Raw genomic sequence first — 144179 nt, forward strand, 5'->3', positions numbered from 1 at the left:
TAGTTGTGCCCATCGGGGCTATGTCGGTCCCTTTTGCAGCACCCACATTGAGCCCACCGTGGCTGTCCTGCGTTGCCTACATTGGACCCACTACATCGGACCTTCTTCACTTCATAGCCCTCTTTGGGTTACCTTGGTTATGTAAAGCCGCGGTATTTAATAAATTTTCAGTTCGGCTGGGCAAAAATTGCAGGAATTCTTTTATGGTGGGACGTATACGGCCGCGGTGGTCGGTTTTCAAATGTTTCGGCGCACCCGCCGTAGAAAGAGGCGCAAGTGGAACCATTGAGAGGAAGCCACCCTCGTGGGCAAGGACGCCAAGTTGTCGCTTATGGGATCCCAGCGGCAGGCCTCAAGGACGCAAAGTCGTCTCCTGAGGGATCCCTTTGGCAGCAGCGAAATTATTTCAGTATCCACAGGGACGGTAAGTACCCGGTCCTCCTCATACCGTAATCCCTAATCCCTGAGGCCGCATGTGCAGGCCGAAGCTTCCAGAAAATTTGAGGTCTCACTTGCGGGCTAAGGAAGAGAAGCATAGTTCGCGAGAGCTGCGGTGTTCGTGCTCCCTTGCCATTGTGGAAGGTTCATTCGCGGTTATTCGAGAACGTGCCGTGCTTCGCCCGCCGGTTGTGAACGAAGCTCTGGGCCCTGGCATAAGCAAAGTAGTGATTGGAGAGCTACGAGCTCAAGTCTCAGGTATCGTGCCAGCTAGCGGAGCTGCTCTAAGATTTCAGTCAACACATCTTCTAGTAAATTCGCCTCAATCACATTTTAAATAATTTGCATTACATTGTGTTATTTTTATTAACCTATTTCGTCTGTTGCTTCAAGTGCGTCGTCATCCTTCGTTTCTATGTGTGTCAACTGCACATTGGACGCCAAATCGACGAGCACCTCAGAGAGATGCACAAAAAGCTAAGAAAGAACACAGCGAAAATATTTTACTGACGACATTCAGAAGGGTTTCTGATATGCTGCGTGTGAGAAAAATACCAAACAGCATTATTTATTCATTGGCATTGTTGGCAGCTTGCTTTTTCGCAAGTTATTTCATTCTATGAACTCCTCAGTCCGTCTCCATTTTCTTTAATATCTGCGACAGCACTTACCTCGGAGCGGTTGCACACCGGTTCCTTCTTTGAGATGAATATACACGATAGGCTGTGGGCTATCATTATTCACAGCAGCACTCTTTTCTCATCGACTAAGGGGATTTTTCCTTTCATTGATTACAGATTCTTTATTGAAATTTACTATCAACAAGCACTTTAGCGCAAATCACTGCAACGCATTGACCCTAATAACGGTACTTGTGCCGAGTTTCAGGCAAAGATGTGTCAATAAAAAGGCCTCGCTTAATGCACCAATGCACAGTGGAAGCACATTTTGTATTTCTATTCCTTCTTGAAATTTGTGAAATATTGAACTCAATTCTAAACGCTGAAGAAAAATAACAGTGCATGTTGTGGTACCTTCTACTGCTGCTGCATCTCTCTGGGTTTGCTTTCGAGCATGGGCTGTCGTACCCACATTAGGTTTGGTCATATTTTTGAAATAAAATGACAAACAATTGCGTAATTCGCTTGTTTTATTCACAACAGGCTGAGACACTGTTAAAAAACGTAACGTTCATCACTCTGTATTTACATAATTGGCGTTTTGGCGATACACACAACTTTGTTCTCCATGCGTCTCACATAGTAGACAAGAAGCACTGCACGATCCAGGCGAGTTCATCCGCCATCTTGATGTCGACAACTTCTGGTGGGTCTTCCAAAAAAAAAAAAAGTTCCCCGTGCCTTCTGATCGCTGTTCCACTGACGAAAAAAACAAGCCTCTCTCAAAGTCGAGCTGGGGGCTCTTTACAATCTAGGTGATTTTTTAAGCGCTCAAACCAATGTTCTCTACAAGACTCGTGTTCAGGGGTACGGCCAGTGTTTCAGTAAACTGGCAAACCATTTTGGTTTTAATGCAGAAGACAAGATATGGTCAGGCATTTTTCGTGGCCAGAAACATCAGCTGTTAGCCTTTGAGGAAGAACAGACGGTTGTGTTAAATTGGAATGGCAGAATATTTGGGCGAGCACGCACTTTCCTGTCGGTGCTGGGCCATCACATCACACAGTTCTCCTCCATGTAGCCGAGGCATACCCATTAGGCTTGCTTTTGTGTGGCGTGAGGGGTTGCACATAATGTCCACATCACCAAGTCTGATGCGATGTAAGCGGGCTGCGTTCATCAAATGTTATCTCGGTTAACTGGCGAACTCGAAGCGTCGCACCTGAGGTCTCCGTAAGCTGCCCGATGAGGTGCATCTGTCGCCCGCCAGGCTGTCGCCTGAATGGCTCGAGTTGCTGCCATACTGCTCGGCGTACTTGTCCTGTGGCAGGACCGAGTGGCTAACACGGCCATCTGCAAATAACGGCAGATTAGCCAGTTAGAAAGAGTGGGGATAGAGGGACGGGGCACTTAAGATGCGCCTGTAGACAACGGATGCCGCGCAAGAATAATGGCTGCCGTCTGCGTCTCCTTTCGCGGATAGTTGGTCAAGTACATGGACTCTGCTGCTGACATTATTACCCATTATGTTATTTTTTTCTTTTAATATCTCACGTATATACTCTTTAGCAGAAGGTAATGCGTTGAAGGCAATCCGACGTAGATGTAGTGTCCGGCTAACCAAGGTGTACTAACGCGCGGGCGTGCAAAGTGGCGTACTGCAAGCGTCGAAGGCGGTATTCTGATCTCACCTTAGAATCTGAAAGGAGAAGCCGGAGTTGGAAGCTCGTTCCAAATCGAATGTGTCTTGGGGTCGAGTGGCATCAGACAACCATACGACCACTGAGAGTTTGGACAACGCCAACGCACAATTTTCAGGTGAAGGAAACCTTTAGCGTTATCGCTTTGAGGTATTCTTTTTGTTTTTGTTCAGTAAAAGCTGCAACCGCGTCTCCTACACAACGGATGCCAGCGCGCTTTGAAAAGTGTGAGTTATATTAAGGCATTGTTTTCCAGAAATTCAAAATTCCAAATGGCACGCTGTTAACCAAATGGTTCCTCAATAATAAGCTTCGTGTATGTAGAAACAGTTATCCGTGTCCTTATTTTGCGCTTATTTGTTCAAACTTTTCTCGATATGCAGTTGGACAGCTGTACTGTGTATATGCGGTGGTGGATAGCTGCAGATCCGCTGTATAGTTCGGGGTGCCGCCATTCCATTCGGTTTTCTCATTTTGTGCTTACGCGATGCCGCCAGCGGAATAGAATGCACGGCTTTCGTAAAAAAAAAAAAACCCTTAGAGATTTTTTGTTGTACCTTCTTGCTTATATAGAAGCGTCATTCCTTGTTCTGATTAGGATCGCGAAGAGCGATGGTAAAGAATAATGCACGCCAGAACTGCAGCCATCCGGGCTCTCGTGAGTCCTGAACTAATGTTCACGTGAAAATATTAACATCGATAGAATGAAGCTGATAGCAGCTTCGAATAATTATTTCCAGCTACCTAATCCCTAGCTGCACATGTGAACCTAAAACAAACGGCAGTGGAGACATTCATTACGGCTTTTTTGGCAACAGTTCTTGCGTATTTTTTATTGTTCCCGGCAAGACTACGCGTTGCGTCTCCCCTCTGCCCTTATCGCTGTCGCCCAGTACATTACATTTCATCAGCAACATTGCAGGAATATCATTCGGTGCAATAACTAGTAGGAGGTCGAAAGAAGTAGCTTCCTGTCACGCTCAGATGTTTGTAGATAGCCTTTCTCAAAAGGGCAAGCCCAATAATCATGCATAATCTATAGCCAGTGTGACTTAAGTAACCTTGACAGGGAGTATTCCTCCGACGTATCCCTAGGGGTACGATGGTGATTATTTACTGGCAGCGAGAACAGAAGCAAGTGGGGAAAGACGTGGTAGAAGGGAAATAGATAAGCACGGGAAAAGAAAGGCGCTTGGAGCAGGGATAAACGGACGCTGAACTCACCGGAGGCACAGACGGATGCCCTCACGTTGGACAGGGTCGCCCGAGGAGTTATGGAGCAGCTGGTCTGGAAATGCGCCCGACATGCATAGCAATTAGAGACCGCGAGCCCGCTGGTCCCAACTAGAGCGGTCTAGCGAGGCGTTGCCTCTGTGACCTTTTTCCCCCACCTCACTTTCCCTAACCCTGGTATCCTTCCTTTAGTCTCTCTGAATACGCAGCGACGTTTTGTCGCGTTGGAATGACGAAAGCAGCTTTCTCAATGCGAGAAAGCAATGAGGGTAAGAGGGAAGTCGCTGGCCGACAACACAGACATTTGCTTAATTAACCATCGTGCTTGCCTCTGCTCGTGTGGATACAACTACAAGAGAAATGCTGTTTCGCCACGCCGCACGGAACGTTATCTGGCATTTGGGACTAAGTACCCCCTGCGTCCCCGTCTCCTCTGGGAGTTCTAACAAATCAGGCCCCACACCATGTATGCAGGAAAGACTGTTTCGCAAGCAGTATTGTATTTTATTTTTTTCGGCGCTATTTTTCAGGAGGGCTAGGAGTGTAGACCTGGCACAATGTGAAAGGAGTGTAATTGACGCGCGCTGCTTCTTGCTCTTGCTGATAAAATAAAGTGAGATAGAGAAAATTGCGGTTGCCGTTTGCGACAATGGATGCGGCGATGAAGAAAACAAAGCAGCAACAATACTACATATTGTGAATTGAACAATAATGGGACCCGCATCTTAAAAATAAAAGTAGTCGTTTAACTAATGGCAAATATTTCCTGTGTACTGAAGGCTGGACATACATATAATTAGGCATATTTAAAGAAAAATATTACTTAAGAGTCTAGTGGCACCCTCTATTTAGACCCTTGAATAGGTAATCACTTTGAGGCTTTAAAGTATCTACTTTAAATTATCTATAGGGGCAAGAGCGCGAAATTAATTTTTTCACCTGACCACTTCATCAAGCGGTTTCATTCTACTCAAAATGCCTGCCTTTTCAGTCGAGGTGCTTGCTTGTGCGCCAAAGTATTGATTCTACCTCATACTTGTGACATAAGAAACAAAATATTAAAAGGAATGCTTAAGCTCCACTTTCAGTGGTGTGGCGTATGCAATAGCTCATGCTACCAATTCACATATAAACCCCCGCTATATCCAAGCCGCATGAGCGTGTCTGCATGGCCTAGAGGTAATGTGAATGCAAGGACGCTGGCATGCTGATTCTGATATCACCTTCCCGTGTGGAAGGAGAGGCCCAAGCCGCTAGCTTTTGCCAAACGTAATGTTAGGCAACCTTACGTTTACTCAGTGCTCAGCCATGTCAGCTTTCTGCTAACGCCTGCCAGTGCCGTGCACGTGATATTTCGCTCACAAGGCCAGTGCCGGCGGATGGCCGTCTACGGTGGCCTCCGAATCCGGATTTTAGATTAGCGGGTAATTTACCGCTCTCGCTTCAAGATTTCAAAACGCAGCTAAATTATCAGATTAGGCGTTGAAGAGAGTAGAATTGATTACAATTAATCTTGCACAGCAGTAACAATTAGCTCAATTAAAGAGCCCACCAGACAGACCGGGCAGTCGTTCCTGAAAATATTTTAAAGTATGTTTTATGGGATTTTTTATAACATTTGCCTTTTACTTACTTCTCTAGCTTCCTCTCTGTAAAAGGCGCATTGCCGATTTTGATTTACTCAGTCTCACTAACGTTCCATAAATAATTCTGGTAAGCCAGCGATGGCGTTCTTATGTCATACAATGTTTCAGAAACATCTGTAGTGCTGGAAGACATTTTGCCCATATAAACATACATACCATTAGCATTTTGAAAGCACAGTTTTCAGGCCACACAATTGTACTGAAAGCGTTGATCGGCTCACCACAGTCAAAGAGAGCTGCGTGGGTGGTGAAATTGTCGTTAATTCATCCGAGGTCGATTTACGGATCACCGGCTGTGGAGGCTCTGAGTATGCTCTTTCCGCTTCAGCGTATGCGTTGCACCTCTGCTGGTCTCTTATTTGTCCTGCAGTGGTAAATTAACCAAAAACGGAAATAAAGTTTCACATACACCAACACCAATCGCTGGTGTTAACAAGGCGCGGCGACGCTGGTGTCAGCACTCTCGGCCAAAGGGGGGTGAAAAGAAGGCTTTGCGCCCAGTTACTATGTCTAGCCAGTGCTAGAATAGGACTCGTCCTGGCAGTGTTAAGTTTAGAACATGTACATTTTAATTGCGCCGCTCGCGCCACGGGCACACTTTGACAGGCGCCATTCTGAACGCCGTTCGAGGGCCGCTACAAGGCTCCTCCTCGCCAAGCGAGAGCCGCGCGAGCTTTGGCAAGCGTGCGTATAGTTTACGCTGCAAAATATTCTGGGCCAAGCTAAGTTTGGCGACCGTGTGCCGCTGCCGATAGGATGGTCAGTATTCTGGCAGCCTGCCAAGCTTGAACTTCGATGATCGCTGTGGAAGTACCTGGCAGTGTATAAGCAGTAGACGCCAGAAGACGGATGCCCAAGCAGAAGTAAATAGGATGCCCGTAAAGACAAGGAAATCGTCTTCGTTGGGGGATAGACTGAAGAGCGTATGATGGTGTCCAAAGAATGGGCTGCGTCAGGTTCATGGCACGTGGTAGCTTGTAGTGATATGTCAGTCGTGACATGTGCACTCTGGTTGCTGGTGGGACTATTGGCGCACGGAACGACACATCATCTTGATGCTTGATGGAGTCGATGTGATTTTGAAGTTGCTGTACGGCACTGATCGTCTGAGGTGGAACCCGACGATGGAGAAAAACACTTATGCTGCGTGTTCAGGGCTTGTGAGCTCTCTTGAAGCGGCTGGTGCTTTGATCAGAGTATTGTGAAGAAATGGTAAAGAATGCCACGTCATTTTGACGTCAATCTAGTTATAAAATGCTCCGACAGTATTAGTTGTTAAGCAGGACATACCCTCGAGTGACTTATTATTCGTTCAGTTGTGTTCTTTTCTTTATGACACAAGGTTCTCTCATAGCCGAACACGCTACCAAGTAGGTTGCATTTCCTCGTAAATATTGCTGATCAAACGATAAAAACGTTTCCGCCGAGAACAGTTCTCTTGCAGCAAGATAAACAAACCACACAAATCAGCAGGCGGCTAAAACTATTTACAGACAAAGGTCTTGCTCACAGACGCCAGAGCCCTTTGTGTTCGAATAGAACGTCGTATGATACAGTGTGCGACTCGCTTCCTTCCCCTTGTCATGAAGTTTCAGTAGTGAGTTTTCAAGGCAGCGTTGCATAGGCTAAATATATTCAAGGTGAGTATTAGGAAGCAAAATTAGTGCATGTGGCAACACATCGGGCTACGCTATAGAAGCTCTCGATTTCTTTGAACACCCAGCGGATAGCGAGATTCTCGTTTGTATGCTTGGCGTGACGACACACATTTATAACGGCGATTTGATATGCGTTTTCTTCGAGATGCCGCAGCATATTTTTTCACATATTTCTTCGACACACTTTTTCACCGTTTAATGACCGGGCGCCTCTGTTGGAGCTCTGATAAGTGATGAAAATATTACGGTAACGTTTGCTCGCAAGAATTTCGAGGAGTCGCGTTCCCGATTCCGAACAAGTTTTCTGGTGTTTGGAACACGACTGTTTAAATGAGGTTTATTAATCTTATCATCTGTGTCAAGGTGTTTACAGTGGAACCGCATCAAAGAAACACTCAGGTTTCCTGAGAAATCAGGAAAGTGCTTAGAAAGCATTAGCATCTAGCATTCTTGTCCGTGCTAAGCCTACTTTTCACCCCTATGCTGTGGCGTCTGCTTACGTAGTCTTCAGTTGTAATAGGGTGTTAGTATAAAGCCATGAAATTCATTCAGCAGCGAAATATTTTCCACCATTCGTCAAGAACGATGTCAACAGTAAAGCATTTAGGTGGTTAGGTAGTTAAAAAATTTGGTATTTATAACATGTTACTGTAATAAAATATGGAATGCTTTTTTCATCTGTTAAATGCGCTCCTTAAAACAAATCAGTTCATTACTAACTGTCGTTTTTAGAAGCTAAAAGAGCTGGCTCCTGGGCTGGTGAAGCATAATACGACGAGCGTGAGAGCGTATCCTGGAGGGTTGCTTGCTTCTGGCTGAACTCTGACAGGATCACCGCGTCTTCCAGGTACAACTTCTTTGGATGAGGGCCACCTGACACCGGAGAATGTAAAGAATGGCATTACAAATGTGCACTCTGATTTCCAGACAACGCAAATTTCGCGGCAAATGTGTCGCCTTTTGAGCTGCAAGCATTGCACCCAGAGTGTGTACTAAAGGGCGTGGAAATAGTCCATATTGTTTTCTTATAACGGCCACAGAAAATCACAATAAGGTATCACACTAGACATCAAAAAGGAATCTTGACTTCGAGCCATTCAAAAACGGTGAATAGAGTGGTCATTTCTTTGACAAATTCCACATCAGCGATAACGATATTTCCCTAGTAAATTTCTGAGCAGCAATAACTGCACTGCTAATGGAGCGTACTTGCATGGATATCGTTTTACAGCTACATTCTAATGCAAATATGCTGTATGGTGACGTGTGTAATGACCCATGTTTAATGCCTGCGTGAGATTGCGTAATGCTCAGAGCGTGAGCTGTTCCTAGGAGAAGCGTTTATCTTACAAAACGCACTTCCTTCGGCATTAAAAAGCCTTAGATGCTCGCACCAAGCATAGCGCAGGGTAATAAGCAAAAAAAAACGCAGGTAATTATAAGCTCTCCCTTTAAGGGTATGACGCGATAGCGGAGGCTAGCAGCCCGCATATAATGTTCCGCTTTATCCAAGCCGCATGAACGTGCCTGCGTGGCCTAGTGGTAAAGTGATTGCAAGGGTCCTGGCAAGCTGAATCTGATGCCACTCTCCAAATGAAGGAGAGACTGAAGTTGGCAGGGCTATATAAAACATAATGTGAGTCAATGTTACCTTTCATTTATACCTTATTTTTCCTTTATTTCCCTTTTCACCCGTCTCCAGCAGGGCTTTTTACCGCAGGCCGAGCTCTTCCCGTTTCTTTCATTAAATACGTCTCTTTCTCCTCCCCCCCCCCCCCCCCCCCGTTTCTCTATCTCTCACACAACCTTACGACCAATAAGTGCTCGGCCGTGTTAGCTCTAACCTTCCGCCTGCCAACGCCATTCTCACGATTTTTCGCTCACAACGCCAGTGCCGGCGGAGGTGCCAGATTTCTAGCGAACGGACCCTTAACGTTATCTCGTTAAAATTCTTTGAATCCCAAAATTTTCAGTCAGCGCCGGAAAGATATCAGACTAACAACAAAGAGAAGTAAACCGAGTTAGATGAGCGTCAGATTGCATTCAACCTGAGCAGAACCGCTGAGCTCACCGCCCCTCACTCATAACAGAAGCGGGCTGCGTTGATGTGCAAGCCACTCATGGCCAGATCTCAACGAGACGACTTCGCGCCAGTCCTAAAGTACATGTCGAGGACAAACGGTGGCTATTTACGATGCACGTAGCCGAGTTGCCCAAGCTTGTACAAAGCTATAAAACCATAATGGGAATTAAACAGAATTATTTGAACATAAATTTGGAATTAAATAGATTCATTTGAACATAAATTATTTTGTTTAATGAGCGCGTTCTAAGAACAGCCACCGAGAGCCCGGCCTGCAGAAACTTTCCGCCTTTTAGATAGACCAACCTTGAAGTTTAAAATACTTTTGTATTTAATCATTTTTCGTAGCATAGAAGTGATTTGTGTATTTGACGTAGACGTGCTAAAACGGACATAGAGCAGTTGTATTGACTAATTTTATTAACGACTTTCAGCCAATTAACTTCGCAAGTGGTCGCACATGCTATCAGTTGGCCCTGTAGGCTGTCAGCGAACGTAATGTTTTAATAGCCGCGAACAAAGATGCCATTAAGGTGATTGTCAAAACCGTACCTACAACACATCAAAATATATTTTAGCTCACCATTGGCAGCAGGGCTGTTGCAACGTGAACTGTTTCTCCTCAGCCAGATGTACACGGTTATGACGGCTATAAGGGCCACTGCGACGGACACCACCAAAGGCGCAATGAAGGACATGTTTTTGTGTAGAGGGAGAGCTGCATGGTCTTGAATCGCCGTGGGAGTCATCATGGCCACTGCGATAAAGGTTTTGCATGCAAACCATTTGCTTACATATGGGTGGTCGATGCACTGGGAATAGTCAGACGGAGCGTGCAGTACGAGATACTCCATGCATACAGAACGCTCATTCTTTTGCAACAGTTCGAAAATGTAGCCTTGAAAGTTTTCACGAGAAGCAAAACTGGGCTTGTGAACAAGTGCAAATTAAGGGCCTGGTAAACGGAGTGCAGATTAGCAGAGTTGAGTGGATATTCAATATTTTTGAAATAACGAACAAAATATTTCTTTTCATTCAGAAGATTAGTTAATATTGCTCTTTAATAACTATTCCGAACAAAAAGAATGTGTTTCAAAATTTTCAAATTGTTCTCGAATGGTTGCAGTTAGGTACAAGTAAAGCTCACCGGAGCTGTTTTGATGATTACTTCAAAAATATGACCCACTCATACGGATCATATTATCTCGAAGGCAGGGATTTATGGGAATCGGCCACAGGGGCAGAGACACACAGTCAAGACAGGGGTTCACGGGAAACGGTAACACAAAGACACAGGCTCAAGAGTCCATCGTCCTAGCTAGCCGAAGCGCGCAAGAGTCTACAACTTCTTCGTCTTTCAAGCGGTACCTCAAACCATCAGGTGGCATTATTCCCCCCCTCGAAAAAAAAGAAAACGCGAGCTCACAGAAAAAACTGATCCGGATGGCAATGCGGCTTTCAGCGGGTGAAATACGGCTTCATGCGAAGCACATGCACTAAGTCGGACGAGCACTGACGACTAGGACTCGGTACAATTCCGTCTAGAATAACCACGTATGTAACTTCTGAGAGGCGACGCAACACTCGGTAGGGTCCAAAGTAACGACTGAGAATTGTTTCTGACAGGCCTGGGCGCCGGACAGGTGTCCACACCCAGACTTTGTCAGCAGGCTGGAACACGGCATAGCGATGTCGGTCGTTATATCGGCGTGCGTCTGTTGCTTGCTGTTTTGTGATGTGATTACGGGCGAGTTGGCGAGCTTCCTTAGCGTAGTTGGTGAATTCTTCTGCGTAAGCGGTAAGCATCTGGTCGTCAGCCGCACATGGCAGCCAAGCGTCGAGCATGGTCTGTACATCGCGTCCGTATAATAGGCGAAACGGAGTGAATCGAGCTGTTTCTTGGACGGCCGTGCTATATGCAAATGTGACATAAGGCAATATCTCGTCCCATGTTTTATGCCGCACATCCACGTACATGGCGAGCATGTCCGCTATTGTTTTGTTTAATCGCTCAGTAAGGCCATTAGACTGAGGATGGTACGCAGTAGTCTTTCGCTGATGTGTCTGGCTTAGTTGGGAACCTTCTTCAAGAAGACGCGCTGTAAATGCCTTGCCACGATCAGTGATGACGTATGAAGGGGCGCCATGGCGGAGGAAAACCTGCTTCATGAAACATTGTGCCACTTCGGAGGAGGTTGCACGTGGCACCGCCATAGTTTCCGCGTAACGTGTCAGAAAATCTGTAGCCACGATAATCCACCTATTGCCAGCTGACGATAGAGGAAAAGAGCCGCGAAATTCCATACCAATTTGGTCGAATGGTACTAGCGGTGGGGAAATAGGCTGCAGGAAACCCGCTGACTTCAATGGCGGTGTCTTTCGTAGCTGGCACTCGTGGCAAAATCTAACATATCGATGAACGGTGGCGGCAAGTTTGGGCCAGTAGTAGGTCTGGCGCACTCTGGTAAGAGTGCGTGCAAAGCCCAAGTGTCCAGCGGTGGGTTCATTGTTGCAAGCATGAAGGATTTCATCGCAGAGATCTGCAGGGATGACTAGAAGATAGGCTCGGTCACTGTTGCCGGCGCTTTTCTTGTAGAGGATTCCGTCGCGCGTACAGAAGGGTGACACGTTCTTCTTAGCAAACAGTCGAGATACTGTAGAATCAAAACCCTCCAGATTATCGATGGCAGTTTTGAGGTCTGGATCAGGCCGTTGCCGGGCCTTTAAATTAGAGGAACTGATAACTCCAAGCACCTCCACCAAAACTGTCACGAAGGCAGGGATTTATGGGAATCGGCAACAGGGGCAGAGACACACACTCAAGACAGGGGTTCACGGCAAACGGTAACACAAAGACACAGGCTCAAGAGTCCACCGTCCTAGCTAGCCGAAGCGCGCGAGAGTTTACAACTTCGTCTTTCAAGCGCTACCTCAAACCATCAGGTGGCAATATCATTATGCCGGGATCTCTATTGCGCGATGTAGATATTTATGCGGCTTAGATATGTAAGCTTCGAGCATGCTCAAACATTGCCTCGCAGATTGGACAAAGAGGCAATTTGGCAGGTTCAACAAACCATGCCTTGATGCTGATAGCGAAGGTCATTCCTTGCACATATTGCACTTACCCATTTCGCTTACTGAGATGTACACAGACTGTTTCGGTGTTGTCACCGGTATCGGAAAGTGATTGGTTTCCTCTAATACTTAGTACTACTTCGTAGTACTAATATTAGCAGGTTTTCGCGAGTTTATCGTCCCGTGAACTCGTCGAGTGGGAGTTTGAGTCAACACAAAGGACAATACCGAATGGGCTACCTGCGGCCGAGAGAACTGGCATGTTGAATTCGAAGTCGGCTTGAGTGGCACCGGCCTCGCTGTGGGCTACCACCTGCAGCTGGTACTGGCGTCCGGGCACCAAGTCGGCGAGCACGTAATGCCGCTGGCGTAGGTTCAGGGCGTCAGCCAGTGGAAGCCAGGTTGGGTGGAACTTGAGACGGTACTGGACTGAGAAGCGAGTCACGGGGCAGCCGCCGGTAGACCACTCGTCGAAGTGCAATGCGGCGCTAGTAGCGTTGGTAGTGATGAACTTCTTCAAAGGCGGCGAAATGGGCGCTGAACAATTAGGAATAAGAGCAGTGAAAAGAAATTAGCGCTAGTAATTTAAATGCACGTGCTAGCTTTCAAAAAAAGTAGCGATGCCGAAAGAAACGTGGTAGTTCAATTTAGAAGTCTATTTATCATCATTTTGAACATGATTGATACTAAGAAATTAAACCCAAACTCTGATCACTTGAATGAGAAGCAACCTCATAACCAAGAAGTAATGTGGCATCTCTAAAAAAAAACCTTCTATAGGCGTCAATAATACATTTCCGTGAAACAGGAAGATGGCTACAAATTAGCTAGCTTGTGACATGAAAAAAATAAATGATTCAATTTCAAAAACACGATCGCCGCTGCAAGAAAAGCATTACACACAAAACCAACGTTAGCCAGTTTACATTGTAGACTTTGTTTTAAAAGTCACATTCAGCCAACGGGAGATGTCAAGCTCTGAAAAAACATTACGCGCTGTCAAGATGGACTTGATGTAAAATCCAACTTACTGTGCTGAAAATAAAATTAGTTGGTAAACTGCAAGACTGGACGCTCTTTCTTTCGTGTCGTGAGCTTTGTAGCATACATCTCAGCCACTATTGAATTATTTTTATCTCACATTGTACTTATCGCACATTTTAATTATTTATTTACAAATATACTGCACGACATCTTAGGCCCTAGGAGATGGGCAATTAAAGAACGTATTGAAAAATATTTTGACAAAAGTAATGTTAACAATAGAGCAAAAAAAAAGGTAAACAATAAAATACACAACGCACTTTGTAAGATGGGATCACGTCCTAAAAAACGAAGAACAGGCGTTCTAACTTAGCCACAAAATTTAATGGCTCAGATAGACTTGGCGGCAGTAGGTGAGGTAAAAAAAAAAGTCGCAAATGTTTCTGTGCGAACGAAAATAAGCGATATACGTTCGAGCGAACTATGCACATACATATTCATGTATTACATAAAAGGTTATATCCAGACGATTCTCAAAGCACTGAGCGATTGGCCGCAGTGCATTACCCCTTTTAGATATGCCAATGTTTATCTCTGTTAAGCTCCAAGGAACAATCTCATTAATTCTCGGTAAAAGTCGGCGTTATAAATGTTTAGTGCAAAAAACCCTAATCACATAGCAAATCTGGAAAACAGAAGACATGCAAAACTTTACGACCTATCACATTTCCAGGACAAAACATTCGTGGAGCGTATTCGCACCTAGGGATGTCTCTAGCAAAGTGACAACAGAACATCACTCATACAGCTGCTGTCGATCATCGCGCCTGTTTAACTGCCATTTGTTTTGGCTTTGCATTGGATGTCGTCGTCTTCATTAAATTCTATGTGTGCGCAATGACCCAAGAATACACGGCTATTGCATTGCCTGTCTACGTTTCATTAGGTGATCACAAATGTAAAATAGTGCGCCGCGAATAATGTTGCCCTTCATAGATTTGCCCCATACTTGCCTGGCTTTGAAACCGTAGCCTTGAACCGATAGTGGTATGAATCGTGGCGAGCTTTTTTGCATAATTTGAATTTGACCAACTTAGCAAACATGGCTACAATGGTTTTGCTTTGTGGACGATAGTTTTTCTGTTCTAACATGAACAGAGATGAGTTGCTTGCTAGTTTATTATTGAGTAATTATTATTATTAGAGAAGGTACCGAAAATGTTCCGTACATTTTCCTATTACCCGATGAAAGAGGGCAGTTCTATGTAGAAATGATTTTGTCCAGTATCATGTTCTTCATAACTTACTACTTGTGTTCACCACTGCAATAGGTTCTTAAAGTATGTTCGTGACATGCATATTGCTTAAGGTGTCTTTGTAGGCGTGTGGCGACCTTATTTTCATGGCAATGCTGATTTTGTCATGAGCTACTTCCATCGAATGAAAATATTTCAGGGTCATCGAAAAACCTAAAGCAACTTCATACTACAAACAGAGCAAAACCAAATAATTTATTTCACTGAAGCAAAGATTCATGCAAGTACAACATAGGAGCACGAAAGTTATAGGTAGAACAACAAGTATGCAGAAGGCAGAAACTCAAGTGTCCAGAAGGGACGCAGAGGAAGCAGCAAAGGACCGGTCCTTAGAGAACTGAATTCTTGCGTAATAAATTAAGTCACAAACCAACATAAATACGAGAGAGAAAGAAACCAACCCTATTATTTGGTGCTGCCTGCAAAGCTGGAACAAAGGAACAAAGAGCAGGATTGATGCTCGTTGGGCTAGTTGGTTAATCATGACTTCAATAACAACGCAGGTAGAAAGAAGGGACGGAAAGCACAAGAGAATAGAGCGCTGGCTTAAAAAAAATAAGAGCAGAACTAGTCTATTTCTCTTGGTACCAACCTGCGCCCTTGGTGCGTACGACAACCTCCTCGCCCGGCTCACCCGTGCCCAGGCTATTGGAGGCGGTCATGTAGAGGCGATACGTTGTTCCACACTTCAGCCCGTCCAGCACGAAGGTCTGCTTCGTGAAATTCAGGGGCAGCTTCTTCCACTCACCGTGCTCCGTGCCGTAGTGCAGTACGTACTCTGCCAAGCACAAATACAAAAGCGCCTAGAAGTGGTAGTCAGCCACAGGAAGACAGCAGACGTATAAAAAGTGACCTAATTTTGCCTGGGCCGCACAACCCTCTACCCATAGCGCGAAGTACACCGTTGTCTTCGGAGCTGAACCTGTTAATCGGATGAACTTAAAAAGCCTTACAAAATGATTCTGCGTTTTTAGCCTTACAGTAAAACTTTATCGAGAAAACTGGCTGTAAAACGTCCACAAAAGGAGCCTGGAGGTTGCTTGAAGCTACACTGATCGATACCGGAAGGAGAGGCTCACAGAGAGAGAAAAAGAGTGAGCATGGGCCCGTGCCGCGCCTAGGACAGCGACACGCGAATTCTGTTTGCATTCGACGATGTTTGCACAGCCAGCCGGATTGGAGAGAAGCAGGCATAGACCTGCCGGCTATCACTGTTTGCAGTCCTCTACTTGCCCAACCAACCAACACGGTGTAAGCTCTATGCCTGCACGTAGCGGTGCCACTCGCAGTGCGCACTGTGCATGTGCAGTTCCTAAGAGGCTGAATGCAGCCTTTTCTTAGACCAAAAAATAGCCTGCCCCTAAAGTAGCTGCGTTATATGGTTGTGTGAATAATTAGAAACGCAGCCTATATTTTGGCCGACCTCACTTTACACTTTTTTGGTGAGAGTGCCCGCCACAAATCTCCGTATAGGGATTCAGGTTAGTGCCGTTAATAGCCACATTCTAAAAAAATAACCTTGAAAATGAATTTTGAGAATGGCCATTAATAGCGCATGTACTTTCCGTAGCAGTTTCTCTGCCGGAGTGGTGTAGGGGTAGGGCGCTCGAATACTGTGCACAAGGATGCGGGATCGAATCACGGCCACGACGGCCGCTTTGCGATGGCGGCGAAAAGCAAGGCGCCCGTATGCTATGCGATGTCAGTGCAGGTTAAAGAACCCCAGGTGGTCAAAATTTCTGGAGCCGTCCACTGCGGCATCCATCATAGGCTTAGTCACTTCGGGACGCTAAACTCCACAAACAAAACCAAACCAAACCATTAGTAACTTTAAAGGAGTAAGCTTTTCTGCTGAGAAATAAGTCTGTATGGTGAGAGGAAAGTTTAATAAGCGAAGAGATAACCGATGTCCAAAAGACGTTAGCTGCCTTCAGTAAGCAAGTCTCTCTCTGTTTCCTACTCGGGGCATTTATTATCTCGAATCTGAGAACCAATATTACAAAACCAAAATAGGGACCTATGTGTTTAGAGTTCCTCAAGCGGGTTCTAATACTGTAAATACACGAGCGAAGTGCTTCGCGTCATCATATAATTATGTGAAAGCTATTACATCGATGCGTTTCAAAAAAAGCAGAAAAAACTGAAATAAAGGCCCTTTCGGCCACTCCTTCAACAAAGCCAATCTCCTCGTCTACTGCGCTGGCACCAATGAGTTTGCCGTGCCATCAAAGTGAACTCTGTTTTATTGGTCGTTTCATTATGGTTCAAAACAAAACAGATGACATCTCTTACTCTTCTAGTTCTTCTCTTTGTCTGACTGCGCATTTTGTTTGCCTCAAGAATATTTTGCATTTATCCAATGCATTTCTTTTTCTGTGCAAAGTGGCTGTTACTCCTCCACGTTTTAGTTTTCAAATTGTTCCCTTTTTCATATTACTGTGCAAATTAAGCCTGTCATCCTGAGAGTGTGCTTCTCGTCCGCTTCAAGGCGAATACGGACATCCTAAACACGACGCTTCGTAAGGCAACGAAGCAAGCACTGGGCATGCCCATATACTCGTTCACGCAAATACTGCTAGACATGGGCGCCCACAACACGGAGGAGGAGCTCAATGAAACCCTCATCTCTAATCAGAGAATCCTGATCAGTCACACGGACGAGCCGTCCTAGGTAAGATAGGATGGCAGATCGAGCCAGTACCCATCAAGGCGGCCCTTCCAGAAGGCTGGAAGACGACCATTCAGACCAAACCTATTCCTTGGAACATGAGGCCGGGCAAGGAGGACGAAAGGCGCACCCCGCGGGCCAAATTGCAAGCCCACAAGCTGAAAGAGAACCCCAGAGTCCTCTACGCAGGTGCCTCGCTCTGAAAACACAGTAACCGTGCAGCGGTAGTGGTTACGTCAAAAGACAGGCTGATTTCAGCGCGTCCATAAACACAACAGACCCCGCAGTTGTCGAATAAGCGACCGTGGCCCTCGCACTCGCACAGCCGAGAGTGGACAGACTCAAAGACAGCCTACAGAAGTTTCCGCAAGAGGGGTAATCTCCGCGGCCCGAGCCAGTCTATCCAAGTGCAATCCTCCGGGAAGAGCCATAGAGCTCGTTTCGGTCCCGGCTCCCTCGCAGGTAGCAGGCAACACCATCGCAGACTACCATGCCTGAGAAATGTCAATCCGGGGCGAGCACGAGCCGGAAGAGCTACCGCATCTAGTTGCCAGCTTTTGGGAGATTATCTGGATGTACCGAGAGGAAAGGTGCAGACTGCCGGAACCGCACCCCAAACTCACCAGGCAACAACGGCCGATCCTGCGACGAGCGCAGGCGGGATAGTACTGATGAACCGCTTGTACCCTGCGGAACACGATATGCTTTGTCCTTTTTGCAAAAACGAAAAGGGCACCCTGCCGTACGTTTTGGCAGAATGCACAAAACTCAAGACCCCCCACCCCTCCTCCCCTTCCCGCCAAAACCCCCAATAACCAACCCCTTGAGCGATGGGAGACCTTGTTATCCAGCCCCGCCCTATTGATTGAGCTCGCACTGATGGACAGGGGCTTGGATCTGCTGGGAACATATGGGTCCCGGAACTACGGAACCGCCCCGTCTGATGCCTGCATGCACCACCGAATTATTTCGGGCCTAATAAATGTTGATTCTTCCTCCAGGCTAGCTCACCAATCTAAAATTTTAGGAAATTGTTTTTACGCGTAAAGCAGCACACCTTAGGATTTTCTCGAGACAAAGGGTCTCGACGGAGCCCAGAAGCAATGCTTTGAATATTAGGGCAGAAGAAAGTGAGAGACAATTGTCTGACAAGGCGGGTTAGTGATATTTGCACAAGATGTGCTCCCCACTGTTGCTAAATTTGGATACGGCTAGTCGAATAGACGAGCTTCAAAACCTAGGGCAGAATAGTTGGACTACGGTGACTGCCACCCTGCAATAAATAACCTTTTTAAAGAACTCTGGTGGTGGCGCGTTCTAGTCGGACGTGTCCTTGCTTGATACCTAAAAGGGCGAAGCGAATTATTAGAAGTAATGAAATCTTACGCCGTTGATTTGAGCAGTACTCATTACCTACTAATGGATAATGCTGTTTGCACAGAGGATGTCACTTCCTAGATTTTTTAGGCACGCTGCTTCCAATGTTTCTTCTTTTTTGTCTCCCTAAATGTGCTGCCATAAGCGATGGCGGACAGTGTTCTCAAAACTGATTAGGCTGGAAATCAAGCCTTTAGAAAGAGAAGCAAACTTATAAAATAATCCACAATTGTAAAATCTGTAATTATTTTTAACATGTGTCCCATCTGCACAACCTTATTGCTGTGTAAGAAAGTCTATCATAACATTTTCACTAATATAAGCATCGTGATAAAAAAAGACTGACTAAACGTGAGCAATTCACTGTGAAATTGTGCCGCAGAACAAGTGTGATTGTAAGCGAAAATAATTGGTAAATTTTGTATTCTTGAAAAAAATCGCTTCATAAGATTTTCAGATTCTGCTTCATGAAAGAGTAACTTACCATATATGATTATTCATTATTATTTGTGTACCAAGCGCTATTTATTGAAGTTTGGTTTTATTCGTACTTAATTAACAAAAGGAGGAAGGGCAGACAGAAACGTAAAAAAAAAAATCAGGTTTGTGTTCAAAATGCAGCAGGAAGAAACTGAGCAAAGAACGAAAGGTAAAATGAGGACGATAAAAGTCGCAGAGAAAGAAATAAAATGAAAACACAAAGTAAAAATCATTATATATGGTTACTTAGCAATGCCGGAAAACGCGCGGGTTGCATGGTTGCTAAAATTATTAAATACGCTTTTTATACATTGTGTAGTATGATTGAACCCAAACCGGCCGAGGTCAAATTTGGGGGTGACCCAGTCCAAGTGGGGCCATCGTCTTCTTCACCATATTGATTGAGCTTCACAGATTTTTGTCCAACGCGGTGGAGGGTATATTTTGTGATTGCCCGGACCAAATTTTGAGGTCCCTATTGTGGTCGCCATAGTCGAACTAAGCCGATGATTTGACTTTTGTCCGAATTGACCAAGGTGAAATTGGAAAGGTGGCCCATTCCAAATTTAGAACTCACCATTGCATTCGCCATGCCGAGTAATGCTGGATATCGATTTTCATACAAATAGGCAGATGGGAAATTTCTGGGCGGGGGCATAGTTTGTGAGTGGCGCGGGCCAAATTTGGAGGTGGCGCTGGTCAAATATGGAGCCACCGTCGTGTTCACCGTAGCCATATTATTCTTCGCATCGATTTTTGTCCAAATTTGTTGAGGTAACATTTTGAGGGTAGCCCAGCCTAAATAAAAGGGAGTGGGGGGGGGGGGGGGTGTCACCCGTGTTTGCCGTAGCCAAAGTAGGCCGCACAACGATGTTTTGCACACATGTCGAGGTGCCTCTTGAGGCAGCCCTGTCACGGCGATGGAATGTGCGAACGGCGACTATATTCCTACGCTAGAACTAAAATCACACCGTCATTTGGCCGTCAGGAATGGTAGCATTAGAGCTAAAGCTGTAATGAACTAGAGCAAAGTTTGCCTTAAGGGAGCACTTGCACAAAAACACTCTTCTAAAAGCACTATACAGGTTTCTGATTACATATGAAATTAGGTTAAAATACTGACCTGTCTGAATTTAGAACTCGCTAAGACATACACCTTGCCTCTCGCATATCTGATAATTTTTTCCTCTCAATCGTTTAAGCGTATGTTCCTATATTACACCATGATTTTATCCTCTTAGGCTTTACCCTAATTTCTAAACATCGAAGATTGTAAATGTGCATTGCATTAGGTGCCGATTTCACAAAAATGCATGACCAAATAAGGAGATAAAGGTGGTTAAACTTAGAACATCGACAAAAATAGAATGATAGCATTGAAATTTTGTGTATTAAATTAATGCTTGATATTGAAGTATGACAAGAATTAGAATTTTAAAAGTTAATAATTTGCCCGCTTATGAGACTCGATAATGTTTCCAGAAATATACAGTTTTTATACAATTATTTTCTGGACACCACGCGGGATGTCCACAAAACAATGTTAGTACGAATTGTCTTCTCAGAAACCTGTATATGTCTGAGTACTCGCTACTGATGCGAGTAACCTAGAACAGCCGTCACAGCGCATCGTCGTGAGATGTTGCAAGATCGGTTTATTTTTCCGACAGTTTTTATTGCAGAAAGGAAAAAAACGTTACGCGGGTCTTGGCGCTGACACCGATATTATATATTGTGGCGCTTTATTTGATCTGTTCCACATACAAAGTGTTCATACCTTCAAAAAGGTCTCGCGTACTGATTCCTTACCTGTGGCCGGGGACTTGTCCTTCGGGTCCCTTTCCCACTGCACTGAGAGGGAGGTTGTCGACAGCGCGCTGGCCTTGATAGACGGAGATGTGGGAGGCGCTGACCCAGAGAAACAGAACAGGATAGAAAAGCTAACATTACCCTATATTGCGCGTGTTGTACTGTTTGCACATGTCTGCGCCATCCAGATTGCACGATTCCGTTCTCCGAAGTGTATTGCCATTCCCTGAAAACTGCAGCAACGGAAGTGCCAGGTGGAGTCAGTAAAAAATAAAAAACAACAAAATGAAGACAATACCGCTATTTGTTTTTTTTTAGTATATAGTGCAGTGCATAATTCAAAATGCCTACACAATAAAATGGTTTACTGGATTAAAATTGCTTGCTGTAATCCTCTGATCAAGCCAGTTGCGTCCATCGCGCCATCTTTAGTACGTTGAATGAAAAAGAATAAGAGCGCATTTGAAGACCGCACTCTCCGTCGCTTCTGTGGCGCAATGGATTAACACCACGTACCTGACTGTAAAACATATGTTCGATTCCTGTAGGAACATTGTTTTATAAATTCACAACATTCAAATAAATTACGACCATATTTTCTGGGGTATGTCCCCCTTTAGGTTGCATAATACCATGTTTTCGTTCTTAACCGCAGCCTAACCAGCCGCGAAAGCAGCCACAATGTGACGGTATGACAACGGTTACACTATAAATTAATTACCTTCACCGTAATCAATTCCTGTCTTCAGTGAGTGTATGTTACCTTTTGGTTGCGTTAAGAGACAGCTCTCAACAGCAGTAGTCTTTTGACATGCTTTAAACTCTTTTTTACGGATTTATGCCACGGCGAGTTTTGAAGTTAACTTATTTAACGTCGCAAAAACGGCGCGACGAACGCCACTGATGTATTACGTTCATTACAGTAAGTAATTTCAATCCATATTCTCTTTTATTATTTTTGCATTTGAGTTTCCATACTGCGCTTCATGCTCAAAAAAAAAAAAAAAAAAAACGTAACATTGTGTTTTATTTTCGAGTGACGCACCCGGCACTTTGGTTGCTGCAGTTTTCGGGGAACGACAATACGCTTCTCTGAACGGTAGGGTCCTATTGGCAGCCTCACGTGGCGACAAAAAGCAGAAATACTTTTAAAGCGAAGAACAGTGCAAATAAATCCCGCTGTTCTCGTAGCTTCTGTCACGCTCTGGACTAATGATGCGTTTTCTAACGCCAAAACCACAGTTCCAATCCAGTTCGTTTCTCTCTGTGCACTTATTTTTACAACTGAACACAATAAAGTAAAATACTAATATTTCTCATGTGCGTGTGTTGCCTTTTTGTTGGATTATTTGATAATTTTGATTGTAAGTACGTGTAAAAGAAGCCGTGAATGGAACGGGGGGCAAAATCAAACGCTGGGTTAGTATTTTGCAATGCTCCCACTATTTTATTCCGTACTTATTTCCGTAATTGTTCCCACCTACAGAAGGCGCATGTTATCTTTAGTTTGCGTTCAGAGACACTTCTGCGGAGCAGTCAACATCTACCTCACTGACATAAAACCACTAAGGAGAAGGAAGGTGCAGCACCCGCACCCAGACTCATGAGATGAAACTTATAATGGAATGTAATGTGCAGATTGTTTTAAAAATCATCTGCCGAGCTCCGAGTTCTGCGAGGCTGAGACCAGCCTCTACAATGTACTTATTCTCCGTCGTTGTGTTGATTCTATTCTGCCTTAAAGCGTTGTGTGGCAATAAATATAGTGGTCATAAATGATCGGTATCGAGCCTTTGTTTAGATTTATTTCTCTGAAAAAAATCCAGTGCTTTCTAACTATTCCTGCTAATATGTAGTAGGGCTCAATATTTTCAATCTGGTTTCACCACTTTCAATGAGATTTCCAATTTGTTGCTGTATTACTAGTTTGAGGCAGCTCCCTATAGAGGCAGTAAGAGGCAATTACAATAAAAGCAATCTGCCCCTGAAATATCTTACAACGATTGTAATGGCACTTTGTCTTTTCGTCCAATATACCATCATTATGTGTAACCACGGGGTATGGAATCCAAAAGAAAAAAACTATCGATATAGTAGGCCCGAGAAACCGATCACAGTGACAAGCAAAAGCAAACAAATAGCGAAGCATAGTAGGAGCAACTCCCAATAAGAACCGGTCAAAATTAGCCGAACGTAGACGAAAAAATGGAGGACTAATACAATTAGGCGCGAAGGGAAGAACCTTCATTTTTTTTCCCAGAAAAAAGAAGCATCTCGAGATTTTTTGTTGCGATTATGATTGTTTTCTATATTTTGAGCACTGCCGCCAACCTTGATGTTTAGAACAAAGGAACGCACAGCTTTCCTTGAAATATGGCATTGCTTTCTTCGGTGCGCGCCTGTTAATGTCTTACTGCTACGGCCATCTAGTGTGGGGATGATCGCGTTTCGACTCGAGCACAATAAAGGGTAGAACTCTTTCAGTGACAAATCAACTGCGTGCCGGCCTATTCCGGGACATCTTCATCTAGCAAAGGGAAGCTTTCGAATCCTGAGGCTATTGGAATGCTACCATTGCTAACAGAGAAGTCACATGCTGTTAGCTTGATTGTATTTTCATGCGACCATTAGTTTCCGCGAAATGAAGCAAGCTTTCATTGAATTGAAGAACGCCTTACGCGCGTGAGCGCTTTATTGATTCCTCACACCACAAATGTTGCCTTCTTAGCAACATTAGCAATCACCAACCGAGATCCCATTTTTCGACAAGCTGCCAGGGCACACAGCGAGCGGCAGTAAGAGGAAGCATTTTATTCGGCATGCACAGTCGAGGCCGGTGATGAGGAACAGGCCCAACTTAATTCCTCAGATTTCCGTCTATGCGAAGCCCGTACTGCAAGTACGTATACTCATGTGATATATAAGCAGTTTCGGAGTCAAAATGAGTAATCGTATTTAATTCCGAATTAAGTATTGTTATCAAGTTTTTTTTAGCAACGACTGTAGTATTCGATACGTGCAGGGATATTTTGATTTTCAGAAATGCGATGCCAAATCATTGAAAGAAACTTCTAATCTATACACGACAATAGTCCCCATATTTGGCGGCTGCAAAATCGATAGCGTTGACATTCATGCGTTCATTTATATTGGATGTTTTGCTGTCTTTTCCAAAAGCTCTGAATCATTATCATCATCAGTCGGACTATACCCACTGCAGGGCGAAGGCCTCTCCCATATCTTTTCAATACCCTGTCCTGTGCTAACTGAATCCACATGCACCCCTTGCGAACTTCTTAAACTCACCCCCCCCCCTAACTTTCTGTCGCCCCTGCTACGTTTTCCTTCCCTTAGAACAAAATTTGTTACCCTAAGTGATCATCGGTTGTCCTTTCTTCCCACTACATGCCCTGCCCATCTTCTTGATTTCCACTAGAATGTCATTATTTCGAGTTATTTCTCCGATCAACTCTGCACGTTTCCTATCTCTTAACGTTACACCTAATATTTTGCGCTCCATAGCCCTCTGCGTTGTCCTCAACTTAAGTACAACCCTTTTCAGTAACCTCCACTTCTCAGCCACATATGTGAGTACACGTGAGATGCAACTTTTACATGCTTTCCTCTTTAGCTCTAAATAAGTCCTCTTTTACGTAGAATAACCCCACTAGGCATGCCGTTTGTTTCAACCCAAAGGCAAAACTATTGATTTACACAAATCCGCTTACATTTTCACCAACGTAGTGGATTACAAGGCCTGACACCAATGATTGCTCTGCAGATGTTCCACTCTCTACTGCTGGCGATGTGACACTACCGCAAAAGTACAGCCTAATGATGCCAGTGGAAACTCAACCCATGACTTCAACGCAATTTTATAAGGAAGTGGAAGACATTTATTCATTAAAACAATGCGCTTTGCAAGAGGGCTTGTTCTCTTACTTAACAACTTCCTACCATCCGCACTCTTGCTTGACAATTTCGCGGCCGTCGTTTCGGTATGTCACTAAACAACTGTACAAGCTAATAATTAATGCATGTTGGTCAACGCTTCAGATACCGAAGCTGTTTGCGCTCTGACGAAAGTTTGCCAATGGCTTCAGCAATCTTCGGAAGCAAGAATATCTTTTCAGTGTGTCGTCCCAACTCCGCCCTGATATATTGCACATTGCACGTTACGAGACATTTGTCGCCCGTTTAGGCGTTTACCGAACCTTCTACACAACCATGGAGAGTATTGCGTTGTCTTCAATTCAGTACTGTGTGAAAACATGCTGTCCGCGGCGAAAACAGTCACATGTGAAACCTAGAGAGCTTTTCCGGCCAATGCCAACTGCCACAACGCTTTAGCGAATGTTGGAATGGATTTCCTTAGCCCTTTTCTCACATCGACATTTTAGAAAACAAAGTGGGTGGCCGTAAAGACAAAACACGTTGCACAACAGTTACCAGGTGAAGATTTGACTAAGGTGACCCGGCGTGTCTTCCAAGCCAATCCTTACGTCCACACATCAGCTATGAAACTACCGCACAAATTGATGCCATCTGTCTCTCCATTTGTCCCAGTGATTCTCATGCGAAAACAACAGATTCACACTCAAATACGAACTCACCTACTGTCAAATGCTAGACAAATGCCGATTAGCATGTTTGGTTTCAATGTATGTCGATGTTTACAATCGCAAGTAGCCCAAGCGTATAACCAATCTAAACTTTTTTGCTTTACTTCCGAGCAGGAGACAGCATATTTTACCACCTTTACAGCTTGTTAACTCTGGTACTGTGGCTACAGCCTTTCACGCTGCATGCAGGCTACAGCGTGAAAGACCACAACGCCGGTTTCGATTTCTACAAATTCAGCCAAGGGATAAAGAAGCAGGCCAGCTCAAAATATATTGCATTCAACACCGGCAGCACCAAGATCCGCTTGGTTGCATTATAAGCGCAGACGGGAAGAATAAGCCATTACTTCTTATTGGTTCGAACGGCCATGAGCATGCCATGGTTGTGTGGCAGGTTGCGTTGCCGCTATTAAGGCATATAACAAGTATTTCGGCGGATTTGTGACGCGGCTAAACTGTAGTGTAAACTAGAGAGTACACATCGTGTGAATAGCGTCCCAAAAAACTCCATAAAGCAATCCAATCCTACACGACAAGAATCTTATTGGTACTGTTACTCATAAAACTGCGAGACTCTTACCGGTCTCGAGTGTGGTGGCGATGATCTCATCTGAGGCGGGACCCGTGCCTGCGGAGTTGTATGCCTGTACCACGATGCCGTACTTTGTGAGGCGACGCAGGTTGGTCAGGTAAGTGGTCTCTAGGGTGTCGTCTTCTTTCCCTTTATCTTGTGGTCTTTCGGCTTGCTCTTCTTTGTTGATACTATCAGGCATAGCAGAGGCGACACTGTGACGGGCCTCGACCTGTTTGAACTGGAAGCTATCGTCCGTGTGTGCGATGCGGTACCCGATGCGATAACCCAGAATCGTCCCATGCTGCTGTTTCTTGTTGGGCGCCTGCGAATTGGGAGAAAGAGAGAAGGGAGTATTTAGGATAGGAACAATGAAATGTTTCTAAAAGCAAGTAGCAAATTTTGCGGATGTGGTGTCCTACGTTTTAGGTGCAACAGAAGTTAGGGAACAGTAGTGCTAATACTGTACAACAGCAAACATTAGAAGTCATTTCTAATAGCGAGTTGGTCGAAGAAACGTTTTTACCAGTAATGTAACTCAGAAGAGCCGAGCAGAAGGCCGAGGCAAATCATGTACCTATCAAAAAGCTGTTGTGTAGTCTATGGTAGAGAGAATCTATCCCAGCCTTTACCAAACGCGAGGCAGATGCTGTATCTCAAAATCAAGGCTTTGGTACAGTAGAATATTTTGTAATCTATTCTGCTGCATGTTTCATCATGTGAAGGCTATGGTTCAGAGCAGCTAAGACTAGAAGGCAATTTTTTTCTAGATTTTACGCACTTCAACAAATTAAATCGTTTCAATTCACAGGTTCGTCCTAAGATTGCAATAGAATACCTCTGAATGATATAACCTCATTCGCAGAATTCGTTGAGCATCGTGACCTAAAAAGCGGATATCATGTACCTATTCGAATTTGTTGTGTAGAGGGTAGAGGGAATCTAACCCAACATCTCCAAAAGGCGAGGCAGGTGCTCTGCCTCAAGGTGAAGGCTATGGTTGAGAACAGCAAACACTGGGAGGCAATTTTGTTTTAGCGCCTACGCACTTTAACGAACTAAATCATTTCAATTCGCAGATTCCCCATAAGATTGCAATAGAATACCTCTGGATGATATAACACCATTAGCAGAATTCGTTGACCATCGTGAGCTAAAGAGCGCTATATATGCCGCTACAAAATGTAACCTAGTCTGGTAGCTGTGGGAGTTTGGAATAAGGCTGCTGGCGAGGCGACAAACAGCAACTACAATTAGCTGCACGTTCTGCGAACACGCTATAAAGACCCGGCTGCTCTAAACAGTTTGCACACCTCAATTTCGGTCTCCATTATTGTCTGATTCGCTTCCGGAAGGATAAACCTCGCAGTACAGAATAAACAACAGACATTGTCATTTATTCATGTAATTTTGATTACCTCTTTTACAGCGGCTTGCAGAAACTAAAATTGTTAAAACCTATATTGATAATTTAGAGAATACATGACTCCACACAAACCTGACCTAATTCTTTGTATTTTCATATGAGTGGATGCTACAAAATAAAATTCGGAGCATGAAAGTCGCCACACTGGTAGAAAAGGCCAACCCTCTTCTTTTGAAACTATTTTGTCAGGTCGATTTACGAATGCAACTGTGTGTGAGCGCCTAACTTTAATGAATTTTTATAAAAAGCCAAAAGAGAGGAACGTTTCAAGGATTCTTAAAAGATCAAAACCACTATTTTTGGATGTAGAGGTATCCTAAATTATACTATTAGCTAAGTGCATAAATTCGCCATAGATGTAAAGATCATTGTATAACTACCGAACAAAATATGGGGAACCTTAATCTTCACCTTTAAACGTATGATGCAGGTGCTTGGGCTGCCAACCGATATAAAAGCCCCGCTTTAACCAAGCCGTATGTCCTTGCCTGAGCACCTTAAGGGTAACGGGAATGCAAGAGTCCGCAGCTCGACAGGCAGATTTCGGACAGCCAAAATCTTCAATTCAGTGTAAACGCCGCTTGGCAAGAGATGGTGTAGCTTATGCAGACGCCGCATAGAATCCCTCCCTCGAAATGCTTCGTATGGCGGTACGGTGAGAACCCAGAAAATCATTACAAATGAAGCAAAATGTTTAAAATATTCGAAATGTAATAAAATGACTGAAAGAAATTGGTATTCTTGGCTTTCGTATGATTAGAAAATGTTGGTGGAATCCAGGTAGCGCTAAATAAAAACCGAGTTTCAAGAACTTACTTTGTTAAGATTCCTAAATCTCTGTCATGTTTAATGTCCCCTTTGCACTGTTCTTCATTGTTATAAAGGCGCTGCAATGAACTCTTTCGTAGTTCCACTTACCTTCCAAGAAACTTTCAGCGACTGAGAACCAGTTGTGTGGACGCTCAAAGATGACGGCGCACCAGTAGGAGCTGTAACCGTAAACAATAGTAACAGTAAAAAACTAGTATTTTTATCGAGAGAAGATAAGGGCTTGAAGTTCTTTTCGCAAAGATGTGCAAAGGAAAATGAACAAAGCTGCGGATATTTTGTAACTGCAAAATGGCTTGACTAGAAGTAGCACTATGTTAAGCAGATCTCATTTATTTTTAAACATTTGAACCTAAGTCCATATTAACAAGTCCATAAAAGATTTTGCCGTCCTTTGAGAGATGTAATTAAGCTACTCCAACACCGCACGTCCACAAATATTATTAAACTAGTTTCGAGAACGCACAATTGATGCTAAGTTGAAGTTAGAAACGCATTCCGCCGTTATAACTCTAGTAGCAGGAATAGCAAGGCGAGTTGCGGTACACCGTTCGTCTGCCCCGCTTTAAGAGACCTTGAAAGCAAGAGGGCACTAACAAAACGCAGATGTGGTCCCACGTATCTTTTCTTTATTTCTCATTTCTCAAAAACATTTAACCACCCCTTCTTGGTAATCGCCACTCACCTTCCTCCTGTGTTGTGACCAGAGTCTCGTTGCTCGGTGTGCCATGTCCGAGCGCATTCTCAGCTACGATGCGGAGGGCATACTTGGTGACTGGCTGAAGACCACGAACGGTGGCCTGTGTGTCGGAGCCGGGAACTACTAGCTGGGACACCGGACCACTCCATGACTCTTGCACAGAAGAAAAAGACAAGGCAATAAGGCTTCATTCTCCTGTGCAAGTTAAAATCATTCCTAATACTGTTCCGATGAGCTACTAAGGTGCTGGTGGGCAACAAAATAATTTCTTGTATACATCTCGGAGCAAATGCCAAATTCACATTTGCTACAGCGGTCTCCACCTGATGGGCTGCGAATCCTCACTAGTGAAGGACATCATTGGAACTTGAGTTCCGGAAAGGAGGGCTGCCTTTTCATTGCAGTAAGTTGACATATATTCTAACCCATATATGAGAGCCTGCCTTCCTCTCTAAGTTGACATTTAAGCGCCAGACAAACTATGTGATTGATGGGAAAAGTAAAAAGCCGGCCTCCATTAGAGAACGGTTTCGAATTCACTCTACATTACTTATTAACATATAATTCACACAGTTTGTGGGGCCTTGCGCCACGTATCAGTAGGGTCCGTGGCGCGCCGCGCATTCGAAGGCCGCGCCACTTCCCAATGCTCCCTGCGCGCTGCCTGTTTCCCTCTCCCCGCTCGTTCGGGGATAACCGGTCCCGCGCGAGGGGGCTATAAAGGAAGGCACGCGCCGCCGTCTCGCGGCTCTTCGCTCCTCTTTTCGTTCCTGCTTCTTCGCTACTGGCGCTTCTCCACGGAGACGACCCGCAGCCCCCGGACGACGACCCCACACAGCCTTGGACGATTCTCGCGCTGACGTGAGATTAAAGATGTTTGTTATACGGCCTGCTGTGCATTTGTCATGCGCATCCCTCGGGCAGAGGAATCGCCCACAACTGGCACCCAACTGGGGCTGAATTATCACCCATGTGGACGATTTCTCTGCCGACGTGGCAGCGCACGGCAACACGACGGGCCGGTTCTTTGCATGTTAGGCGCAACGCCATTTTGAGTTTAGGGCTATCGTGTGTGCAGATGACGCGGTGTGTAGTATAGTAGTGTTTGTACAATGTTTTAATTTTGTTCTGGGTTATGTATGTGTTTTTTTAGTGTCGGGCGATTTGTGTTTTATTTTGTTTTTGCATATGTTAGTTTTATGAAGGGTTGGCGCCGTGATTAGCCTTTGTGACTAGCCTCTTGATGCGGGCTAGGTGGTAGTCGTGCCTCGTACAGTTGTTCTGCGGCTCCGGGCCGGGCTTAGTTGTTGAGTACAATGCCTCCGAGAAAAGACGTGCCAGATAGGGCCGCCGCTTCGGACGCCAGTGCGTCCGGAAGTGAGGTAAGGGACGCGGTAGAGTCTGCGCAGGTTACCGATGCGGCCGCCCTGATGAGTCAGATGAACGAAATATTGTCGGTGTTCACCCGTCAGCTCGGTTCGGTGGCTAGCGTCAATCAAGCCGCAGATGCGGCGACAGTCTCGCGTCCTCGGATAAATGTAGAGGTTCCCTCTTTTTCCGGCTACACGGACGTGAAGTCAGTCCACGAGTTCTTGCAAGAACTCGATGATTATCAGACGGCACTGGGTTCCCCAGCCAACGTGGTGCTAGCGCAGGTAATTCCCGTAGCACTTGTTGAGAGCGCGGCGCGATGGAGACGCTGCCAACCCGCCTTCCAGTCGATGGCAGACTTCACAGATCGCTTCCGCGCCGAGTTCTTGCCGCCCGATTACGAGCGCCGGATGCTTGAGAAGCTAGCGTTGCGCACACAGCACCGAGAGGAGAGCCTCCTCGAGTATGTACGCGCAATGCAGGAGCTCTACAAGAGGGCAGATTCCACGGCAACCGAACTTGAACAGGTCGCGCACGTGATGAGGAAATGCCATCCGCGCTTCAAGCCGTATTTACGGGGACGTGGTTTTGCAAACCTTGAGGCCCTAGCACAGGAAGGGAAGGTAGTATAGGCGGATTTGCTCGCTGAATTGCGCTACCAGCCACCCCCTAGGCCAGCCGAATCGCCAGAGCCGCGATGCGCCTGGACCGGAGGCCAGGACTGCGCGCCGCGCGCCAGAGGCGCAGACGTATTGACGGTAGGGCAGGAAAAGCCAGAGGAAGGCTCCGCGATTCCTCGCACTCTTGACCCGTACGCGTTCGAGCAGCGGCGTCGAGCTGGGCTCGCCAGCGATGTCTGCATAGGCTCGGAGAGAGGGGAAAGACGTCCCCAGCCGCTTCGTGGAACGCGGCATCCCCCGACCGCGTGGCAGGTGAACGATCGGCTTTGCTGGAATTGCAACGAGCGAGGCCACGTGACACGAGAGTGTCAAGCAAGGCGTATGCAGGGAAACGCGGACAGCCGGCGGCTATAATTGGTAACACCAGCCTGTCGCCGTCGGCGGGAAGATTTCGTGGTAGCCAGGGCGGAAAATGGGAAATGTACTCCCACGCCGCGTCACCGGGCGACCGCCCCGGGGGCGCAGAGGCTTTTGTCCCCCTCGCCTGTAGAGCGCAAGGAATGTTGTCGCGCTCTAGCCCTTTTATGCTAGTGCGGTTAGCTGGTCAAAGCTACTCGGCACTCGTTGACACGGGCTCAACTCTGTCACATGTCGGTGATGATGTGTTCGAGGCCTGCCGTAGATGTAACATCCGTTTCAGGCCAGCCGAAACCCCTTTGAGCTTAGCAGCAGGGACGGCAAAAGCGGAGGGAGCGGTACGTCTGGTCCTGCGTTTTGACGGCAGGAAGCGGAGGCATCGCTTCGTCTGTCTGCCCGGCTTAGCCATACCAGTTATTCTGGGAAGAGATTTTCTTTCGAGCGAAGGCATTGTGCTTGAGATGGGGGAGAACGGCTATCGCTACAGCCCCTTCACCCCCCTCATTCCCTTTGTTAGCGCACCCAAACAGGAAATCGTCGCCCAGCGGGCGAGCGTCCACGCTTGTGTGGCAGACGGCTCCCCCGCGACAATTAATGGTAGCCCATTAGAAGCAATTATCGCGTCCTTCTCAGGAACCGGCAGTCAGCGCCGAAGGCTCGTGGAAACTTTACTCCCGTTTTCGGATTGCTCCACAGAAAAACCAGGCAGAACCGACTTGCTTCAGCACGAGATCGAAACGGGTGATGCGCGCCCTTTCAGATGTAACCCGCGACCGTTAAGCCCGCATAAGAGACAGCTTCTCGACAGCGCCCTTGACGAGATGATTGATACCGGCGCGGTGAGACCGTCACAAAGTCCCTGGGCGTCCGCAGTGGTTCTGGCGCCAAAGAAAGGTGGTTCGGTCACGCTTGTGTTTATTGTCGAAAGCTCAACTCACTGACGCCTACGGTTGCGTACCCTTTCCAGTCGATCGAGGCTGTGATGTACGCGTTAGGGAACGCAAGGTTCTTCACAGTCCTGGATGCAAGCAGAGGGTACCTGCAGATTGAGGTGGCGGAAGGTGACATTCAGAGAACCGCATTCACCTGTCACCGCGGGCTCTTCGAATTTACTCGACTCCCTTTTGGTTTTTTTAATGCATCGAGCACGTTCATGCGATTGATGGACATCGTGCTGGGCGATGCAATGTTCAACTACGCGATGGCGTACCTCGACGACGTCGTGATATTCTCGCAGTCATTCGAAGAGCATCTCATTCAGTTGAATTCCGTTCTTGAAAGAATGAGACGTGCGGGTATAACGATCAACCCAAAGAAAGTGCAGTTGGCATCAAAGAGAGTGAACCTCTTGGGATTTGTGGTTGATGATGGCACTTTGAGCAGGCATTTCTGAACTACCCCTGCCCGACAGACGTGATAAGCTCGCAGAGGTTTTTGGGAATGGTTGCCTTCTACAGACAATTCATCCCTAGTTGTTCAGAGATCGCTAGACCGTTGAACCAGCGGTTGCGGAAAGGCTCGTAGTGGGTCTGGGGCAAGGAACAGAACGACGCTTTTGTTGCCTTGGCTCGCGCGATAGCGAACACCGCTAGTTTGCGCCTCTCCGGCCTGAACAAGCCGTTTGTCTGACAGACAGATGCTATGATGCCGGTGTAGGAGCGGTTTTGTTGCAGGAACACGAGGGCAAGCTACGCCCTGTCGCGTTCGCTAGCCGCACGCTCACATCGGCGGAGCGGAATTACTCCGCGACCGAAAAGGAATGCCTGGCGACAATGTTCGCATTGTCAAAGTTCGACATGTACCTAGACGGAGCAGTTTTCACCGTGCATGCAAACAGATCACCAGGCAGTCTCGTGGTTAAAGAGGCTGAAAAACCCCTCAGGCAGACTCGCGAGATGGGCGCTGACGTTGCAACGTTACGCGTACGCCATTGAGTACCGCCGGGGCAGCATGAATAGGGTGGCCGATGCTTTATCGCGCGCACAGTTGAAGGCTGGCATAAGCGCAGAAGAGGCGCAGACCAGCCTTGCTGAACGCAGCGTCGCCGCTACTGGTGAGGACGAGAGGGCGGACGCGAGTGTCGCACCCTGCGTAGTTAAAGAGAGAAAGGAGGCGGACAGAGTTGCCGCGCTGTGCTGCGAGAGAGAGAAGACGCAGCAGCTGGTGGCGGCAACTACTCGCCTGCCAAGAAGCGAGGCAGAGAGAAATCTGTTTTGGGGAGTAGCGGTCAGTAGGGATGAGCTAATTGAGGCCCAGAAAGCAGACGGTCTATGCCAGCAGGTGCTGACAGAGCTTGCGAGTAGTGCAGCTTGCACCGGGAACGCTGAGGGCAAGTAAGACGCGTATCTGCTGGGCGATGATGGCTTACGGCTCCGCTACATCCCCCAACTTGACGAGGAAGAGGCGATTGCATCCCCCTTCCGAGTCGTGGTCCCGAGGAAGTTGCGGAAACGATTCCTCCACTACTTCCATGACTCAGCGCTGGCAGGCCATGGCAGCGGCAGTAAGACTTATGACAAGTTATGCCGTGTGGCAACCTGGCCAGGTATGAGAAAGGATGTGCTGGGTTACGCCCGTACATGTCCTGTTTGCCAGGTAGCCAAGTCTCGGGCGGGGAAACCCGCTGGCATGTTGAAGCCGGTAGTTAGCAACTATCGGTGGCAAGTGGTCGCGTGCGATATCATGGGACCCCTCCCTCGCTCCTCGCGCGGACACCAATATATCCTGGTAATAACGAACCACTATTCCAAGTGGGTTGAGGTTTTCCCCCTTAGGAAGCTTGTGTCAGAGCGGATTTGGGAGAAACTGTTGGAGACATTCACTCCAACTGTTGGAGACATTTCCCTTCCGACCTGATTACAGACAATGCTTCGTATTTCACAAGCAGTCTTTGTTGATTCCTGTCGGGCGCTTCAAATCCGCCACAGGAAATCGAGTCCCTAACACGCTCAGAGCAACATAACCGAGAGAGTAAATCGGAATGTTAAGAGTATGCTGATCGCTACGACCGAGCAGCACAGAGATTGGGACGCGCAGCTGTCCGAACTGGCGTTCGCCACTAGAACAACCGTTAACAGGTCGGTGGGTATGACACCTGCTTACTTGAATGTTGGGAAAGAGATCGCTTTTCCGCTAGAGAACGCCCTACTTGACGCGGCGATGCCCGCGCCCCCTCCGCTTACACAGTACGCGGCAAAACTCCGCGAGCGCCTTGAGGCAGCGCAGCGCGCGGCTCGTGAAAACCTCGATGTCGCGCGCATGGAGCAAGCGGATCAGTACAACAAAGGTCGTCGTCACGTCGTTTTCAACACGCGCGACTTGGTAATGAAAAGAACGCACCCGCTTAGTAACGCAGCGCGTGGTTTCGCCGCATCGCTAGCGCATAAGTGGGTTGGACCGTTCAAAGTTACGGCACGGAATACGCCACTCACCTACCAGCTGCGGTTGTTGGCGAGCGGTGAAACCGATGGCCCGGTGCACGTCGCAGACCTGAAAGCTTACCACCTTCGCAAGGACGATAATTGCGAAGCGGGGGAAGCTCAAAGCGATGCAGCGATCTCCGAGCAGCGATGCAGCGATCCTGGCCGAGCCCAGCTGCGCTGTGACGCTGAGGATGTAGCCGCTGTCGGAGAGGGACTAGCCGGAACAGTCACGCCATGCCTGCTGCTTCTCCCATCCCACGAAGCAGCTGAGATGGCATCCCGCCAGGGCCAGGCGACAAGCCTTCATATTTTACGCCGACCAGGGCTCGAACATGGACATGGCGGCTGTTGGCGGAGCCCTGGTCGGACGCTGAGGGGGGGGGGGGGGGGAGATGCGGGGCCCTGCGCCACATATCTGTAGGGTCCGTGGCGCGCCGCGCATTCCAAGGCCGCGCCACATCCCAATGCTGCCTGCGCGCTGCCTGTTTCCCTCTCCCCGCTCGTTCGGGGATAACCGGTTCCGTGCCAGGGGGCTATAAAGGAAGGCACGCGCCGCTGTCTCGTGGCTCTTCGCTCCTCTCTTCGTTCCTGCTTCTTCGCTACTGGCGCGTCTCCACGGAGACGATCCGCAGCCCCCCGGACGACAACCCCGCACAGCCTTGGACGACTCCCGCGCTGACGTGAGATTAAAGATGTTTATTATACGCCCCGCTGTGTATTTGTCGTGCGCATCCCTCGGGCAGAGGAATCGCCCACAAGTTTTAAGAAACATCCCTAATTTTTTTAACGGACAAGGCACTACTACAATACCAATTGTGTCAGCATCTTCATGCGCTATGGCGTTTTATGTTTTCAGGTACGCATGCTTTATTTCTACCAGTATCAACCATGGCACACTTCTAACCGTAAATATCTCACCTCTTTGTAGCTTGTGTTGCAGAATGTATCGCGTTATGGGGCTGTTGCCAGTGTACGGCGTCTGCCACTGCAGTGTCGCCGAACGACTTGTGTAGTTCGTCACGGTAACCTCTGTCGCTGCATCAGGTGGCTCTGCGAGTACAAAAAGAAGATACTGTGTAGACTCTGCTAGACAAGCGCGTAAGTATGAATAATTTAGAAAAAAGTGCTTAAACGGTGTCATATGCCAGTTAATTTACAGGCTTCACTGAACGCCGTAATTTAAAAAACCACTTCTGGATCCAGTTGAATGAACATAGGTAATAATTGCTTAATTTCTCGCACAATACCTTATCCCGATCCCCAAATGTAAATATAGGGTAGGAAATGTCAATCATTTATTTTGGTTGCAGTATTACGTCTTTAGAAGCAACCAACTGCTACTTGGTTGACTGTTACTTCAACGCTCCATTTAGGATCACAATGTCAAACCTCGAAACTGTCGGCAGGAAGCACGTGACATTAGGTACGAAACTGCGTTGTCGGTGTTCATCGACGTTGAATATTTATGCGCTCCCAATACCCAACCACGAAAACAGTATCCTATGTAATAACCACGATCAACTGCACGCTCTATTGGGCGAGTTGGAAGTAGTTCATTTTGTGGAATACTGTTAACAAGACAAGGGACAGAAGAACGATTAGACGACGCGGGCGCTTCCTAACAAATGAAGGTTTATTTGAAAGCGCATGAACTTAAGAAGAAAAAACGCAAAATTAAAAAAAAGTTAAATCATCAAGGATTACGCTGCAAAGAAAGGCAGGTATCAATGAAGCTATCGCATTATGATGTAACGTAAGCCAATGTTTCGCCACATACTTGTCCGGACTCTTAGCTGTGCAGTAAGCTTCAAAGTTTCCCTGCCTATCTGGTTGTTGCTGTAGTATTGGAATGTTGAGTTGCGCAAGTCAGGCAGGCAAGATTCTTAAGATCATTGCATTTACGGTAGTGCTGAACCAGGTTAGAAAAGGGGGATGATTTTTTTCACAGCAAAATAATTTTCATGCTCTTTCAGTCTGATATTGGTGCACCTGCCGGTTCGGCCATGAAATATAGCTCCGAATGACAAAGAAATCCTGTACACTAGGCCTTTTTTTGCAGTCCGTGAAGTTATGTGTCTGGACAGAGTGCAACGACTACTGTCCCTTTTGGACAAGGCTGTTTCCAGATTTTTTTCTGCACAGCTGCGCACATTTGTACAACCTTATGGTCGGTGGAGAATACAACCTGTACGTATCTACACCGTGTTGATACAGCAAGCTTGCGACTTTGTTTTGAGGCTCATCCTGAGGCTCTAGAGGACATGATGCCGCCTTCAACTTCAGCTTGGCCAGGCGTCTCTCTGGTAACCTTGCAAGGAGAATGTTCTCAGGGTATCCAGGCTTCACGTAGCCTGGCCAACTGGCCGTGCAGAATCTTCTCTATTTGGTAGTGGCATGACGAATCAAGGGATGTTGACAGGCAACTTATCTCTATTCCGTCCTTCACCAGCCTTGAATGTTGCGAACTGAAGGACAGAAGGGGCTTCCCGGCCTTTGGTAAATGCTTCCAACTGACGTGGTCGGTATCCAGCCTTAACTCAAGGTTTAAAAATCGATGCCTCCATTTATGGGCAACTCAGATGTGAAGTAAAGCCCTTGGCCCCTTTCTGTCAATATCTTAAGTACATCGGGCGCCGTCCTAATGCTGTTCGGCTTTCTTTCGAACACAAAGTAGTCGCCGAAATACCTGAAAACAGCAACCATGATATCTTCTAATTGGCGTTCAGTTACCTATCCACCTTCGAAAGAAAGATGTCACGGAAGATAGGAGCCATCCGGGATCCGATGCATACTCCGGACGTTTTAACGAAGGCTTTGTTGTTCCAGGTAACGAGAGTGGATGATAGGTAAGCTTAAAGAAGCTAAGGATGCACTCCACGGTAATGTCACAAGCATTCCTGAAAGCGACTTCATCATTGTGCTCCACGATCCACTCGTGGATGCATATCATAAGGGCTGCGTGCGGAATGGAATAAAAGAGATCTACGTTTATGCTAAGTGTTGAACACCATCCGAGATTATGATTCGACAAAAATGTAGCCAATAGCGCTGAACTAGGGACGAAAAATGGGCCTTCGAATTTTAAAGTTTTTAGGTGTCTTTGCAGGAAACCGGACACCTCGTATTGCCATGTGTTCCGTACAGAGGCCACCGCCCGAAAGAGAATGTCTAGCTTATGAGTTTTTGCTGTGAAAAACAGATCCAGTTGAAGCTGCTTCTCGTCCTTCACCTTTGCACACAACGAATCAAGTTTTTTGTCTTATCCAAGCCACTGTTCTACGCTTCAATGTTACGAGTCTGACACATGCGTCTTTGAAGTTTTTGAGCATTATTGTTGTAGCTCTTTCCACATAAAGATATTGAGGAACTATGACAAAGAAGCCTTTCCTATTGAAACAAGAGGCCGCAACTTTTTATCAACCAGGTAGTCCACAACTCGTCTCAGTGTTCCCTGCGATCCCACTGCTGTCTTTCCTTTACTGATGACGACCTCCGAGCAGCCCCTTATTAGTCTGGCCTTGTATACGTCAGGCAGTTGCTTGGCAATCATTCGGGGCAGCGTCAGCATCTCGACAGGCTTCAGTTCAGGCTTAAGCCAGAACATCATTCCAGCGCCAAAATTCACCGGTGCTTATGGTCAATAGCAGAGGAGCCAAGTGTCAACAGCTTACCCGGACGTCTACAGGTCCCTTGTTTCTTACGCAGCGTGGGTAATACCAACTTTCATAGGTACACCGTGATGAAATCAGCGCTGTTGTTCACCAAATAGTCGTCTATGACGCTGACCTCTGTGGATACCGCACAATGCTTGCAAATCCTTGTAAAATTGCAGCGGCCACCACAATTGTGACAAAATAATACCGCAGATCCTTGGGGTATGCCCGGAAGAAGGTTGGCGCCATCCGCAGAAAGACTGAATGTCAGCAGGGCCCAGATTGTGCCTAGCGTACCACGACGATGTACGCGCTCTATGCAAGCAAACAGCAATGACAGCGGTCAAAACCACCGGGTTATTTAAGTGGAAAGTTAGACATTTAAAAGAGCTCATAGAAGTAGAGATGTAATTTAACAGTACGCTGTATTGGGTGAGTTGGAAGTAGTTCATATTATGGAACAGATCGAATGAACCCAGACATAGTAGAAAACGTGAACCCCCATGCCGTTGTCACCAACACCCCGTGAATAAGTCATTATTTTTATCTTAACCTGGTATATCACTTTTGACTTCAGTAAATTGTTACGCAGGCTTGCAAGAAATTAATGAGACGGTGCAGGCATCGTAACTAAGCTTAATAAGCGGTGTAAACTGAAGGTTCTACATGTCTACGCACGTACATGTATTTATAACAACCAGACAGGCGTTAAACCTCCTACAATACAGCAATGAGGAAAGTAAAAGCGCAGTATACTGCAGGTATTAGCGGCCAACTTCAATCGCATGGTAGGAATAAGCACGCTGAAGACCAGAGAGTAGATGAAGTACGGCATTGACTTGATTTACAAAACACAATAACTTACGAATCCTGAATAGCTTTTTAGAAAACTGAAAAGCCGCAAGTGGAACGGGTAGAGTAGAAATTCATACTTTGTTCTAGTCCTAGCATCCTGCTGGTTGTACTAATAAAAGGGATGGCAAGGTCTCAAATTAGGATAGAGCTTAATAGGGAAAGAAACGGATTAGTAAGAAAGGAGTCCATCAAAAAATTTGCGGTGAAAGAGAAGGTAGAAGAATTCAGAACCTCGCTTCAGAGTAGATATTGAACTTTACCCGAGGATTATCACCTTAGTTTAGAAGCAATGAACGAGAACGAGAAGAAATAGTTGGTAGGATACTTATAGAGAGTAGCGATAAACTTTCTAAGGAGACGATAGATTTCACTAAGGAACACCACAGTATGAAAATGTCCAACCCAACAGACAGGATATGACTTGCACAGCTATCAAATGTAATAAATTCACGTAAAATGCCCAGAATAAGGAAGTAAAAGATAGAGACAATTGAGCGTGTTCTAAAGAACAGTGGTACAGAAAAATACGTTAAGAGGAAAGTACGCATTGGCAGAAACCAGATGCATACGCAAACCAGTTGAGGTGCGCAATGTCATCACTAATATTAACAAGATAATCAACGTAGCCTAGGAGTTCTACTCTGGCTTACACAGCAGCCAAAGTAGTCATGACAGTAAAGATTGACAGCATTGAAACACAATCAGGCTTTCCCACAGTAACGAAGGACGATGGCAAAGCGATGATGCCAGGGTCATCCAATACAATACGCTTCTTAGTTTGGCATACAATACTGGACATTATTATTCAATATCCGAAATTGGAGGGCCTTAGATGCAGTCCTTATTTCGAAATAAGTGGGTGAAGTTGACACCGCGAAGCTCCTCCCACAGACAGCAGTCACCGTGTTGAAATGCTCGGTGACGTCACAGAGCGAGACCGGTCACCACGTGGTCTGCTACTGTGCCGGCGCCGATAAGCTGCTGATACACTATGATGTGTTCGCGCTTGCCTTGCTAAAAGACCGGCATTACTCTCAATAAGTGTACTAAGTGCGTTTCTGAGAACAGAACACAGACTGTAGTGAAGGGCGATTTAGTTCTTGCTCGGGCATCTCCCTTTGGCGCGTCCGCCGCTAGCGCCGCAAACGTCGGTGGCAGCATTGCCTCCATCACCAAAACACCAAATCGCCAGCCGTGTTTCAGCATATGCCGTCCGCACGAGCGATACGACGGGTCCCATGTGCTCTCGTCAGAAAAGCATGCTAAATTTTGTTTTCTCATAATAATAGACCTTCGAAAAAAGAATTTCAAAAATAAATGCTTCTTGGTAAATGCCGACCCATATGGTGGGAGTTTTTGCTCATAGCCAGTGTAGTGCCCCTGCTCTTGTACACTAGCTCCGCTGCTAAGACGTCGCCGAAAATAATCATTTTATTTACTACGAGACAGTGGGGTTCGGACTAGAGAAAATTCATGATCGAGTGGCTCAATTGCTAACACGCCTTGCTGATCTATTACAAATTGCCTTCCGCTGTGGCTTCGATGCGAAGTAATTTAGGCCTAGCGAAGATAAGGGAGAAGCTGAGAGCCAGAGCGCCGTCGTGCTTCGCGCCCGTGGGCGGAACCTTAGCTGTAAGCTTGCTGCATCCGGTGCTGTAATCACCATAAGGTTATCGTCTACTTTTATGATGCGCTATATAGGGCCAGGCTTGGATCTGAAAACGATCAGTGTAAACGATGCTGCTATGACGGGGCGGCCGGCGTATTGGGTGTCTCGATGTAGTGCGCCGCGCCCTATACATTACGCTGCTGCGCTGTCGGGCGGTACCCGAAGATTTTACGAAAGCGCCGTCGGATGGTACTGCATACATTGCGCATTTTATGTGTAGCTTCCGAGAGGTGTTTCAGTGTACAATGCGTACGCTGTTCGAGCGGGTCTGCTCGTCCTCCTGTCGTACTCGGGAGCCGACGTGCACCTGAATCCCGCCCACAGATGCCGCTATTCATTAGGTCAAAACTTCTAATAGGTTCTTAAACGACAACATGACTACGACTCGTCTACTATGTCAAGGCTGTCCTTGAGCTGCTGAAATCTAAATCTAAACACCACAAGAAAAAGTTATAAATTAATTATAATGAACAGTGGAATACCACGTCGAAATTAAGAAAGACTATATTCTATATTCCAGTGCTAATAAAACAAAGAGTCATTCAAACGTTTGGTAACTTTACCCACCTAAATGAGGGCGAATTTTTCTCAGCTAACTAGAGAATGTATGTTACTGCTGAAGAAAAAAATATCTGCGTTCGCCGAGCTATCTATATAAAGCACTAAACACTGCAAACTACACGCGGACGTTGTTTTATACATTAGGTGTGCATTAGGGATGCAGCCTGGAGCTGCTTTCCTTAAAGTTCAATTCTTTTTCTTCTCGAAGCTTTACCTTCAACAATCTTTTGTATAAAATAAAATGCACTACTTTCTTCTACCACGTAGCGCTAACATTAGGCAGGTATTGATGTAACTATTTAAAAATAATTCCACGGCTGTATTTCTGCTCTCAACTCTTAAGCTGCACTTTTACTTTCATTGCGAAGCGTCTCATTTTGTGCAATGTGCGAAAAAGCACTAAACAAATAAAGAAATACTCTTCATTAGGACTCGTTGAATGCGCTGCTCCAGGAACGTCAAAAGGCAGCGCACGGAAAAAACGTAAAATCTCGTGTAGAGGCCTGTGCCCACAGACTTTATCTAATGCCCGAGCTTTTTATTGTTCCCACTGCACTGAGCTCACAGAAAGAACCGCGCGTTTTGTCCTCTGCAGCATAGTGTGTAAGCTTGCGCAACTGCATGGAAGGCCGCGAAATTTGGAGTGGCCAAATACCACAGCTTCTCTCGTCCTTTCCAGAGCACTGCCTGACTCAGAGAGGCTTTGTATTTGCGTATGTGTTGCACCTTTGATTTTATTGCGAAAGCAATACTACTCTAGGTTTCGAGCCTTCAGCATGGCGAAGCCGCACCCACGTGACACTGTGACGTCACACCCCACGTGACACTAAGGTGATAGCTGGGCTATTAACTCAAGCGGTTGGCGTAGCACGGTCGCAGCCACGGCGAAGTGCGTGACGTCACACCCCACGTGACACAAAATCGAGAGATGGGCTGCAAGGAGCTGCCAACTTGGGTCTCTCGTTTTACATGGGATGGTTATGTCAGAATGAGCCTGCTAGGACCCTGGCAGGACCCAGGCTCATTCTGACATAACCATCCCATGTAAAACGAGAGACCCAAGTTGGCAGCTCCTTGCAGCCCATCTCTCGATTTTGTGTCACGTGGGGTGTGACGTCACGCACTTCGCCGTGGCTGCGACCGTGCTACGCCGACCGCTTGACTTGGTAGCCCAGCTATCACCTTAGTGTCACGTGGGGTGTGACGTCGCAGCGTCACGTGGGTGCGGCTGCGCCATGCTGAAGGACCCTGGCATTCACTTTACCCCTATAGGCCACTAAGGCACGTTCACACGGCTTGGTTAAAGCAGGGCTTTATATGTGGGCTTAGGAAGACGAAAAAGAGAAGAAAAACGCTCGGTTACCCGCTGATAATGCTTTCGCTCAATATTTGGGTCAGCAGCATTGAACCTTTGTGATTGTTTTTCATCTATGAGGCAGGTTCAGATTGTAGGGAGGACCTACCGCTCGGCATAATTTTTCTGTCAATCCTGACCATCGATATCAACAATAATTTACAAGGATGAAATCCTAAAGCTGCGAATGGCACGACTGGAACAACCAATATATTTCTTTTATTTTTCTTTATGGCAGTCTAGGTTCAAAGGTTGTATGATTAACAAAATACACGTCGAAATGGCTCACCGGAGCGAAATACAATGAAGACAAAGAAAAGGAACAGGACAAATAGACTTTTCAATCAAACACAGAACGAACCTAAAACCGAATGAAACAAAAATAACTGACAGTTATTGAAGCTTCATTATCACCAAAGAAAAAAATAAGAAAGGAATCTAGCAGACGAGAGGTTCAAGTGAAGGATGGCCTACTCAGGACAAATATACCTGAGAGAGGTCCGTGCCACGTTGTCACGATTCTCGTTAAAACGCACCGCTTCACAAACTTGAGTCGCCACTCGGTCGATAACTTTATAGTCGACTGCACATAGAGAAAATGAACGATACTCTCCCGCTATAGCTAGCTGTATCAGGGGGCGGTAAGCTTTAGTACGAGAATCGACTGCAGGACGCGTGCTGCATGGCCGCACTTTTCTCGAGATCAAGGGATCAGGTTCATGTCAAGCCTTGTCAACACGCTCCAATTCGCGTTTGTCGGGCCAACTTTGACGGAATACGGGAAAAATGAATCGCAGGAGAAAGTTTCCTAATAGACCCTGTAAAGCATCAGAAATCATACCAAAAGCGAGATTAGGCTGAAAATGGCCCATTTTCTTCGTTTGCTGATAGGCCTTTCGTGAAGGGTTAGGTATCAGAAGGGTGGATATAGGTTTCCGCACTAAGAACGTCGTGCTGCTCGACCGAAGGTTCAGGTTGACAATAGCCTGCTTAACGCCGCGCCTCAAATGAAGACGGTGATCGACGTGCTTGTTTCATTGTATGTCAGGAATACCATTCTCTCTATTTCACCCTTCCCTCGTTGTAATACTGGGTGAAGTCACTCTGTCCTATTCGCAGTCTTGATCTCTTTGGGTAACATAGGCCACCGCCATTACAGATGTGTGCCCTTGAGGACGCCATATTTGAACGACGTCTAAAAACGTACTGTTCCTAAAGACATTTCATTTGCTGAAGGCGATGCAAAAATTGATCTAGGAAATACTGATTGATTCAAATTTCCTTTTCGAGTGCTTTGTTTCAGAACTCCTTTTTCTAAGTGCTATGACAGACGGGAAGTGATATCAGTGATATACCAGCTGCGATAGACACATAAACAATTTTTCCCATCAATATATAGAGCGGTTTTTCTATTGATCCGTTTTTTCTGGCAAGGCATTAGTGCCTCATTTAAAAACAAAGTCAACATTGTTAGTGAACAGGCTCCGAACAACTTTTTGCACTAGAGTTGTCCGATTTCAGAGCAGGGCATTTTTACAATTTTTTTTAATGTTGCCATTTATACCCTTCTGGCACCTATGTGGCCTTTTGGGTTTATTATCCCGACACCAGTAGCATATTCAAATGCGACTACATCCCCGCAGAAAACGTGCACCAAGGAGAGTCTTGATGTGGACGCTGATTTCCTAGCCTTCCACTATTCGCACAATGGAGACTTAGACATTGGCTCCCAAATACGGTGTTATGGTCTGGGCGTTTAGCGGCACATACTGCATGCAAAATCACGGCACGGACAATTTCTCTCTACAAGCTTTTTGCGTTTGCTACATGTTCTGGTGGTCTCCAGTGAGGCATAGCGCAACGTAACAGCCGGTGACAGGTTTTAATCCTGTAGGAAAAAAAGTGTTGAAACAGAACGTCTTCTGTTTAGAGCTTTATAGATTTTCTGAGTTTATCTCTGTCGGCTAAGAGCAATCTCTAATCATCATCATCCTCTCCTAATTATGGAACGGCCAAACACCCTCCCATCACCACCGAGGAGACTACCACGTATCTGATTGGGGATTTATCAACAGGCTCCTGGAGCCATGAGAAACCAGTGTGACTGAGCTAGACTCCAGTGGCAGCAGCAGCATGCTTGTTGGGTAAGCTACAATAAATTTATATGTGGTTTAGCTCCGGTTAACCCAAGTGTGACTGCGAAAGCAATGGCGGAAGGTTCTTTTGCCTGCTACATTATTTCCCTATTACAGCCTATCAGTGTAAGATGCTACATTATTGGGAACACTTAAGTTTATCCTTTAAAGGTATGACACGAGAGCGTAAGCTAACAGCCCACATATAAAGTCACAATTCAACCAAGTCGTATGGACGTACCTGCGCATCGTAGGGGTGAAGAGAATGCCAACGGTTCAGGCAGGCTGATTTTGATATCGCCCTCCCATATGAAAGGAGCGACCCGAATGGGCAGCTCCTGCCCTCGGTATAGGGGTAACGTGAATTGCAATAACCTGGCCATTTGAATTTTTTATGAGGAGACCGTCGCTACGCCTCTTTACGGCGTAGCTGCGGCAACCTGAGGTCTCGCTTCGGCTGATTTTCTTTGTATTGTTTTTGTAATAAAAAGAAAGCTATTCAGAATGTAAACATTGGCTGAATCAGCAAACAATGCCGCTGAATAACAGACTGTTGTCCATAACCTTCCTACCATGGTCTGCGTTGGTTAATCTGAATGGCATAAGCAGACAGCGGCTGGCTCAGAGTTTTTTATCATTTGCGTCTATTTGAAGCCGAAGAGGTTGAAATGCATACATGAACTACTGATGCGATATCCCAGGCGAGAGTTGGTAATATACAAAAAGAGTTGGTGTCCCAGGTACCATGCCGGTGTTCTTACTCTGTCTCTGCTTATGCATTAAAGGCTAACAAAGGCGTCATTTAGATGTTGACATTCGGACAGGTGCCAATGATTTTTAAATGCTCATTAATTCTATATCAGGCATCATTAGCGTATTGTTTCAGTCATGTCTTATTAAAAAAAAGACATTTAGGCTTTCAGAGCCACCTCATCCGTCTTTATTTTCCAAGGCCGCTTTACTGCTGCAAATAAAACAACATTGGATAAATGAGCGCTATTTGAAAGGACGAGACATTCTGCATATTAGAAGCACCGCTTTCCTGCGGTTATCTTTGAGCCCAATACGCCTTCTACAGTCCGCCTGTATTGGTATATTCTGTTGCGGATTCGACAACAAGAGAGAGCAAGCAAAATTTTAGACTGTATACGACGCGACAATGTACACGTCCATTAGGTTTAAGAGGCTCACAGTATGAACCTCCTTATTTCCAGAAGTAAGAGTTAAAATGAAAAGTCTTTTTTTTTTCAAATAGGCGCATAGCATCTACCGAGAGATGGATATCAGTATTCATATCTATATTTCGCGATTCCGCATTTCAGAGCTCCTCATATTCTCATGGGTGAATTTAATGCTCACTGCCGTGCGTGGAACAGTCTGCAATGAAAAGTCGAGGAAGAGATCCGACTAACGTTAGCCGTACCTATAATTTTCACAATATAAATAAAGTCTTACCTACATTCATATGTAGAACCTCCTACAGCAGATGCATGGACGCGTCGTTCATATAAAAGTCCTGTCCTCTTCGCCAGATCTTTGACGTGGCAATCCCATTTTCCCACTTTGGCTCTATTCCTAAAACTCACAAAGGTGGAGGCAACGCCCAGAAACCATCAACAATTTCAGTTTTTTGTGCACCTCAGCTGAAAGAGCATCACGACTTGCTCTATTCAATGCCCGAATTCGATGCCCCTATTGTCTGTGTTAGCAATTCATCTGCACTTAGTTCTAACGAGATTATTTACTCAACACCACCTCTCCTTAGCATGGCTCATCGAACTGAATGGCTGAGGATCGTCCATGGTATATGGATTGTAAATAGTGCTACTGAACATTAGAAAATCAGCTGCCTGGTAGCGATTTCGCACATTTCTTTATAGGCCCTACGCACTATTTCCTGCATGCCTACCACCTGCACGCTTTACGACCAGATTCTCGATGTTCTCCAAATCGTCATGCTGGTCGGAACGGCAATGTTGTTGTCCAGAATGTAATATTGCTTCCCGTCATCAAACTGGAATTGTGGGCTGTTTCTTGGCTTTTTATGCAAACGCACTTTACACTATTACCCCCAGAGTCCTCTCCTTACCGTAATCGCAGTGGATACAAAAAGCCATATCACATATACTCAGTAAACAGGATCTGCAAACGATTCTCGACACAGTCATTTCGCATAAGTGATGAACGCTTAATCACACTTCCAATTAGCGAAACTCTAAGTCAAGAAAATTGACACTTCGATCACTGAATACTTATATGGAGCAGGCGTCCCCGCTTTACTCACTACAGGAGAGAACAGCCCCGTGTCGCGAATCGCAGCAGCACCACTTGACCACCTTCATCAAGGTCAACCCCACGCAATACACTTGAACACTTCCCAAATCACTTGCCTCGCATCCCTATTTGGGACTGCCTATTTGGACCCGTAGAGAGATTCAGCACGCCGAGAACCAAGCGCAGTTTTAAGGCACGTACGTACGACGCAGATGCAAGGTTTAGGGATTCTAACACAACAACTTCATCAGTATACCCACGCCACCAGGAAGTTTGACATCTCCCTGTTCTTCCAAATCTGACACCACCTGAAACACACCACATTGCTGAAACAATCTTTCACTGACCCAATTAAACTAGCAGCACCCACGTGTGCACGGATGGTCAGAACGCCTTAGTGAGTTCACCGCCTACCTCCACCATCTCCCAAACTTGAACGTCCTTTTGGAGTGATTCTCCCGTCAACTGGGGATTAAAGAGAACAAATGGACTGCTCTCGCTCGTGACACGTCTCGACTCAGACCTTCCCGATCGCTGGATGATTACAACCTCAAGGATTAGCAGGCTATGCACCGAAAACTCTGAAGAGAAGACTCAAATAACTATAAGACAGTCGCTGCGTTCCCTCGCCCATCCTGAACATCTTACTCGTATGGAATCAAATCAAATTTCTTCAAGCGCGCTGAAACAAATTATTTTCGATGTGACACATACAACCACGCCATATTAAAATGTTCTGGCCATGTCTTTTGTAATGTATTTGGCTGCTATCGTGACAACGTATAAATTGCACCTGCCCACCCACAAAGTCATCTTACTATCTGCAACACAGGCCCTCATCAATCCCCTTAACCTATTCATGAAAGAGGTAGTGTCCTCCTGAACTCCATCGACTATTACATATACAGCTCGTTGCCCATATAACCCATGTGTAAGGTCATATAGGCCCAAACTATTCAATTTGAACAAACTATTCTGGCCAGGCTAAATCAATAAATTTTTTATTTTTCTCTCCATTCTGTGTCTCAGGAATATTTAAGCAGTCGTTAGTTCATATTTCTTTTGCACATTCCACAACTGCCAAGACGATAGTATACGTGCCGAGAGAAAGAATGCGAAGGAGCCCCAAATGTAAATTTTAAGTACGGAGAATACGTAAGGCCCTAGGGTTCCTAGTTCAGTTCCATTGGTCAGGTCCGAAAACACTACGATGTAGTCAATAAAAGCTCTGGTCGGAACTTTCTACCTAGAAAGTAATCGTCGTTACGGTCGAGCGAACGTGTGGTTTGCTGCACAGGATATTCGTGTTTAATGCATACCCACTAACTACTTCTGCAATGACCAAATCATTGGAAGCCACTCTTCAAATGAGAATTCATGACAGTAACGCATCACTAACAATGGACAATACAGTACGAGACTCAGACGTGAAAATCCCCCATTACCAATGCATAACTAACCCGAACACCCGTCATGCGTCGTGTGCTTGATTGCTCTTATTGGAGCCGGCCACGCCTAGACCGACGCATACTGGGGATTTGCTGTGCCTCCAAAAAGCGATGGCCCCGGCAGGCCAAGTGCCAAAGCGCACACAGGCTATCGAGCGAAATGCGTTGCAGGAACGCCCATTCCGCGTAACGCAGAACGGAAACAGGGCCCTCAACTAGGCTCCCTCCCGATTGTCGTCTTCCCTGGCTCAGGCTATTTGTTATTTCTGCTATCTTTGTGTCATTTTATTTCTGAGTATTCTTCTCGCAGGATGGGCTGTACTTGCTCGCTTGGCCACACTTTACCACCGACCATAGCTTTTTTTTTTTTTTTTTGCTGCAAGTTTACTCTCTGCAAGGCTGTTCTCTCGGCGAATGTGATGGTGGCAGGGAATATCGACTCGATAGTCATCGATCTGGAAGCCGGGCAGCGCGCACCCTGCGGCGTCTGAGTAATGTTTGCAGGTAATGCTTTGTAAGAAGAAAAAAAAACAATAAAGGAGATGATAATGAATGCAGAAAATCAAAAACAACGAATAAAAGGTTGAATTACCATATATATTTGTTTTGTGATTTCTCCTTCGGATCTCACTGTCTACAACTGAATGGTCGAAAGCGAGAGGATAATTGATAGCGTGGACTACGTGTTCTTTTCGACAGCTGTGAAATTGATAGTCGCCAAATGCGATATCAAGTGCTACGCCGAAGCATCCACTTTCGTTTTATTTTAGAATGCGTTGTGACCTGTAGATATTATAACCGAGTCATGACGAAACTTTTTTGCACGCATAAAGTGGCCGTGGCTCGAGCGCCTCAAGAATTTCGAAAAAGACATCTGTTGCTTTGCACTCTTGCCTCCCGCATGAGTACTGCGAAGATACCTTAAACATCGCTTTTAAGAAATAACCAGAAATGGGCATGCCGTGCTTCGCTTTGCAAGCAACAAACTTAGCTTTTGTCACTAAGTGTGAAACACATTTGCTGTACGTTTAATGATTTCTTTGTCTAACGGTAAATAATCTAGTAAAACATCAAATGCGACCAAATAGCTTCGCCGAATGATATTTTCTGCTGCCTATTGTCTCGTCCCTTCCTAATACAGGCTATAGGAGAGTTACAGAAAATACACTGATTCGTTTTAGGTAGCTGAATGAGCAGTTCAAATTACCCTCGCCGTACTTTCACGAACAACCGTGAGCGTGTTGACATCGCGGGAACGAAATTCCAATCTTTTACCACGCCGTTTCACGACCGGAGGAGCAAACACGTAGATGTGTGCTCTGGTGCGTTGTATGAAAATTAGGCTAGGCATGGCGTAAAAGCCTAGGCCGCAGTCCAGTAGCACTGCAGGCTCAGCGCCAGTACACAACTGCAGCTTGCAGCCAGGAAACAAAGTGCTGGAAGCGGTCATCACACCTGAAAAGGACTGAACAGGCTTTCTATATCTACACAGGGCAGGAAGAGAGAAGGATGGCTACGCAATATGAAGTCTCCGCAGTGGAAAGCCAATTTTGTCGGCAACACGGTGTCTGTTGATAATAGAAAACTTAAATCTTCCTTGTACAGAAAGGCAGCGGATCAGCAACAATACCTAAATTTCACGAGTCATCACCCGAGACATTTTCAGCAAGGAATATTTCTAGGATAGGCAACACGGCTTATAAGAATATGCAGCGATTATAATGATTACTTGAACGAACTACATTAATAAAATTACAATAATTCAAAGCAACTATCCATGTAACTTCCTACATGCGACCCTTCAGAGAGAACCCATATTAAAAAGCAACGATATGCTCCCGAAGCAACCAAAATCCAACACTGAACGCAAGCCTTCTTTTGTAACGAAAAAGTCCATTGTGATACTAGAGCATAAAAAATATTCTGCAAAATACCCATCCATGATAACGCCTGACGACGGCCTAAAAAAAATCTCCCTGAAGGCACCAAGTGTAAAAACGAGTGTAAAAAAGCCTCACAGATATTCTAGTACATTCTAAACCCGACAACAAGTGCCCAACATAACCACATTCTTGGTCTCGACCACCCAGACGTAAGATGTGCAATGATTTACAAAACGACACCACAGTCAAGAGCACTGCAAGCCATCTCACCTTTCATATAAGATAGGGGCTTAACTGCACGTAGGCAAACGTTATTTACCTTTTAGAAACTTCTTCTTTCATAAACAGTACTGTGGAGGGACAGTGCAATCAATGTGCATAACAATAAAGGGTTATCGGGCCGGCAGGCAAAAACATCCCGGATACTTAGCAGTTTCTCGGCATTTCAATCACAAAGACCACAGGTTTGATCAATATAAATTATGTAATCTCCAGTCAGCCTTTAAATCTTCTGGGGACAGAAAATACAGGGAGGCATATCAAAATCATAAATTTAAAATATTGGCACCAACAGGAATATGTCTCGAACGGAGCACTAGAATTCCTTATATATATTTTCTTTGTTTCATTACTGACAGGAAAACAATTCCATATAATCCCATATCGTGTCAATTGTACATTTCGTACACAGAACATCTATGTTCTATCCCCCCCCCCCCCCCCTGCGCAATAGCATAAGCTGCCAGAGCACTCGAAACACGTTTCGTACTTATCAGTTCTTACCTTGGTTCCCCCTTGAATCCTTTTGTTCAGATAATAGCTGGCTTTGCAGGCATGATTTGCTTTATTTGTTATTATTCTGTCTCTTTTATTTCTTCCCTCATTGCAGAAAGCTCTTGATAACTTTCTCCGTGCAGCTGTATTCTTTATCAGGACCCTTTAGAATGCCTGTCCCCTTTCGAGAAAGGCATATCAGCTTCAAATCTCCTTTGGGTGCCGACCCATCATTCACTTCGCATCGTATTTTTTTTTTCTGTTAACAATTTTCTCTTTTTCAGGCCACGGGATCATCGTTATCAGGATTAGAAATTCATACCAAAGGAAACATTCTTTCTCTCTTGCCCTGGTTCTTACTCCCCTACCCTCCTCCTTATACCATATACATCTATGCGGCTGATTTAAAGAGGGTAACAGCGAAAAAAAAAACGACGGCACTGCCAACACTAAGAGCAAAGATTTCTTTTTTTTTTGTACTCAAGCTTGCCATAAGGCATATTATGGAAACTCATGTAAATGGTTTTCCTTGAGGAACCGGAGCAGGCTCCCGCTCTTAGCGTTGTCGGTGAGCCATTTAGAAAAGTCCTCTTCCCTTGTTGTGGTTAGTCCCACTTCGCGCAGAATCTGTGTCCATGATGCCCTTGTCCCTACACAAGTCCATAGCAGGTGGCAAACATCCACTTCTGCAGCTGGTGTGGAACACTTCGGGCATGTGGTTGGTCCGATGTCTGCTTGCGATTCCCATCGGCATTTTTACGACGGGGTAAGGGCCGCCCCAGCTCTTATCCTTCTAAGGGAATCCTCCTCCAATCTCGTTAAGTTACAAGGGAGTGGGAATGTACACGGGGGAATGAGGGCACGTGTACTTTTCCTTAAATAGGATGCTAAGATGGGAACAGCGGAGCGGGCATCGAAAGGGAGCCTGGTGTGGGGCGCATTAGTGTTTGGAACTGCGTGTGTGAGGTGGTCAACTTTTCACTGCTTAGCGTTCTCAACATCGTCTTGTGTCCAATGTGTGTCCAAGAGCCAAGATGCTATCACATTGGCGAGTTTTGATGCTGACGCATCAATCCACAGAGACAAGAATTTTTTTTGATAAAGCTGCATACGCTGAAGCCATTGAAGAAAAGTAATCTTGCGCTTGAGGTTGGACTACTGCGGTGACCAAAATATCCTTATCTCATCGATGGATGCGATTGGTACATTTCACTGCATCCTGCGTCACTACTAGTGTCTGGAGCGTTCGCACACATTCTGGAGCATAATTACATAAGACGTTTATCTCAAACTATCACATAATAGGGGTCACGGTAATAATATAAGACGAAAACTGCAGTAACTTAGGGATTACCAGGAAGGAAGACACACGGAAACTCAGGAAACGCAGGTAAGGATGACGCGTGTTAATGACGTGGTATTAGGCACGATCGTAGAACAAAATTACGTTAATTGTGCAAACGCTCTCGTCATGACATGGCAAAGGGAGAGAGAAGATGAGAGTAGCTCGGAGGGAGAATCACTGACCGTCGTTCCAGGTTTGGCTTCTCTTCTGTCTTATGGCACCGCACTGTAGACCCCAGCTGCGTCTGCGCCAGTTCCCACAACTAGTGTCTTCTGCAGACGCTAAAACACCAGATGCTCACCGAATGCTGACGCCACCAAACACCTACTATGCACAAAGGTTCCTCGAATGCCAACGCCGACGGAAAACTCAATTCCTCAACGTGGACGTAAAGACTGGCTTCGACGCGGGCTCCCCACGCCAAAGTAGACTCCGAAGCAGACTCACTTCGACCCAACCCTCTAGAACGCTGTAAGCAGAACAGTTTACGGCTTTGTCTTGGTGTGGGTTGTTTTGTGCGGATTAGGTTGATTCCGTATGTGTAATTCATAATACTGCGACTGGTGTTATAGATGCTAACGTTTGCTTGAGGTTTCATCGCAAACTTGATGTAGTAGTATTCGCTTTTGTCCTGTGTGTATTAAAAGCGTGTTCGCGTCATCAACGCGTCTCGCTTGTCCGTTCGATCTGCCTGAGCGATTTCTACAGATATTCGCGGCACAATTATATCGCCTGGGTATTCTTATGTTAGTGGATAGAGCGTGCAACACATCCGCTATTAACAGGAGCCTCCTTGTTATGTACTCAATCAACCATATAGCTCCGTAAATTACATCTCAGCTAAGAGTAAAAAAAGCATATAATATTGATGCTCCTAGCAGTACATCATGGCAACGACTTTATTATAGATGCTCAAGTAATATTATCATTGAGCAAGGGTAAAAGGAAAAGACTGCCCCAAAACTCTTCCATAAATTTACGAACAACTAAAATTTCTGTCGTAAATTTACTCAGCAATCAATCCACAATTTTAATCCATTCAATCGATTGTTAAATGAATGCGGTCACCTTCTAATATGTTTTGTCGCTGCCACTGCAAAAATTAGCCCTAAAACGAAATCACCCTTTTATTAAGTACTTCAGATATATATCAGTCTGTCTTATTTGATAGCAGTGTCAGTTTCATGTTGGCGAGATTCGGACTTCGTGTTTAAGCATATCGTTGCTTAGTAGAATACTTGTTCTAACGCAGGCATCTGTGAATGATTGCTACAAAGACGCATACTTATGGCGATGTTAATTAGACTAGCTTAACTCTTTAACAGGTTCTTCACTTTGCTTGCGCATATGTGCGCCTACACTTGCTCTATTTATAAGGAGGCTTAAAAATCACTGATACTTTGTTAGTCGTCTAAGCAATCATAAATATAAAGGATATTTACAATGATCTTGATATATCGCCTTTATAGACAATACTCAAAATTACAGGACATTGGTGGTTGCAAATATTCAGAAGGCATCACTGACCTTGGACTATAACTTGGAAGTGGGCTGTATCTTCGCCGTAAGCATTCGTCGCCTTGCAACTGTACACTCCAGAATCTTCTCGCGTTGCATGAGGAATCTTCAGCTCGGAGTGAAATTTCTCCCCATATTTTTCGTCCGGCTTTGTTTGATATCTGAAATTGCGGTTACAATGTTCTCTGTGAGCGCTGTAAATGACAAAGGGTCTGCACAGTTATTTAGCAAGGCAAACGCTGTCATAAAGAAAATGAACCCAACAAGAAATCCTACTTCAAATAACTGCTAATACTATAAAAAACAATCGCTCAAATTGCGTTACTTCGCAGCAATTTACTCCGTAAACGGATTCACATCAGGATTGTTAAAGTCGGAATGTAGCATATAAAAATGATAAAAATTCAGAGAACAATAAAGCCGGAACAATAAATATTATTTGTTTTATTGTAAGTCACTGTACAAAACAATGGCTCTAATGATGCTAACAAATGCAAATTAAAAGTCAATTTTGCACCCGCCATGGTCACCCATTAGCTGAAGAGCTCCTCTCTTGGGCCGGGAGATGCGAATTCGATCCGAGCCCATGGCTGCCATGTTTTGATAGGGTCGGAATGCAATACGCCGGTTCGCTGTGCGAGGTCAATACACGGCAAAGAACCCTTGGTGGTCGTAATTCCGTCATAGCCTGTGTCTTGACCGGACAGTAAATCTCATAACCTAAGCAAAGCTTAAATTTTTGTCATGGCAACAACTTTTTGCCGAGCCCAGGTGCATTGAAATAAACATAGAAATGAAGTTAAATTCATAAGTTCGCACATCCCTGCCATGGTTTTAAAACACTTTGCAATGCTTACAGACAGATTTCAAGATTTCTGTGTATGGCCAGCGTCACATTTTTGTGGCAGCCTTTGTTATACAATGCTTATTAGTAAACAGTGCGACCTCTCTTTTACATCCATGGATTTTCTCACTAGCCTGTGCTGAATCACGTTTCTACAGACAAGTTACCTTTTTTTTACATTTATGTTGTACTACCCATGAATCGCATCATAATGTCGGCCTAGGGTATAAAATTTCCGTGTACATAAGAGAAATGCAACCTCAACTGAGAATAAAAGGCCTATAACGGTTACCTTTCAGTGCTGAGGGGCTTCTGGTTTTTCTCCCATGAGTAAAATGTCGGTGGATCCCCAACAGATGAACACTGAGTTTTGTAGTCTTCACCTTTCTTGAGCAGGAGGCTCCGGTGCTTGACCTCGAAGCGTGGTGGGACTGGACATAAAATGAGCGAAACAAGCTTTTTTTCACTTTGCGTCTTTTCAACTTAAACCTAGAGCGCATGCTTGCTTAACTGGTAGAAATTTCCCAGATGCGATATTAGCTCAACCAGTGCGCCTTTAAAACTCTGCCTGACCGCTGCCCAAAATGAAAGCATGCCATAGCCATCAATTTAAAGAAGTATGCAAAGTATCTCATTCATTGCTAACAAGTATGTCTCGTTATCCAGTACGTGATGTACTGAGTACAATACCTTGAAAGCATAACTTATGCAAGAACCTTTTTTTTTTGGTATAAATGTCTTGCGCGATAATCTTCTGGAACCCTTAGGTTCATTAAAATTGTGCCCTGCCGAGCGTTTCTTTTTTTTTTTTTGCTTCTTTTAACGCTCATCAGGTTTTGTCGAGATACACAAACCAACATCGAGAGACAAGGTTTCGGCACAACAAACATGCAAATGCGAGGAAAAAGAAAGAACAGAACGACACATGCCATTGTGCAGCTTGAAAAAATAAACATGCAATGATGCCAACCTAAAGTGAAGGAAATGCAAGTAACGGGATCTTAGTTTCCGTTATTAATGCCTCCTAGAAATTTGACCTGCAGGAAAGTAAAGAAGTGACGGCGTCGTGTAGGGCGGAGCTTGGCGGAGGATACACGCCGAGAGGGCTCGGTTGCGCAGCCAGTCCATTGACGATCGTCAACCGCGCGGCTGAACGCGTGGCAATATTTACCTTGCACTTTGAGAAAGACCAGTTTGCTGATACCCGGTCCAATGCCATTGTGTGCCTCGCACAAATAGAAGCCCCGGTCGGATTCCTCTACTTCGCGAATCAGCAGGCTGCCATTGATGAAATGATGGTTGCGAAAGTTGTAGTGGATGTACGAGAAGTTCCTCGGCTGGCTTCCTGGCAAACATCAGAAAGAAAAAGAGAAAGCTCCAATTATTTTGAGCAATATCATTTGTAAAGCGAAACATATGGCGTACATAGAGATCGCTTAACCAGAAGATATCATTCACTGGGAGGAGAAACGCAGAAAGGCTATATAGTAAGCTAGAGTAGGACGCAAAAAAGAAGTGAAGCAAAATTAAGAAGTGAAACGACGTTTCGGTCTTTTAAATTATTGATGAAACGAGAACCTCTTTAATCTGAAACGGTAATCTAAGAGCGCGCACACACACACACACACACACACACACACACACACACACACACACACACACACACACACACACACACACACACACACACACACACACACACACATGAAAGCACAACTAACGCCCTACCCTCCTACCCAAGTTCCCCTTACCGCCCACTCAACGCCCGCACACCCACAGACAAGAAAAAACATGACCCCACGAGCAGAAATGCTATGAAGATTTCATTTAAACGGCAGTTTAAAAATTAGTAGTCAAAGGAATTATAGTTAAGCACCAGGTTTTGGAAACCGAGTAAAATAGTTAGTACATAGATAACAAGGGCGTTTCCCTGACATACGCCACTTAACTATTTCATCGTATTGTGCGTAAATAAATCTTATCTGCCCTAACAGAGCACACGCCTTATGTACTATATGGCAGTGAAAAGTTCCAACTGTAGCACTTCACTTATTTTGAGCTGCTTACAGTTTAGAACGTCTCATTTCTCTTCCCCTTAGGAAGTCACCCAAGATTTGTCTGACTTGTTCTGCAGTGATCGGTTATCGCATTAGGGTAATCAAAAAATTTCCATTACTTCAAATTAATTTGTTGCCGATGCAGCCTCCAAACATGGTTCTGCTGTGGAGCCTTACGTATGATTGGTTATTTCATCCGGTTAGTACACACCTACGTAATCTGTTCCACCAATTTGCTTGTCTGGAAGTATTCGACAGTCAAAAATATATCAAGATTCTTGAACTTGGCTTCTAAATTAGCTTCAACGCTCACGCGTTTTATTTTTCCTATGGATAGCATATTCTTTGATCTGGCCGAGTTTTCGTGCTAAGCGACACAGCACAGAGTAGAAAAACGCAGGGAGAAAAATGAACTGTCGAGATCAGAGAGCAAAAGTGGAGATTAGAAGCGAGTGAGTGCTATTATCTGAAGGCATGGCTGCCAAAGTACGAAATGACATAGTGCAATTACTCACAAGAGTTCCTCTGGTGCCACTGGAATCATAACAATCCCTCAATAAGTTGCCTTCATCGAAAAGTGGACAGATGCTGCCGCCGTGGTGGCCATCTCTGCCACCTTCAAATGAGCGCCAGAGCCGCAAATGTCTGCGAAGCTAACATTTTACACTGTTTAGCTTCAGAGGCCCTGAGCGCTTGGGAATGTGTAAAGAAAGGAAATGGTCCCGCAGAGTTATATAGAGTGTTTGCTCATGGTGCAATCGCTTGTTGTCTCTTGGTTTGTTTCCATTTTTTTCTTGCGATGTTTATTGCCTTAGGGCATAAACATGCTATGAAGGATGAAGGGTGGGGTCAAATGAATCAATAAAGGTTGGCTTATGCAATGATGTCGAGAAGTGAGCGATGATATGGTCCCTGAGTCCAAGCCACATATGACTGCGGATTATGGGGGGAGAGGCTAGCTGCCACCAGATGCCGGATTCGCATTGGCTTGAGTGCTAGACATTCCCATAGCAGGTGATGGATGTCAGCTTCTGTATTTCTGGATTTGCAGATGGGGAACCCAGGATGCGGATACCAATGTTGAGGCCACTTTCTGATCACTGCCGGTGTTAGGGCCACCCCAACTCTCGCACAAAAACGAACTTGTTCGCAGCCGGGACGACCGCGTACGAAGACCGTGAGTTTACGGAGTGTCTGGAAATTTTAATTCCTACTGCTCTTAATATGGGTGGCAAAAAATTTGTCAACTGCGTTGGGTCTCATTGGGAAGCGAAGTCCCAGTTGTAAAGAGAGTCGTAAACACTGTCCTGAATTTAATCCTCGGCTCATACGTGCGACCTTTGAAAACATTTAATACGTCATCAAGATGAAAATCAGATATGCCCTAAGTTCATGACAAAGTACTTGGCAACGTGCGCACGCACGCACGTACACACACACGCACGCGCTCGCGCGCACACACACACACACGCATACACACGCGCACACGCACAACAACACAAACGCAGACAACAGGATGTTTTTGTGGTAAAGAATTTGTGTTTTAACGAGACGACCTTTTTCCTCAACTGAATCTAGAAAAGAATGAAACTAGGAAGCAATATGCAAAAAGCGTTATTGTCGTTTATTCTCCGCTGAATGCTACTTCGTCAAAGTTATTGTTTTCTAGAGTGGAAAGTGAAAGATACAGAAGAAAATAACATAAGCACAATAAATGCTCGCGCCTATATTCGCGCATGGGTACTGAAACTTGAAACGAGGGAATTCTTCGGGAATTCCTGCCTAGAGCCCACTCCTTAATGCTTTTGGCGCCACAAATCAAAGCCCCAGATGCAAAATAGGGCCAGAAAGGGAAACTTACTTTGTCCTTTTTTCCATGTCACAGCAGGAGTAGGATAACCATCGGATGAGCAGTGCAAGAAGACTGAGGCTCCCAACACGACGGAGGCATTTTGTGGCTCCGTCTTCCAACGAGGACTCACTACAAAACAAAATATTTGAAGAGAGGAGACCACACTATAATCTGAGAATTTGTTACAAAGCTACGACGCAGGATAAATACCATTACAACTGAAACTAGGAAGGCGAAGACTTCGAAAGCTGACTGATTTCTTGGTCCCCTTTTAAGTTATAAGAGAGAAGAAACAACGCAGTAATGAGAGCTACCAGCAAATGGCAGTTGACATGTGTACGGCGAAGGTTGGAGCTCCGAATATACTGTACAAAATGCGGAATTTCTTCGAGTGATTTATGAAAATAATTTTTGCACCGTAATTATTTCTCCTTTCAATCAATATCTCTTTATACCTGCGGGTATCGTAATACAATTTAAATGTACAGCCGTGAGCAAAAGTGGTATACAACACACAGCCAATGAGAGAGCTTAGAAAAATTTCGTCGAAATGCCATCTAACTACAGCGTAACGGACAGCGACATCGGCACATGCATGTGGATAAAATGAGACACAGCCACTATTGTCTCAATCTTAGATAGCTGTTGCTAAATACGTTAGCATGCAGTTTTCTCGAGCTCCGCCACCGGCTGAGTGTTGTATACCACTTTTTCTTATGACTGTACCTGTCATGCAATATTCGTGCGAACAATTGTGTTCATGGTCACTTATTTCAAATGTTTATTGCATACGACACAGCAGTATGTTGAAGCAAAGTGGCGCAGGTATAAAGACGCCAGGAGTAAAATTTAAGCAAAGTCTGCTAGTTCGCTTCACTACACTGCAGGTTTGGAAACAATTGCACATTTAAGGAAGCGACTGCTTACGAAGAATGGATGATCTTGAACCGTAAACGCAAAGTGGTCGATAGGAGTAAACCCTATTAATAGTCTACTCATTTCCTCTCTTCAAACTAGCGCTATTTGGCGCTCCTAAACAACGCTCCATACGACCCATCAACACGCACAGACTGCACACACCATGTCCTAATGGTACTTTCCCCAAGGGGAAGAGAGACAGCAGGAACCCTAGAGGTTAATATGGCCTAATGCTCGTGCGAAAAAAGTTTTCCCGGTGCGTGATGCTGCACATGTTGAATTGAAAGCTGAAGTTGAAAACATCTCGTCGTTCGCTCCTTGCAGCATGACAGTTGCAAAGCATGCCCTGCATGGAGAGAACATGTTCGTCCGTCGTATGCTGCGAAATGTGATATTCCGCCTGTTCAGCAGGATGATTGCACGGATATAGCAAATAAGAACATAAGATCATTTTAGTTACATTGGCATCCACGAGAAAAGCACATTTGCAAATCACTTTTATTCTATTTTTATGGCATGAACGATTGACGAAAATGCCGAACAGACAGGCACATAGGAAGTTTGTGGACTTCTAGTAAACATCCGTGAGCTTATATGAAAAGGAAACAGCGCGAGTTTTAAGGGATCAATTGATGCGGCTTTAATTGGCAAAGCGCTGACGCCCTAGACCTCTTGGGTCGCGTTAAAAGCTCTGAAAAGTTCGTTTAGACGTGCTTCTTTGAAAATAATGAGCCATATAACCTAATAAAGTGCTACCACTCCTTGCCAGAGCTGAAAATAAGGAGCTAATATGGTAGGTTTACCGTTTAACGTTATCATTTGACTAAACTTGTCGCAAGCTTCCTCACCATGGACGACGAGCTCTACGGTGCGGTTAACGGAGGCTGCGTCGTTCGAGACGAAGCACACGTAGCGCCCTCTGTCGACGAAGCGCACACGACCGAACTTGATTATGGACGAATCGTCGGTGGTCTCGATGACGCGTTCGCCATGAGAGCCAATGCTGAGGCCGTTCTTTTGCCATCGGAAACGCAGCGGGGGGTCGCCCTTGGATACGGAGCACATGAGCCGTGACCGGGTGCCTTCTTCAACTTTGATGACGTCCGGGAAGAAATGGTCGTCGATAACCGGTGCCACTGGGGAAGAGGTTAAAATAGGACAATATTAAATATGTCTGGTGTTGTATGTTCTGTTCATTATGAGAACAAAATTTACCAGCCCTGTCTAGTAAAGTGTGTGATGGAGAATTTTGTAAGTTCTTTCGCAGGACAGCAAAAAATATTTATTTTGCGATAGTTGAATCAAAATAAGATCCAGGAAGTTGAGGCTTATGCAGGTTATTATTCTGTTCATATTTTAAGGCAAAAGGCACAATCCAAAACGTTTTCCACAAAAACTGAAAAATAAAAAAATTAATGCTTAATCAAAATGCGAAGGCAGTAAGGCATTTTTTGTCGAACACCACGCGATCAAATAACCATAGAATTACAAAATGTCAAAGATATTTAGGGCCATTGAGCTTTTTCACAAAGAACTTCAGCCCATCCGTGGTGGGGCTGTGGGCAGGGCGCTCGACTACTCTGCCTGAGGATGTGAGATCGAATCCCGACACTGATGGCCGCTTTTCGACGAAGGCGAAAAGCAAGGCGCCCATATGCTATGGGATGTCAGTTCACTTTAAAAAACCTCTGATAGTTGCTATTTCCGGAGCCCTCCACTATGGCGTGTTTCATAGCAAGGGTTGCTTTGGGACCTGTAACACTAGAAACCACACCACACCGAATAGTTCACTGCTAGAAAAAACGAAGTTCTCTCCTTCTAACTCGTCGGAAATAAAGTATAGAGTATATTTTTATTGACATTTTTCGTTTATATCGCAGCGGATAAATTGAATCCTCAACAGGTCAAAGCTCTGCAAACTCTGCAACTTTAGCTGCACAGTGACTAGAGAATGAGCACATTAAACATTTGTAATAGCACTACGCCCTGAAAAAGAGAAAAAAGATGCGTATCTAAGCGCACATACTCTGTGTTTCTTGAAGTCAGCATCTTCTCTTGTGGTGTGCGATGTCTCGTAATTCGTGTAATGCTATCCCGTTGTAAAATAAAAAAAAAAAACTATCGACTCACGCCTTGCACAGGAGGGAAGCTAATGTAGCTACCGAAGCCGGCGTTTTTGACGGGAACAAACGATGATAATGATTAGATTTTTGGACGCAGCCCTTTGTATCGAAAAATTCCATGCCGCGTCTTATTTAAACCTCTGTGCGTAACACATTACAGGCATGAGTAAAAATGTGAAACTGGACTGAGCTGTCTTCATACACTCTATAATAGGATCCAGTAAGTATACTGTATAGTGCCATTGGTATTCGCGCTGCGGTTTGCTCCACCCAGTCTTTATTTCATGATGCAGTTCTTTGCAATAGGTATACGCTCAATTGCAAAGCACATGTGGGATACTCACCGACAACCGAGACGTACGTTGAGCGGCTGGCGGCCAGGCCTGTTGGTCCCGTGACTGCGCACGTGTACTCGCCTTCGTCAGCGGACTTCTGAGCCTGCTGAACCAGGAGGCGGCCTCTGGTGTCCACAGACTGACGGTAGTTAACAGGAAGCACCATCCCGGCTGCACACGCAACGGTGTAACTATAATCGGTTTATGACCTATTAAGGTTATGGTGTTTAGCTGCCTTCACATCACCATCCTGCTTTTGAGCACTACGCTGGTATTTGTCGAGTGTAAACAGTGTTAAGGGTATTTCATTTTTTAAAAAAGCCGGCGGAGACTTCGGAGGAGAAACTGTTTCTTCAGAACTCACGATTGCCTGCAAGAATGACTCACCAAGTACAATCTTCATTTTTTAAGCGCAAGCCTTGCGATGCACATGGTGATCAGAAATTAGAATCCGACTAGTAAAGCTTGTTAGTCATGAAGGGAAATAGAAAATGAAACTCGGTTGAAATAACTACTTCAAATACCTTCATCATCATCATCATCATCATCATCATCATCATCATCATCATCATCAGCCTGATTATACCCACTGCAGGGCGAAGGCCTCTCCCATATTTCTCCACTTAACCCGGTTCTGTGCTAGCTGCATCCACTTGACCCCTGCGAACTTCTTAATCTCATCCGCCCACCTAACTTTCTGCCGCCCCCTGCTACGCTTTCCTTCCCTTGGAATCCAGTTTGTTACCCTCAGCGACCATCGGTTATCCTCTCTTCGCACTACATGTCCTGACCATGTCCATTTCTTCTTCTTAATTTCTACTAGAATGTCGGTAACTTGAGTTATTTCTATGACCCACTCTGCACGCTTTCTATCTCTTAATGTTTCCCCTACCATTTTTCTTTCCATAGCCCTCTGGGTTGTCCTCAACTTAAGTAGAACTCTCTTGGTTTTGAGCGATACCGGTAAGCTGCTAGTCATATTCTGCGAGTGATTGCCAAATGCGCTCCATCCCAATCTTATTCTTCTTGTTATTTCCTTTTCGTGGTCCGGATCTGCGGTTACTACCTGTCCTAAGTAGACATATTCGCCTACTCCTTCCAGTATTTCGCTACCTAATGTAAACTGCTGTTCCTTCCCGAGGCTGTTGAACATTACCTTAGTCTTCTGCATATTGATTTTCAAGCCTACCTTTCTACTTTTCCTGTCTAGGTCATCAATCATTATTTGCAGTTCATCCCCCGAGTTGCTAAGCAAGGCAATGTCATCAGCAAATCGCAGATTACTGAGGTTATGGATTATGGATTATGGAGTATATCAAATACCTTGATATACTCCAAAGGCTTATATAGATTTGCCGCCAGAGGATAATATGAATATTAGTTTCACCGATACATCTGCTCAGCCAAAAACCTGCAAACAGACGTGAAGAGACGGAAGCACTGAACAGATACAACAACGCTGTGTTTCCTTAGCAGTAGGAAGGAAGCTTAACAAAGCGTGTGTGAAATTTGCAGGCGCAAACTCTGCGCACAAATGATGTACGCGTCTGGATGGTGCTACAGAGAGAAAGGAGGAACACATCCGGTTTTTCATCGCCGTTACAAACGCTCTCAAGCGTCGGAGCTCCCCTGGCCTGCTCGGCTGTTTCCTTCCGACCTGAGTGCAAGTTTGTTTTCATGGGCTGTCTTGATAAGTCGGAAATAAAACGTTGATTCGATGCACTGAGGCTAAATCGGAAGTGGCAAAACAAGGAAACGAACTGAAGAGATTAGAATAAATCACCCTCCATGCGAAAAAAAGAAAAACAAGCAGTAAAGAGGTTACTGCGGCGAACGTTGCGAGAGGCGACGACGGCCGGGAGGCGACTTTCCGCGGCTGCTGTAAACTGCTTTCAGCCGCCGGAAGTTTATGCTTTCGCACGGCAGCCGCCTTTTGACGTTGGTGATGTAGAGTTTTTTTTTTTCTTTTTTGGTGATTGCGTGTTGGTTTCTACAAGGTAGAGACGAAAAAGAAGAGAGGAGAGAGTGCGTGAAAAGGTTTTTACTGAGGCCGGTATACAGCCGCTAGCGAGCTTAGAAACTTTTTGCTTACTGAACCTGCTGTATACAAGGCGAAACCGTTTCAGACATAAAAACGAGCAAAATCAGAGACACAAGGCAAGCGGAGGTCCTCGAACTGAACAAATAAAAAAAGAGATAATAAGACAGAAAGCGAAAGAAGACATATTTATAAATATGCGTGGCTTACTCGCCCCTTATAAAGCATCACCTCTATGTTTCAAAACTAAAGCGAGAATGGTAAACATAAACATTGGAATTTAAACGTCAATTCATTCAAATGAACACCACCTAAATTCCCGACTTCTGAACGCGCACGACGCCGCGGTGATGTGGGCGCGCCGAAGGGAATGACGTCGTACTCCAGTTCTTCTATGCGGCGAAGGACTATGTATGAGGCAAAATATAACCCCGTAAGAGCTTTCCATTAAGTCTGCGACAGCGAACTGCCGTCCAAACCAAAAGTCGGTCTCCTGGCTTTTGCTCTGCGGCGCGCCGTAGAAAGTTGTATCGCCGGGCTGTCGGTGCGCTGCTGCTATTTAATTGAAATACTAAATAAATGAACAATGCACTTAGAGCTCTCAGACTACTTAGAACATAAAGGCAATGAATGCGCCAAGTATGTGTGTGTAAAAATTTTAAAGTGAAAAAAAAAAAGAAAGAGTGACAAATAACATCGCCCGTGTGGGGCACTTTATCGCGTCATTTCCTTAAAGGTGGAGCGTATGTGTCCCTCCTACTGTTTGTATTGTTATTATTACCATTGGTATTATTATCAATTATGACTGCTATCTTCGCCCTACCTTGTACTAGTTCATAACCTGCAGGCTATTCGCCCCGTTTCGCGTAAAAACGTGGCGACTATGTTGGTCACTTCGGTTTCCTACTTGTGTCGTCTGGTTGCTTTTAAACGAAATTAGTGATGTCGACGAACAAGCCACACCCTTCACAGTAATAGTTCTGAACAGTATGCGCCACTACAAAGCGCTGCATACTCCTACTCGTTGCGCGCTTTATGTCTGGTTTTCTGGGGAACTATGACCGACGTTCAAACATAAGGAACAGGCCCAACACAAAGGGAAACGCACTGGGCTTGTTATATGAGCAGATGAGATTCGCCGATTGCGTTCCCCTTGCAGACATCTGTACAAACGAAATCATGACTCCTATCTTCTGCCTTTAAAAAATAGTGGCCCGAATCGTCCTATTCAGTCCCCTCGATACGTTCTTAAGCCTTCCAATAAATCTATTTCTCTCATTGAGTTGATTCTCATGGGTCTAAAATTGGGAATGTTGCCTGCAATTTTGCCCAAAACATTTTCTCAGTGTATAAATCTCCGCATTGCAAGCCTCGACGTTTTCCATCTGGTTCTACTAATTCCTTTATCTTTGATAAAAGGTTGACAGATGCGACTCTGAATTGTCTGCGACCACCTTTGTCCCTTAGACCAGATGGCCGCAAAAGCGCTCGTCCAAGCCCGCCTGAATCGGAGCTCGGTGGGTCCTTGTTATTATACCCATCGATTGGCGTCATGGCTGATTCTATCGCGCGATGGCGCGACTAGACGTCACCCACGTGATTCGTCACTTGCCCCACCATCTTCTTATCTTCTAAGCTCCAAGGTCAAAGTTCTTTCAAAAGTTGAATGGTCAAGGTCATGACCTTGTGATGCGACACCAAGACGGTTCATAAGGTTGCAATTCAAGTGGTCGGATATTACGGCGAAATGAAGGTAGAGAAAATTTACAGCACAATTTTTCTTGTGGCTCTATAGAAAGTTCAGTGACTAGCCCACTCTGACATTGTGTGGTTTATAGGGAAGCAAATGTGTAGTATCTGTCACATTGCTCTTCATGGACATGATAAAACCATAGCAAAAGTTTGCCGTTCTGTTCCTTGAATATGAAATGAAAGTCAAATTTAGTACCACGCGAAAACCAGCCCTACTGAGTGTAGCTAGCTTTTCTCTTCACGATTGTGCATTTCCTCGCGTGTGGAAAGTCACTTGTATTTTTCCGCTCTTCAAACTAGGAAACAAATTTGTTGTTTAAATTATTGTTCGATTTCTCTTCTGTGTGCTACCACTAAGCTTTTCGAAAAAGCGTGTCACAAGACACTTTCATCCAATCTCAATCATGTCGTAATACGAATCAGTATGGCTTCATTAATCAGTTTGTTCTTCCACAACTAACCTAATCACGTTGAAGAAGTACAGCTCTGTTGGACGCCCTTAGAGAGGTCAGGTTGATGCTGGAGTGTACTGTAATTTGACAAAGCTTTCGACGTCGTTATTCACTCACTATTTTCGAAAAGCTTCTGCCTCTGGCGTCGCAGTCCCAATCGTAGCCATTTTAGGTATTTATCTCCTTGATTGTCCTTGCTTTGTCAGTATCAATGAACAATCTTTATCCATTGACACTGCTACCAGGGGAGGGCCTGAAGGTTCTATATTAGGACAGCTTTTATTCTCTGTTTTTATTAGTGACGTTTCCTCGGTGTCGGGAGATCCTTGTTTCTCGTTTATTCTGATTAAATAAAAATATTCAAGGTAATGCATTCCTTCAAAGACGGCTTTTCATTGCGATTGGACATATCTGCTTTCTCTCACTGGTGCACGACGAATGGGCTTATTAATCTCAATTCCTCTAAATCTAGGGTTGTATGATTTATTAGTAAAACGCACAGTCTTTCCTGCTCTCCCCTATATTACTAAATTATAAGTTATTGGCCACAGTCGATGAAAAAAATCTCAGTGTACTTTTCGACCGTGCCATCACTTTCTATCATAATAAACGAATTACTCTGTGGGCTATGCGCACACTCGGTTTCATTTGCAGGTATTCGATAAAAAGATTTCACGCGCCCCAGTTCATTACTTAAAGCTGCACTCGTTCATACTCTTGCCACTTTCGGATTACCGGTCTGTTGTTTCGAATGACACTTGCAAATCGCAATGTGATAAAGTCGACAAAGTGTCGCAAATGTTTTTACGGATATTTCATTATCGTTTTTCTTGTGCCTCTTTCTGCTCTTGCTCCACATGGAGTAACTCGCCTCAACTTCTCTCTTTTATCTGCTGTCATGTCAAGGCAGATGTAATTCTACAAAAACTCCTTTATGGCCACATTATGTGCCGTCAGCTCCTACAGTACATCCTACTGCGTGCTCCACGAAAGAGCATGAGGGAATTCCGACCGTTTCATGTTCCGCCGCATTTGGATTCTTATTCCGCTCTCCCCTCTCGACAGAATGCAAATGTGTTTTAATTCTTTTTGCCCTTATGCTTAGTGCTCATCTTCCGAAGTTCGCTCTATTCGTTTACTTTGGCTGTTCAGAGCGTTGCGTTCCGAAAATATAACTTCCACTTTCAAGCAGTTTGTACATACTCCTCTTGCGCATTTTCGCCTCTTCTTTAATTTAGTCTACGTTTAATTAACTGCTTTTGCTAGTTGCTACTGATATTTTAACTTTAAATCGAGCATTTGCATCTAATTTTGTACCCCTTTTTATGAATGTATTTGACTGTGCTTGTAATTTATATTTTAGGGACTACATATTCTTCGGCAATTTGCATGATTGGCTATTGCTTGTACATTTCGATAGGATTATTGTTAACGATTGTGGTTTGTTATTTTTTTTGTTGACTGTTATTTGTGATTTGTTCTGCAGGACATGTTTCTCATCAAGTTAATTGTCAACGAGAGTACTTTCAATATAAATTCCTCTTTTTTGTGTTATTTCGTTTTCCTTTAGCCTTTTGTCCCTGTATGCTAAGCTTCCCAATTTCTATTCTTATTTGTTCTGTAGTACAAAGGCCACATGGTTGCTCCTGCGCACGTTAAATAATTATTGATTGATTGACTGATTTTGGTTTTCAGTGATTGTGTTTCTCGGTTGTATTTTACTGTGTTTTTAGCTTCTTTTTAAGAAATTTCATGTTGATTGGTGTTAGAATGACTGATTACGTTTGTTCATTTGTCATTATTATAGTCAAAACTATTATTTGTTGTCTTTTATTTTGATTGCTTTCGACCTAATACGTTCTCCAAGACATTTCCTCGTTGATTTAAATTTTTACTTTACTCTTATAATCTAAATTCCAATTTTTAATTTATTTGCTTCTTCCTTTCTCTTCTATCTCTATGTGTAAATCTTGCATGGGCATTTTGTTTCTTATTTGTGCTGGTTCCTGGAACCACATGGTTCCTACACACGTTAAATAAGGAATGATTGGTTGATCAGTAGCGGTGCAGCGGAGGCGTAGAGATAGAGCATCCGCCTCGCATGCAAGAGAACCGAGGCCCGAATAACAGTGCCCTGCAATTCTCCACCAGATTTACAAGGAAATCCGCCTGTCGATGGAATTGCATAAAAAGAGGTTTGGGGTGAGACGTGATGCCAGTGAACACCTCCGGCAACGCACTCCCTCACCAGAACAAGAATTGCGTCGTCCCTGCGAAGCTTCTCAAGGCGCTTGGCACGTTCTGCGGTCTATTCTGCACGCTGTCGCCGCATGGTTTTATTCCAACGGCGGTCTCTGGCTTCCCTCAGCTGAGCTGACTCGTCCATCTCTAGCCGGGGCTGCACCTCCATACGCTTCTTTTATACAACCGCTTCGCCTCCTATCCGCTCTATTGCGAAAGCGCAGCTGGCAGAGCATCGGTGGCGACATGGCCGCCGCAGCGACGTTAACCGCGCGAAGCGCCGGACGAGGTGAGCGGCGTGTCGTGACGTCACGCGCATGCGTAGCTGGCAGAGCAATAGCTCCGACACGGCCGCCACATCCACGCTAGCCGCACGAAGTGCCAATCAAGGCGAGGCCCCATTCCAGCTGTGGTAGTTACCGTGACAACGGCTATGCTATCCGGCACCGACACAGCTGAGAACGTTGGCTGAGGCGCAGCCACACTGGCGGCTTGAAACCTGACGCAGTGAAGCTGTCGCTTCAAAATGTTTGGTGAAATTTGAAGCCTAGTAGGCTTATCTGGGACCTTAAAGCCACCTAAGCGGTGGCTGCCGTGAACCCGATAATTGAGTACTTATCGCAAATGAGCTCGGACTAGCCATTTAGGGATGCAAATAAAAAAAAATACATCTGGGCGGAAAAACAGCACTTGAATTATCACTATCAGTCACAAAAAATCATCGGCAACTGACCGGTCCTGATCTATGCAGTTTTACAGGTCACGTCTCAAAGCTATCGGCGAGCACTTCTGGTGACATAGCGAGGAACATAAACGGCGCTTGAGAACGTGGGAAATGGCGCGGTATTTTGGACGCTTTGTAGAAGTGCCAACAGATATCCTACCTAAGATTGCTCTCTTGCTCAGCCGGGTACTCTTCATGCCCCTTAGAAACCCCGCAAAAGTTCACATAAATGTGAATTATTATTTTTTTTTTACTGAAGTGGAACCATGTCCCGTCGACTTAATGACCAGGTAATAGTAGCAGGGATAAGACTTTCTTTACCTTTCTGCCAGGTGAGAGAGTCAATAGGTTGTCCACCATATGGGCATCTCAGAGTCAGTTCGGTGCCGGATACGACTGTAACGTTGCGCATTGGTCGAACGAAGGGCGGTCCTTGCACGTCGAGCCTCGCCGAGTGCGATTCAATCGCTATATCGTTGCGGGCCACACAGCTGTACTCGCCGCTGTCTTCGACACGCGCCTCAGATATGTTAAGCACTGACTCGACTTCAGAGCCCACTCTCTCGGCGCTGATCTTAAGTCGGTGCGAAGGGTAGAGGAACTCGCCGTCGATAGCCCAGCTGATCTCGGGCGCTGGGCTGCCATGCGCTCGGCAGAGGAGCGACACCTGGTCTCCTTTCTTCGCCGACTGCGGCTGGAATGTCTCCACCAGCTTCGGAGATATATCTGCACAAGACAAGGAACGCAAGTATTGCGATGCAGAACAAATATTATTCAAATATAGAAGCCTGTCTTATGAAATAAAATACGCGAACTTAAATAGTGCCGTTATTATATCCACATGCTGCACGCAGGAATGCTGACCATGGTCATCATGGCAATATTGAAGAGGCAAGTAAATGTAGCACTAAACCCTGACCCTGATTCATTTCGTTAAATTTTAACTCGAATGGAGTGATTCAAGAAATAAAGTGCGTTCGCATTAATACAAGCTATAATAAAATCTCTTCTGTTCCGGAACAAAGAATAGGATTTGGGATAGTTCAACAATTCAGCATACTTCAAAACCTCTCCGGTGAAGATTCAGGTGTTGTGAGAAACCGAAAGCCCGCTTTTTCACTGAGCTACCGGGAATAAAAAAAAAACATTCCAGAAATTCCCGCCGCATGGAAATAGGTTCGCAGCATTAAACAACACACGCTTGGAGGCTCCGCTGTCAAGGGGCGTCCGCCACTGCATTTACCTTGCCGCCTGCTCGCTAGCCGCGCAACCGGGGATAACACCAGTTTCTGCAAATCAAAAAACGGCTTTCCCTGGCCATTCCTCGCTTCGTATATTTCGTTGCGGTCATAGCTATAGGTAAAGCTGTCGCTCATGGAAGATACCTTGACATGATTGCGCTGGAAATATTCTCAGTACCACCTTCGTTGCAGTAGGTGGCAGAAGTGTCGAATGAATGGTTGAGGTTCCATCGCTCGGTATTCAGGATGCCACATCGTGATCTCAAATGTCACTAGCGTTTGGCGCAGGAACAGCGAAGGAACGCTTTAATATGTATTAATTATAGTACCACATCTGAGAAGGCAAGCTCATTAAAGGAGCCATTATAACTGCCTTTTGTTGCCCCGAAATGCCTTCCTAACTGTCACATGCAATATTTATGAGCCAGACCATATTTTGTTTGCCTCGAAATACGTCTGCGTAGCTCACGCATTGAGAAGGATTCTATTACTTTACGGTCCAGCACGCTCACTTCGGGACATAGATGGTGCGATGGCCACAGCAAACAAATTGCCCTTAATGTTAAAACAATAATAGAACACACCGACATTAATCATTTCAAGAAGCCGTAATTAGGTGATCTTTGTAGCCAGTTTAACGGAATATTCACACATCTTAGCCTTGCAGGAAAACAAAATTGGGCAAGCGAGATTGACGAACGAAATAAAAACAGAGAGAAACAATACATAAAAATGACAGCAGCCAAGAAATAAAACACGTCGCTAACTTTCGCGTCTTCTAGAAACCGCTGCCGGGGTCATCAACGGCATATCGATTACCGTCATCCTACGCGGCGGAAGCAAAAAAGTAAAGACGTCCGTCTCTGTCTCGACCACCGTAGTCAGTTGTGTCGTTCTTAGCAAAATCATCAGAAGAAAGGATTCCCGTCAGTGCCTTCGTCCACTCTCTTCCGTGAGCTAATGGTAGCGTCATAAAAATACCGCTGACCATGGTGCCTCTGATGTCTGTCAAAGCGAGTGCGCTCCTTCCCGGCTGCAGGCTATACGCACGGTCTTTGCGGTGCAGGATTATACGCGATTCACTGTTATTTTATTCTGAGTATTTTTTCCCAGTCTTCCGCGCAAGTAGTTTCGCTTGGTTCAACAGAGCGTGAAAGGCTTATTAGATTACGGATAAAGAAAGGAAACGCGCTTTATGTTTCAGATAAGACTTTTCATCCGGAAACAATGGTCTCCGGACTCTGCATCCAGCTTCCCCTTTCATAGCATATGGTCTTGAAAAGCAACCGTGGACACAATGCTTGGAGCTTGACGGGTATGCGACCTTTTCTTATGAAGGAAAAAGGACCTTATCGTTGGTAGGGGTTGATGCAACAGAAACACTGCCCTGGGGATAACGCTTGTTTGGTAATTACATCTATACTTTCAGCTTATAAAATTGCTGCCTAGAATAATTCGGAACCAACCCAAATAGTCCGTCACAACAAGCTCGCTATATCGAGAATAAAATACAATACTAATACGGAAGTGAATGGGAGCAGACTTCAAGCATCGGCCTCTGTCTGCGTCCAAGTAAATAAATTTTAAAATAATGAGTCCTAAAGCAGCATTCTTAGTTGTATATTTGCTCCTCTGCCATTAAGTGTATATAATGTTCTGCTGAATCCAATTAACAGGAATTATGGACGAGATTTGGGCATTAAACCGATCCACTCAATTTGCCGCGTTCAATTTGTCGGAAACAAACCCAGAAGGTTTTATACTTCAACAGAAGACATCTAGTTCAGACGACACCAGCTAGCTAACGATGCTCTATTGTTGAAATAAAAAATTACCGGTTCTAACACTGTCCATCTAGTTCTAATTTAATGATGGTTCTCTAGGCTTGTAGAGTTTCAAAAGCTGGGAGGACATACCCATGAAAGAAAAGATGACTACATGAAGCCTTTATTTAAAAACAAATGTAGGCCAGGTTTCGGCGCTCCGAGGGTGAGAGATTGCGAAGGAGTGCGGCAAAAATTCATAAGCAGGCAGGTGTCCCGGAGACCACCGCAGCAGAGGATGGACGTGACATTAATAACGCAGAAACGCACATCGGAGTCCATGAAGCAAGCCTTTACGCGCCTAATGTTCGGGCCCCCATGTTTAGTAATGCCTTTTTCTTTTGCTCTTGTAAAAGTGTCTCCTTGATTTTTAAGTTCTCAAGCCCGGAAAGAGAAAAAAAGTAGCCCTACATATTGCACCTGAGCAGTGTGAAAGGAGTCCGAGCCGTTGAACGCAATATGTGTATATAGGTATACATATATCAGATAGAATTGATTACAACTGATTTTTAAATGTAAAATGAGTCACCAAAAGTTTAAAGACATAACGGTGGATTTGTTTCGACTTTTCGATTGGGATCCAGTCTTTTTCAAAAATGAAGTACAGGAGGCTCCACGCATCTTCTTAAAACCGTTCACAGAGAGGGTGAAAAGAGGGAAAGAAACGGATGAGGCAGAGATCTTACCTGCCACTACGACAACAAACAGAACAGTATACGCGATGCGCAAAACGCCGAGAACGCCGCCTGTCGCCAAAGCCGCAAAGCGTAGGCGGGCTCGGTCGGGCGCTGTTCGTGTCAGCGCCTATGTGCGCGCGTCGTGTTTTCGTCTTTGGTCGCGGTTTAACAGATATAACGCTGCTGTCAACATTAGCAACGTCCGGGAAGAATTACTGCGTAGTTGGTTTTTCGATCCCACATAAAACCTTGCCAGGAACATGTTTGTATAAGTTTCAGTGATGATTCAAGAGAACTACGGGGGCCGTGAATCGCGGCTGTTCGACGCAGAAAGCAAGCAATCGCACCGAATGACATTTGTTCCGGTTAATGTCATTTTTTCGATGCGCTGCTACAAGACAAAGCTAATGCCATTTCCAAATTATGGTAACTGTGACTGATATGCAAATATTGCAGTGCGTTCAATGTGTTGCGAAGATGAAGGCGCTGTAAACGAAAGCAGCCTTTAAATTGACATTCATGTCTTGCATACCTTGTAACCAACCTTTTGATTAGGACTATCGATTGCGAAGTTAGCGGCTGTGTAGGCGGCATTTGTTTGCGAAATGATACGGAAGGTGCGCGCATCTGCCCTCGACTGCGAAACGCGTACGAGTTTCAACAATGTACACTTTCCGCACTAAAGCAAGTGTCAAGAACAGCACGTAAAATAGGCAGCATCTAGTGCACTGTCCGACGGCGATTTTATAGAACCTTCGTTTATCGCCCTACGTTTTCGCCAATAGTTCGCTCGGCGTATTAAGGCCTGTCTAAAAATGTTCGAGCTTAGCCTCATCAAGAAAGATATACCGCAAATTCGTAACGCTTGCTACATCGGACGCCGCGAGCTTACTGCAACGACGCTGCCCGCGATGGCGGCCGACGACGGCGCTCTGGCCGTGTGTTAGGCCTTAGTCGTCGCTAGGCCTAAACGCCTAAACGGTTTCACATAAAAACCGTAGCTGGAAGTGCTTTGGAAACAATAAATTTCCTATTCATAAAACTGTCTTACTATCCGTTCCATTGTCTCACAAATTGTCTTGCACTACACGGAAGGTGTAACTTCGGCGATGCCTTAGCAGCGGAGCTAGAGAACGAAATCGGATGACCTGCGTCACACCGGTGGCAGCTGCTAAAAGCAAAAATTTGCTTGTATTGCTGTTGTCACTTCTTCCGAAATCTCGTTACATAACAGCGATCCTCAGTAAAAATATTTTTTTTTTACATTCCTTCCTCAAATTAAGCGCGCATTATTTAAGATAACAGAGCATGGTTTTCTGAAGGTGGCAAAAGAAATCCGCTGTGTCAGCGACTCGGCGCCAATGGGCCGCGGCAGCTGAAGCGACCTGTTCCGCCCGCGCTGAGTGCGGTGGCTACGGGTTAGCTGGCAGCGATCGGTGCCAGTTTTTTTTTTACGAATGCTATTTAGCATATTTCGCAACCATGACTAGCTGCAAAATTATAGGAGAACAGTAGTTTGTAATGCAGGTGGCACTTTTGTAGTATATTTTGGGTGTATCTTCTCACCGAGGGTCTGGTGTCGACATAACACATTTCCTCGTTGATCGCATTCAGATGAGTACCTCAAACTCATTCGATACCTAATGTCGTTTTCATCGAATATCATTATATTTTCTCATGTGGCAGCAAACAAATATAATTTTGAACGAGCGTCATTCGATGGAAAAATGCATAAATTTGCCGTACGGCCGGGCTGAGTGATAACTATCTTTCAGTATTTTCTGCTTGTGATTGCACCTTCCGTGAACACTTCTTGCTTAAACTTCGTCGCGTCAGCTAGCCGGGAAGATACAACACGCATTAGATGTGTGAAATGCTTAGCCAGACGATCTTTAGCGTGCATTTCGTTTTGCATTTTGCGTTTCTCCTCCACCTAAACGCGGGCGGCGTGGCCGACTTGGGTCCCGATAACCCGATATTCTTCAGTAGCCTGAGCCACTGTGGCGGGTTATTGAACAGACATTTGAAAATATGCGTTTTTAAACTTGCCATGCAATTACTTTGAAGACCAGAGACAGTGTTCCTGTTGTCTGGCCAGATTACGAAAACATGACATGTCGCTGCCCTTGCTATTCAGACTAAGGGCTCTAGAACTTGTTATAAAGCGCCCTGTAATTCTGCAGTTGGGTGAGAGGGTGACACAAATGAAATGAAGATGATACTACAATAATAAAATAGGATATAAAATTTAAATCTAATATGCTCTTGGCTAACCTGTGTGGCAGGTTTTCAGATATTGCCTCTGCTATCTCACTCCCCCATGAAATTATCTGCCCGCTCTGTCTTTTTGACGACGGAATACGTGAAATTCATGCTGTACAGGCAGTGGTAAAGCGCAAGCATGAAAAATTTGAACTGTTGCCACAGGAGCCAAATATGCGCTATTCTTCTAATGCTCAGAAAGCTGGTTTGCAGGCTCGCTGGCTTTTCCTGCGGTCGCACCGGTACGAAACCGCTCGCAGTTTCGACGACGCTACCTCGTTTACTGCAGCAATATATTGCATGTAAACGAAGTAAGCGTGTACCGTTAAGCAAAAAAAGAACATTGGTTCATAGGTCAAGGAATGAACGAATTAGCGTGGCGTTTTAATGAAATCAGGATAATCAAATTGAGCTCCACTTCGTACGCAACCTTTTTGACGCTCGTCTGCAGCAGAACATTGATGCATATGGAGGTGATGTTGTTCCAGACGGCCGTGATATCGAACACATGTCCACTATTATAAAGTACGATTCCATTGCGCACACTGTCACCGCGGAAGTGCCCGCGAGACGCGCACAAACGGCAGATCGCACGCGCGCACCACGGCACGCTTGCCGCATGAGGCCCGCCTCGGGTTCCGACACCCGCCGTTACGCGGCTTTCAGTGGCGTCCCTATAGCTGCGCATGGCGTATACAGACGAACACTGTTAAATCCCCAATGTCATCAGCAAATCGCAAATAATTGGCGTGTTCTCCATCTACCCTTATTCCTAACTGCTCCTATTCCAAGTCTCTGAATACTTCCTCTAAGCAAGCTGTGAATAGTACTGGAGAGACCGTGTCGCCTTGCCTAACACCTTTCTTTTTTGTTACTTTTTTTATGCAGAACTATGGTTGCTGTGCAGCCACTATATATATCTTCCAACAGTTTCACGTACGGCTCGTCTACAGCCTGATTTCGCAATGCCTGCACCACCGCCGAGGTTTCAACTGAGTCAAATGCTTTTTCGTAATTAATGAATGCTATGAATAAGGGCTGGTTATATTCCAAGCATTTTCTATCACCTGGTTGATGGTATGGATATGATCGATAGTAGAGTACTGTTTCCGAAAACCTGCCTGTCCTTTGCTTGATTGCAGTCTAGGGTTGTTCTGATTCTATCAGCGATTACCTTAGTAAATACCTTATACCTAACAGACAGTAAGCTGATTGGTGTGCAATTTTTAAGGTCCTTAGAGTCCCCTTTCTTGTTTATGAGGATAATGTTTGCATTCTTCCATGGTTCCGGTACCGTCGATGACAACAGGCACTGCGTATACAGGGTGGCCAGTTTTTCTAGCACGATATCTCCCCCGTCCTTTAACAAATCTGTAGTTATCCTATCCTCTCCAGCTGATTTCCCCATTTCTATAGTTTCTAATGCTTTCTTGACCTCGTCCTTCGTCACTGGTGGATTGTCTGACTGTTTTTCCCTACCGCCAATCTCATTACGCTCCTGACTACTTTGGCTACTGTAGAGATCTGATAAAACTCCTCGGCTACTTTGACTATCTTGTCCATATTCGTGATGACGTTGCCCGCCTTGTCCCTTATCGCATACATCTGGTTTTTGCCTATGCGCAATTTCTTTTTTACCGCTTTAGGGCTTCCCCCCGTTCTTTACAGCACGCTCAATGTTCTCCATGTTATGCTTCCTTATATCGGCCATCTTGCGCTTATTGATTAGCTTTGATATCTCTTCCAATTCTATCTGGTCTGTTGGATTGGAAGCTTTCATACTCTGGCCTTTCTTAATCAAATCTTTTGTTTCCTTAGACAGCTTACCGGTATGCTCTCTAACTATCCTACCGCCTACTTCTACAACGCACTCAGTAATGATACATCTGAAATTATTGTTCATTGCTTCTAGAGTAATGTCGCCATCCTCGGTTAGAGCTGAATATCGATTCTGTAGCGAGATCCTGAACTCTTCTGCCCTTCCCCTTACCGCTAATTCGTTGATGGGTTTCTTTCTTACTAATCTGTTGCGTTCCTTCTTCAGATTTAGGCTAATTTGGGACCTGTGGGCACTGCATCGCACTTTCCCGATTACCTCTACATCTTGAATAATGGCGGGGGTAGAACACTGTATGAAGTCAATTTCATTTTTAGTCTCCCCGTTAGGACTTTTCCATGTCCATTTCCGGCTCTTCCGTTTGCTTAAGAAGGTACCCATGATTGTTAAGTTATTGCGCTCGTAAACTCAACTAGTAACTCCCCCTTGCTATTCCTAGAGCCAATCCCAAAGTCAGCTACTGCCTGGTCTCCTGCCGGCTTTTTCCCTATCTTGGCATTGAAGTCGCCCATTAGTACCGTATACTGCGTCTTTGCTTTTCGCATTGGAGATTCTACAGCTTCGGAGAAGCTTTCAACTGCCTGGTCATCAGCCCTACATGTGGGTGCATAGGCCAGTACAACATTCAGATTATACCGCTTATTAGGCCTAATTACGATGCCTACCACCCTCTCATTAATACTATAGAATTCATCTATATTACCCGCTCTGTACTTATTTACTAGGAAACCTACTCCTAGTTGTCGCCTGTCCGGTAAATCTCGATAACACAGTACATACCCATCCTTCAATATCGTATATGCCTCATTTGGCCTCCTAACCTCACTAAGCCCTATGACATTCCATTTGATACCCTCTAGTTCCTCTAAAAGTACTGCTAAACTAGCTTCACTAGCTAGAGTTATAACGTTAAACGTCGCCAGGGTCAGTTTCCAATGGTGGCCTGTCCAGCGGAGCCAGAAATTCTTAGCAGCCCCTGCTGCGTCACAGGTCTGACCGCCGCCGTAGTCAGTTGTTCCGCAGCCGCTGGTGACTGAGGGCCGGGATATTATACAGCTAATAATGAGGGGTTGCGACCAATTACTGCACCAGGGTGGCCAACTGCTGTTCTGGTGAGGGAGTGCGTTGCCGGAGGTGTTCACCCGCATAATGTCGCACCCCGAACCTGTTTATGCAATTCCATCGACACGCGGTTTTTCTTTTCCCGTAGGAGATTTGTGCGGCACCGGGATTTCAGCCCCGGGCCTCTTGCATGCGAGGACGATGTTCTGCCGCTACGCCACCGCTGCGCCTCAACTTTGGATGTTTCTACTTTTTGTGCATGGTCTTCACTCCGCGACGGACCACGCCGGCGACGGGGCCGGCGGCGGCGCGGTCGCGCTCCATGGTCGCTGCAAATGGCACATCCGTTCTTCCTTTTTGTGTAGAATGCTGAAACCCTTCCACCCCCTCTTTTTTCATTTTATCGTTTCTTTTTCACCTTCTCGCCTTTTTTTCTTTTTAAAGGAGAAACGCGCTACACCGGACATGTCCCCTCTCTCCCTCCTCTCCGTATATGCGTGTGTATATATTGTGTGTTGTCGCTGCGGCAGGTAGCATGTCTGCCTCACCCGTTTCCTTCCCCCTTTTCACCCTCTCTGGGAACTGTTTTAAGAAGATGCATGTAGCCTCTTGTTGAAACGTCGAAATAAATCCACCGTTATGGTTTTAAACTATTGGTGATCCATTTTACACACACACACACACACACGCACACACACACACGCACGCACGCACGCACACACGCACGCACGCACACGCACGCACGCACGCACGCACGCACACACACACACACACACACACACACACACACACACACACACACACACACACACACACACACACACACACACACACACACACACACACACACACACACACACACACACACACACACACACACACACACACACACACACACACACACACACACACACACACACACACACACACACACACACACACACACACACACACACACACACACACACACACACACACACACACACACACACACACACACACACACACATATATATACGTGTGTGTGTGTGCACCTTCTCTTTTTTTAACGAAGTTTCTACTGTACCGCCCTTACATAATAGAGCAAGCGAAGCCTATGAGATCGCTGAGAAAATAAAGAACATATGCAATAACTAGTTCGAGAGTAAACGTACAGCGACGTTGCCCTTTTCGTTTGTGTTAGCTTATGACCAGATGCTTTGGGTTGCCCCAATCATTTCTTGAGGTTCAATGTACGGTTGCGGTAACTTCCATGAATTTTTCCGTGCCTAGTGTTCGACTTGTAGCCGCACGTAGACAGATGAATACAAACCGACAACTTCTTGACGCCAACATGCCCTCAGGGCTCCAATATGTGAATAAGGTTGAGCATTGACTATATTATATGTTTGTGATTTGCATACTTTCCAGAAGCAGAATTTTTTCCTTGTTGCTTGCGGTTGAGCCTTCACTTCCCGGTGGAAAAAAACTACAGAACAGTGTCAAAAATACGACAAAATATTCTGTAGTTTTGTCGTAAACGTCAAACTTTTCTGTAGCTGGGTGGTACGTTTTTGTAGGTCCGTAGTTTTTCTGTAGTATATTTCTGTTGTCTGTAGTTCTCTAGAGTTTTTGTGTTGTAACTACAGAAATTTCTGATGTTACTACAGACGGTTCTGTTGTCACAGCAAATTTCCTGCCAATAAGAACGCAGAAATTCTCTCATAACAACAAAATGTTCTGTAGTTTTTCCGACTGGGTTTGAGAATATTAAACTGTTTTGTATAATAATTGCATATAAATTTCATAATATGCAATTATGCAGTTCATAATCACTGAGCAAAAGTAATATTTACAAAATATAGCTAGACGAGAATGCCGATAGCTTGGCTTTGCTGTCAAAAACTAGTTAAGGCATCTTTCGTTGTTAATAAGTTATATTACTAATTAAAGACTGCTCCACAGTGATTGTCGCGCTTTTGATTCCTGTATTGCACGTTTTTAGGCATAAAACCATAAAGTCTTCTTCACGTCGTAAATTTATCTCCGTATGAGTCCTCTCGCGCATCATAGCGTCGCATCAAGTGAATGCAACTTTTGTGCTCCTTTGGTTTAGATTTAATCGTTAACACCCAAAACGACTCAGGCTACGAGGGATGCAATAGTGGAGGGTTCTCGAAACTCTGATTCCCTGGGACTATTTAACTTTCAATGACATAGCAGGACAGGAGCCCTGCTTTCTGCCTTCATCAAAAGCAGCCGCAGTCGTTTGCCGTAACCTCTGAGTCACAGCGCGAGGCTCATGGATATTAGTGGTGAGATATATGTCACTGCAAAAGTTAATACGTTTGTTCATTGTGGTGTTGGCGAAGACTCTTGAGAGTTCCTTGGACTGCCAGAAGATCAAATCAGTCGATATTGTCGACCATAAACCCTGACTGCTCATGGGAGGGTCAAATGCTAAAGTTAAAGCTCAGCTACTTTGGTCATCTGATGAGAAGAGAGGAGTCGCTGGAGAAAGATTTGATGTTGGGAAAGGTTGAGGGTCGCCGGAGAAGGGGTAGGCAGCGAACGCGATGGTAAGATGGCATCCTCGATGCACTGCAGATGAAGTTATGTGATGTTAAGAAGATAGTGAGAGACCGGAAAGCGTGGCGTGACATGGTCCATAGGGTCACGATGAGTCGGACACGACTGAACGACTGAACTGAACTGATTGAACTCGGAACATCAAACAAAGCCGCCAAACGCTAGTTTAGCTTAGAAAAGTGGCTAAAGAAAGAAATAAATATAATGTTATTTCTGACCTAACATGGCGCCGACACTGCATATTTGGTAACATAAAATATCGTGGTGTGCGGCTGATTCGTTAACAACGGTATCAACTTGCTTAGCTTGGCGCGTCATTTACTCTGTTTCCAAATACGCCTATCGCAAAAAATAAAAATGCGCAAACTGAAAAAATTGAAGTCAGTGGACACTTGTCATTTTCCAAGAAGGGTCGTTATCAAGAACGGCTTCAAGTTATTTGATAGAAGTCAGCTAACTGTTACTATTTTATACGTAGCCCACCAGCTACGCCAATGATGCGGGATATAACCGGAGTTTTCGTGAACTATGAGATTTCTTTATTATTCGCTATATTTCAGACGACATGCCGTAAGCGTTATCAAATTTTGAACCTTCTGAAAGGACGCCCTAATTGTATATAACGTGTCACGTATGAGGCCGCCCTTTTCATCCAACACCGCACTCTTTTCTTTGTTTAATCACCACCTTATTTTGTGTTCTCAATATTCTAGATGTCGGTAGAGCTGCTCGCTGAAGGGAACATAGCGAAAAATAGTTATTACAGCACAGGCATTCTGCACTGATAACCATGCGTCCAGGAAAATAAACACTGGTTAAAAGTGACATGTGGGATTTTACCTGCCGAAAAAGAACCAAGGATTAGGCACCTCTAGCGATACAGCTCCTGATTACTTTTTATCAGCTGATACGACACGGCTCAGAGAGAAGCAGTCTGGTTGCTCTTGCTGCTCACCATCCAGTTGCAGTCTGGCAGTGGCTTGACACGAGTCACGGTCGTTAGTGGCGAAGCACTGGTACATGCCGGCGTCCTCCCGGCGCACGGTCTGGATGCGGAGCCTGTCCTCGACCACCAACTCTATGCGGCCGTCGGGAAGGAGCTGGACTCCGTCCTTGCGCCACGTGATGCGATGCACGGGTTGACCATCCACGCTGCAGTTGAACTCGGCCGGCATGCCGATGGCCACGGTATGCAGCTTGGGTTCCAATTTAGCACTCAGGGGTACTGCAAATGGGAAGACAGACAGGACAAGAAATATATGCCGTTGCACCATTCACATCTTGAATCTCTGTCACATAGAGCCTACAATGTGAGCACTAACACAATAAAAGCGTCGTGTGCCTTTTGGGTGGTTGATAAAAATCAGGTTACTTGAAAAAAATCTCAGAGCATTCAGAAACTGCTCTTGTGTGATATGGTTTTGCATTTGTAGTTTCATTTCTAATTGTGCAATCCAGGAACGCCTTTAATCTACTCAATATTGGAGAAAAGTTTTCATCGCTTTAGTTTTTAACAATTCCTTGGGGTAGGCTCATGGGCAATTTTTTTTTTAAGAATAGGAACGCTGTGTATACATATCCTGCTTTCTATAGCAATTACGTCCAAAACATAAAATGACAGCAAGCAGTTAACAGTCACGATGACGTAAGGATGACCAGTGGAAGAGTTAGCTTTTGATAGATGGCACTGCTAGCAATAAAACAAGACGCAGTGACTATATGCACTAATAGCAAAGCGTATTATATTGATTTTTTTTGCTACTGACCTGAATTGGAATTGAATCATTTTAGGCACAAAGACAACTAAACGAAAATTAGGAAGGAAAAAAAATGCTCAGCTGGTGGGAGCAAAGCCCGCGACATCCGAGCATTGCGTTAGGGGCTCTTACCAGCACAATTACGGCTGAGGAGCTTTCATGTAATATCAACCTGAACACTGCGTCACTTCAGTGTAGTCCATTGAATAAAATAAATTGTAGGTAAACGCAACGGCCTATATCACCAAACACCGGTACTGTTTAATACCGAATATATATTCGGCCCATCGTTTAAGACACATAAACTGAGTTAGTATCACTGGTATCAAGCGCCGCGCTTTAGTTTTCCCGGAGTGCTCGTCCGCAGCACTATGCGTTCCCTCCTTTTTTCGTCTGGTGCTCATGGCAGTGATTTTCTTCGCTCACAAGGAACAACGACAGATACGAAAATGACATAGTAAAAAGGATGTATGGAAGTGTTCTGACCATTCTTAACTTTAATTTTCTCCGCGCAAAATATAGGCCCACAAGAAAGTTATGAACAACAAAGGGATTTCTACATTGATTTCAGTGTATTTTATATGCTCAAGGGAGGATAAAGAAATCTAGAGTGGTGGATGTGAATTAGTTTGTATGGTTCAAGTGGATGCAGCTGGAAATATGAAAGGGTCCTTTGCACTACAGTGGGCTTAGCCAGTCTGATAATGATGTTGGATAATCGGAATTAGTGACGCAAATCAAATTCACATACAAACATCTTCGCACTAGAGGAAATAACTATAAATAGCCCGCGAACAAACAGTGAAACATTGAAGATTAGTATTTTTATAATGACAGAACTTCTTAATGACTCGTTCACAATTTATCTTACAGAATCTCTTGCAGAGTTTATAAAACTTCTGTATTTCTCTTTTTTAAATATTAGCCGACTATTCCCCTTTCTGGTTATTGACTCCACGAAAAATTAGGGGGACGGCGGCGGGGGGGGGGGGGGGGCGCTTAAGCTTTGCTTTAAGAGTAGGTGCAATAAGGCATTTAGCACCGCCCTTCAATTCTATGATTTTTTTATTTATTTTTGGGCGGGGAAGAGGAGGAGGGAGTGAATACAGACGCAATATATGTTTTCCTGCCGCTAGAGACCTCCACGTACAATTTACGCCATACACTTAGAAGTGCAAATATCGTAGGTTTGGATTCCTATCGTCAACAAGCCTCTAACTTAACTGGCAGATTGACTTAAGATCATCTTGAACATCATTATAAAGAATAGTCGCTTGAAATTTGGATAGAAAGTTATTTGCGTATTTTTATTGCGATAGCAATACTGCCCCAGGTTTCGAGTCGTTATGTAGTTCCGGCTGAGGCCACGTTTGAAATAGAAGAAGAAAAGAAGAAGAAGAAAAAGAAGAACAAAAATAGCGACAACAACAACCACAACGCTCGGTCACCGGCAGCTAATGCTTTCGCTCCACATTCGGTTCAGCGGCATTGAACCCTTCTCATTTCTACATGGGCTGGTATCTTACGCTCTCGCGTCATACTCTTAAAGGATGAGCTTAAGTCTCCCCAATAATGTAGCACCTTACACTGATATGACATGATAGGGGAATAATGTAGCAGGCAAAAGAAATTTAGCAAGAGTTAAGCTGAAGTAAACCACAACTAATTTTTTTGTGTGTGTGAGACGTCTTCTTGCGGCACGTTTGAAAAGTTGCCAATGTATTCCAGGTACAGCCTTTTTTTGCGAAAGGGAAAATATGCACTGTTGCGTTGTACAGTTCGTGTGGGTGACCAATGTTAAATGTAGAAACGTAGAAACCTGTCCTTCTATAGAGCTTCAGTCTACCTGGCATTGAAAATATAGGAAACGGGATAGTTTAAAACCGTGAATAAAGATCGAACAATCAAGACATCGCCTGCAATGCTGCCTTATGAATCCCGCGTCCCCTTGGGATAGTGGAATAGGATATAATATTTGAGCCGCCAGTAGCCGGAAGCTCTGTATGAGGAATGGATGTGAGAAATTTTAAGAAGCCCGCAATATCTACAAAATGTATGGATGTGCCTCAATGCCCTGCATTTTTAATTGGAACAGCAGGATCGATCGCAATAAGGAGGTGAATACGGCACAAACATTTTAAGCAAAAAATGCTCCCAAGATATTAGCTTTGTTCCACACGCCATTCAGCGACATTAATGAGAGCCTGTAACGAACATCTGTCATCGACTCATTAAAGTGCGTACGATACATACTCGTTCTTTGAAATAAAAATGCACAGGTACTTAAAACACCTGAGAACATATAAGCCCATTCGATGCGAAGCGCAGACATAGCTGCAAGAGAGGCGCCGGCTATCGACGTGTGCATAGGAAGGATGCCTGCCGGCAACGACCCACCTGCGACTGAGAGCAGGGTTTCGATTTTCTGCTCTCCCATGGCGTTCCTGGCGACACACACGTAGCGGCCTCCGTCTTGGACATTGACGCCGCGAATGCTCAGCACGCCGTTGGAAGATTGCAAGCGGTCCGATTCAGACACAGAGAAGCGCCTGCCGGCGCGGTCCTCCCGGTACCAGCTGCGTGAACAAAGGGGGCAGGCTCCAAATAGGTCGCGCAAACACGACCGGCTGCGACATTTTTAGGATCGGCATTAGTCCCCCTTCACTACACAGATCTTGGATTGTACACTTGTGGGTGGCTTATATTTTTTATACCTGTCTGCTCATTCAGCTCAGCATTACAGGATTTTTCTTTTCTCACGGACACCCAGCCTCCATTCATCCACCACTCACAATCGTCCTCTCTTGCCAGGTAGTGTAATAAAAAAGGTGGGGGCAGAGCGACAGTTATCCAAGCAAATGAAGTTGAAAACAAACAGCATTTTCATTGAAAAAATGTAGAAAGTCGCACACAAAGCTTTTTTTAGTGAAGTCTGTGTATTGCGAAATTGTATTTCAACGTTAGGTATCTAGTGAGCTCTTATTACCATCAACTTTTATTTTGTGGCTGACCCAACCGTAAGTAACTGGTACCATATGGGATCGGCAATAGCTGCGCTCAACACTTGCCGATATCGAAAGGACTTTACTGGACTGCAGGATATACTACATAATGGGAAGCGGCTAAGCTTTTTGGAGGTACCTGTGGCTTTAATATTGTGAACACTGGTTATTTACAAACTTACAAAAATATTTTAGGATCTGAAACAACATTATACAAATTTGAGCGCAGTCACAACACCAGCAAATCAGGCGTCTTAACGTTCGGATGTCAAAATATGCAATAGGTATATAGTTTATTGTTAGCTCATATAAATCGCTCTTTATTGACGTTTATTTTCATATGCACTTCTTTCTCATCTAATTGTTTAGTTTTAAGTACCCACATTAACCTCTCCTAATGAAACAAGGCTTTTTAGAGAAACTTGTACGGCTCCATGCAGCTTCTACTCACGTATAGTGCGGTGGCGGGTATCCCTGCGCAACGCAGGGCAGGTCAACGTGACTCCCCACCGTTGTCCTAACCTCTGGAAAGTTGAGGGTGACCTTCACTTGTGTCATTGCGTGAGCATCTGCGGAAATAAAATGAACTTTGATGCGGGACCGAAATAGCAGACCACTCTACCCCCCCCCACCCCCCACCCCCTTTTAAAAAGCTTGCTTTTCGATTACCATGTTGTGTATTATCAAGAAATATGCTCAACAAAAATTCATTCACACTGTAGTGAACGAATATGTGTGTAATTTCTGTTTTCACACGCTTTTCATTCTTTTTTCCAATCTGACGAAGCATCTATTTGCTGGGTAAAGAGTCCCAAGACAATTCTTTACTTACATGACTAGGGAAAGAATGTCCGTCGAAGCCAAGGGAAAGACTGAAGAGCGGTAGACTAAGTAGTATATGCTCATGCATATTAGAACTATAAGTTCAGCGCCTGTCCGTATGCCGGGCTCCATTTATCTGTCTGTGTTCGGCAGCGCTTTCAACCACTAATGTTGACTCTTCCTGTGACGAGTTAACACTCTTGATCCTTTGTTTCACATAAAACTAGATAGGGCACAAATATTCCTTCATATGTAGATTCAGTATTCCCATGCATACCGATATGAAAACCACGAGATCCCCCAGTGCAAACAGTGAATGCGCCGTTTTTGCGAGGGGGCGCACCTTGTTAAGAAACACTGAAGCGGAGGAAAGTGGAGCCAAACAACAAAGCATTTTGAGGCCCTGTGACACACCTTGGTGACAAAGTTTTCTCTTTAGAAGCAGCCTGTGTCGATATTCGCACATTTACAGGCGAAGAAATTGCATAACACAATGGATGGTGTTGTACAATGCACAATTATTCTACAGCTGCTCCGGAAAGTCCGCCTGGCGATTTTGGTGATTGGGCTTCAGCCATCTGCTGTACAGAGAAAGAGCCCCTTTGATAATCACCGTCTTTTCTCTTTCTATCATCTACACGAATCTAAACAGATGCTGGTACTTGAAACAATGTGCATACTAATAGGCCACACTTTCAGCTGAGCAGAAAATACCTTACAGTCAAACGTACGAGTGTGTGCTTCCAAAACTGCCCGACAAAACGCCCGAAGGCCTGCCGGACCCTAGGCACGTCTTCGTGGCGTACTGTCCGCAATGCGTGCGACCAGCGCCCACGAATCTCAAAAAGGCCTTGCAGCAACGCAGAATGGAAGAGGTGCTCAAAAATAGATTTGCGTCAAAGTAAAGCCACTCGTTGAGATTTTGAATCTTGGCTCTTTGACATTTTTTTTTCTCTATTTTATAATTCATCTTTTTTCAATATTAAAACTGGTTTCTAAAAGGATGCGGTCGCGCAAGTTACTTGTGTTATTTAGGTTGAGCATCAGGAACGTTCTCTCCAGAGCACCTTTCATCATTTTGTACTGTGTGCAGGCAATCGCACAAGGTAAACTGGATGTCGCAAGGTAAACTAGATGTCGTCAAGCGAGAAATGGACAGACTGAACATTGATATCTTGGGTATCAGCGAGCTCAAGTGGACTGGAATGGGAGAATTTAACTCCGGCGACCATTATGTCTTTTATTGAGGGCACGAATCCAAGAGAAGGAATGGGGTCGCTCTCATAGTAAACAGAAGAATGGGCAAACCAGTGCTAGGGTACAACCCCAAAAACGACCGAATGATTTCACTTCGGATCCAAGGTCACCCTTTCAACATAACAGTTATCCAAGTCTATGCACCGACCACTACTGCTGAAGAAGCTGACGTTGAGAGGTTTTATGCAGACCTACAATGCATTTTAGACCGCACCCCATTATCAGACGTCGTTTTTCTCATAGGAGACTGGAATGCTAAGGTCGGGAGTGAAGAAATATCCGGAATTATAGGCAAGTTCGGTCCTGGCGAGCCAAATGAAGCTGGGCAGAGGCTAGTAGAGTTTTGTCAAGAAAACAACCTGACCATAGCGAATACTCATTTTCAACAGCACTAGAGGCACCTGTACACATGGACTTCACCGGACGGTCTGTACAGGAATCAGATCGATTATATTCTTTGCCGGCAGAGATGGAGAAGCGCTATACAAGCAGTAAAAACAAGGCCTGGGGCCGATTATGGCACCGATCATCAGCTTCTTGTTGCCAAAACTAAGCTTCGATTGAGGAAAACGCAGAAAACTAGAAGGCCTTTCAGGTATGATCTGGATCAAATTCCATTAGAATATGCTGTGGAAGTGAGGAATCGATTTCAAGAATTAGATCTAGAAGACAGAGAGCCCGAAGAGATGTGGACTGATGTTCGTGATATAATACAAGAAGTTGCTACTAAGGGAGTTCCAAAGCAAAAGAAATGCAAGAAAGCAAACCGGTTATCTGAAGAGGCTTTGCAAATAGCTGAGGAAAGGAGGATGGCAAAATTTCTGGGGGAAAGAGAAAGATACAAGGCTCTCAATGCGGATTTTCAGAAAATAGCAAGGAGAGATAAGAATGCCTTCCTGAACATACAGTGCCAAGCAGTTGAGGACAACAGCCAATTAAGGAACACAAGAGCTCTGTATAAGACAATCAAAGATATCAAAGGAAGCTTCTGTGCTAAGCTGGGCGTGATAAAGGGTAAACGAGGCAAGGACCGCACTGAAGCGTCAGAGATAAAGAAGAGGTGGCAGGAATACACAGAAGAACTGTACAAGAAGGACCCGGATGTGCAAACCCAACATAAGACGGTTGTGAGTACTGGTCTCGAGCCGGGCATCCTGAAGAGTGAAGTTGAATGGGCCTTAGCCAGCCTTGCTAAGAACAAAGCTAGCGGAATTGATGGCATTCCAGCTGAGTTGCTTCAAAACCTCAACCACGACGCTGTTAACACACTGCATACATTATGTCAAAAGATTTGGACAACCCTGCAGTGGCCACAGGATTGGAGGAGGTCAGTTTACATCCCCATTCCAAAGAAAGGCAGTGCCAAAGATTGTTCCAACTACCGCACGATCGCGCTTATTTCGCATGCTAGCAAGGTGATGTTTAAAATCCTCCCAGGAAGGCTCGAGCAGTATGTGGATCGGGAGCTTCCGGACGTGCAAGCTGGGTTTCGCAGGGGCAGAGGAACTAGAGACCAAATTGCCAACCTTCGCTGGATCATAGAAAAAGCAAGAGAGTTAAAGAAAACCATCTACTTCTGCTTTATTGATTATGCGAAAGCGTTTGACTGCGTAGATCACAGCAGATTGTGGCAAGCTCTCCAATAGATGGGAGTTCCAATTTACCTCATCTGTCTCCTCAGGAACCTGTATGAAGGACAAGAGGCCACAGTCAGAACTGGGCATGGTCTTACTGATTGGTTTCCGATTGAGAAAGGAGTGAGGCAAGGCTGCATACTGTCGCCCTGCCTATTTAACCTATATGCAGAGTGCATCATGAGGAAGGCCGGTCTGGACGAGTCTTCAGCTGGAGTGAAGATTGCTGGAAAACGTATCAACAACCTTAGATATGCGGATGATACCACTTTAATGGCAGAAAGTGAAGTGGAACTCAAGAGACTTCTGATGCGCGTACAAGAAAAGAGTGAGAAGTTTGGGCTTAAACTGAACGTTAAAAAGACAAAGATCATGGCGTCTTGCCCTATCAAGTCCTAGAGCATCAATGGACAAGAAGTGGAAGCTGTGACAGATTTTCTCTTCTTGGGCTCCAAGATTACCTCGGAAGGAGACTGCAGCCATGAAATTAGGAGACGCCTGCTTCTGGGAAAGAGAGCAATGGTTAGCCTTGACCGCCTAGTAAAGAGCAGAGACATTAGTCTGCCAACCAAGATCCGTATAACTCGTGCTATGGTCTTTCCAGTTGTGATGTATGGATGCGAGAGTTGGACTGTGAAAAAGGCTGACCGCCGAAGAATTGACGCGTTTGAATTGCGGTGTTGGCGAAGACTCTTGAGAGTTCCTTGGACTGCCAGAAGATCAAGTCAGTCGATATTGTCGACCATAAACCCTGACTGCTCATTGGAGGGTCAAATTCTAAAGTTAAAGCTCAGCTACTTTGGTCATCTGATGAGAAGAGAGGAGTCGCTGGAGAAAGACTTTGTATCGGACACGTGTAGTGACTGTTATCAGTGCCGATGCGTATCAGTGATGCGCAGTAGAGACAGCGCGCGTGTTCGTGCCTTTATAAACTGTGCTGACAATAAACGTCATCATTCTTGCACTGACCGTGCTGCTGTACGCGTCGTCCCTTCGAGCGGCTACATGGTGTCAGAAGTGGCCCTTTGAGGCCTGAAGGAAATCGTTCCCGAGTCCGGTGCGCCATGGCCCTGCTGAAGACACCGGAGCCTTTGCGGCTGACTGGTAATGTAGCAGAAAATTGGAAGCGTTTTAAGCAGAAGTTTGAGTTATATCTGCAGGCGACAGCACCTACGGACCAGCCGAAAACAGAAGCAGCCAAGGCAACACTCCTGTTGAGCGTTGCGGGCGACGACGCTTTGGACGTCTTCAACAACTTCCAGTTCGAGTTGAATGAAGAAAAGGACTACAGCCCCGTGGTGAGAAAATTTGATGCCTATTGTGCCGAAGTTAGCAACGAAGTGCATGAGAGATACGTATTCCGTTCAAGAAAGCAAGCGGAGGGCGAACCATTTGAAAGGTTTATTCGCGACCTGAAAAAGCAAGCAGCACAGTGTAACTTTGGCACGTTGCAAGAATCAATGATAAGGGACCAGATAGTGTTCGGTACGCTTAATCATCGACTACGCGAGAAAATGCTTCGAGATAACCAACTGACTTTGCAAAAGGCAGAAGAAATGTGCAGAGCAGCAGAAACGGTAGCCCAGCGGAACAAAATATGGCGCAAAGGGGACGAATGTGTCGACACGATTTCGAAGCGCCCGGCTCCTGCAAATGAGCGGAAATAAGTTAAAGCATCTTTTCATTGTAGTAAGTGCAACCGCTGGCACAAGCCCAAACAATGCCCAGCCTTCGGTAAGAAGTGTCGCTTGTGTCACAAGGCGAACCATTTTGCAAGTGCCTGTGCGTCTGCAAGGGTGAGTGAAGTAAGGGAACTGGAAGAAGAGGACTTTGACATTCTAGAGGTCACCACCGCAAGACGAGAAAGGGATTGGATGGTCAAGGCTCAAGTTCGTAACTGCGAGGTCAGATTTAAGGTAGACACCGGATCGCAGGCAAGCCTGCTTCCCATGTCTGTTTACAAAAAACTGCGGGGAGCAGAGGCGCTGAAGCCGACTAATTCGGTCCTGCGGGCGTATAACGGTGGCACTATAACGTGTTTTGGAACGTGTACGCTAGAAGTACACCAAGCGAACACGTCTGCTACAGTGAAGTTTTTTGTGGTGAAAAACGAACGGCAGGCCATACTCGGACTAGAAGCAAGTGAAGCTCTGGGGCTAGTTCAGCGTAAAGTATGTGCCATAGACAAGACTTCATACGACGCCCTTCTAAACAATTTCAGGCACGTTTTTCATGGCCTCGGTTGTTTGAAGCAGGCGTACAGCATGGTCCTTTCTTCTGATGTGGTTCCTGTAGTGCAACCAGCTCGACGAGTTCCAGTGGCGCTAGAAGAACCCCTAAAGAAAGAACTTGAAAAAATGGTACGTGCTGGTATAATTGTCAGGGTGAACGAACCTACTGACTGGGTCAGCCCTTTAGTGTTGGCAAAAAAGAAAGATGGCGCGATGCGGGTTTGCATGGATCCAAGAGCTATCAACAAGTACATAAAGCGGCAGCATTTCCCGCTTCCTAGGCGAGAGGATTTGGAAGCCCATTTAACCAATACAAAGTACTTCAGCTGTCTTGACGCAAACTCTGGCTATCATCAGATACCGCTCGATGAGCGGACTTCTAAAATCTGCACTTTTTCTTCACCGTTTGGGAGATACCGCTTTCTCCGTTTGCCCTTCGGCATTTCTTCCGCACCGGAAGTATTTCAACAAAGCATGAGTCAAGTATTTGACGGCTTACCGGGCGTACTGATATGTGGACGATATTTTAGTATAGGGTTCCAGTAAGCAAGAACACGATGAGCGGTTGATAGCAGTGCTTAAGGCTGCCGAGAAAGCAGGCTTAACTTTTAACGCCCAGAAATGTAAATTTGGGTTGAATGAAGTGAAATTCCTTGGTGATGTCATAAGCCGAAACGGAATATCGCCTGACCCAAAGCTAATCAAAAGCTTGGTGAAAATGCCAACACCAACGTCCAAGAATGACATCCAGCGAATGTTGGGTGTGGTTAACTATTTCAGCAAATTCGTGCCACAATTGTCCGAGCGAACAACTCTTTTGCGTGAGCTTGTAAAATCTCGGTCAGAGTTCCAATGGACCGAAAATCATGCGCTGGAGTGGAAAAAGTTAACTCAAATCTTGACCACCGCCCCCCTACTTGCAATCTTTGATCCGCAGAGACAAACTAAGATTAGTTGCGATGCATCGAAGGATGGTGTTGGTGCAGCGTTACTGCAATGCTACCACGGTGAATGGAGGCCTGTAGCGTACGCATCTCGTGTCTTAACGCAAGCCGAAAAGAACTATGCACAAATCGAAAAAGAAGCGCTTGGAATATGTTTTGGCTGCGAAAGGTTTCACGAGTTTGTGTACGGAAGAAAGGTGCTTATCTAGACTGATCACAAGCCGCTGGTGGCGATAGCACGGAAAGAAATTGCTGACATGCCACCGCAAGTGCAACGATTCTTTTTGCGTTTGCTAAAATATGACTTGATCTTGCAGTACATTCCAGGAAAGCAGCTGCTGCTCGCTGACATGTTGTCACGGTCAACGGTGGAACAGGGCGAAGACAAAGTTCGCACAACAAATGACGTTGAGGTTCATGCAGTGCAGTCCTTGGGCTACATGGTCACCCCCGAAACACACCGGTCACTGCAGCTGGAAACTTGTCGAGATGCCTACCTGCAGACAGTGATTGCACGCTTGGTGAGCGGGCAGCCGGTGACAGGTGAACTCAAGCCATTTTCGAAAGAACTATCTGTCGTTAATGGAGTTGTACTAAAGGGTGCAAAAGTTGTAATTCCGAAGAGTATGCGACGACTCATGCTGGAAAGGATTCATGCGGGTCGCCTCGGGTTGCAAAAGTGCAAGGAGAGGGCGCGAAAACTCGTATTTTGGCCTGGTATGAATGGAGACATCGCTACCTGTGTAGAAAGCTGCGCAACGTGCAGACAGTACGCGTACAGACAGCCGCAGGAACCACTTCTGATGCGACCAGTTCCGAAATGTGCTTGGTACAGGGTTGGAGTGGACATCTTTTCGTATGCGGGCAAGTCGTACGTGGTTGCTTATGATGCCTTTTCCAATTTTCCTGAGGTCGACATTCTAGAAGACACAACCGCTGAAACCACAATTGCAGCCCTTAGTGCCATGTTCGCCAGGTGCGGTGTACCAGTGGAAGTCTGTACGGATAACGGACCCCAGTTCTCGAGCCGCGAATTTGCCCTGTTTGCTAAAACGTACGACTTTCATCACATAACCTCGAGTCCCCGTTATCCGCAGTCCAACGGCTTGGCTGAAAAGGGTGTGCAGATCGTCAAGCGTATCCTGAAAAAGACCATCGAGGCGAGGGAGGACTTCTGGCTCGGTCTCCTAGCATACCGCTCTACACCACTCGAAGATGGCCATTCACCGGGTGAGCTCCTTCAGAGAAGGCACCTTCGTTCTAACCTTCCTGACTTCGGCCGGGTATCCCGTCTAAAAGTGAGGAAACACCGCCAAGCCAGGGCTGGAAAGCCTTTGGCGGTACTACCCGGAGGCGCAACAGTGCGGCTTCAGGATGCTGCGGGTTGGTCACGCAAGGCGAAGGTCATTGCCGAAAGCGCTCCACGATCATACCTGGTAAAAACCCAAGATCATCGCATGTTGCGGCGAAACCGCCGGCATCTGATTACGACAAAGGAGCGGTATAGCAGTAGTGAAAGCGATGACGACGAGGAAAGTTGCACAGGCTCCCAGTCCCGGACACAGCAGCCTACGAGCGGAGCTGAACCAAGTGCACAATCCTCGGGAGTCTCTTCACAAAACGGCGTGGGATCGACGCTACCAGCAAGTGGCCGTGATTCTTCGCCGAGCATCCCATCGCCACCCCCTTTGAGAAGGTCAACTCGTAGCACCCGGCCCCCAAAGAAGTTACACTATGACGAACAATTCAATCAAGTGCCATAGTTGTGATCGCTGCTTATATTTTTACAAGTGTGTAATTTTTGTTCGTCCCAAGGGAGGATGTATCGGACACGTGTAGTGACCGTTATCAGTGCCGATGCGTATCAGTGATGCGCAGTAGAGACAGCGCGCGTGTTCGTGCCTTTATAAACTGTGCTGGCAATAAACGTCATCATTCTTGCACTGACCGTGCTGCTGTACGCGTCGTCCCTTCGAGCGGCTACAGACTTGATGATTGGAAATGTTGAGGGTCGCCGGAGAAGGGGTAGGCAGCGAACGCGATGGTTACATGGCATCCTCGAGGCACTGATGAAGTTATGTGATGTTAGGAAGATAGTGAGAGACCGGAAAGCGTGGCGTGACATGGTCCATAGGGTCACGAAGAGTCGGACACGACTGAACTGAACTGCAGGCAATCGGTTCCCAGCGATGCAATGGAATTTTTTCAATCATTTGTTTAGACACGAACGAGGCCTTGGCTTATGGCGCAAAAAGTGCATACGCTCCGCCTGGTAGCCATTATACTCGGGCTCAATGCTCGGTTATGTCAGCTGCAAGCTGCCACATGCGCGCGCCGTACCCGTGATTATTGAGTCCAAAGTCTGACACCGATGTGCCTGTGTAAATGTGACCTTTAACTATAACACTTTAAAATGACCGACCTACACCATAGTTTCAGTTTCAGTTTAGTCGTTCAGTCGTGTCCGACTCTTCGTGACCCTATGGACCATGTCACGCCACGCTCTCCGGTCTCTCACTATCTTCCTAACATCACATAACTTCATCTGCAGTGCCTCGAGGATGCCATCTAACCAACGCGTTCGCTGCCCACCCCTTCTCCGGCGACCCTCAACCCTTCCCAACATCAAATCTTTCTCCAGCAACTCCTCTCTTCTCATCAGATGACCAAAGTAGCTGAGCTTTAACTTTAAAATTTGACACTCCAATGAGCAGTCAGGGTTTATGGTCGACAATATCGACTGATTTGATCTTCTGGCAGTCCAAGGAACTCTCAAGAGTCTTCGCCAGCACCACAATTCAAACGCGTCAATTCTTCGCCGGTCAGCCTTTTTCACAGTCCAACTCTCGCATCCATACATCACAACTGGAAAGACCATAGCACGAGTTATACGGATCTTGGTTGGCAGACTAATGTCTCTGCTCTTTACTAGGCGGTCAAGGCTAACCATTGCTCTCTTTCCCAGAAGCAGGCGTTTCCTAATTTCATGGCTGCAGTCTCCTTCCGAGGTAATCTTGGAGCCCAAGAACAGAAAATCTGTCACAGCTTCCACTTCTTGTCCATTGATGCTCCAGGACTTGATAGGGCAAGACGCCATGATCTTTGTATTTTTAATGTTCAGTTTAAGCCCAAACTTCTCACTCTCTTCTTGTACGCGGATCAGAAGTCTCTTGAGTTCCACTTCACTTTCTGCCATTAAAGTGGTATCATCCGCATATCTAAGGTTGTTGATACGTTTTCCAGCAATCTTCACTCCAGCTGAAGACTCGTCCAGACCGGCCTTCCTCATGATGCACTCTGCATATAGGTTAAATAGGCAGGGCGACAGTATGCAGCCTTGCCTCACTCCTTTCTCGATCGGAAACCAATCAGTAAGACACCTACACCACACGGTCTGCGAAAAATATGATAGATTTATATAGGTAATTTTTTATGTGATTCATAGCATCTGTTTTACTTCATTTTTACTGAGGCTACATAAATCAGTAACGGAATTAAAGCACACTTTACCGCTCAGTGTCTGCTGTGTTGCACATCTCAACCCGGTGTGATGCATCATAAGATATTTCGAAAAACACTGAGAAGTTGTGTTTTGGCGTCTTGAGGCGCTTGTAATGGGAAAGTTAAGTAGGTGCCTCTATATTCTCAGTAACGATAGCACTGCCGACAAAAAGCGCTATCAGCGCTGTAATTACTGCTGGTAATATATTTTTATGTTAAGAATTTATGCCTAGTTGTGCCGAAAATCCGACCCAGTACCCAGGTTTGAGCGTCACCACCGATATTCTAACAAGGCCTTTGCATCACCTTCTCTCCCATCAGCGAACGTCACGACAAGCGGATGAGCGATAAGGTGTCAGCCACTGAATCTGCGCTTACAGGCTTGGGTAAAGGGGCGAGATGACATCATGTGACTAGACTCAGATTCGCGCTCGCACCTTCATTTGCTAGTACTTTATCGCCATCCGCCTGTCGTGACGTAGGCTGCTGGGGTGCGCAGGCCTTGTCAAGATCTCGGTGGTGTCGGTTTGAGAGTGAGCCTTCAGCACAAGTCCGAAATTCTGACGGGGGAAATGTTTGGGTGGGGCCTAGTCCTCCGTAGGGGCGGCCTCCGGAATTCATCTGATGAGGGATGGCACTAAGGGAAACTGCTCGTCTACTTGAAATATACCTTAATTCAAAGACAGGTTGAAAAACGTGCCGCAAAATAATAGATGCCTGACATGAAGTGAATATGATAATGAAGCATTGTTTAAATATTGGGTGACGGGTTATAGTGTGATTTACTGAATAATTGATTATTGAATACTGACTGGGGAATAGTGCATAAATCCAATGTAGAGTAGACAAAGAATCTCGTGCTGGTGTCGGTCAGTTTAAACACGTGTGATAGAACCTGTGCCCCGCACTAGTGCGGTATTGTCTTACATTGTACCATACGTGTGTAAAAGTGCATGGGCTTAGGCGAGGGCGTGTCTTCGCGTGATGGTGGTGCTCGACTGCCAGGGACACTTCGTAAGACGGATTCAGCTAGATAGCTGAAACTAAGACTAGAAGCCGGTGCATTTGAAGAGAGCTGATGAGTGCACACGTGATCGCGTCTGCTCTAGAGGCAGGCGAATTATAAGCATCTAACTTATTATTTTATAACTATCTTAGGAGATATTGGTAACTATTTATAACAAAATATTGTTATTGATAAAGACCACCGATGGATGTCTTGATGTGTAGAATATAATTTATACTAGTCTAATTGAACCACCCAAGCTTAATCAATAACCCATTTGAAGTTAACTCCAGCGTGGGCACTGCCAACGCAAGGCTTAGGCTTTCCTTTTGCTACAGATAATTTTCGTTTCTCGCCTACAGAGTGATGGCGCATAGAATTCTCCTTTCACCCCTGGCCACTGTGGCATCTCTGCCTCCGTGCATACTTGTAAGTTTGCAATCTATGGTATACCTTTTGTGGTAGTATAGCAATCTATAAGACGTCACTGTCTTTCGTTCAAAAATCCACACATAAGTGAATTTAGAATATATTTGCTGTGACCGTCCTGAATACGCATCTTCCAATCTAACTTGGATTCGTGTCCTCGTCTATAACAAATTAGATACTCTCATTTTAGTTGACGGAGACTTAAAGCACGGTCAAACTTCTTGTTCTTTTTCTTGGATTGCTCTAGAAGCGCTCACTTTGTTGTCTCCCTTCTAGTGCATTCATTACGTCTTCTAAACTAACAACAAATTTCAACGCGCGTGCCACGGGGCATCCTGTATTCACGTGGTTTGTGTGAGCACTTGGGTATCGACAACCATCGTTGGGTTGTTGAACCAAATAGTTGGGCAGTGACCACCTCGATATCTCAATCTTCACTGCACTTTCCCGACTCCAGAAAATAGGCCGAAATGCACGCTGGGAATCATAGGACTCGTACGCACAGATATCGTTTATCTAAATAAAACACTCCCCCACCCTGTCTACGCTCTCGGTTGCTTTGTCCACTTTCACGCCTTAAGCTGTAGACATGAGAATTACCCTAACCTGGATATACACACTGTTATTCGTAGGGTCCTCCGTTGTCCGGTGAATCATTATGTTGGTCGTAACACTGGCGACCGTCCAGCGGTTCCCTCTTTTCATTCTGCTACTGCGCGGCTTCGCCGCCGACGCGAGGCTGCATGATGCGGCCAGATCAAAATTACGCAGAGCAATGGGCACTTTGGGCGACTAGTCTTACCATAGAGCGCCTTTATACAGCAGCTGCATATAGAGAAAGCATTTTCTGAGCTCTAAATTCGGATATTTCCTCAACTGGCAGCTCATCACTTTTTCGCACATTGTGACTGCTTTCCTAGTCCTTGTGCAGTGTTATCAGGATTTGTTTCCTCGGCTGAGGTTTCTTTAGACCTCTTCGTGGCAGAGCTACTGCTCTCGATATAGCACTTCGATACTAGCACTATTTCAGCATGTGATGGCATGCTTTACATCTACTTTTGCAACCCAAAGAAGTGCGTTGCAGATACTGCAGGAAGTATTCAATGATATTGGCATCCCGCAGTGATTCCGAAATCCTCAAAGTATTCTATGGCTGTCCGAATATTCAAGTTAGATCAACGGCAACTACCTTCGTGGTCCCTGCTTCATATTATCCTAGCGCCTATGATCCCCTATGTATATGACCACATTATTGCAGCTTGCTTGCTATAGTGGTTGAAAATATATGGATCTTATCCCCGACCACAAGTCCGTTTCCTTTCCTATACTAGAATGGTTGACACTACTGCTGTTATAGCAACTGAAATACTAATCATTCTCCGCGGAGTCATTTTGCTTCAGATATTCTGAAGCAAAATGACAGCGAGACTTTATTGACAGCGAGACTTTATTGAACGAATCGATCACGAGGCGTTCAGCGCCATAATTTATCTCCCCGTCTTCCCTCCATACCTGTCCTTCAAATGTCTCATTACTAACTAATCGACCAGCGTGAGGCAAGCAGGGCAAAATAGCAGCCTCCTCTACTTCATCGCAACAGCTCTGGATTAGTGGCCGCACTGTCGGCTCACAGACAGTTGACCGGCTGCTTCACCACGGCTATCAGCCTCACATCTACATCTAGGATTTTCATTATGCAACGATACATCACACACACAACTGCGAGGATAGACCGGCGTTCGCAGTCCCTCCCATTCTCATTAAAGTCGACGCGATAGTTCGAGATTACACAAAACAAGCGAGCGACGCCAAGGGGGAAACCTATACTACTCCGAACAGCTACGGAGAGCGCACCATGTTTTGGAAGTTAGGGCGCTGTAAATACCTGCTTCCCCACAAGACACTCACAAGACATCAAGCAACTACCTGGAGACGGCTACAAACAAACTCATGCCCAAGTCGCTACATATACAGTAAGATTTGGTCTACGCAATACACTCCAGAATACGTGTGGTGCGGAGAGATAGTCACCCTCTACCACTCCACATGGGGCTGTTGGGCGTGCCCGATAGAGCCCAAAGTTGCAAACCCGTCAGTCGAACAGTAGGATGGGGCTTTTGCCCAGCTCCGACCCGCAAGATCAGCTAGCGCTGGTCGAGCGGGCCGAAGAGGCAGCAAGAACCAATGGGATCCTGTACCTAGGAACACCATCTGCAGCTCAAGACTCCAACCCCTGAACCCCTTTCCGTTTCGCGAAGTAAAGTTTTATACTACTACTACTACTACCGCGCATCCTATACCGAGTATGCGTTCTCCCTTTTGTCTTGGAGTTTCAGGCAATTTACAGAGACATTGCTTCCATTTTACAGGCACACGCATTAAATAAAATTAAAATATACATAAATCCCTACTTCTCTTCGAGATCACATACCCAGGAAGTTTTCTAGGAAAGCATTGAGCGTACTTTCTTCAGATGTTGTTTCACATGATAATGGTAATCAATAATTTAACTGTACTTCTCTAGGGAGATTTCTAGCTCATCGAAATTAATTATCAAGAACGAGCTTTATTAGGTTATATGGCAGCGTGCCTAATTTGTTGGAGCAAACTTTGGTACTTCCTGGAAGCTCAGAGAAGTGCAATTAATGTTGCTAAAACGTGTCTTAGAATGCTAGCCGCCTGCTTGGTATTCCGCTTCAGAAACGCTGCCTACTGTCTTTTTTTGCAGTTTGAATTTCTTGCTGCTAGAGCAGGAAAATCCGTATAGAAGGAAATTTTTGCTACACACTCAGAAACGTAGACCATTCCCAAATGAATGCGTCTCATATTTGATTCAAGTTGTGGCAGTCGCATCTTTAAGGGAAGGAGTCACCAAACTGCACAATTCATTCATAACAACGGCTCAAAATTTCAGCTGTTATGTATGCATAACCCGAATTTTCGCCCTTGATAGCGATACATATGTTCTTCACCTGAATACACCGGCAATAATTGACGCATTCAGTTCAGTTCAGTCGTTCAGTCGTGTCCAACTCTTCGTGACCCTATGGACCATGTCACGCCACGCTTTCCGGTCTCTCACTATCTTCCTAACATCACATAACTTCATCTTCAGTGCCTCGAGGATGCCATCTAACCATCGCGTTCGCTACCTACCCCTTCTCCGGCGACCCTCAACCTTTCCCAACATCAAGTCTTTCTCCAGCGACTCCTTTCTTCTCATCAGATGACGAAAGTAGCTGAGCTTTAACTTTAGAATTTGACCCTCCAATGAGCAGTCAGAGTTTATGGTCGACAATATCGACTGATTTGATCTTCTGGCAGTCCAAGGAACTCTCAAGAGTCTTCGCCAACACCACAATTCAAACGCGAAATTCACGCATTAGACACCCGCCAACTTCCAATCGAGCAAACTCTTGCTCTAATTCCTTCGTGTACTTATCCTGCCGCTCATAGTCTTACTCGGGAGGAGGAGTTGTCCGTGCGCTGGATTAGGGCAGGAAAGGTTCTGACCTCTTTTGGCCGTTATCGGTGCCGCCACAAAGAGTTCGTCGCAACTGACAAGGTTTCTCACTGTGCCACTTTCCCTGACCTGAGTTATGTGCGATACTTGTAGGGGTTCCCAGCTACGCCTTCGGCAATGCAGCGCTTTCTATTTAAGGTTTGCCTGTTGTGGGACCTGGATTGCGGGTGTCGAACATTCAGTGCGTATTCGATTTATAGATAGCTTTCGAGAATAATTAGGGCAGGCAGGACTGCCCTTTTTTTTTTGCGCACTTTCTTCGACAATATGTGTTATGGCAAATATGTCGAATAAAGAAATAAACTTCAGGTGATACTTCGGCTGCTTCTGTAGAGGAATGTACTACGCTCAAGAAGCGTCAGATCTTTGGAGGTAAGGGCATCTCAAATACATTACCCGACACGGTGATCTTGCCGGCCAGTGAGCTTGCAATTAAGTGACCCGTGAGGCGATGCCGCGTTCTGCAGCGGTAGCTCCGGTCGGCGTCTTCGGACGTCGCCTTGTGCACCAGCAGCTCTCCGCTTTCCAGGAGAGAGTAGCGGTCTTCTGCGAGGTGAAGAAATGCGAGAAGGTAAATCTTCTTAAGTTAAACAATCATTGCAACCTAACAAGTAAAATGCCACTATGGGCAACTTCACTTTGGAATTTAATTAACGAGCGACAGAAATAGCCTTTTAATCATCTGTCCATAGAACACGTTGAAATATCATTCAGTGATAATTGGGAACCCTTGTGAGTTATAAATGCGTAAATCAGGACGGTGTATGACACTCAGTTTCTCACACTGCATGCATTCATCAGAAACAAACACACAGCGCCTTATTTCTCATTGCTTTATCCATCCAAAGCTTTAGTGCAATGCGTTTTTTTTATTGCGTAAGCAATACTACGCCAGGTTTCAGCCCATCGCTTAAACCCGGCCGGTAATCACGTTTGATCTTTAGAGCCACCGCAGAATGGGCCCCTCTTCAAGCCGTCGGCTGAATCCGGTCGGTAGCCATGCCGCGCCGCAGAAGCAGAAGCAGAAGTAGAAGAAGAAGAAGAATAAAGAACAGAAAGAAAAGCTACTTCAGCTTTGCTTACGTAACATATCGGGTTTAATTTAAACCCCAGCTAATTTGTTTTATTTGTAACAGGATTCCTGGAGTGCCATATCAACACATTGGAATAAATTCCTTTCTTGAGCATGCACGATTACCTCGCAGGCAGAAATTTGATAAATACGCATTATATATTTCTCTTAGCACAACCACGTAACTACAAATCCTTGTGGGGCAGCTGTACCTACCAGGACAGTTCACGTACACATGTAGCGCTGGTGGGAAACCACCAGTCGCGACCAGAGAGAATGAGTAACTGTGGAGGACGGCTTGAAATTCCGAGGCGCGTAAAAAGTGTTACGTTCTTCTGCCTGCAAACAGGTACTGCAGTTTAACCAATGTCCTCAATGATCGAACAACAGCGGAAGTAGCTGCAATATTCGACACATTCAGCTGCAGACTTGTTCGAGACTCAACAGTGTAAGGACATAGTATTTATCCTTCATAACGCCGTTTTCTTTAGGTTGCATTACTGTAAACACGGCACAACTGTGTTTTCCGCGTTTTTCGGAGACCATAAAGCTGCCGCCATAATAGCTCCCTGCGGTCCTTGCAGCATATCGCTGAGAGCAAGAGGGGAGGCAAATCTTACTGTCTCCCGACACAAGTGTGGAGATAGAAACCTGGCCTGCTACTATGCCATAAGCGTTAGTAGCACTCACGAACGCGTCTCGCTCGCCTGAAGGGCGTAATTGAGCGATAGTCGATAACGGCTACATGGGCCCAGTGCGCAGCGGCGTGCAACAGCAGAACCTCGTTTCCACCGGCCTCTCTGCTTCCCTGCAACCGTGACCCTGCTAACCCAAACGGGATTTCAAGTGGAACAGCTTGGCGATACATTTGCCCTGGTAAACAGGGCATAGAGGGTATCAAAGGCTTTTTCCACTAATGAAGTTGCTCTTTTTGGACATCCGTTATAGATAGAAGTCAAGATAAGTGAAATGCTTCGCAATATATTTAAGCTGATGAGCGGGTCTTAGGTGACGAGAAAGTTGTAAAAAGACGAGCGCTGACCTTGTGAGTTTTCTTTTTGTCTGCTTTGTCTGCAATTTGCACTCTTCGCCGCAAATATAGCCTACCAACTCGCACAAGCATCTGTTTTGAACCTATTTCTCCGATGTGCTCAGTAAAGGCGTGTTATGTTATGATGTATAGATATTTAAGTACAGTGTGGCATGTTAAAACATTCTTATGTATGGTAGTTTGAAGTATGATATTCTATATGAAGCTACGACACGTTAACTGAGGTTTTACAAGGCGCTCGTTTTAAGTGTGGTTTATTGCACATTGCAGGGTCTGTGGCACACTTCGTAATGATCAGCATCGTTTTGCTTTGTCTGCCTGTACTTTTTTATTTGTGCATGTTTACGCGCAGTGGAGGACTGTTTTTCGGCTGCCTCCGGAGAAAGGATTCAATCCCGACTACTTAACCGCAATAGCCAGTGGACATCGTGAATTAGCTTGGAAGAAACTATTATGAAGGAAAGTAGAGCAAGGTGATGGGGTGCTGACAAGCAAGCCGTTGTCCCGTGACCAGTCGTTCCAAAGAGTTCGGAGTATACGTCCTCCTTATGGAAATAATTGTCGTTTGACTGAGAAGCACCTTCTATTCCTCTCCCTCCCTTCCCTCAAGACATATATCCCGCTATAAGTGTTACTTTTTGACGCCACAGCTAGTCTACAAATTGCTTTATCGAGCGAAAGCAGGGGGAAACGTTCACTTGGGGACAGTTGTAAAATTCTTTCAACCCTGCTCTAACGACTATTTCTGTAAATAAACGAAGCAACTGCGAAAAGATTATGGCAGGCTATGCCAGCACAAGGAGGCGAAACCACCTTCTGCTCCCTTCCCGGTTCAAAGACCGGGGGGAGGCATTTAATTTGGGGCTATAAGTTACTTCTCTATACAAGCACCACTCCGAAGGAGTTTGAAAGTGGCTGACTAGGAGCGTCTTGAAGGGCTGGACTATATAAGTATTCTCCGCTTTGCTAACGCGCCTGTTCACGATCGATCTGCCAGAGTAATACCGGAGCGTAAACTACGGTTTATTAATGCTTGCAAGAGCCGGTTAAAGCGGTCTCCATAAGTATTTTATTCTAATGTTTCCGGGAAATACCCGCTCGTTTCGACGCCACTCGTCTTGGCCTGTCGAAAAGATCTTTAAGACAGATACAAATTAAACTACCTCCGCAGGAGAAAATCTTGTTTGGTGTGGAATTCGGCTTCCTCAAATACTGCTGTAGTGTCCGTTTTTCACGTCCATCTCTCAGTTAAATTTCGACTTTTATTTTATAGTTCGCATCAATATAGCTCACGCGCTTCAATTAAAAGCGAATTCACACAGCCCGCAGCCTATTTCCTCCCCATGACGTAGCTTGCTGCGCTGAAGCCTGTTTTATTACTGTAAGAGTGACCATATTCAATATCTCCCTAGGTGCGACCGGGTTGTCATTAATGCATTCAATATTCATAATAGATAACCGACCTAAATCACTGCTCGAAAGGCACCTCTCATGCTGACCTGCAGTTGAACCCCTAAGAGCTAGCACCATTTTTGGTTCCGACAAAGAGCAAGCAAGTTTTTAATTAACTTTACAATACGTTGCAAGGTTCGCAGTATTTCACGGTAGTCATTTTGTTCCTTGAGCACTAATTGTCTTGGCAGAGAGCACATGCTTAGCCATGGAAATGAGCGAAAAACACTATGATAAAATCACCTATTCCGTAAACTGGTTGCGAACCACGTGACTGGATCTAACTGACCACTCCCCATTAACGCAAAGCAAAGGCTTCGCGGGCGGGAAAGAAGTTAGTGTATTTTGGGTTCAGATTATGGCAAGCGTTTGGTCGCATTTCTAGAAGAGCCACTGTTAGGCGTGGACGAAATTGCACATTAATTTGTTAGCAACATAAAATGCTCTTCATGTGTAAAATAAAGCGTGGCGTTTGGGCTGATACTTTCACTCGTCAATTTCCTTTGTGCGGGAGGAGAGCCTATTCCGCTAGGATATGCCAGGCATGCAGCACGATGAGATACGAAACAGCAGCCTATCCGTTTCGTCCTCTGGTCTATAGGTCTGCGTTGTGCTAGAAAGCGACTTTCGTTATATTTATTGAGTACAAAACACCCATAGGGCGCATGTATAAAGAAACTTCAAATTTGGTTATACATCGGGTGTTTATTTATGGCAGCGATGACCATCGCCTTAAAACATGCAACGTATCCCCTTGTACACATAACGCATTCTGAAATGTCTAGTCAGGGAAGGGATTGAAGCACGTGCTCTTCAGTATATAGAAACAAAACAAAAAAAAAAGCTCATGAAGCTGGACACCCTCACCGTATCATGAATTTGAGGAGTTCATGCGAGCCCCCGTGAATTAGACGCCAAGGATTCGTAAACCAGGGCTATCGATATCCGGACAGAATTCGTAGCAGTGCGAGCGGCGGCTGCACAGCTGCTGCCATCGATCGCACCACTGAGAAATCTGCGGAAGTTTGAGCTTTGCCCAATCGTGTGCCTAGAGGCCAAGCATCAGAACCGAAGCGTCGGGAGCTTGCCCTATGATCGAGTGATTGGTCACTGCATACTGAAGAGTTCAGAGCTGTAAGCCAGAGTAGAATATAGTGATATATTTATTCGAAGACTGCGGAATTGGTATGAGGTGTAGTGATGCAGAGATTTATTCAACATAAGAATTTGCAAACCGCTGCTTGTTTTCACCTTCGCCGATGTCAGCGTATCAGGACCGAAAGGAAATTAAAGATACACCCCAAATCTATCTGTTCTTATTCGTGATCGTGAGCAAAATGCGAGGTTTCCCATACACCATTTTTATGGTGGTATCAGTTGCATACCTAACCATCATACCATGACACAAAGTCCTTCTGTGCAGGAAATTTTACCGTTAATGTGCACAGCTCTGCGTGGTACCACAGATATTACTTCGTGTTTACTGTAATACATCACAGATACCTGTTTTTAAAACAGTTGCAGGGGAACATGTAGCCCCATTATGTTTAATTTCCTGGTTAATGCATTTGCTGGTTAAGCGATGAGCAATGGTATACGGTAAGACGTTTTTAAATCACTTCAGTTCTATAAAAAAGTACACTACAGCACACCTAGGCATGATAAATTGCAGCACAGGAATAGAAGCGTCCTGAAATTTATTGCATGTTAGAAAGGGTGGTAATTTATCTACATATGAGTGAATAAAAACCTACTACTGCATAAGCAACGTGAATCTCTGTATGACTAACTAAACTAATAATTAATAACTTTTATTATTAACCTCATTATCTTCAATTATAATATGATGTCCATCAAGCCCAGCACACTCTCAACACAAGTCATGAGCGTTATATTTTATGAACCATTAAGCACTAAGTGTGTCACTATGGTGGGCGGCTTAGCGCGTTATCCAGCAAAACCTATTTTAGCGGTTTAGATCAGTTATGTACCCCACAGAAGAGATCTTTGTGGTCACTTAAGTATGACCAAATTACATTGCAAGCTTGTTCACTTCTCGCCGTCGTCTCCTTCTTCGTCGTCTTTTTGAAGAACAAACAATTCTTGGCAACAATCGAAGAAGGCTGGTTTCCCAACGAAAAATTGTGCTCTTGCAAGCGAACATTCAGGCAACGGCCAGTTTAACCAATATACATGCACCCACAAGATAGCAGAATATGGTACAGTACATCTTTTTCGCATTTGGTGTACTGATTTACATGGTTCACATTGCACACCTTCCGCATTTTACGAACAGCACAACTAGACCGCTTGTAAATCCTAGCACAAATACTACCAACTTTTTGAAGACATAGCGCAAAAACGACGGGGACCACTAACACAGATGTAGATGTTAGTGGTCCCCGTCTTTTTTGCGCTATGTCTTCAAGAAACTACTACCAGCTAGCCGAAACCAAACATCTGTTACTCCCAACTTTTACCAGGGCTGAAAATATTACATCAATATCATATCTGTTGCCACATTTTTTAGTTGATGTAAAAAGCGATGAACATATGGAAGAACCGCTACCTTCGTTTTCTTTCCCTCTGCAGCACTTCTAGGTGATGCCCTCTTGGCATCCTTAATTCTTTTTAACACCTTACTGCGGGCTAGAGTCGAGACAGTGTCTGGAAAACTAGCCAATCTTAATCTATTTACGTGCTGAGAAAAACTACCATTCCAATAATGAGTACACGACTTGAGCAAAGAAGCCCACAAACAAGAAACAACAATACCACATTTAAAAAGTTTTGAAGGGCCTGACTAAAAATGGTGTTGTCTTCGTTATCATTGTCTTGTTTGCACTGTTTATTTTCCAAGAGAGCAGTATGCTGTGCCACTGTTTCTTTGTCCACAAAGCAATCACAAAAAATTATTTATGCGCACTGTTCTAAATTGTCGCATCGGTGTAATCAGAGACGAGTCAAGAAATCTATTTTAAAGCGTTGCATACTCAGGAACAGAGAAGCTCTTTTTTATTTCCCGTATTTAACAATAAAGTAGAATGTTTCCTCAATAAATTTCAGTATCTTTTTTGCGAATCGACAAGGCACCACTTACCTTTGTTGCCAGATGCATTGATGGTGAAACCGTCGTCACGTATCCAGGCATCGACCAGCGTGTACTGGCGGATATAGGACGGCACGTGGCACTTGAGGACCGCAGTGTTGCCGCGTATGACGAAGCCATCGTACACTCGAGGCTCGTAATGGTAGTCCACCACTGCGAACAAGTAGAAATGAAATGCAGATATAGTTTGTTTGTAGTCATGTTGAAATGAAAGAACAAGACCTAAAAAGCCCAATCATTTGTTCTGCTGCCTTACCGTTCCCGTCGGACCTGCTGGTGCGCTCCTGTGCTCCCGCGGATGATTTCCCTTGGACATATATGAACCCTCAGCATTTACAGAAATTATAGCACCAATAAGGCATAGCGAGGCGTCTATATAACATATATATTTATCTTCCAGTTTACGGAATAACTAGAAACCCAACCATAAAGGGCCGTGAATATTTCCGTATCTGAAACTCTAAAGTTGTATTAACTCATGAACCTGTAGTATTTCCTCGCAAGGAATCCTTACATGAAAAGTACCTTGTTACAGGTAGATGTTAACGATAAATATTACGGCATTAGCTTTAGCGAGTTACGAGAGTTCTTCAATAACCAAAATCTGGAAGCCTGCGAATTCACACTCACACGCACGTAAATTAAAGTAATCCCATCAATTTCAGTTTACCATTTCGACCATAAGAACTTCAAGAGAGCCTCGGTCCTGCCCATTTGGTGCGGCATTATGAGAACCGTTATGATCTACCATTATCAGAATACAGGCGACAGCGGCAGGCGGCTAAGAAGGAATTTTATATGTTCATTATCCCTTATTCTATCGTGCTGCTGTGTTGCCTTTCAGAGGGCCTCACAGCTCTGGGGCTGGCTTTTGAAGCTTGCTTGAATACATGCATGGGAAAGAGTTTTCTCGAGAGACCTCTGGAAAAATAATGCATGTACCCTCCTATATTTACCCTCGCATTTTATTTGCGTTTCTGGTGCTCGTAGATTCTGCTGAAAACATTAAATGTCGACCACAAGTGCCTGCAATGGTAAACATGTGAGTTCAACATGAAGTGCTATCACCTTTCGTAAATTACCTTTAGCAAAACATGTAGTGAACATGGGGGGCTATTTATAGTATTCATGCGAGATAGAGAACCGCCACAAACACCATGCGAAGAATTCAGCACTGTTTTTTTTTTGCTGTTTATTTCTGTGTATTAGTATTGTTCAGTCACATTATTTAACACAAAAACAGATTCTCTTTGCTTTCCATGGAGCCAGTGGCTCCATGGAAACCACAGTGAAATGCCTCAATATTTACATTTACAGGCAAGATACAGATACATACAAGATATATTTACATGCAAGGTACAGCAAGTGCCGATACAGACATGGCAATTTTCCCTCTCAACGGAAGTTGCAATTCGTAATTTAAAGGCATTAATAGTTGATTTTCACGCAATGAATATTTTTAAATCTCCATATTTACGCGTCACTATCGCACGCACACAGATTGAACAACGAAGGGCATGCAAGCAACCAAATTGAGGTTAGTTAGGTCAATTTAACTTATATAAGCGCTATTCCAGTTTTATGTGCCAGAGTTTGCTGGCGCTGTTTTATTTGCCTTAGCAACTATTGAGGCTTTTTTTCGCTGGTTATAGCAATAATTTTCGCCAATTTTACTCAACTGACTTTTTGCGCCTTTTTTTCACGTTTACACAGTATTTCCCTTTAGAGGCTCATCATCTATTTGGCCTTATATCCAGGCCCATTCTAATTGTATTGCTTTCTTTTTTTCTGTTCATTTATTCAGCACAGAACTCCGCATGATAGAACCCTTATTGTCTCGTCTCGACCATGAGCACATCTCATAGAAAGCATGGGAAACCTCACGCACACAACGATCTTATAGCATCTGCTATCCACTGTTTCATTGCCATCAAACGATGGCATTGTTAATGCTTTTTTGTTGGCTTAGAAGAAGGACAAAAACGCCTGGAAGCAGCCGGAGTAGTATAGGTGGATTTTCAACGCTGACACGAGCGTGTCTCGCAAGCCCCGCTGGTACCCCAGCCTGAAAGCTTATGCACAAGAGTGCGCGAAATCTCTAATTGCATGGGGTCCTTAATACCAAGCTTGTGCCCTGATATAGCGCTGCGCTTTCTACTTCGCTCTTTGTCCTACAGCAAACGCGTCTTCGGCTACAATATATGTTTCCTGATCTAATACATCGTTGAATAATTATTTTTAAAAAGCATATTTGACAATCGAATAAACGATTACACATGCATGCGGACATGAAAATGTAGTTTATTCTCAGTCAATCAAAAAAGCCAACTACAAAATATGATCAAACTACAGGGGTCTCGCCATACATTTTTTGACTGTCGGCTAGAAGCTCCACCTATCATGACCCTAAAGGAACTTTTTGGAATCTAAAAAAGAATTTGATCAATCTCGAGTGTTGCTTCTATAGTCCTTGACTCCGTCCTCATCGGCGGTGTTGGTGCCATATTAAAGCGCCGCTGGGTAGACTGAATGATGATCGCCAACAAGGTATGGAATGTTAAATCTGGAGTTCGTAATAGCGAAGGAAGCTTCATTTCGCTTTGAGTTTGGGAATACACCTACACGTGATGCCTTTTGCGCCAAATTGCATATTGTAAGAAAAATAAAGGCATTGAAGATTGTCTAAGAATTCACACAGGTGGCAGTGTGGGTTCCGCAATGTTATCCTCTAAACGTAGAGGTATCTTTGTTGCGCGGCTCCGTCACGAATAGAAACAAGAGTTCCATAAATATTGTTCGATATTGACACGTGTGAAACCTGTTTTCCACAAGTATGGAAAAGCGTTTAAAACCTAAATACAGCCCGGTGTTTTTAGTTAAATTTTTACGCCAGCGGTATCTTGATTTCTTCTCTGATTGACCTACCAGCCTCAAGAGTAAGCTTGCGGATTTTATAAAAGCGCGACAACGGGAGCCACTGCACTATGCTCACCTCTCGACGAAAGTATAAGCAAGCGTTTTTAGGAAGGCTCGCTCCCTTATCGAGAACGTACCGCATTATTCAGTTGAAGCTCGGGATACCTCAATTTTTGTCCGAATAAATTGTGAAAGTTAGGAAAGACAATGTTAGGACTCGCCGACATTGTCCACAGCTGATCAGAGCTTAAGCTGGTCTTGAAATGAAACGACAAAAAAGGCTCACTATACAGCGTTAGTGTCCGTAATATGAAAACTTGGAAGTTTTATTTGGGGAAGAAGCTAGTATCTGCAAATCCAAAAGGCCATTCCGAGGTCGTGCTTTAGAAAAAGCGGTTGCAGCAGAACCTTTGTCACCTTGAAAGCAAGCATTGCCACCTGAAGCGCACTGCCAGCCCAGTCAATTTTTGATAATCGGTATTTTGATACAGTACTATTCTAAACCGAACTGATTGCTTTGAGTAACATTTTATTTTAAAAATCTATTTCGAAGCGTCCTTTATTTTTAAAATCAATTCGCTCTGCCAACAGTATCTGAGTGTCCAGCCGTCGCCACATACGAAGCACTGCAAAACACTTTAAAAGGTGTTAAAATAAACTGCAGTGGCCATTTATGAGCACAAATCTGGTGATATGCCAGCAGGTGCTATTCAACCTGAGTACCAGTGGCGCCATCTTACCAGCACTGACGTGTACATCCCGGCTGGCCACTGTCCCGAGTTCGTTGGAGGCCAGGCAGTGGTAAGAGGCCGCGTGCACATCCTGTCTATAGGCATCCGCAGGAAAAGCGGGAAATACGAGTGTCCCGTCCTCAGCCAGGTGTCTCGCTCCAGGCACCGGAGTGACGGCGCTGCCGTCCGCAGTGGCCCACATCAGCTGCGGGGGCGGTTCCCCTCGGGCTTCACAACGCACCTCGCCACCGCTGGCATTGGAGAACTCGAGCCAGTGCGGAGGCTCTAACGTGAATGACGGACCACGCATGGACGGCAGGGGCCTCGTGGCTCCCTGGGATGGCGTTGAGGCAGACACACAGCTGGATGCAGCAAGGTAGCCTGGAAAAAAGCAAGAAAGCAGTCGTTTGCTCCACTGAAGAACTTTAGTGCCCGGAAGGTGGACGGAATGACTGCTGCAGACATCAGACCTATCAACACAGTTTGCTTAGTGCCTGAAGCTTTCGTACGCAGGCATGGCGGGCACATTTCTAAACTTCCATGAACAATAAAGCTACCAATAACAGAAGGAAAAAAAAAGTTTTTTTTTGCTCTTAGCTGTTATTACAGCTGTTTATAGACAGCTGTAATCAAAGTTATTAGATATACAGCGAGTCATAGACCTACATGCATAGCACAGGTAGCAGCACATGCACACATCGCATACACGTGTTGGCCTCTGTTTCTTCTGCATCCTGTACAGTGCACATTTACAGTCTCAGCCAAGACAAGCAGTCTGCATGGTAATCTAAGTGTTCTTTCTTGATAATGTGTTATCCCGACGAGAATGAATACCTTCACCTTTTGATGTTTCAACTGCTTTTTCAAATTTAAGTAATGAATTGTAGCATAGGCTCTTCCTGTTTACCCTTAAACGTTGCATGCAAAGAAAACAAAGAAAAGAGCTGGAACAGGTAACTTGGAACAATGTAATTTTACTTCTGATCGTAGCGCGAAATTGAAGAGAATGAAGCTCCGCCGCTGCTGTTCATTTGGTATTTGCGATTCCATAGAGCTGTGTACATCTCAAACCAGTACTCCGATAGGTACGATTTATTCACTCTGCCTGCTTCTCCGAACGAAAGCCCCTGATGAGTGGGTACGTGGCCTTTTAGACGAAAACCCAATTCCACTGAACTGCCATTGTTCGCCTGCTTTCGGATACTTTTGACAAAAGTTCGTTGATCGCGATATCCAAGCAGTTGTTGAAGACTACAAAAAGTAGCCGAGCACCCGAAGACCTTTCCAGTTGATGGCACAGAACGCTTTGAGTTTTCGATCAACGCCAAGACAAGTTTCTCAAACTCGGGTTCTTGTCGTTGCCCTTGCAACAAGTGCTCTTATACAGTGTTAATCAACAGCCCACAATAAAGATATCCTTCTTTGTATAAAAATTATAATTAAGTGCAAGAACACTTATATTGCCAACCTTGCTCATTCGAAATTGCCACCTTCATTGTCTTCGCTTTTTATAAAAAAAATTTCCTGAGCGTGCTACCTGCGGCACTTTTTTCCTTCCCTTAGACATTCAGAAGAAAAGAAATTATCAGCAGTAAGTTAATTCCCTTGTAGCCTTCCGCATATGTTCCATTTGTACAATAAACATAGCGAATGACACTCTACCCCGCCGGGGTGGCGCAGTGGTTACGGCACTCGACTACTGTTCCCAAGGACGCGGGATCGAATCCCGGCCTCGGCGGCCGCTTTTCGATAGAGGCGAAAAGCAAGGTGCCCGTGTGTTGTGCGATGTCAGTGCACGTTAAAGAACCCCAGGTGGTCGAAATTTCCGGAGTCCTCCCCTACGGCGTCTCTCATAGCCTGAGTCGCTTTGGGACGTTAAACCCCACAAACCAAACCAATAACACTGTAGTGTTGCATGCTCCAGTTAATCGGATTCACTACTGAACTTGCTGCTCCTCAGGAGAGTCTGTGTAAGCGTCATATGAAAACTCCATTTCCGCAACAGGTTCACTTCCGTATTTTTAGAATAAACCCCAAAGACGACAACATATTGAGATCCGTGGGCTCATCACTAAAGTTTAACATATTAAGACACTTAGGAAGGATACTGCTCCACCGAGTCGCTTCCGTGTATCCCATGTGTAGCCATTGGAATGTTGGAGCAAGGTTGTGTTAAGAAGAGTTTACTGTAGGCCAAATGCACACCTGGTCGTCGTGAGCTGCAAAAGCTACAGTGAGCTGTACCAAAACTAGCCACGCCTGCTACCATAGAGAATGTTTGGTTTGGTTTGTGGGGTTTAACGTCCCAAAGAGACTTAGGATATGAGAGACGTTATAGTGGAGGACTCCGGACATTTCGACCACCTGGGGTTCTTTAGCGTGCACTGACATTGCACAGCACACGGGCTGTGGTTAAAGTGGTGGGGCGTAGACAAATACGAGATGCTTCAAATTTGAGTTGAGGCAGAGTGTTTTTGAAGGTTTGGGAGCAAAGACCGTTTAGAAACAGCCAGCTGGAGAGCTGAATGTGTTTAGCTTTCTTACTCTCAACGTGTGCATTTGCGAGTTGGTGAGCTACGGTTGTGATCTTCAAGCTACGGTTGTGATCTTCAGTTTATCTTCAAGCTGTGTGTAGCGTTTCTTTAGAGTCTTCTTGTAAAAGTATATGCCTCGTACGCCATGAACCATAAGACTAGTCGATCACCGGCGCAAAGAAAACTATGTTCATTTGCAAGGTGGTGATTATTTCTAAAGAAATTCGATACAATTTATTTGTTTTTATGAGTACCACTAGGCTTCGAACTTCTCGTTTAGAAAACATTATCAAAAAACTTCCATGGTTTCTTTACAGAAATGTGAACACGCATACTCTAACGGGTATATTTCCAACTGGTTATTTCGAGCAAACTACAGGCGGGAGAGAGAGCTTAAGCGAGCACGGAGAATATTATGGCCTTATGGAAACTCTTCTGGTTTTAACCATCAAGGCTTTATCTGAAATGATTGTTGGGCTTACTGTACTCCGCACAGCCGCAGAAGAAAAGTAGCTATTAACGTTCGCAATTTAGATGATAGTTTTCCGCTATCAATATCTAGAGAACATATTTCCAATCATGCTTACTAGGAGCGCCTGTATGGAGTTCGAATATAAAATTATACCTTCGCCTATCACCACGAGAATGCCTGTTTGGCTCCTAAAAGTGTCAGGCAGAGTCATATGCTTCAAATTGAGCCTCGAAACCTTAAGTTTAGGAAGCCGGCTTTCGTGTTCGCGCCAATATTATGTATCCTTGAAAATTATTTTCAACACCAGCAAGGCACAAAAAATGATAGTAATAAAAATCAGTTTTCATGATTATGTTATATGATATCAATGCAAAATATGGCTTTCTAAAGTGACAGCTCCGCATCCAAAAGGGAATAACGTAGCTCTGGCACATCACTAAGTCCACAATTGATTAGCTTTTTAAGAGCAAATGAATAAGATTTTATGGCGCTTTTTCAGCTTGTTTACGGTGGCTGTGTAAAAATGTGCAGGTATTAGGCATTACGTCGCTTTTAGGCTTTTCGTTTTCAGCCGAACCAAACATTTAGTAGTGGTGAGTGGCTGCATATGAAGAAAAATGAAAAAACAAAAAGCACGGGCCTGTAGACTGGCGCCGAACGGGCAATTATGAGTACATCAAGCCGCAAAAATGAATGGAAATTGTAGGAGTTCGTAGAGACGAGCGTCATGTGAAAGCGATAATGGCGAAGTCTATGAAAGCTGCGCCGCCCACGGCTAGCTTAGATCGTACGGCTGCTCAGGGATGAAAAGACTGTGAGATAAGTTTATTGCATAGCTTTGCCGCGGTCCTCGATAATGAGCGAAGATTGTTCGGCGTCGTCCCGATTTCTGGAGCAGAGGTTTCATCATTTGCTTCCAGAGAAGCGAAAAGGTGAATTGTATCGATTTCGTCCTCTTTGCTAGGGGGAATTTGAATAAGCCTTCTATTTGAAGATGACAATAGCGCGGTGTCACTGTGGATGTTGAAGCTGAGTCAATGACAGGTGTCCGCGGACGAGGTAATGCCATTAACCTGAAATACTGTTTCATGCATGGCTGAATAGCGTGAGCGGGACCAACATTTGATGCGAATAGCAATAGCCTCCGCCACAGACAAGCAGCAAGGGAGCGAAGTATATTGCAAATAACGAAACACGGTGCTGATAGGTGAGATTTTCTGATGTAGGGAATCCATTAACGTACTAAATAACGTCGACATTTGTTAATTAGGTTTCAATTATTTTTATAGGCAGTGATAATATGTCTCAAAATAGGTGCATTACTAGTGAAGGCTGATTCCTTGCAGAAGTTGTTTGCAGGTCTTCATTCAGCAAACATTCATCAAAAATGCCAACCATGATATACGAAACGGCAATATATATAATATCTGTTTTCAACGAGGGACAATCTAGCACTCAGAATTTAAGTGTATTAGATCTCTTCTACAGAATGCACTATGCTAAAAAAAAAATAAAAAACTTCCTGCTAAGGAAAAGCATAACTATGTTCGACCTGAATGTGGTGGTTCTGTGAATACGGAGCTCGACTACTGTTCCCAAAGATGAGGAATCGAATCCCGACCGCGGCAGCCGCTTTTTGATGGAGGCGAAAAGCAAGGCGACCGAGTACTGTGCGTTGTAAGTGCACGTTAATAAACATAGGTAGTCTAATTTTTGGGACCCTCCCCTACGGCCTCTCTCATGGCCTGAGTCGCTCTGGGACGTTAAAACCTATAAACTAAACTAACTTACCTAATAGCTTTGGTCGAGTGTTATAAGGCGCTTAACATTGATTACAAAGATTTTCTGCTCGGCGAGGATGGGATGCCCGCGGTAAGGCGGAAGACCGTTGTCTCCCTGACCTACGTGCTTCCAAGGAACGCCCGCAGCGACTCTAGCGCTAATGGGCGGGGTCGATAGATCGAGCCTGGTCATTTCGCTGAGAGCCTCTGCGGGTCCAAGATAAGGAGGGCCATACGCCAGCATCAATTTTAGCCTGAGCTCACTAGAAGATGGTTGTCGCTCGGCAACAGTCTTAACGCTTTGCGTCTTACGTACTATACATTTGAACACGATCTCTAAAATACAGAAATGGAGCCCGAAAAAGATTTATTACGTTTAAAATATTGCAAACTTGGAGCGGGCAAACCTGGCATATTTGTAAAAGAAAATGTATCAATGTGACAATGGTTGAGTGCCATACTTGCGTGCTAATTTATAGCAGCTCGAAAATTTGTCAGCGTCATGGACATAGAAGCTTTGTGAGTGAGTGAGTGAGTGAGTGAGTGAGTGAGTGAGTGAGTAAGTGAGTGAGTGAGTGAGTGAGTGAGTGAGTGAGTGAGTGAGTGAGTGAGTGAGTGAGTGAGTGAGTGAGTGAGTGAGTGAGTGAGTGAGTGAGTGAGTGAGTGAGTGAGTGAGTGAGTGAGTGAGTGAGTGAGTGAGCGAGCGAGCGAGCGAGTGAGTGTACGTGTGTTTGTGCGCGTATTTTTGTATGAGAGAGTAAACCTCGAGTAACACAGAATCACGCTTAAATATTTATACATCCGACGTAAAAAATTAGATGGGTTCAACGCCGCTGAACCGGATGTGGAGCGAAAGCTATCGGTGCAGACAACTAGCTGTTGTCGTTCGTTATACCATGGTGGCAACTACCGAGTCGTTGTTATCGCCAGCGGTTTCTTTTTTTGTTACTCTTCTTCTCCACCTCCTCCTCCCCCACCTCCTTCTCCTTCTTCTTCTTGATTCAAGGTAATTCGTGGAGTCGGCGCCACGGCGGATGTGCGACCACACTAAAGAGGCAAAGTGTCTGACGTAGTGTTGCTTTCGCCACGAAACACCACATTAGTCACAGTCCCTACTCTCTAATACGAACGAACGAAAATTCCTACAAATATTACCCTAAAAGTTTCCCTCGTCTAACCTCCTGCCAGAAGCAGAAATATAAAAAAGTTGTTTTGTGTTACATAGGGACTAGAGAATATTTCTAATAAGGACAGCCCTTTTCCCGCTCCATATTCTCGTAACAATATACATAAAAACCGCAACCCATAAAATATATTTCTCGACAGCGCAATCACGAAAGCGTAAAATCGACCAAAATAAAAACATTCTATTGTAAACAATCACATTTCTATGATGCCAAAGCGCGAAGAGATCGTTTGGTCCCACGAAATTCTGAAGCCTCTTAGCGCACCGGGAGTTTCAAAGGATCCCGCAATCCATGCTTCTTCTGTAATTTTCCTTTACTGCTCGGAAAGCTGCTGCAGTTCTCTCTATAACTTATGAACCAGCCTCCTAACGCGGTAATGCTGTTATGGCAGTCCAGAAAGTTATAATATGAAACTAAGCTAGGGAAGGATTTACCTATTTTCTTTCTATTCTGGCCGTCCGTATTTCACTAGCCACATGGACGTGGACTAGGGCAGCAGAAATGTTGCCAATTTGCCTAGTAGTGCGGGTGGAACGATAGCATACAGGCATTCTGTTTGGCAAGCTCCTATAGGAAGACGCATCAGCTCCCGAGGTAGATGGACCGCAAAAAAAAAAAAATAAATACAATAATAATAAGAAACGCGGTGAAAACTGTAGCATGCTTGCACAAAAGATCATCGCATGCTATTTATGTCATTTTGAGTACTCTGGGCGCTCTCTGTAGGTTTCTTCTTCTTTCTTGAGTAATAAATTGCTGAGGGAATGGCTCGCAATTTTTGTTCCAGCTGCACCGGTGGCTGTTGGAGACTGTCTCGAACAATGCTCTCTTGGGTTTTGCGTGAGGGCCTAATCGCCTTTTACAGAATGTATAACATCGGTGAGAAGACAAAAAAAAAACGTTGAGCAGTACTTTTCAACGAATAATTCAAGGAATAAAAATATGTAAATGGGTTATGTAACTCGCGATGAAAAAGTGTTTATTTTTATTTTAACCGTAGTGAGAGTTCGGTGATTGCAAAGGCACACAAATAATCCAGAGATGTCTGCATTGCGATTACATCGCATGAACATAATGCTGACATGAGTGATTGAGAATATGGTGGACTCGCCAACCTCCCTACTCCTCTAACATTTTTTTGAAACGTAAAAAAAAAACAGGTAAACTAGAGAAAAAATGCGCTTATTTTTTTATTTCTGTAAGTGAAGGTCGTGTATATGAAGGTAAATGAATTTGCTAAGCTTTCCTGTAAACTTTTACGCCCGCGAAACGCATAAAATGCAAAGATAATCTATGAGTACTTTCAGCTCGAATGAAGAGCATCACGCATAGTTATGGTCACGTACTCCTCTCGTTGTTTTCTTTTCATATTCGCAGCTTCCATTTCGTCGGCTAAATGCGATACCTTTGCCGGATAAAAGTAAACTATGTCAAATATCTCTGCCTATTAGTCGCCTTGGGCTCAAACAGTACGTCACCATTTAAATGTTTCAGCGAAGAATCCGTTGCCGGACGCACTCACTTAAGTTCATTTTTCTCGTTATTCTATTGGGATTTAACGTGGCTCTTGTTTGCAGTGTAGCGTTGATTGTTCTTCAGTACCGGAGGTCAGCTACTAAAGCGAAGATATATGGTGAGAAATGTTTTAACGTATTGATTTTGAACATTACAGCCATCATTTTTATTACACAATGTTGAATTAAGCCCATATCAAAGATCGTAACCCTGAAAACACCTAATGATACTTCTTACCAATTTTTGTCATATCGGCACTAGAAACAAGACATCTATTTTGCCGTTAGGTAGAGCTCCTTCAGAGCTCCTGGCCTCTCACATACGGTTAAAGAGTTCAGCATCGCTTACGTTTTTGTCGCTAGACGTAGATTAGCGCTTTGTAAGCTGGTAATGGCAGCTAACGTAGAAAGAATTGTAACAAAATGCCTGATAGAACAAACAGCAAAGGAATCGCTTATTTGCATATAGGTAAATAGGTTACTCATTATTTCCCTCGTACTACAGGCCCTATGCAACACTGCTTTCGGGAGTCATGTTCACCGAGCAAACGTACCGTTCAAAAAACACATTGAATAAGGTTGCTCATCTAAAGCACCATTCCACTACAATATGAAATAAGAGCACAATACAGATGAAGAGGACGGCCTCATGACGCTACCATTAGTAGGAATGAAAACAGCTGTGTACAAGGAAAGCAAACTTCTACAGTTGTAATCAGTTGCTTTTCTTCCGCCTACAACGCAGTAAAATATCCAGCAGTGGATGTTGTTTGCATTTTATGAAGAAATACGGCGAAACTTGATTCCTGTCTTTGTATGGACTTTCAGGGTAACCAATTGGGGGTATATTAGTTAGTTATTGAGTAAATTTGGTGCTTGTAATTCGTTTCTCGTTTTCTCAGCGTTCCCTAGTAGAGCATTACTTCATCACTTTTTACATCACGCATTCATCATCGGCGGTCTGTATTTTTTTTTATAAGGAAAAGCCACATGTCAATTTAAGTTACGATCACAAGATTTTACCAAATAAAAATTCGTCCCATATATACTCCACCGCGCTAGCTAAGGGGTTAGGGCGTCTAACTGCTAGTCTTAGTCGCACGCGTTTGACCTGGTATTCGATATAAGCACTAAAACAGACAATTTTTTACTGTGCTATGCGACTTCACATTAAACAACGCCATACAATATAATTTCCGGAGTTTTCTCCGAAAGTTTTCCTCAAAACCAAACTCCTTTGAAGCTATTAGAGCTTATAAATCAATAGAAAAACAATATATTTCTCTGTGTGACATCTGCCGATTGCTTCGATTACTTTATGTTTATAAATTCTACAGCGAATACTCCATTTTTGTTGACAGAACGAGCATTGTTAAAATGCTTTTATAGCACTACCATACGCTTGTTTTATGAATTGCATATATTGGCAAATTATTCCCTCCTCAAAAAATTAATACACGTAACAACGGCATTACATTGCACAATTGCGTCCTGACGGAACTTGAAGATATACGCTGCTAATCTTGTTCAAACTTTATGTGCATGGGCAGCATAATGATTTCATTTTTAGCCTGCGACAAATTTTTAGCCTGAGTATTGTTGTTCGCATTTCAAGTGAAGAAATTCCATTAAGCTTCCGTGCCTTTATGTGGGCTTCTGAATCACAATATTTTTATGGAGATTAGAGCACGTCTGAAGATTTCTGCAGATTAAGACCATGTCCTAGGTATGCACCAAGTTTACAATCTTTTAAAGCGCATTGTAATTTTCTCAAAGCCTCAACACTTGCCAACGGTGTGTGTGACGTGACTTTGGCTAAACTGAGGTACGCACTTCTGAGCTGTCATGTACGCTACCACATGCTGCAAGGTATGATTATTTTCCCCTACATTCTCGCTGCGATGGCTCGTTTTTATTTTACGGCCGCACGCACAGAATTGCATGGACCCAATCCACTGCACACTTGCCTGAAGAATGGGTACAACGACGCGCAACCTGTAAACGACAAACACTATTCAGGAGCATACCAGCACACTTTACCCTTGAGACTCAATTTCAGCGTTGGGAACCAATTTTCTTCGGACGAGGCACACTCCAAAAAAACAGGATGCACTTTCGAGGAGGCAACATCTACACTTTTGTTTTCTTGCAAGAATGCCCCTCTGACCAGCTGGGCAGTTATTTTTTGTTGTGTCCTCCTGACTGTTTTGGAAATATCTTCTCAAATAAATGGTTGAATGGAAGGTGAAGAGCAGTCACCTATTGAAAACCGTCTGTTATATAAGAAAGTGGTAAGCAATTTGAACTCAAACCAAAGATTACCGCATTCTTATTGCTTCCCAGCCCTGTCTGGTGGTATAGGTGCACGCCGGCTGTGTCACTTCCATTAGTTTGGTGTGCGATTACCTTTCTCTCCGAATGAAATAATCGACGAGCGGAGAATATTTTATACTTTCCGCTCGCAGCCTGCCTCAAGATAATGCATTCTGGGATTGCCATTCTGTTATTCTCAAGATTTCTTCACAAAAATAGAAGGAAGTCAAAGGAGCAACAGGGCAGAGAATCTTTTACTCTGTCTTTGCATTGCTGGTTCGCCTTGTGTTCACATGCCTCCGTTCGTTCGACCGCCAGCGTTCCTGATTACTCGGCGCGACTGCAGTGCCTGATGCACGCCATGTCGAACCTGCGCGAACGCGGTAAGTAGAAGACGAACACACTACGGCGGAAGGAATCGCGCGCCTTAGGGTGCATCAAGAATTCATTGAATGCGTTGGAATGGGCAAGAATACTGAAAATTGTTTTCGAGGGAAAATGTGTGTTCAGCTATTTTTGATTTCGGCCGCATCGTGGTATTAAAGCAAACGTCTTGCTAGGCTCACGCAACGAAATGTGCGCGAGATCTGCACTTCGGATCTTTGCGTCGAATCTGTGCATCGAATGTGCGCTGACGTGTCATTTGCTAATAACGAATTTATGAGGAGAAAAATTAGCTTTAAATCGTCCTTACGACGTCATCTTAAAAATAAAAATCCTTTCTCCACCGGGAATCCAACCTGCATCCCTCGGATCCGCAGCCGAGCGCTTTATTCAACTGCGTGATGCCCTGGACCCTGAAGCAATTATTCGCCTAGTTTATCTGGAGGATAATAGTAATGACAACGATGATACTGCAAACACTCATAATGACAATGATGACAGTAGCGATTATAATAGCCGTGCATTTATTTCAAAATGATAATGAGAGCAAACATGATGCAGAGTGTGAAGATCAACGCTCAATTTTTCGCATTTCTGTAGTGTTGATTCCACAGTGGTGTCAGAATTTTTTCATTCTTAAGCCCGCAATTTATAATTATGTCATCTAATGAAATATTTTTCTCATGCAATTTTCGTTACAAGACAACAAGAGGTCATTGTTGTTTTTCAGATTTGTCAAGAAAAATGTGTCTCTAAAGTTATATCAATAGTGGCAAAATGAGAGGTTCACCCTCAACTCTTAACCAGAACTTGTTGCACAAGAAAGAATAACTCTGCATTTTCAATATCAACCTGCTTTATCACTTGAAACATCAAATCTCTATTTTGGTTCTTGCCGAAGGAGTTTCGCATTCGTCTTGAGGCAGGCTGCAGTTTTTCGCAGCTTATAGGGTGGCCTTCCACTCCACGATCCTACGATCCGACATAAAAAAACGTCAGAGCAGTTTGTCGCGGGTCATAAATGCGTCGTCGCTGACATCGGAAAATGAGCATTGTTTTTAACGAGCTGCATTTGTGACTTGCAGGTAGACGGCTGTACCTATTGCTGTCATTTTGGTAAACCACATAACAGTTTATTTTTTGCAAGCCTAACGTCGACAACCTTAGATAAGTTAGACTTCATTTATAAATTCCTGCTAAGCCCGACCATTAAATGCAAAGCGCTGCAAAGCGCTATGCATTTAATGCTCTTTATCCCAATAATCAACAAAAGACAAATTGCTGTAAATGCCAACAGTAAAAAAAAAAAGTTTGCCTTGCGCTCGTAGACTGCTCGCTCCTTTAAATTATATCTGCTCGTTCCTTTAAATACTGACATCTCGTTATACGAGATGTCAGTATGTCAGTTATACCTCATTAGGACGCAGGGCGCAGTTAACGCCGATGCAGTATTGTCACCAGTATCGGAAGTTTAAGGAACGCGCAGTGAAGCCAGTGGTTCCGGTAATGTACTGCGCACTTGTGCCAAGAAGACATGTAGACATGAAGCAACGAATATGACAAGCGCACAGCGTAACGTATGTTTGTTCGATGTGTCATGTCTTCTTCGTGCAACCTATCAGAAACAACCAAGTCACCCAATTAAATTTATTCGCAGTAGCCCTATAAACCTCCCTCCCGCCCACACACACAGCCTGCCCTTTATAAACCACCAGGATGTCTGCTTCTGATCCACACCATGTGAGTCGTACTGCATTCCCAACGTTTCAGAGATTCTGACGTTAAGATATTTTGTCCAGCCCTCTCCAACATGAAAGACTACTATGTATTCATGAAAATTAAGGAAGAGTCATTACAAATCTTACAAGCAGACCTCCTGGGCTCTAAAGTTCTGACAAAGACCGCAATGAGGAGAAGTTCAGTTACAAATGACGAAAAATTAGACCATTTATAAGAAGAAACATTGTTTTGTTATTGAAGCTAAATTCTCCCTATTGAGCCCGCCTGCAATCAGGCTTAATGTTTATTTTCTTCAAGCAAATGCGAACAGTAATAGCTAGCGCATAATGCCTTAGCTTGTACTCCTGCATATGGTTTCTTCTTGAGGTGATACCTCACGCTGCAATAGCATTGAGGAAAAGAGGCTTTGTATAAAGAACCATGAAAGACACTCTCCCTATTATTTGTTGTACATTAGCGGAAAGAATGTGAACTGTTCCCAGGATTGTTTTTCCTAAACAATCTGGCATTTATTGTTATTTCGCAATCTTTCACGGGTGTTCTCTCGACACTCTCAATTGTTTCCTTATTATGTGTAGCACGTTGTCTGATTAAAAACGGTTTCAAAGCACGCTGTGAAATGTATTTGCGTTTTTGTTTTTTCTGCATTAGGTAACACTCTTTCCAGTGAATTTTTCTCGAGGATAATAAAATCTTGTTAATTGCATTAACCATAACTAAATATTAGACATGCTATTGCATTTCACAAGCAATAATGCTCATTTTTCTTTTTCTAATTGCAAAAAAGCAAATTAAAAGCCTTAAACATTTCAAACCTAAGGCTCCGCATTCGATGGGCCGTACGTTTCATTGGAGCTTTAGTCGTAGAATCTGCAGGAGCTATTGGAAAAAATTTCCAGAGTACTGAGGGCTTATAGCGGAAGGTAAGCAGAATGACGCTAAAAGAACCGTTTCCTTTTATTAATTTGATTAAAACAAAACATCATAAAACTTCTAAGGGTAAGAGCCCTTTGTGAACATAACGTGATTTGAACGCTGAATTTGGAACCAACCCAGCGAAGTAACCAGCTTATGGTTTTCCAGGGGTGAACAAGGTTCGTTATACGGGACGGACTTATGTCAGCTGATATTTGTGGGAGTTTTATTAGGTGCCTGAGTGTCAATACTTTTTTTTAAAGAAAGAAGCATTTTTCTTAATTTGCTTCAGCGTTCAAGCTGAATGCACAACAAGGCTGATCGAAGGGGACTTCCTGCTGCGAGCCGGTGTCTCATTAACACCTTTTATTGTTTTTGATAATTTATGATATTTCTAGAAAACATAATTATATCTAGGCCATATTTAACTTAATTTAACTTTTGACAATCTTGATCACATGCCAATTAGGGGCAGCCCACACTCATCCAGAAAAGAATACTTAGGAGAAAAATGAGCTGAGTTGCGAGGGGTGCCTTGCTTCACTATTATAAAATTGTAACCTAAAGTCACACATAAGGCACTCTGGCAAAGAGGAACGCCGACAACCAGTGTTCAATATCATTGCAACATCATTTAGTCTCTCTCTTCGGCGTACCAGATTTATTTAATCGGCCACATTTATGCTTGTGTTCCTTGTTGACGCTGTGTTTAACACGACACAGCTAGCCTTCAGTTCTTTTCAATACATAAATTGCGATACAAAAAAGTAAACCTAAGATTTCTGAACTTGTTTTAGAGTATGTTTACACTTGTAAAAAATAGCAAAATGTTCATGGTCAGCTGAAGCTGTCTCCTTACAAGCATTCCGAAAATGAAACAGAATGCCAACTAGAGACAGATATAACCGACGCACATGCAATCAGCATGAGTGTTAATAATTAAATTTTAAGACAGCATTTCGTTCGCTGTGCATCGTTAACATTTCAAAAGTGGGGCTACGCCAATTTTGACTATCTCTGCTCTTTCTCTGCCGAGTTATAAAGGCAAAGAGGAGAGAGAGTCAAAAATAGCCTAGTCCTACTTTTGAAATTTAATCGATGCGCAGCGAACAAAGTTCTGTCTTAAAATCTAATTACTAACACTCTAGCTTATTGCATATGCCTCGGTTATATAGAGGCAGAACTGCGTGAATCTTTATTCACCAATGTACAAATATATGTACCATCAATAACCAAACACGACGGGTCTGTAATCGAGGGGAAGCAAAGATTTTATTTTAATTTCTTTTCTAATTATTTCACAGAAATAAAGAACAGTATTAAACATGTTTACTCCTGGCATTAAGCAAAAATTATCAACTCTTATTTTTTTACACCACAAAGTACAAACGAGAAAATATGCATGGCTATGAAAAAAAAAGAAAAAGAACTGCAGAAAATTCTTCGCGTAAGCAATCGTGAAAAACGCCTCATCCAGGATTTGGTGAGTGCGGAGAGCTCACTTCAATTACCAGCTAGAAGGCACCTCCTTTTATTTCCTCTTTTTCAAACACTGTAGAAAAGACAGGAACGGAAGGGACATTACCATAAACGTCAATAGCGTTTCAGTGCGCATTTTTGTTCGGCGGCGAAAACTCCTTTTGATGAAAGTAATTTCAAGAATGCGCAGCTGGAGATTACATTTCGTTTCTGCTGCGCTTGCACAAGCCAAGTGAGACGGCGCTTTTGGTTACGAATAAGCGAAAGCACTGCGAACAGGTAAATTACTCTTCTGAGCTGAGCGCGATCGAAGGAACGTTTTTTGCACCCGTGAAAACTGCTGAGAGGAGTTAGCGTCCAACAAAAAGGAAAAGATGCATCAAGCTGAGACGCTTTCGACGTCGAAGCCCAACGCCAGAAATTTACCCCAAAATCCTTTCGAATTCATATCGGAGTGAGTATCGCAAAATTATCGCCCGGTTTTAACTTGGTTACCTAAACTGCGAAACTCGGATTTAATGCTCAAAAGGGAAATATTTTCAGCACAAAATATCTCTTTTCATTCCGCGGCTTTTTGCATTCAATTTGGCGATACGTGAAAACCTGCATTTATATCTCTGACTATATTGTGTTATAGTACTGAATGTAACGTCCTTGAGCACTCATCTCGCACAACGTAGGAGCGCGTTCCTTTGCACTTCTTTCAAAAGGTCGCCACTGTGCCCAGTATCGAACCCGTGTCCTCGGGCTCAAAGCCTAGCGCCTTAACAACTGAACCAGAAGAACATGAAAGCGAATGGAGCCATTCATCTCATAAGCGGTAAGAGATTAGTGGTAATGATCTTTTTACCAACTCTCACTTTGCCTCAGGCAACCCTTCAAGCAAGTAGATATTACCTAAAGAAAAAACTAGAATAAAAAAACTATGATCTGAGTGGGAGTCCACTGTTTCCTAATAGCCGCCAGCGACTGGGAGTCCACCATTTTGGGAGCGGCATCTCAACACCCCGAGCCACTTTTTTTTTTCTCGGGACCAGATTGCCTCCTATAATTTGTGTGTGTAAGAATGCCAACAGTGCATCCTCAGCTCTGCGCTTGATTTATGATGTGGCGCAAACGCAATTGGAACAGTTGTAGGTGGCCTTACACTTGCTGCAAAATGGTAATGAGCTTTTTACCAGCTCTCATTCTTCTTCTGGCTAATCGTTTAAGCAACTAGCAGTCCCGAAAGGAATAAAATACGTAAGAAATATGGGCTGAATGAGGTTGCCATATAGTCGCTTGGGCCTGTGTAGCATTTTCTTTATCCTATAGCAGCAGCGGCGAGCCGCCGCGGATTCACTGCAGGGTTGGGCGCGGGAGAAAAAAATTTAATACCATAAAAGAGAAAAATCTGAATATTTTTCTTCTTACTGCATTCTCTTTCCTTTGTGCTTTTTTCCATTTCTTTTCCTTCGAAAGGCTGAGCCAAGGCGGGTCCCCTTCTCGCTGCCGAAACTCAGTCTAGCATGAAGGCGATCAATGACAGACCGCAAGCCGACCAAGCCTTTTGGTAAAGGGGCGTTATGGTGAGTAGTTGTTAACAGCATCTTTCAAAAAACGCAGTACAAATGATGAGTATGCAGGAATTTGATGCTGTGCCCGCTTGTAAAAGCCGCCGTCGTCCGAACCAGATGGTGTGATGTATATACTCCGCAGCTGGCAATATTGGCGAAGGACTCGACGGACTCTTTTGTCACTTACAAATTACGGAGTAACAGTATAGTTCCAACTGAATGCTAGCCGACGTCTGGTTCCACTTCCTAAAAATGGAAATAATCACTCGAACGTTCATCACACCATCCAACTGCACTCGCCAGTTGTGCCGGCAAACTCGTAGAAAGATTGTTTTGAACACGAGTGGAATGATATCTGGAGCGATACTAATTCTATTCAATATTATGCCCAAGTTTCGCTGCGGTCAATCCTCTACCGACAGTGTGGTTCACAATAACGCATGTCCCCCACCAAAAAGAGGAAAAAGAAATTGAAAGGATTGACCGTAGCACTGTTTTGGGATGCCAAAGATGCCAACAACCATGAACCACATCAGACCATTTTGGTGGCATTCAAAGCTGTTGAGAACAGAGGCTGCTTGTTCACTGCATGCGACGATACTTATTAGAGGAATCTCATTAGAGGGAGTCCCATTTTGCAACTATCCTCGCAGCCGAATTCTTTTTGTGCGCAGTATGGGTCGCGACTTCCTTGTTTTGTCCAGTAGCCGGCTTCTCTTCGAGGCTGCCATGTCACACTGATTTTATTAGAGTATAGAGACAAAACCATATTTTCCAGCGGGTTAGGTGCACGAGCACCGAATCTGACGTGAATGTGTAAGATAGACTCACAGCTGGAACCTATTGTCCACCAGCTACGAGTGGGCGACGTGATAGGGACAAGAACGACCAAAATGGCAACCTTTGTCACAAACCACGTGAACGCACGTTTCACTCCCTTTTATTCTCCAATCCCGTAGGTGTGACGCTCTTTCCAGCACGTTTTCTCAGCAGTCACGAAGCACGAGGTCGTCGGTGCACTCCCAGAGGGACTCATTTCGGTAGCGCCTCCGGCTTCATTCTTCCCCCTTTCGCGTAATGAACCCTCGTCGCTGCTCTTTTGTGATATCGCCTTTTCTGTTCCTAGGACTCGGTCGCACTCTTCACAGAGACGCCACTGGTGACACCGAAGCGGCTCTTTGTTCGACAAGTTTTTATTTGCCAGCGTGTTCCCTTTCTTGGAGGAAATCAAACTGCGCGCAAGGTTCCGTAGCGAGGAAATAAAGGAAACCACAGCGCACTTTACTGTGTATGAGAGCGGAAACTTGTGAACTCCCTAAAGAACTTTATTTGATTTTCTGTTCAAGTTTGTAGTGGCTGTCATACTGCGTGCCGGAGGAGAGAAATTCTACTTTGGTAAAATATTTCATGAGGCAATACATTTATTAGGATCGAACGTGTAAAAATAAGGCGGAATATATTTAGCATGCTGCTGGTGCTAGCCTTAATATTTGTTTTGTAGATCGGCAATGATAATTACCCTTTGATAATGATTTACTTTTCTCGTAATAAGCTGAAAGCACTTATGCTTGAGTTATATACCAATGCTCCGTAAAAAATTTCAATAACTGGTCTCAGCCCAACACATAAGAAGCGGCAATAGTCAAAGCTGAAATTGCTATCTGGTTTGGAATGTGTTGTTAAATTTCAGAACGAACCGGACTGTTTATAGCAAAGGCGCTATTTAATGTAGATAAACTTCTGCATGATGAAAGGGTGTCATCTCCTAATGCGTCCAAGCAAACACGAGCCAGGGTCAGCAAACTGAACATGGACTAAAACTCTAATACTAAAACAAATAAATAATAAGGAAGTTGTAAGCGCTAACTGCAGGATAAAATCTTTCCTGCTTAAAGACAGCACGAACAATCGGAAGGATGCTAACAAAACTCAAATTTTGAATGCGTAATTAGTCGTGAAAAAGAGGCCTACGCGGCTCACATCAAAAAGTAATAAAGAAAACGCCCTCATCCCGAACTCAGCTTGTGGAATGCAAACAAAGAGTGCTCTTCTCTTGCACATTACTATTGTCTACGCAACATACCTTCAACAACGGCACTACTACCCTCCAAGATGGCAGGGCGCCGGTCGTTCACACTAAACGTTTTCAAGCCACAAATGACAGATTTAAAATGGGGATAGATAGAATGGAGTAAGATGAAAAATGGGTTCCAGAAAGGCGTTCTTCAGATTTTCTCCCCCGGGACAAATGGCTTTAATCAGACGGCAGGCACTGGCTTTTTCTTTATTACATTCCTGGAGAGGCTTTCCCAGCGGATGGTGCCCATCCTGTTCAATGGGGCAAAAGTGAAGCTCCCAATCGAGGGAGCTGGCAGTTAATTTCCTCCTTCCACGAAACGCTTCTGGCAGCTACAACCACCTTCTGGCTTCAGACATTGTCATCCTCTCCCCAGATGGATGGGTGCTCCTGCACCTTAAACCTAAACAAATTACAGGACTGGGACGCCTGCCTTCTTAAGAGCGGAATATCGAAACCAGTTTACAAGGACAATTTTGACTAACTGCATCGTAGTTGTCATTTTTACTATCTCAGCTATCATTATTATTAGCTAAACGCACAGTCACTGTCATTACTACCATCATCATCACACTAGACAAGGATAAATACGAGTGGCTTCTCACGAACCCAGCGTAATGTGATTTGCACGCTCGACCGGGGATGGGACGGATAGTAGTTCGATTCCCAGTGAAGACATTTTTTTCTTTAGTTTCAGTTCGTGCGAACATATCCTGCGAAAACGTACTGCGAAAATTTCCGCAGCCCATGAACCAAGAAAGGCTTCTGCCTTAAAAAATACTAAGCTACGTTCTTCTGCTCCCATGACAGTTCTTCGGCTTCATATGACGTCACTTTGCGTGTTCTCTGCACATTTAACCACAAATTTTATGCCATAGTCAAAAACAGGAACTTCGTCTAAGCTTGCAAGGTTACAAGAAATTGGTGCGTGGACCGGAAATAATGCCAAATCTGTATTTCAGAAAGTTCATTTTATAGCTTAGCGCGTGTGCGCCCACGTTCACTGGTTGTCCCGTGTCGCCGTTGTTGTCCGTGTAACAGACTGAAAGAGTTACAAGTGTAAAACAGGTATTGGGCTCCGATATGTTCAGCGCCTGATGCTTTGAAGAGAACGACAATCATGTTCAACGCGCGTGATGGCCAGGAAAGAAGACGACAACGAAGCTCTCTCTCCGACGCTCGGGCGTGCGCTTACAGAAGTGCAACGACTGATTGCAGAACGTTCCACTGATTGCTGACGGCGTAGCGCCCTGTTTAAGGACCCCTCTTACAAGTGGTGGAGGTGACAGCAATCCCCTCAACCTGGAGCTTCGCAGCCGAGCGTTGCCTACCACTTCCGCAATGCCTGAGACCGCCAACCAACCGCCAAACCCATCGCCTGTCATCTGTCCCGGTGCAGCGCGTCAGCGCGACCCAGCAATCTTTAGCGGCACCGATGACACGGATGTAGAAGACTGGTTGGCGTCGTATCAACGCGTAAGTGCGTACAAGTGGGACGACAACGTGAAGCTCACAAACGTCATTTTTTATTTGAGCGACGTGGCCAATCTATGGTTCCGCAACCATGAGAGTGACATCCCTATCTGGGCGGCTCTCAAGACCAGCCTGACCGAAGTTTTTGGCCGTCCCGCTATACGTAAGCTTCGCGCCGAGCAACGCTTACAAAGTCGTGCACAACAAACCGGCGAGAACTTCACAAGTTTCATAGAAGATGTCGTCGACCTCTGCAAGCGCGTCAACCCTACCATGAGCGACGCCGAGAAGATCGGGCACATTATGCAAGGTATTGACGATGACGCCTTCCATATGCTCGTCGCCAAAAATCCCCAAACCGTGTCCGATGTAATCAGCTTCTGCCAAAGCTTCGATGAGCTGCGCAAAAGGCGGTTTTCTACACAACGTGCTGGCCTTCAGCAGGCCACCCTTTCCAGCTTGGCTCTCTCCGGGGACGGTGCCCTGGATCAGCAGTCGCTCTTTCAGCAGATTCAACAGTTTGGGCATGAAGAAGTCGCACGCCAGCTTTCTTTGTCTACCTGCCCCCCAGCACCTGCGCCTGCGCCGCCGCTCAATCCCACCCTGCAGCGTGTTATACAAGACCAGGTCGCTGAAGTTCTGCCTTCACCTCCTCAGCAGCCCCTGGTGGCGGCTCCTCTCACGTACGCTGATGTTTTGGTGCGGCCACCACCCCCTGTCGCCCCTGTATACAGCCGGCCTCCCCTCCTATACGAGCCTCAGAGACATCAGCAACCTCCGCAGCCTACAATCCCCCTTATCGTCCGGTTCTCCGCCGTCGATTACAGCCACAGCCTTCCAACCCCTGGCGCACACAAGACAACCGACCCATTTGCTACGCCTGTGGAGTCGCCGGCCATGTGGCTCGTTTGTGCCGCAATCGTGGCCCTCGTCCCTACAACTATACACGTGAGCTGATGTACAATCTTACCCCGTCCCCCCCGCCCGTGTTCCCTGAGCCTCCTCCGCCGTCCTCTTCAAATTACGATCGCCGATCCCACCGCTCGCCTTCACCAGGCCGTCGTTCCCGTCCTCCAATGCTTCGCCGCCAATCAGCCGGTCACACGGAAAACTAACGGCCGCAGTTCCGGAGGCAAGAACTTCGCCATCAGGGACTAACACAAGACCTGTTTCATTACCAGCCAACATTATTACCGTATTCATTGAGGGCGTTCCCGTCGAAGCACTTGTAGACACTGGTGCAGCCGTATCAGTTCTTAATTACACCCTCTGTCGCAAGCTCAAAAAGGTAATGACGCCGCTTCCTGCCGTTTCTCTTCGCACCGCCAGCGCTCAGGACATTCGACCATTAGCCGCCTGCACCGCCCGCCTTGTCATCGACGACGTTCAATGCACAATAGAATTCCTCGTCCTCGCCCGCTCATCACACGACGTCATCCTTGGTTGGGACTTCCTCTCCAATCATAACGCCATAATAGACTGCGCCCGTGCTCAACTTGAGTTATCACCCCTCAGTGAAACTTCTTTCGACGCGTCCGCTGCTGCTGCCGCTACCGTGCACGTTGCGGAGGACACCGACGTTCCGCCTTTCTCCTCAGTGCTTGTGCCTCTTTATTGTGCTGCTCTTTCCGACGCCACTGTTATCTACACACCCTCGTTACGATGCGCTGACCAAAAAGCCGTGTTGCTGCCCCATGCTGTGCTAACAATTTTTCGCAGCTCAAGTGCTATTTTTGTTTGTAACCCGTGCCCCTGCCCAACTACTTTGCGCCGTGGCCAGTCACTGGGTAGCGTTACTTTGCTCGATTCCACTCCCACCTATCCCTTCGTCGATAACACTGCCGGCCTTCACATCAGCGCCATAACGCCTCTCCTGTCGCCACTCCATCTTCCCTCGAAGTTTTCCACCGGTCCATCGACGCTGGCCTGACGCCCTTACAACGAGCCCAGCTTGTCGCCATCCTACAACGTTTCGCGGCTTCGTTCGACTCCCAGCAACCTTCGTTGGGGCGCACAACTGCCGTTACTCACCGCATTGATACCGGCACGCATGCCCCTTTGCGCCAGCGTCCGTACCGTCTTTCAGCCGCCGAGCGCCGCAATATTGACGAACAGGTGACTGACATGCTCCAGCGCAACGTGATCCAACCGTCGCGCAGCCCTTGGGCGTCTCCGGTAGTCCTGGTCAAGAAAAAAGACGGTTCCATCCGATTCTGTATAGACTACCGCCGACTGAACAAGATTACGCGCAAGGACGTTTATCCTCTCCCTCGTATCGATGACGATCTTGACTGCCTGCATGGAGCTGAGTTCTTTTCTTCAATAGACCTGCGTTCCGGCTATTGGCAGGTGCCGATGGCAGAGGCCGATCGTCCAAAAACCGCTTTCGTCACACCCGATGGGCTCTATGAGTTTAATGTCATGCCATTCGGACTATGCAATGCCCCTGCCACATTCGAACGCATGATGGACAGCCTACTCAGAGGGCTCAAATGGCACACTTGCCTTTGTTACCTGGACGACGTTGTCATCTTTTCCTCAGATTTTCCATCTCACCTCCAGCGCCTTGAGACAGTTCTGCGATGCCTGACCGACGCTGGCCTCCAATTAAATTTAAAGAAGTGTTGTTTCGGAGCACGACAGCTAACAATTCTCGGGCATGTCGTCTCCAAGGACGGCGTTCTTCCCGATCCGGCAAAACTGCGCGCTGTGGCAGAATTTCCCAAGCCAACTAATGTGAAAGAACTCCGCAGCTTCGTCGGCCTCTGCTCGTACTTCCGCCGCTTCGTTCGCAATTTCGCCACAATCATCAACCCTCACCAAGCTTCTGTCCAGCCACGATCTTTCAGCCTGGTCTGCACACTGTGATGATGCCTTCGCGACACTCCGCCACCTTCTGACGACTCCACGAATCCTGCGTCATTTCGACCCTTCTTCTCCCACGGAAATCCACACTGATGCCAGCGGCGTCGGCCTCGGCGCAGTACTGGCTCAGCGGAAGTCTGGCTTTGATGAGTACGTTGTCGCTTACGCCAGTCGGACCCTAACAAAAGCTGAAGCAAACTATTCCGTCACCGAGAAAGAGTGTCTCGCTATCATCTGGGCAATAGGAAATTTCGCCCCTACTTGTATGGCTGTTCTTTTGATGTCGTCACCGATCATCACTCCCTCTGCTGGCTGTCCTCTCTGAAAGATCCTTCTGGTCGACTGGCCCGTTGGGCTCTGAGGCTCCAAGAATACAATATCAACGTCATCTGTCGCTCTGGCCGTAAACATGCCGATGCTGATGCTCTCTCACGTTCTCCATTGCCGTCTGGAGCCACTCCTGCTATATCCGTCCTACATCCCACCGACATGCCCACCGATATGACTTCCGAGCAACGCAAAGACGCATGGATCGCTTCACTCCTGGATGTTTTATCTGGCCGCGCTTCACGACCTCCTTGCCGCGCTCTCCGTCGCCAGTCTCACCATTTCGCCATCAGAGACGAGCTCCTCTACCGTAGGAATTACCTTCCGGATGGTAGAAAGTGGCTGCTTGTAATTCCGACCCATCTGCGCTCTGTGATTTGCTCCCATTACCACGACAATCCCCAGTGTGCCCACGCAGGTTTATTGAAAATCTTCACTCGCCTGCGACAGCGGCACTACTAGCGTGGGATGTACCGTTATGTTCGTCGGTTCGTCCAGTCCTGCCAAGAGTGTTAGCGCCGAAAACACCCACCTCGCCAGCCCGCCGCTCCTCTGCCCAGCTCATCCCTTCGAGCGCATTGGAATCGACCTGTACGGCCCGCTTCCTAGCACATCAACAGGCAATCGCTGGATCATCGTTGCAATTGATCATCTCACACGCTACGCCGAAACGGCGTCTTTGCCATCTTTTACAGCCCAAGACATTGTCTTCTTCATCCTCCATAACATCATTCTTCGCCACGGGGCTCCCAAAGAATTGCTAAGTGAGAGAGGTCCTGCCTTCCTTTCTGAAGTTGTCGAAGCTGTTCTGAGAGAATGCAAAATCGTTCATCGCGCCACCTCCGCGTACCATCCGCAAACAAATGGAATGGTTGAGCGTTTTAACCGCACCATGGGCGACATGCTGGCAATGTATGTCGCTTCCGACCACTTCAACTCGGACCGCGTTCTTCCATTCGTCACATTCGCTTATAACTCGGCCACACAAGCAACCACCGGTTTCTCGCCATACTTCCTCCTCTACGGTCGTTAGCCCTCTTGTACCATGGACACCATTCTCTCTTACCGACCGGATTCTTCCGAATTCACGACTGTTTCACAAGCTGAAACTTATGCCGAAGAATGCCGCCAGCTTGCCCGGTCCTTCACTTCTCACGCCCAGCAACTGCAGAAAACCACCCGAGATCAATCTGCACTTCTTCCTACTTACCGTACAGACTCTTTGGTCTGGCTATAGGTGCCTTCCTCCAGTCCCGGCCTTTCATCCAAACTTGTGAGCAAGTATCAGGGCCCCTACCGTATTGTCAAGCAAACATCCCCCGTCAACTACCTCATCGAACCCCTTACGCCATCCACTGACCACCGTCGCCGCAATCGTGAAATAGTACACAGTAACCGCCTGAAGCCTTACTACGACCCTGCCATCATCACATCGCCATAATCCGCCAGGATGGCGTCTTTTCGCCCGGGGGAAGTTGTAAAACATATATTGGGCTCCGATATGTTCAGCGCCTGATGCTTTGAAGAGAACGACAATCATGTTCAACGCGCGTGACGGTCAGGAAAGAAGACGACAACGAAGCTCTCTCTCCGACGCTCGGGCGTGCGCTTACAGAAGTGCAACGACTGATCACAGAACGTTCCGTTGATTGCTGACGGCGTAGCGCCCTGTTTAAGGACCCCTCTTACACAAGCGATTATTTACGAGAGCCACGAACCAAAGAATATTTCTCGGGCTATTAATATTTACTATGACAACATTAGGGAAACTCTTCCTACACTTCCTCTTACTGATAAATTCCTCGCTACCATGCAAATGCGCATTCTTCGACGCATACAACTAAATACGCTCCTTATTTTAGCTCGATCGTTCCTATACTGAACCAGACATTCCTCCGCAAGCCCGAATCGTTATGAACACTACGCAATCTTAGAACACTGCTTGTTTTCCTGCCCTGTTGCAGTTCAGTCACCTCAATTTTCCACACTATAAGGGGGACGAAATTCAATTGTGCAAATACAGAGTGCCCACTAAAACATGCAAAAGTTATTTACCGCATTTATTCAATTAGCGTCAATTAACGAACTAATCAACCTAACCCGTATCTTACCTGGCGTCCGCCAAAGCCCCCACAGTAGCCTCAGTGTTATATAAATCTAAAGCCAGTCGCCTTTCTTCTATAAATTTTCGACCTAGTAAAAAAAAATCCGGCATACCATTTTTCCAATGTGGTGGATGCTGACAGTGCTGGTACGTGAATATTGGAGGATTTCTATCTTTATTGTGGCAAAAATAACTGTAATAAAAAGCCAGCATCCTTATATATTTAAAGGCGTTGACAAAAAAGTTTAATGTTGCACATAGCTCAGTAATCTTGTTCCGATCAATAATAAAGGTTCTATCTTTTTGTTGTTTCGCGAAACTCTGCTTTTTTTCACTTTCAACGATTCAAAAACAAACCTGAGTTGATGGATTCAAAGGGCGCTTCATTTGATGCGTGTGGGGGAGTTCTCAGAACCACAATCATAATGCAAAGACACCCGTATCATTATAACCGTGCCCGCTAAATATCCCCGTGTTGTCTCACCCCATCTGTTCATGCCGTCTCCAGTATGACACCTCCAATAACCTTGAGTCGCTGCTACACCTTGAGCCCCATAACTTATTACGAAAATTTATGCAGGTAAATTCAGTTCATCATTCACTCGCATAATGATGCCAAGAAACTTGGCACTACTCAAGAAAAGCGGTTTGGGCCGTTGAGGCTAAGTGGCGCTACCTTACACTTATTTAAAATTACTTATACTGGCAGGAAGCCTGCCCTCAACGCATACATGCAGAGTGAGAAGCGACAATGCGTGCCCTTGCGTGGCTTACAATTGCTCGCTTAATTTAGGGTAGGGCATGATGTACACTCCACAACTTCTTACTCCGTCCGAGGATCCTGTCATATTCAAGAATAGCTACACCTTTCTGCAGCCCATTATTACTACCGTTGCTATGAGCACTTCAAATCGTCTATGCCATCGCATCATTGGAAGCTCCACAAGCAGGAAAGTTCTGTAACGAGTGCGCTCATGGTTAGCAGACGGTTCAAAAAATATTTCATCTGTCTGTCATGCTGCCGTTCATACAGCTCGCTTGAGCAGTAACATTGGGCACTCTATTCTTTCATTTCTGTCTCGCTTCTCTTCTAGACATGATTGATCGACCCGTGTGGTTGGCCGTGTACAAATCTATGAATGTTTATTTGAGACAAGCTGTTTCTAGTTTGAAGCACGGAAGAAACAAAAAGTAGTATCTTCAATCGCATGAACGAGCTCAAACGGCTATCTTTTTTTTGCAATGTTTGTTATAATAAGCATACAAGAGCATGTTTAGCAAACGGAACAGCAAGAAAATAAGTGCGATGATTTCACAAAATAGTGTACCGGTTTCCACTAGAATAGTGTAATTGGTACAATAGTGTAATTGTTACAGAAAGGACAGCTACAGCTGCAGAGTTTGTGTTTATGTTCGTTTACCAACTTTGACGATGCAGTGCCCACAGTTGCTGCTTGAAAATGCTAATTATGGGAACAAGCGCATAGACATTTTGAAGCCGTTGTAAATACTAAGGCTGATTTTATTCGAGGCAGGACTAAACAAGTGGGCAGTGGCATTAAGAATGCCGTACTCTGTGATAGACCTGTTTCTTTTAACTTCGAAAAGCGAGGCACCATCTCCTCCCTACCTCAATAAATGCACTAAAGACGAAAGGAAAAGAAGGTAACGTGAAAGCTGAAAATCAAAATGATTTCTTTTAACTATATAAAAGCTTTCAAAGTGAGCCTTATAACTGTTAGCAGATTTCAGTTGATAAACACTGGAAAGGCAGAGCGATGAATGATATTCAAATGTATCCTAACGACAATGAACATTTTAGTTTTGGTCGTTTATTTCTTGAGTAAACGAAAACAGAAGCAAACACAGCTGGTTTGGGAATAGGGGAAGGACATATGTCACCACCCGGGAAAAAGAAACGCTCCAGTGCATTTTTTTTTTAAACGCCATTCACCCCATAAACCCTTCGATCTATCCGCCCTTAGAACCGAACACACACGTAAGCGTGCTTACGCTGCGTTGCCCCCGCTATGTTATATTAAAATTACAGTGTTTCCACTTCTAGAACACATAATTAAAATACTACGCTTCTCCTGATTTTGCCTTTCGCCTCTCTAAAGTAGCGCTATACACGAGGCGTATGCAAGCACAGAATATGGCACCATGAGCCGCGTTTAAGCAGCGGCTCATGAAAGGAACCACTCGGAAAATTACGATTCGATGTGCGGAACTGCCACTCGAGCAGCACGCATGCCACAGAAGCGTAAGCAAGGAACCAAGCGAACTCAAGTATCGCATTTTCGTGGACCTCTGAAGAGAAAAGGGGAAGTTAAAGGCTGAAGGGGCTTTCAAGCAGAAATCAGGATTCACGCATGAGTCCTCGGTCGACACTTTTTCTCTTCTTTTCTTTCATTGTTCACTATTTCCATCTTTCATTGTTCTTTTTCTTTAGCGCTGTTAGTTTTCTACAATCTGCAATTACAATTTACTCGCTCTTTTCGCATTAATTTCTGGGCCATGGACAACGTTTCTTCCGGACCGGCGAAGCAACCGAGCACTTATGTACGGCTTTTACTACAGATGCCGACAGTGCTAATTATCACGTTGTAAGAAGCGCGAAAATTAGCGTTTTACTTTTCTTCGGCCAGTGATTGTACTTGGCTCAGACGGGTGTTCTTTTATGAACAATAACCATCGAGAACTTGGCAGCTTGCCAGCTCTGGTCGTGCAGTTATGCTGTTGGGCCGCGCGAGCGTTGGGACAGCGGGTCACGTACATAATTACAATCGACGGCTTCGTTTCGGGTGTCACGGTTCGCATTGGCGTAGAAACTCAGGGGCATCGCAGCGCACTTACAGTAATTGAGCTTCCCGAGAGCACGAATGTGTTTGAAAAAAAAAAAATTTTCCAGAAAAATAAATATGCTCTGTACAGAAAAAAAAAACTGCTTTCTTTGTTTATTAATGAAACTGCTTTTTCAGAGCTGTGAATTTTGTTAGTGTTTTTTCTTTGCTAGAAGAGCGTTTAGGAAGAATTTTTTCTCCCTCTCTTTCTAAGATGGATTTTTAGTTCCCTTAGCAAAGTTTCTGTTTTTTTAGATTAAATTTTTAATTTCTCTGATGGACCGAAAAAACCAGAACATTCGCGCATTCTGCAACGGTTAGCCAGATGGATTCACCATGCATCAGAAACGTGGGAAATACAAACATATTTTTCCTGCGATATGAGATTTTAATTCTTGCAATTTAGGCAGTAAAATATTTTCATATTCGCATTTCCCCAATGTGTCGTCTTTCCGCCCACGGAGAAGAAGGCAAGCCCTACAACTGAATATCGAGAAATTCTCGACAATTGATGGTCACATAAATTATGCTAATTTCCTACTTCTCTATTTATCCGGCTCTTTAGCTAACTGATATTTTAAAGAAAACTTTGTCTCTGCTCGATAGTTGGTTATCTCGAAAACATAAATCTACGCAGGGAAAAACACATAAAAGAAGTAGACAGGACGAGAACAGACTAGTTCCTATTTGATGCTCGTCTATTTCAATTCTTTTCTGTGTCTTCTCCCTTGCGTCGTTTTATGTTTTGAAAATCATATCTTACCAATAACCCTTCATCGCTCACTCTTGGAATTTATAGTTGGTGGCTTTCTAGGAAAGCTTCAGTGCTCTATGCGCATCCAAAAAGCTGTGCAACATCCCATCATAATTATCATCTTCGGCATGGCTGTCGCAAGTAACTGCAACCAAGCAACGGACAATAGAAAAAAATGGCATTTCCCCGGGAACTACAACTCGGCTCCTTGACCGTGGTTTCAATTGTTTATGAATTTTGCGAACAAGCCCCCCCCCCCCCCCCCCCTTCCCCCTCCGGATTTTTTGTTTTAAAGCAACTTCGACAGGTGTTTATTACAGAAGGATCTTGTGAAGTTTATGTTAAGGGCCTTGTCGACGCAAGAGCACAGCAAAGGTTGTGTGAGGGAGCGCATAGTATCCCACTTCATCGCTTAATCTTGGGCGTGTGCCCAATGCTTTGTGTTCTTTATCAATCGCGACTATGCTGATCGAGTCCTGTTTACACACACGATGTTTACACAAGATGATCGAGGCAGCTCCCCGTTTGCTGCAAACAGCACTCCATGTCTACATAAATATTTATATAGCCAGAACGATATCCCATATGCCTATAGCTTAGTTGAAAATTTAAATATTATCATTTATATTTTAAACAAATGTTAAAGCGTTGTGGCATGCAGAGTATTCTCCTCCAGACACATAGGCAACAAAAGCCATCTTGTGCCAAAATAAACGACAAACATGTCTGCTTTATGAAATTTTAATAGAAATATTATAGACAATTAAAAAAAACATATTTAAAATGCGCCACGGACAGTCTAATATACTTAAGGCAACATTTCTGTCATCTGGAAGTCAGGTACCTGAAACGTCAATTAAAAGAAGGACGAAACAACGGCCAGCCAAAATGTTGTGTGCGTGCGGTCAACGTGCTCCTGTGAGCTGGCGCCGCCCCAGCAGTGTGCATGGAACGCTGCGCCGCCCCAGTGTGCATGGAACGTGCAGGGCAGCACTTGTGCGGCATCAATATCTGGGAAATATTTTTTTGTTCTCCGCGCATTTGTGCCAGGAGTTCGCAACCCTGCGCCCCTGTAAAGCTGGCAGCACTGCATTGTTTAGAGGTGGAGGCTGCGCAGTTTGCTTGTTAGCATACACCTCTCTGATCGCGCTCGGGCTTGTCACCCAAAGTCGTCGCGTTTAAAACATCGGGCCACTACCCTCCGCCCCGCAATTGTGCTACCGGGGCCGTGACACCCGCGATGTAAATGTGATGATGAAAATAGACCCTTTTTATTAAAAATGAAAAGGGGGGGGGGGGGGGGGGGTTGCCTATTTGCGAGGCGCCTTGTTATGCGGGCAGCCGGTGCGGAAGCTGCGCAGGCCGCACGAATTCCGCCCACGGCCGGGACTTCACTCCTTTCCAGCTCGTAGAAAAAAATAATGAAAAAGGCACTCGGTGCATCAAGGACGTGACAGCGCCTAGTTGAGAGATTAGCGAACAGTTTTGCACCTATTTCTGTTTTTTCCCCTTCCTTTACAAAATGCAACTTTCAGTTTTTCATTTTGTTTTTAATACGAACTTGGATGGCAAATTGGGAGACAAGATGAAAAGTGCGCCTGCTTGCCTGCGTGTGCCGGCTGTTTCGATTTTCATTTTTTGTTTAATCAGCTCGTTATAGTAAAGTATATTACAGAAAAATAAAACACTATGACCGAATTTATTTTTCGAAAGTTCCTCGTTTTCTCTGCTCTGTTTTCTTTAATTCCTATTTAATCTTGAAGTAAGACTATGATGAAATGTTGTTAATAGCAGAAATCACTATGCATATTGTTTTTAGCGTCATTTATTCACATTGCGAATCGACTTTTAAATAAAATCCTTCCTTTCCAGCGTCAAGAGCACGTAGCCATGGCCTGTCTGCCTGGCCCACTTTGTAGCCTGCTGTACAAGCGCAGCGGTTACATCGATTATGTTTTCGGCGCTGTTTGCCTGATAATGTGTCACAACGAATAAATGAAAAGTAATCTATCATGTTCGCAGCAACACTATAGTATGGTCCCACTGGTACCAAGTGTTGATCTTTTCCGGCAGTACAGGGATGTTAGTGGCTTCAAGCAGCCGCTAATACCATGGAGAAACATGGATAAGCGAAAAGCTAGTGCATGCAGTAGCGAGTTTATTTCAGGTACTTTTGCCGAGAATCTGGAATGCCGAAGTGGGAACATCAACAGTTAGCATTTATCCACATCGCTGGTTTGACGAAGACATGCGCGGAGCGATCTATCTTTTAGTGGTGGAAGAGATTCCATTTTTTTTAAAGATTTTTTTATTTAGTTTATTAGTTGATGTTTCCCTCATGCGGCAGTAGCGACTTTATACTCGTTGCCTTCGCTACAATGTGGGGAGAGAAGTGATATATTATAAGATATTTAATATAGTTTCGGCCCAGCTTCATGCCCTGCACTATCTTGTAATAGTAGCCTACCGTATCAAATAACGTTCTGCTGTCCAGTCACAAAGCAAACGTTTCAACCTAGGATGCCAATCCCGTGTCGGCTGAACATTGACCATGAGTATAAAATTAATCAACAGAGTAAAATGTGAGTATCGGCCTCGTTGTCAAAAATGATGTTACCATAGAAATACAATGTAGCTCAAGGCAAACAGCGTCAGGACATGGTGTTCAGAAACGCGATTGCTGGAGCGGGCACGATCCAGAGGGAACGGAGTTATCGTTAGTGATAATGTAACGCCGAGCAATACAGCCCACAGCCTAACAGAAGGTGGATGTTGTCCTTCCGACCAGATGTTTAAAAGATGGGCGCTGAGAACAGAGAACGCGGCAAAGGAAGTGAGAGAGAGACTTAGAAACTAGCGACGGAACGGAGCGAATCCCTGATAAGAGCGACGTTGGCTTTCCCTTTGGAGATTTTCTTCCCTTCTGACTATCGAGGCGCATCATAAATTATCGCGCGCGGCTGTCAACTTAGCCCAAGAGAGCAGAAAGAAGTGGAGAAGGAAGCGTTCCTTACTCCCATTTAAGTGTTGTTACGAGCCGCTGGCGTCCGTACACGGTAATGTTGGCCTGACAAAATAAACACTGTGTTGATGAACGGTCTGTTTAGTTAGAGAAGAAAAAGCAGATAAGGGTGTTTCTCTTCTTAAAGCCTAATTGGGGTAGCAAGGCTGCGGCTGCCATGCAGGAGAATGGGGGAAAGTTTCTTATGGATAAAAGCGCAGCTCCAAGGACGACGGCGACAAGTTCAGAACCGACTAAAAAGCAATATTTTCTCCCTCTCTTTCTATCAAGCCTCTAGACCACAGTCTCGGCTAACCTAACAATGTGGAGCCGAAATGCTGGCTGCGAACTCGGAAAGGGAAGAAACTGGCGGGTATTTTGCACAGTTTTGGCATTCCTGCTCATTGTTTTCAGTTAGAGTTTAGGAGCTGCTCAGCGACATGAAGTCAAATATGACGCCGCGGCGTTATCTCATTCGTCATATTTAAATGACAAGCAATGCGTCGTCATGGGGGCGGAGAAGAGGCACTGCGCTTCGAAACTGCGGACTAAAAGTCGAGTCGAGCAGAAGTACGATAATATGAGGAACAGTTTGGCTTCGTCGAAGCCACATAACCACATTCAATAGGTATCATGAGCTGAAATTCTAAATTTGCGTTCGAGGCCAACTGTGCACATACTGACACATGTATTAGAAGTGAAGAAAAAGAAGGAGCGCAATCGATAGAAGTAGAGAACGTTGAAGTGTCGGCCCGCTCCTGTTGCCCGCGTCCCTAGTTCAGCTCCTGATTCAGCCCTCGTTCAGCGGTTGTAGTAATAGTTTAGCTTACCAACTGTACACATCTGGTGGAGGTGCTGGGTGCGCTTCCCTACCTGCGTACGCCTACAAGATAAAAACATGAATCTCACACCGGTCCATCAGCGCCTAAGCCGCCGCCTCCGCGGCAAGTTACCTGAATTCGGGCCTCTTGCCACCTCAACGAGGACGACGCAGCCTCGACCGCCTGTTCCACCAGTAATGGCCACAGATAGGTCTCCGGCGCCCATCCTCTACCACACGCTGCGAACACCGCCCTCTTTC

At 45.1% G+C, this 144179-nt stretch overlaps 1 protein-coding gene across 1 annotated transcript; it reads right to left on the reverse strand.

Moving 5' to 3' along the window:
- Positions 1–2253: 2253 nt before the first annotated feature.
- LOC146191919 (cell adhesion molecule Dscam1-like) lies at positions 2254–113773 on the reverse strand. Its single transcript, XM_084600401.1, has 27 exons — positions 113721–113773; positions 112446–112513; positions 111789–112160; positions 108124–108285; positions 101845–101994; positions 86553–86670; positions 85497–85675; positions 82298–82567; positions 70194–70598; positions 62675–62836; positions 61056–61343; positions 59299–59418; positions 56552–56725; positions 55673–55811; positions 54546–54697; positions 35986–36117; positions 29223–29390; positions 28628–28698; positions 26293–26608; positions 21091–21189; positions 15349–15534; positions 12697–12993; positions 9962–10135; positions 8016–8168; positions 5859–6001; positions 3983–4046; positions 2254–2411 (listed from the first exon to the last, which is right to left on the reverse strand). Exons 1-27 carry the CDS (start codon positions 113771–113773, stop codon positions 2254–2256), a joined length of 4773 nt encoding a protein of 1590 aa, XP_084456527.1.
- Between the last annotated feature and the right edge of the window lie 30406 nt (positions 113774–144179).

The sequence above is a fragment of the Amblyomma maculatum genome, chromosome 4 (genome assembly GCF_055883805.1).
Source record: "Amblyomma maculatum isolate TAMU_Amacu chromosome 4, ASM5588380v1, whole genome shotgun sequence".
In the NCBI taxonomy this organism is placed as follows: domain Eukaryota; kingdom Metazoa; phylum Arthropoda; class Arachnida; order Ixodida; family Ixodidae; genus Amblyomma; species Amblyomma maculatum.

What these genes read in the sequence shown, in the direction of transcription:
- LOC146191919 (XM_084600401.1), bottom strand. Translation starts at nt 113,773, where the DNA reads ATGGAGTTTTCATATGACGCTTACACAGACTCTCCTGAGGAGCAGCAA. An exon ending in CTCTCTCACCTGGCAGAAAG is followed by an intron (nt 62,837 to 70,193) that starts GTAAAGAAAGTC and finishes TTGCGTGTGCAG; the next exon opens with CCGGGATGGTGCTTCCTGTT. An exon ending in GGACAAGTCCCCGGCCACAG is followed by an intron (nt 15,535 to 21,090) that starts GTAAGGAATCAG and finishes TGTGCTTGGCAG; the next exon opens with AGTACGTACTGCACTACGGC.